Source organism: Cupressus sempervirens, chromosome 6 (assembly GCF_028749045.1).
Source record: "Cupressus sempervirens isolate cs-2001-9-10 chromosome 6, ASM2874904v1, whole genome shotgun sequence".
NCBI classification, from domain to species: domain Eukaryota; kingdom Viridiplantae; phylum Streptophyta; class Pinopsida; order Cupressales; family Cupressaceae; genus Cupressus; species Cupressus sempervirens.
In genome coordinates this window covers 608,937,637-609,081,815 of record NC_143123.1, presented here as the reverse complement: position 1 = coordinate 609,081,815, position 144,179 = coordinate 608,937,637, and the positions used below count along the sequence as shown (strand labels likewise).

At 34.5% G+C, this 144,179-nt stretch overlaps 1 pseudogene; it reads right to left on the bottom strand.

Moving 5' to 3' along the window:
- Positions 1 to 34,888: 34,888 nt before the first annotated feature.
- On the bottom strand, positions 34,889 to 118,439 carry LOC149553711 (laccase-5-like; annotated as a pseudogene).
- Positions 118,440 to 144,179: the final 25,740 nt, after the last annotated feature.

The following is a 144,179-nucleotide window of genomic DNA, read 5'->3' as shown; positions in this document are numbered from 1 at the left end:
TATTTTTATCCTATTCTTGTGTGTTTTTTACCTCAAGCGTGTAGCTAAAGACTGATTTTTTACCAAAATGTGATGAAATGAAAAGGGTTTCTTAAGAATGTTCTTAGCTTTCCATAAATGTAATGTTTGTCAAATTATGAGTTTAGCATGTAATTATTACTTATTTTCTAATAGAGTCACATATAAAGTGTTGATTGACACACTACTTGAAAAACAACTATAAATTTCAAATGGTACAACATTTTTTAAATACAAAACATGCATCACATTCTATGCTTCTCCTACTATAACCGAAAAAAGAAAAAGATTAAATATTGTAGAGTTTTGAATTAGTTAAGGTGGTCAAACAAGATAGTGTTTTTATTCTAAAAATACTAAAGTGAAAAATTAATAATTAAATAATTTATTTAGTATAAAAATACACAACAATATGTGTCACTTCTAGGCATGAGTCTACTTCTTTTATCTAGAATACTATTTAAAAATATTATCATTTGATTTTGATCAAGGTGGTCAAACATATGTATGTACTTCTTATTTTTGTCCTGAATTTTTTGTACTCTTGCATTAATATTCAAAATTTTGATCAATCAATTTTTATTTATTTTTAGATAAGGCCTAGTATTTCAGAAACTAAATTCAATTTTCTAGATATTCTTTTCTCTCAACTTTATGATATAAAGTTTATAACAAGTAGAAAGTTGCATGTCAAGTTGACATAACCCTGATTTGTTTATTTTTTATTGCCACTCAAGAGCATAGTTTGGTTGACCATGATCCTGCACATACCCTCTTATTCCATTGTTTAGATCCTTGGGCAAGGTTTTCACTAGAAAATAACTCACCAAAGGAGCCCCAATTAAGGTATTCATCCATCATTATATCACATTAGTTCTCTTTATAGATAACAATTTTCTAGACCATTTTGTAAAGGATGGATTATTTTAAGATGGTAATTTTAGGCATCCCCAAGCTATCCAACATTTTAGAGGAGAAAACCATGTCCCAGTTAACCAAAGAAAACTTATTTTTATTAGGTTCATACTTGCCCATAGAAAATTTTGTTGATTTTCTACAATCTATTGTATGCATGAATATGTGGCCTCTGTTTAACACACACACTTCAACATAGTCATTATTTGTGGATTCATCCTGGAATGAACATGAGATTGTTCACCCAAGATTTTCCCTACAAGCCAACCTATTTCCTTCTATCTAAAGGGATTTTGCCTATTAATATCCTCAAATTTGAGGTGTAAGCAACCGAACCCTCTAAGAACAAAGGATTTGAGAATGCAATTAGTCTATATGAGTATGTAGATTAATTTAGAATGAACTATGCATTTTTAATCTAAAAACATGTAAAAGAAATTGTACTAAATGTATGCATATTAAATCTAGATGACATTAAGCTAAGAATGAAAATATATGATAATATCTTAAAGCTAGATGAGTGTAAAATGCAGTAGCAATTTGATGCTTCTTCAATTCAACCTCTTCTCAAAATGAAGAAATGAGGGTCTCTTAAATAGATTTTCCTGAAATGAATCAACGGTTGAGATCGATTTCAATCAACGGTCAGGATTGAAGATAAGGTTTAGTTAAGGTGGAAGATTCCCAAATTAAAGGGAGTTAACAAACTTAGATCTGAGTGTAAGAGTTAGTTCGCTTAGATAGATTTTAGGGTGATATCAAGTGATCTGGGTCACTTCTAATTTGATCAGTAGTGAACTAGGAATTTCCATTTTTGAACTGAAGAGAAGAATTAGAAAGAATATGTATTTAATAAAATGAGATATGCTCTCATAAATTTCTTTTTCATTTAATTAAATAATTTTATTTAATTAATTAAAGACACTTTTCTTATTTAATTAAATAACTTCATTTAATAAATTAGGAATGGCTTCCTATTTAATTAAATAACTTATCTTAAATAATTAGAAATAGCTTTTCTATTTAATTAAATAATTTTGTTTAATTAATTAAAATAGGCATATTTATTAAATTAAATAAATTTAATTCCATAGTACATTAGCCTTAGGAGATAATTTAATTTAATAAAGTATGAATACTTTAGATTAAATTAAATTGAAATCAAATAGGTTTAAGGTGGCTAATATGAGTGCATACTATAGGGATTAAATAATGAGTATGATGAATGCAGATTAGAGTTTTTTGTATTTGACAATTAAGTCAAGTAGTGAGTAGCAGAATGAGAATTTTCTATTAGAATAGGTCTTAGAATTGATCAAAATAGACCTGAATTGGTATTATGGCAATGAGCCAATTTTGGGGTATTACATCTATCAGCTATGATCCCTTAGGTTTTGAAGAGGGGTGAGAAATATATTGGCATCCTTTGAAGATAAGAGCTTAGGTGTTGGGTCTTGCTAGCATTATTGAGAAGTTTTCCCTTTCATCTTGTTAGTTTCTTCTAAGTGCATTCTAGTATGGAGTTCAACAAATCATCTTACCATCTTTAACTGTCAGTGAGAGGCCAAGGTAGTTCGATGGTAGGGTAGTTGATTGACAGCCCAAGATTCTCATCACCTTAGTATGAATATCAATAGAAATATTGAAGAAGAAAAATCTACATGTTTAGTGGTAAATGTATTTCCTTAAAGCTTTAGCATATTTATCAAGAAGGTGTCTCCATTCTCTAGCTTCCACTATAGAAGACTCGCCAAAGAGGAAAGTATCATCCAAAAACAACTGCAAGACCAAAGGGAGAAGAGTAGAGACTAGTTGAATAACTTTAATTATTCCTTGGTCTACAAGATTATACATATTCCTTCCCAAAAATGCAACAACAAAAATGAATAGCTAAGGGGATAGAGGTGTTGGATACAACAGATCAATTGTGTTGTCTTTGATGTTACACAAATTTCATATCAATTGACAGTTAGCATTGAGCTCATTTGGTCAGTGAAGAAAGTTTTCCTTGTCTACTGAGTGTTCCTAAGTTTAATCTATACAGAAGGCAGTATCTATGGACCTCACTCGAGCGTCGAAGGAAGTTATGCATAAAAGAGTATTAACCGAGCTCACTTGGTTAATGAAGGAAAAGTTGAATAGAGTCAATATTAACTGAGTTCACTTAGTTACCAAAGGAATTTTGTAAGTTCATAGTGTTAACTAAGCTTCTATTAGTTAACATAGAAAATCACTTCAAAATTATTTTTTATCGAGCTGGGTCGGCTACCAAAAGATTTTCTTATTTTGGCATGTAAGGCTTAATCATTTTACCCATTGATTCTAGCCAACTAAGGTGATGAATATTGGTTATTCTAATTTTTATTTGAGACAAATTGACAATTTGAAAGGTATAAGTAAAAGGTCAAGTTGTGATTTCAAAGTGTGTGGTATGCAAGTTGATTAAAAAAGATAAGAAGAGAGGAAGCGAACTTGAAGGATAAATAAGTATCCTTGTGGAGCAAAAAAATGTTATTTGATTGATAAGGATCAAGTATGAACTAGAGCAGAGATCTATAATCAAAAATTTAGTTTCATCACAATTAGGTCATTTAATTGTTACTCTCTAATCATTGTAGCAGTGATCTAAAATCTCTTAACAAAGTTAGTTTAACAGTCATTTGTAAATCCTCTAACAAGGTGGCAATTCCATTGAATTGTTTCAAGACCTTTTTCAAGGCCACTCCTAATAGGGTGATTAAATCCTTTAATAGGGTCACACCTAATAGTGTGTTTTGTAACCTTTAATAGGGTTGGCTCCTAACAGGGTTCACTTCAGAAGAGTGAAAAATAGTAACTAGTCACATTTGGTGGTTTTTCCCAAATTGGGTTTCCACATTAAATTTTGGTGTCTATATTTTTCATGTTATTTCCTTCATTCTTTCAAGTAAAATATAGATAACATCTTAAGATCTACTAAAGTAATTCACACTCTACATTTACCAAGTTACAACAATTTTTGTGTGTTTACTAAGTATCAATAGTAATCAATTTTACTAGTCTGAATTTTATTTGACATCAAAGGGATGTTAGATTTATTTTAGTAGTAATTGATTCACCCCTTCCCTCTTAGTTACTCCTCTTATATTTCCATCAATTGGTATGAGAGATTTTGGTGCTTATAAAGAAGGTTTCAAGGACCTAAGCTAAAGATTAGGATGTCTTAAAAGAGAGATTCCAAAGCTAAACAGAGATAACTTTGCAGCATGTCAAGGACTTATGAGGCTTCATTTGGCTACCATTACTGATTTAGGATGCAAATATCTTGATAAAGAATATAAAACTCCTACTAGAATATTACCAGTTGAAGATATTGCTGAGAAGAACCATAACATCATGATGATTGACATTGCATCTTCTCTGAATTATGCTGAATTTGATAAGGTCAAAGACTATAAAACTTATTTTGATATGTGGAACAAAGTAAAAAAAATCTATGGAGAAGATGACAATGTAAGAAGAGCCAAAGCAAAAAGCCTTAGAGGTCAATTTGATCAAATGAGAATGGGAGAAGATGAAAATGTTACAAAATATGTGAAAAGAACCAAGATCAGTGTTACTGCAATCAGAGCATCTGGAGGATAAATCAAATAAGAAATTGTTGTAAGTAAAATAATTAGAACTTTACTTCCCATCTATGCAATTAGAGTATCTACTATTCAAGAAAAGAGATGTGATCCAAATAACAAGATAGGTTTGGATGCCCTAGTAGGAAGACTGACATCTTTTGAACTAGATAACTTTGACAACTATGTTCCTACTTCCAAGAATATTGAGTCTACATTTGAAGGTAAATTCTCACTCAAAGAAAAAGGTTATAAAAAAATAAGATATTCAATTAGAAAGTGAGGAAGAAATTGAAGAAAGTTCTGATAGTGATCTTGAAATTGTTGAAGCTCTACTTATAAAGAAATATTCTAGGAGTAGAGGAAATTACAAAGGTAAAATCCCTCTAATATGTTTCTCTTGTGAAGAAATTGGCCATATTTCTGCTAGGTTTCCAAACAAAGAAGGCAAGAAAGAGAAGAAAAGCCACAAGTACAAAGGCAAAATTGTTTTATGGCTAAAGATTCTACTCACAGTGAAGATGAAATAGTGTATATTTTTGTAAAAGATGAATCTAATGATGAAGGAGATAAGATGGCGTTTGTCTCTCATGTTAGCAGAAAAGATAAATGGATCATAGATAGTGGATGTTCTCACCATATGACTAGAGAGAAAACTAAGCTTGAAAATTTTGAACACTATAATAGAGGTAGTGTAAGGTTTGGAAATAATGAACCTTGTTACATAAAAGGAAGAGGCCAAATCTCATTAACCAATGAAATAGTATGTAAAAATTCCTATTGGGTTCAAGGACTAAAGTATAATTTACTGAGTGTGGCACAATTGAACAACATTCGATTAAAGATAGAATTCATGAATGGCAAGGCAAGACTACTAAATAACCAAGGAAATCTGATTGGATCAAGCAAGTAAACAAAAGGTAACCTATTTTATCTTGATCTTGGTTATTGTTCATGTTTTATTGCTCAAGTAGAAGAAAGTTGGCTATGGCATAGAAGGCTATGTCATGTAAACTTTGATAATATGGTCAAGATTAGCAAACTCAAAAGGGTAAGAGTTCTTCCTAGTTTGAAGAAACTTGATGTTGGATTATTCAAAAATTTCCAAATTGGTAAAATGGGAAAGACTAGTTTGAAAAGAAAAAACTATCAGTTAGAAGATGTCTTAGAAATTGTGCATATGATTTATGTGGACCCATTGGAATAGAAACTTATAGTGGAGAAATTTTTTTCATTCTTTTTGTTGATGATTATTCTAGAATGATGACTGTTATGTGTCTAAAAGAAAAATCAGAAGCTTTTGAGAAATTCAAATGGTATCTAGCTAGAGTAGAAAAGGAAACTAGAAAAAGATTGAAATGCTTAAGATTAGATAGAGGTGGTGAATTAATCTTAAATGAATTCAACAATTTCTACATTGAAAAAGGAATAAAAAAAAAAGTATCAACCCCTAGTACTCCTCAGCATAATGGAATATCTAAAAGAAGAAATAAATCCATCATGGATTGTGCAAGAACACTAATGATTGAGAAGAATGTTGCTATCAAATGTTGGAAGGAAGCTATCAGCGCCGCAGTTCATACTTTAAATCAACTTCAGTTGAAGAAGGACTAAAACAAAACCCCCTATGAACTATGGTATGGCTACAAACCCAATGTAGGTTACTTGAAATTATTTGGCAACAAATGTTATATCTTGAAAGAATCTAGAAAAGGCGCATTTGATGTAAAAGGTGATGAAGGTATATTTCTAGGATATTCCTATAGAAGTAAAGAATACAAATGTCTAAATTTGTCCATTCAAAGTGCACATGTGAGAATTGATGAGTTTGTAGAAAAGATTGAAGAAGAAAGCAAAAAGGAGCCAGAAGATTACAAAAGATTTGTCTACTATGAACCTGATACATTGTCAAACACATTTGATAAAAAGGAGACTTCATCTCCTGAGCTCTCCAAGTCTCCATTAGTTACCAAGTTGTAGGAAGTACAAACTAAGTCATAGGGACCTAAGTCACATTCAGAGGCTACCGAGTTTGAAAAACCCAAGCCATAGATAGAAGGACTCGAGTCTAAAGTTAAAATTCAAAATGAAGATAGTACAATTCATTCAAAATTCAAAGAACATGTATTGGCTAAATATGTTAGAAGGCATCATGCACCTAATCAAATCATTGGAGATAAATCAGATAGAATAATGACAAAAAGAAAACTAAAAGGTACATCTTTACTTGTTGAATTTGAACCTAGAAGTGTTAAAGATGCATTGAAAAATGAAAGTTGGATTGAGGCGATGAATGAAGAAATAGAATAGATAGATAAGAAAAAAACTTGGACTCTTGTACCTAGGCCCAAAGATAAAAATGTGATTGGATCAAAATGGGTATTCAGAAGTAAGCTAAATGAAGATGGAAAAATATCAAGAAACAAAGCAAGGTTGGTATGTAAAGGATATTCTCAAGAAGAAGTTATTGATTACAGTCAAAATTTTACCCCTGTTGTAAGATTAGAAGGTGTTAGGACTTTACTGGCTTATGTAGCTCACAAAGGATTCAAAGTATATCAAATGGATGTTAAATCTATATTATTGAATGAAATTCTTGATGAAAAAGTCTACATTGAGTAGCCAAAATTTATTGTTGATCAGACAAAAGGGACATGGTCTCCAAATTACACAAAGCCCCATATGGTCTTAAAGAAGCTCATAGAACCTAGTATGAAAGACTACATAACTATTTGATATAGATTTTTTTTAAAGAACAAATGATAACAATAGTCTATCCATCAAGGAAGGACCAGATAAGAAGATTGTGTTGGTAGAAATATTTGTAGATGATGCCCTATTCACAGGAAATGATGACTTATGCAAAGAATTTGAAATGTCCATGCTTGGTGAAATAAAATTCTTTGTTGGATTGTAGATATAGTAGAACATAAATGGTATCTATATCACTCAATCTAAGTATATATCAAAGAGATAATCAAGAAATTTGGAATGGAGAATTCAAAACCAGTTGGAACCCCCATGTGTACTTGACTTAAGCTTACAAAAGATGATGACTTGAAACAAGTAGATTAGACCTTATACAAATAAATGAGTGGGAAATTACAATATGTGGTACATACAAGGCCTAATATAGCCTTAGCAGTTGGGATAGTGGCAAGATTCTTAGCTAAACCCAGAGAAAACCACATGATGACTATAAAAATAATCTTGAGATATCTAAAAGGTACTAAAGACTATGGATTATGGTACAAACTTGGAGGAAACTTTGACCTAAAAGTATTTACTAATGCTGATTGGGTAGGAAATCTTGATGACAGAAAGGGCACCAGTGGTGGAGCATTCTTTCTTGGTAAAAGGTTGGTATCTTGGACAAGCAAGAACCAAAACTACACATCTCAATCCATAGTAGAAGTAGAATATGTAGTAGCAGTAGTGAATTGCTCTGACATTGTTTGGTTCAAATAGTTGTTGGAAGGAATGGAGGTTGAAATCAAAGAGCCAATAGTGATGTATTATGATAACACCAGTACAATTAACATATCAAAGAATCTAGTGATGCACTCCAAAACAAAGCACATTGCTATAAAATATCACTTTGTAAGAGAATTAGTATAGGAAAAAGAAATCAAATTGGAATATGTGTATACAAAAGAATAAATTGTAGATATATTCACCAAGCCTTTAACTAAACATGTATTTTTGTATCTAAGAGGTGAGCTAGGGGTCATTCCCCTATCTAAAGCTCACTAAATAAATTTTAGCAATGCATCAATAGGAACCAAGTTGAAGATCAATTAGTTGATGCTATATTGGCAAGGACATATTGCAAATGAATCTATACTCAAGGTACATTGATACTAACTAGAATTTTCTTTGGCATGTGTTGTTAGAGAGGGAGAAGTTTACTATCATATTTTTCCACAATTTTGTAAAGGGAGAAGTTAAGTAGTTCCTTACAGAGGGAGAATATTATAGGAGAAGTTTTCTATATAAAATGAAAGAGGGAGAAATTTTCTAATAAACAGAGCCTTCTTCTCAAAATTTCATTGTGCTATGACATGTTGTGTTGCCATCAATGCCAAAGAGGGAGATTGTTGGACACAATTTATTAATTGTGTGTTGTCTTTGATATTAACAAATGTCATATTAGTTGACAGTCAGTGCATGCCGAGCACACTTGGTTAGTGAAGAAAATTTTCCTTATCTATTGAGCATTCCTAAGTTTACTTTGTACAAAAGGTAGTATCTACCAAGCTCACTTGGGCGTCGAAGGAAGTTATGTAGAAAAGAGTGCTAACTGAGCTCACTTAGTTAATGAAGGGAAAGTTGAATAGAGTTAGTATTAATCGAGTTCACTCAGTTACCAAAGGAATATTATAAGTTTATAGTGTTAAACAAGCTTCTGTTGGTTAACATGGGAAATCACTTTAGAATAAGTTTTTACCATACCAAAGGATTTACTTATTTTGGCATGTAAAGCTTAATTATTTTACCTACTAATTCTAGCCAACTAAGGTGATGAATATTGGTTATTCTAATTTGTATTTGAGCTGACTTGACAATCTAGATGGTATAAGTAAAAGTTCAATATGTGATTTCAAATTGTATGGTATGCAAGTTGATTAAAAGAGATAGGAATCTAGAGGAAGCGAACTTGAGGGATAAACAGATATCCTTGTGGAGTAGAAAAGTGTTATTCAATCACGAAGGATCAAGTATGAACCAGAGCAAAGATCTATAATCAAAAATTTAGTTTCATCACAATTGGGTCATTTCATTGTTACTATCTAACCATTGTAGTAGTGATCTAAAATCTCTTAATAGAGTTGGTTTAATAGCCATTTGTAAATCCTCTAACAAGGTGGCGATTCCATTGAATTGTTTCAAGAACTTTTGCAAGGCCACTTATAATAGGGTGATTAAATCCTTTAATAAGGTCACACCTAATAGTGTGTTTTGTAATCTTTAATAGGGTTGGATCCTAACAAGGCTCACTAGAAGAGTGAAAAATAGTAACTAGTTACATTTGGTGGTTTTTCCCAAATTGGGTTTCCACATTGAATCCTGGTGTCTATATGTGTTCATGTTATTTCTTTCATGCTTGAAAGTAAAATACTAATAACATCTTAAGATCTGCTAAAGTAATTCACACTCTGCATTTACTGAGTTACAACAATTTTTGTGTGTTTACCGAGTATCAGTAGTAATCAATTTTACTAGTCTGAATTTCATTTGACATCCAAGGGATCTGAGCCCCCCCCTAGTTACTCCTCCTATATTTCCAACAAGAAGGTCCCCTTTCCTCAATCCTTTATCTAGGAAGTACTTACTTGGGGAGCCATTAACAATGATAGAGTAATTGATAGCTCCAACACAGTCTTTAATAATATTGATGAATTTTCATTAAAGATAAATCTACTTAGGACTTGGTACATGAAGTTCCAACTAACTTTGTCATAAGCCTTAGAAATATTGAGTTTAGAGGCCACACATGTATTTTTTCATCTATCCATAGAGTGAATGATTTCATCGGTACAAATAGTTGCATCTAATATTTTCCTCCTTAAAATGAAGCCCTTCTAGTTGTGGTTGATAATCTTATCTAGAAGTAGTTTCACTCTTTTAACCAAGATCTTATAAAAGGTTATACAAAGGATAATTGGTAAGTCATTCATAGATATGGGCTTATTATGTTCAATGAAAAGAATGATGATATTTGTATTGTATTATTTACAATTTTTTTCTATAGTTATAAAATCTCTTGCAACTTTGGTAACACTAATCCCAACAATATCCCAAAAAAATTAAAAGAAGGCTAGTGGGAACCCATCACTTCCTAGGGATTTGTAAGTACCCATAACAAAGAGTTATTTTTTTACTTCCCCATTAGTGACTCTAGAGAGGAGGGTCTCGTTATCCATATTAGTGACAACATTAGGAAGGTGACCTATTAGGGGGTCTATGATGCAAGAGAATCTAAGGTCTTTTTTATTTACCTTGGTAGTCTGATGTAGGGGCATCCTAACCATCACATTATGCGACTAATTCTATTCATTGCTGCTGAGTTACAAAAGTTGCCAAGTACCAGTAAATTTTTAGTCATTTCTGAGTTGAAGTTATCTCACATCATGTTAACATACTAGTTGGTGTGTTATCCCATTTATTCTATCAGTTTGGACTGAGCGATCCTTTAAGTGTTGAGTTGGTTGGTTGTAGTGTTTATTGAGTTGTAGTGTTTAGCGAGTTGCAATGTGTGTCAAGTATTCCTTTATGTGTTGAGTGTTACTATTGGTGCCCAACACAAGTATTAGTTTTATGTGTCTATTTCCAATTCAACCCAACCTAGCACATATTTAATTTCATGATGGGTATTTAATATTTGTTGAGAGCTAACTTGTGGGTTGACTTGTGGCAGTACAAGTATTTAAAGGGGTCTTCGATAGAGTCTTAGGCATTATGATTTGATGGATTATTGTTCAAGCATGGTCATATAGAGAAGCCTAAAGAAGTCATTTTAGTTAAGAGATCTTACCATCGAGTAGCTTCAAGATAGAAGTCTGTATTTGAGTTTGAAGATATGTCCTTCTTTGAATTATGTTTTCTTCTTTGTAATGGTCATAACCCAAAAGGTCGTATAGATGGGCAGCTTGGATGTAAACTTCTTAATTTGAATATATGAAATATTGTCTTTTTGGATCTGAATCTTGTTCCTCTTCTTCATTTTTATGCTATGTATTTGTTTGTTGGTTTCTGGATTACTTCATTTTTGGGTACACCCAAATTAGCATTGCATTAGGTGGTATCAAAGCTCAGTTGTTCTTGAGTGTGCAAGCAAATCATTGAAGTGTGAGGTAGTTTTTACCAGGGCCTTGGTTGGTCAAAGTTTATCAAAGGAGGGTTTTAATTTTGGAATTCCTAGCTAGTTGGCAATTTGGTGTAGGGATGTAGATCTGCAGATCTGGCCTGCACTTGCAAAGGACTTGCTATTCAATTTTTGTTTATATGTGTAAATATGGTTCATGGAAGGAGAGATATGGATCCATAATTATTTGACATGTTGATGAAACATGCGACTGAAGTAGAAGCTATTGAGTTAGTGCAAGACCATGATAGACATCTTGATGATGTTGAGAGCAATGAGTATGCTTCTTTTTGGTATGATTTACATAAAAGGATTGATGATCTGGAAGAGTCTGATTTGAGTTGACATTTGAGGATTAGAAAGGAATTTTTGGGCCAGTTAAAGAGATTATGAAGAGAAGAAGATAGATCATGGAAGTAATTGATGATTTTGCTCAAATGGAGGAAGTATCTTTTAGTTTTCATGAGCAGATGGATAGATCTAACATAGAAATTACAAAGCATCTTTTTGTGTGCAATGAGATTTTTAAAGAGGAGAGTTTCACTTATGCTAGTAAGGAATTTGATGTTGTTATTTAGAATGATGTTAATCTTGGAATGGATGTGATTGAGGACTTATTTGTTGCTGTCATTGCTCATCTAGAGTTATATGTATATTCTATTATGAATGATGTTGATTTGGATGTTGATTGTGGTAAGAAGATGGATTTACTTGTTGGTATTATGGTTAAGGGTTTCAAAGGTGTTATTGATGTGGATTTACATGATGTTATTGTTGCTAATATAGATTTGAACTTATATGTTGCTACTGAGAAGCTAAAGGATACATATGTTTTTACTAATATGGACTTTCATGATGTTGCTGGAGGAATGAATATACATGTTGCTTCTATTATGGACTTGTATGTTGCTATTATTATGGATCTAAGTTCATATGTTATTGCTAATCGAGTTTGTGATTTGGATATTGTTGCTGATCTAGTTTTCATGTATGAGGATGATGTTATGGATGATGCTGATGATAAGTTGCAGATGGAGCATTATGATTTTTAGTTAAGTTCATATGTTGATTGGTTGGATGAGATTCTAATTTTTGAATGGACAAAGCACAGATGGTTGATTTTCAGATTTGATCTCTTTTCTTTCTAGAGTGGAAATGTTTCTGTGAAGATGAAGCTAAGTATAGAATTTTATTTTGGAAGCAAAATGTGTGACACATTTTTTATATTTACTTGGGGAGTCTAATGTAGGAGCATCTGAGGTCTTTTCTATATACCCCAGTATTTTGATGCAGGGGCATCCTAGTTATTGTGTTATCCTGCTAATTCTATTGGTTGCTACTGAGTTATAGAAAATTACTAAGTTCTAGTAAATTTTTAGTCATTGCCAAGTTGAAGTTGTCCCATGTCATGTTAGCATACTGGTTAGCGTGTTATCCCATTTATTCTGCTAGTTTCAACCGAGTGATCCTTTAAGTGCCAAGTTGGTTGGTCATAGTGTTTGTAGAGTTGTAGTGTTTTTTGAGTTGCAATGTGTGTTGAATGTTCCTTCAAGTGCCAAGTGTTCCTTCATGTACTGAGTGTTCCTATTGGTGTCAAGTTTTCCTGTATGTATTGAGCACTAGTATTAGTTTTCTATGTCTATTTCTAGTTTAAGTCAACTTGGCACATATTTAATTTCATAATGGGTATATAATATTGGATTTAAGCCAACTTGTGGCTTGGTTATGCATTTAATGTAATATTTTTTTTATTTGATAATTTGTAATAGGCCGACTTGTGGTTGTGCAAGTATTTAAAGGGGTCTTGGGTAGAGTCTTAGGCATTATGATTTAATGTTGGATTATTGTTCAAGCATGGAGATGTGGAGAAGCCTGAAGAAGTCATTTTAGTTAAGGAATCTTACCATGGAGTATCTTGAAGATAGAAGTTTGCATTTGAGTTTGAAGATCTATCCTTCTTTGAAATATGTTTTCTTCTTTGTAATGGTCATAACCTAGAAGGTCATATGGCCAGGCATGTTGGATGCAAATTTCTTGATTCGAATATATGAAATATTGTCTCTCTGGATTTGAATCTTGTTCCTCTTGTTCATTTTTTTGTTGTTTTTTGGATTACCTCATTTTGGGGTACCCCAAATTAGTGTTGCATCAGGTGGTAGCAGAGCTCAATGGTTTCTGAGTGTGCAATCAAATTACCAAAGTGTGACATAGTTTGTACTAGGACCTAGATTAGCATTGCATCACATTATTAGAATAGATGTTCTTGAAATAGATGGTGCTAATGGTGTTTAGGTGCTTTTTATTAGAAAATTCACATACATCATTGAGAAGGGATCCAATGTTACTCCTTTTTTGGCTTTTCACTGATCTATGGAAGAAAGAGGAATTATGATCCCCCTCCTTAAGTCATTGCACATGTGACCTCTTCTTCTAGTAGATCTCTTCATCAACAAGGAGCTATTCTCATTTATGCTTGCAACTAGCTTCTTCATTTTGAATGGTTGGGGAATCATTTCAATATGAGAACCATTTTTGGAGGAAATCTAATTTACTAGACAAGTTTTTCTTCTAGGAAAAAATATCCCCAAAGTTATTTTTTCTCCATCCCCTCACTTCTCCTTGAATAATCTCAATTTTAGCAGCACATATGCACATAGTTGATCATGTTATATGTGTTGACCACCATCGTTCAACCATTTCCCTAGAGGAGTGGTGTAAGGCCCACCTAATTTCATATCTAAAGGGGGAAGACCTCTCTTAGGAGTGTCAAACAATTTGAGAATTAGTGGGTTATGGTCAAAGGTCATTTTATGGATGGTGACTAGGGTAGAAGAGTTTGTAATATCCCAAGTTGGGGAGGTTAGAAACCTGTCCAAGTGGACTTGTATGTGTTGGAAATATAAGGTATTAAAGGTTACTAAGAGGGGAGGGGTGACTCAAGAACCAATAAAACTTTATTTTACTACAACAAGTAATCCTTCGTATAATATTCTTATCTAATTTTATGCATGAAATAATGAAATAAAATAAACATTCGTAACAATTTCATACAATATATGGTGACCCAGAAAACTTCCAATTAGAAAGTAAAATTTGGGTGGGGATGATACCCACAAGCTTTAGTATTCCAATATAAAGATAACCTGTTAAGGCTTATAATTGACCACTTTTGGTGATCTACCCTATTAGGAGAAATAAGGACTCTGAGGTCCACCTTTTCAAAGGATTTACAAACATACAATGAAGTATGCAGTCAGTTAGGAGATTAATAAAATACTATGAAGTCTACCCTATTAAAGGATTTGGTTGATCCACCTATTAGGATAAACTAGTGGTTGATCTATGATCTAAAACTCTAATTTGTTGGTTGAAATTCCTTGAATTACAATGATCACCTGACTATGATAGATAATACTTTTCTATCTCTTATAGTTCTTGTAGCCTTCTTGAATTCACACTTTTTCTCATTGTGTTCTTTTCACAGATCTTATTTGGATATGATACAATGTATTACATATATACCAATTTGAATTAAAACTTATAAGAGTTAGCTACAATACCAATTTAAGCATAATTCACAAAGTTGGCCCAACTATTGTAACTTTGGTTTTGAAGACAAAATCGGTGATGTTCTAATACACATAAAATACTATCAACACTTGGAAACTTTGGCACTAGGGTAAACCTAAAGCTCAATCCATACTAATCATTTCCAAGTAGCTTGAACTCAATCAACACTGTGTCACTCGATGAACTCTGAGAAATTTGGCAGCAATTGGATCACTTGGTTGACACTGTATGACTCAATCAACACTAGATCCACTTTGTTAACCCTGTGAGCTCAATACACACTTTTGGACTTGGTTAATATTATAGAGATTAGTTAACACTATGATCTTCTTCACTTCCACTAACTAGCTTAGAAGCCTCTACTACACTTAGTTTACACTGAAATTTGTCTTTGAATCTTGGTAGACACTATGTAGCTCAGTAGACACTTTATTCTAACTACTTAGCTCAAGAACAACTAAATCCCTTGGTTACTGCTACAAACTGAATTATAAGCTCAATAGAAATGTAGAGCTCAGTAGAAATGTAACTAATTGACTAACTATTGAGTCACTAATAGATAAGTTTACCTTTATGTCAACAAACTCCCCCTTTGGCATTAGTGACAAAAACACTTATCAAAACAAAACATCTGATCATTCAAAACTATAACTCAAAACTTCATTTTCCATCATTCTATGTCTTCAAATCGGTTTTGACTTTCATTTGTTGTGGCTCAGTAATATACTCTATTTTTCTGAATTTCTTTTTTTAAATTACTTTTGTAAAGGTATTCCTTGCTTATTCATACTACGTTATACTACTCCCCCATACATGTATCTCCCTTATACACATACATAGTATAGTAGACTTCTCCTCCTTTACATATTATATACAATACTCCCCCTATTTGACATAAATGCCAAAGGTGTATAGTAAATATATGTTAATACCAAAATATGACAAGAATTTAGAATGTACCTTCAAAATAAGTACCATTGTCTTGTTCCAATTTTCCTATAGTACTTTGCTTGCATGTAATGCAATCTGAACTTTTGTTGATAATTCCATCATGTGATCAGCTATGGAGAAGTTTTTATCATGGATGAGTTTCTTTGCATGTGCAATATTATTCTACCATGCATCCATGTTTGGAAGAATCATGCCTTGAATTTTTTCAAGTGTGGCCCTAATCCTAACTTCTTCCTTCAATAGTTCTACCTATAAATTGGTCAAATATCTTATCTTTGTATAATGTATAGAGCTATGGCTTGGGTCAAATGATAGCTAATGTGCACTTGCCTTTATATCTTCATCTATCTTGCATAATTTCTCCTTTATATCCTTTATGAAGATAGATGTATCATTTAATTTGACAAATAGTAATGGAACATTATTGACAGAGGTTTCTAATGAACCAAGAATAGTAGCTAACTCTATTTGACCTATTGCAACTCTCTATGCAACTTGTTCCAACACTCTATTTTCAAATTTCCTTTCTACTCTTTGAAGTAACTTCTCTTGTCCATTCAAGTCTTCATTAAATTTGTGGACAATATCTGCTAATTGATCCAAAATAGGTCGTGTGCCATCAACTTAAATACTTAGAGCATCAATGAATATTCTCTTTTTGTCTTCAAAGACTTGGTTTTCTTTCTTCTTTTCTTCTCCATGATTTTGTTGCTTAGCTCTCTTCTTTAGTAATTCACCCATTGTGTTCATTTGATCAGGAGTGAGAGTAGAGATATCCCAATTTGGAATAACTTTATCCTCATTGAGATCAACAATTTCTTTTTCTCTACCCCTTTCTTTTGAAATGGTGAAAAAAATTTATTTCCCCTTGTCTAGAACTTTAGTACTTGGTTGAGACTCTTTCTTAACTATCATTGTACTTTCTATGGATATACTTGGGATATAAGTAATAGTTGAAAATGGTGGACTAGAAATAAAAGTTGAAATGACACTAACAACATGAATGCCTTGTTGTTTCTTGGTCAAGCTTGATGGTGGAGGACCTTGCTACTCAATAGATGAAGTTTTGGACACTTCTATCATTGTAACATTTAATTGCATAGATTCATAGATTGGTTGGGTGTTTGGTGTAGTAGTTTTTATCACAAACAACACAGTAGAAGCTATCTTTGATCAAAATTTCACTAAGTTTGTTCTAAGAGAGTGAGGAAATGAGGCCATGAGGCCATGACTGCTACTGTAATTTTCTCTATATCAGTCTCCTCAATACCTTGTATTTCTAGAAGGCTTCCTCCAGTAGCTTCCTATTCTTCCTCCTCATCATCTATATTGACATCATCAAGTTCATCATCTTTTATTTCTCTATCTTCTTCCTCAACTTCTTCATCTTTTTCTTCAACCTAAACAATAAAGTTACTAGGTTGATGCAACTTATAAATATTTTTCCATGTAGTTGTCACCGCCTTCACTACATATTCAATGTCTTTGAGCATAATAATACATGTGTTCATCTTGAGAGTTAAAATTTTCTCATTTTTCTTCAATGATTCCTTCATCTCCTTATTACTAAGATTTGGCATCAGTTGTCTCAAGCTCTATTCATAGATATCCTTGAAAGTCTTTTGTGCATTTTCCCATCTTGGTTTTATTGCCTGCATAGGTTTATTAGGAATCTCTTGTGAAAGCTCATTTGGAGAGTACTTCCATTTTTGTAGCTTGGTCATAACAACATCCTCAATCTTCCTTTTATCATCCTCATTCCTTGTCTCATACTTGAGGAATTTAAAATTTTCCATGCTAGCTCCTTCCTCAATTTTCTTTAATCATTCTTGAACTATAGGTGGAGATGTCTTGAAGTTTATTTTCTTGACTTCATCTTCACCTAACATCAATTTCTTCCTTGACTTGGATGCCCTTCTAGTGAATACAATAGGGGATGACTTGGCAGGTCTGGTTATGATAACCTTTCCTTTCTTCCTTAGAGGCTCTTCTTCCTCAGATTCTTCTTCTTCATCTTTTGCATCATCTTCTTCAATATCATCACCTTTTTCTTTTAGTAAGCATTAGAGGGGAAGATTCTTGCTTTGTGCCTTTTAGTAGTTTTTTTACTCTTTTTCTTCCTTCATCATATGTGTCAAAGTATGTAGCTTTGGGATCCACAAGCTCATTCAAAAGAGCCTCTATGATATCCTTTGTGTCATCAATGTTAACCTCATACTCTAGAGGCTTAACCCATGCCACTTTAGGTCTGATTGCTTGAATATATACTTTTTCATAGTCCACCATGAAATAAATATCATCTTTGTAATCTTCAACAAGTTTCTTGGGGATCCTGTATCTATTATTCATCTTCTCCTTAAATGTTTCAAAGTAGTTATCTATGATACTTTCAAAAATTTCATCCATCTCTATTATATACTCATTAATTTGATACAAAAGGGGAACATCTTTTCTCCATACTATTGTACCTTTGGAAGGGAAAAATTTATGAATAAAGAAAAATAGACATGTTAGAAGGGATCCAAACTTACACAGATTATTCTTTGATCCTCTGATGCCTTCCATATTCTTGTTGAATTGATTCAACAGTAACTCAACAAGGTCAACGGATATGTTATTCTTCACAACCTTGTAATCAAGATTGACAACTTCACATGATACATTGCTTAATCTGCTCAAACTATAAATCTTATGTGGAATGTTACTTTAGTTCCATGTTAGTTATACTGCTAATCTTCATTCCTCTTCCATCCCACTTGGAAAGAGTTAGCTTTTCTAGTTCTACCTGTCCTAGGGTTTTAGTTGTCTTCACTTGATTAATCATTAGAATTCCAGTGATTCTATGAATAATTTTATTGGTTATCTAAATAGGTTACTCCAACCATAACTTCCCATTATGTACCTAGCTTAGAATATATCACATCTATTTGACCTTGAACTCTCTTGGCATATGAGAAATATGAGTCAAGCCCTTGGTTTCGACATGCTAATGTTTGGGTTTCAATGCACCATCCACACATAATTTCCCGAACGCCTCATTCATTTCTAGGGTTTTGAGTTCTTGGATTGAGTAGTGATAAAAAGAATGGATTTCATGCATGAGTAATACCTTAGGTGGAATTTGAGACTATGCACCAATTTGGTCAGGCACCTCTGAAATTATTGGACTCAACTTGAAGTTTGGTGCCTTGCTATCAACTCCATGAACCAACATTTTGGAGCATTTCTTGTTTTTGTTGTTGGAAGATGCCATTACTTAGTAGGGTTTCTAAAAAATTTGAAAATATTCAATAAAAAACACTTAAATCATTTGCAGGCTCTGGATTAGCTCTTCACAAATAGCTCTAGAAATTCATGGAGAAACAATGCCTTAGATTTCTAACTTTCAATGAATTTCCATCTTTCAATTGCCATTAATGCTTCATACTTCATACTTGCTTGATGATAGGTTGTCCTCCACTCGGTTCAGTCTTTAATGCTCAAAAGACATCTACAGCTTGGTGATAGGTTTTCCTCAACTTGGTTTTGTCTTTAATGCTCGAAAGATATCTACAGCTCGGTAGAGTCACCATCACTAAGTAAGAAGTACCAACTTGATTCTACAACAATATGTAACCTGACCTTGCTCAGTAAGGTCTTGCAACCTAACCTTTCTTGATAAGGTCTTTTGGTTTTCATTATGCTCAATGATCCCTCTGCATCTCGAATGCTTATTGGATCATTCTTTCTAGTAATTGGAACTGGTGTTAAATTACTTCTTTTGAATCACACTTCTAGTGATCTCTGTAGGGAAATAAGTTGAAGTGTTTGGACCACCCAACACATTGACTTGGGTGTCATCTTCATTTTCATTCTCTGGAGATTTTAGTACCCATTGGTACCTCATTTTCTTTCTGATATTGTCAACTTTGGCTTTCTTTTCATCTTTAATTCTACATGTGTTCATACAATTCTTGACAAGATGTCCAAGTTCTATATAGATAAAACATATCTTAGTAGTGTCTCTTTTTCTCATATGATGTTTCACACAATTTTTTCCAATGTGCCCAAATTCACCACATTTGTGACATCTTGAACATGTATTGTAATCACATCCAAATATTGATATCATAATTTATTCTACTAGGTTCCATTGGTTGGTTTTGTATTCTGAAGATTTGTGTCCTTGTTTCTTGTAATTATGACATTTACTTACAAACTTAGGTTTCTCTATACAATCACTTTCTCTATGACCATGCTTATTGCAACTATAACTCTTTCCATTGAATGTTTCTTTGCCATTACTCTAGCATTTATTTGATGTATGACCTATCCTACCACAATGATTCTACATAGGTCTTTGATTCTTTTGAGCTCCTTGCTGAGATGATTCACCTTCTTCTGTGTATCCTATTCTAGCTTTTCCTTCTTTTTTTAACTAATTATTTTCATTGAATTGATTCATGTCTTCCTAATATTTCATCACTTTACCATTGGTTTTCTCTTTAGTGTTGAGATCATTCTGCAATCTTTCATTCTTGGATTCATAAGTTCTTCATTTGCATTGGTGAGCTGATCAATAAAGTTTGCTTGTTGAAGGGATAGATGTTGAATTTCATTGTTCTTTTCTTCTACCTCTTTTTTGGTTTTGTATTTTCCTTCCATTACTTCACATAATCTCATTGATTGAATTTCTTATTCTCTTTCCAGCTTTCTGACTTCTTCCTACAGATTGGAATTCTTTTCTAATGGATTTTTGATTGCTTCATCAGCTTCATTTGAAGCTCTTTTAGGATATATATCTTCAATTCTTTCTATAGTGTAGAGATTGTCATTCATTTTTACTATAAGATCTTTCCTTCTTTTCAGTGTTTGAGACAGTCACTCCTTTTCTTTCTTCAGTTTCCCAATGGCCAATTCAAGATCCAAATTTTCACTTTCAATAGCCTTATCTAGCTTGTATACCTCTATTGCCTTTGATCTTTTCTCAAGCTGTTAAAATTTTTGATGTGAGAACATGAATAGCTCTGATACCAATTATTGGAAATATAATGTAGGCAAGGTTACTAAGAGAGGAGGGGTGAATCAGGAACCGATAAAACTTTATTTTACTTCACCAATTAATCCTTCATATAATATTCTAACCTAATTGTATGCATGAAAGAAGGAAAGAAAATAAACATTCATAAAAATTTTCCACAAGATATGGTGACCCATAAACCTTCCAATTAAAAAGTAAAACTAGGGTGGGGATAATACCCACAAGCTTTAGTACTATAGTATAAAGTTAACCTGTTAAGGCTTACAATTGACCACTTATGATTATTTGCCCTATTAGGAGCAATAAGGACTATGAGGTCCACCTTGTCAAAGAATTTACAAACATGCAATGAAGTATGCACTCGGTTAGGAGATTTAGCAAAGACTATTAATTCTAACCTATTAAAGGATTTAGTTGATGCACCTATAAGGATGAACCAATGGCTGATCTCTAATCTACAACTCTAATTTATTGCTTGAGATTTCTTGAATTATAATGATCACCTGACTGTGATAGATAATACTTTGTTGTCCCTTAAACTTCTTGTAGCTTTCTTTAATTCACACTTCTTCTCATCATGTTCTCTTCACACATCTTATTTGGATATGATACAATGTATTACATATATACCAATCCAAATTACAATTTACTGGAGTTAACTACAATACCAATTTCATCATAATTCACAAAGTTGGCCCAACTACTATAACTCAAGTTCTAAAGAGAAACTCAATGATTTTTTGATACATGATAAACACTATCAAAGCTCAAAAATCTTTGTCACTCAGTTGAATTTGAAGCTTGGTCCATAATAATGACTTCCAAGTAGCTTGAACTTGGTCAACACTATGTGATGCAGTGATCTCTAAGAAACTCAGTAGTAATTGGATCACTCGCTTGACAGTAGATGACTTGGCCAACACTAGATCCACTTTGTTAACCTTGTGAGCTCTCTATACACTATTGGACTTCATTAACACTACAGAGCTCAGTTAACACTATGGTCTTCTTGACTTCCACTAACTGGCTCAATAGCCTCTGTTATGCTTGGTTTGCATTGAAATTTGTTTCTGAAGCTCGATAAACATTGTGTAACTTAGGAAACACTACAAAATAACTCAAGTGCTCACTAGACACTATATTGTGACTAGTTGGCTCAAGAACAATTGAATCACTTAGTTAAGACTACAAACTGAATGATAAGCTTAGTAACAATGTAGAGCTTGGTAGCAATGTAACCAATTGACTAAGTATTGAGTCACTTATAGAAAAATTGACCATTATGTCAATAGTATGAGATCAGGACCTCTTCTTTTATTAGAACAAGTGAAAAAGTTACCAAAAAATTCAAAATAAATTAGCTCAAATAAGGTAATGAATGAAATGAGGTCACCCATGTTGCAGCTATAATCATTAAGGCCTCCAGACTTCTCTGAAGGGTACAGTGGGGATTTGAAGTCTCCTGGCATAATAAAAATTTTATTAGGATCATCCTACATAAAATTCATGATTTCCTCCTAAAGGTTTTTCCTGTCTGCCCTAGGGTTAGGGGCATAGACATTGAACATGTACCACTAATTAAGATCATTTTTAAAAAGAAACAACCAAAAACATTTGGGAGAAGGACACAACATCTCCTTCTAGATGGAGGGGATTTCAAAGGGTAGTAATACCTCCTGGGGCCCCTAAGATTTTAGAGTAAAGGAAATTTTCCCTTAGCCATTAATTATTAACGATAATACAAAAATTAGGGTGAGTTATTTTAACTTCTTACAAGAGAAAGATATTAACTTCGCAATCAATAAGATACTATGTGATAGCATATTGCTTCCTTGGCCTATTTAGCCTCCTAATGTTAAAAGAGAGGAAAATAATCTCTTACCTTTTTGGTCTATGTCAAGGGTTAGTTATCAACCATCAACAATCTCCCTTGCAATAACCTTCTATCTACAAACTCTTTTAGATGATCTTCCTCTTGGTCTTGACATCCCTACAACTTATTTTATGCTTCCTTTTTTTTTTCTTTAAGGTTTTCCATTCCCCTTCAACCTCACCAAGGTTGGCATCATCAGTAGTAGCCATGAGAAAAATGGTGGGCTTGGTTCCAATTTGTTACAAATAATGATACAGTGGACAAAGAGTTTTGGTGTTCTCCAAAGGATTGAGGGTTGTATCCTTTGCATCATTTTCTATATTGACCTAGTCACCCATTTGAATACCCTTAGGTGAGAATGAACCATTCCTCTCCTATTCATTAGAGATTATTTCTCTAGAGCTATCAGAGATCCTTATTTTCGATAGAGTGACAATATCAATGGACATTTTCAATAGAAGGGGTTGTGGAATCTCCCCTTCTTCCACCACCATATTCCTTATGAGGAAAGGGGACAAACTAGTATCAACCACAAATATGGTGGCATTAGTTTTAGGCTTTGCTTTAACCTCACCTAGGGTGGTTTTATTATTTGATATTTCACTGGGAATAACCTAAATAGTGCAAAGGGAGGTGGATTTATTCTTATCCTTCAACTCAACAAGGGGTTGGGGGGTCTTCATACAAGTTGTCAAGGAGTTCCCTTTAACCTTGCACTTTTGGCAATAAAGTGTAGCATGCTCATAAACAGGGCCCAATGTGTGTTTCCCAAATTTCAATTTGAGAACCACAAAGTTAGGGGAGGTCTTATTAATAGTCACATTGAAACTAAACCTAACAAAAAATAGTCATGATTTGGATAAAGTATCAAAATATAGTTGCCAAAGGAGTCTCCAATCTAATGAAAGATTTGTTCATCCAAAAATTCTAAGGAAGCCCTAATAAAATATATTAAAATAAATTATATAAATACAAGATATAATGATTTTTTTAAACCATAATTTTGAAATAACAACTAATTTTATTTTAAAGACAATTAGCATTGATCATTGAGAAATAATATAAGATGAATGAGAGAAACATATAAACATTAACCAAATATAAGATTGATTTTATTGACACGTGCACAAAATGAAAAATGAAACATCATCATATGGTAAATGATTTATAATAGATGTCATGTACTCCATATAGACATAAATTAAAATAATTTTTTTATTATTAATATATAATATTTTTTAATAGTATTATATAAAAATTAAATAAAAATTAAATAATGCATATCAAATAGTTAGTATTTATATATATAAATACACACCATATGGAGTTTTAAACTAAGATGGTTTACTATTAGATTTCCTTTGTAATAACATGCATGTAAGATTAGATAAAAGAAACACTAGTAAATGCTCTAAAAACTTCATACAATTCATTTTTATTTTAAAATTAGTGAATGTATTTTTTTTGAACTCAAACAAAGGCTTGTTGCAAAAGTTTTCCACCCGCATAATGTAGGCAATTATATTAAATAAGAAGAGAATCAGATAGACAAATGTAAAGAAAAGGGATAAGCCAGTAAAGAAGTTCGTATTTGATGTTGGAAGTGTTAGAGTTCTGAGAGGGGGGGTGAATCATAACTATAAAAATTTAATTCAAATTTAGTAATTTAAATTCTTTAACAATTCATAGCTGAATATAAAACAGTACTAGAAATTAAAAAATATTCACCATGAACTAAAAGAAATACCATCTCACAAATTATAGAGACATGTATTTTGCCGAGTGGGAAACCCTCAAAATTCCTTAAATAGGATTCGTCATAGGGAGAAAAACCACTCCATGAAGCTGTATTCTTTCTTGAGCCTTAATTCCTTTAAAATCATTAGTGAAAACTACTAAGGGTGTTCAACCATTTCTATATCTTGCTATACTTACAATCTCATATACACATACACATGTATATGTTGCATCTATACATGTATACAAGCTTATAATATACCTTTTATATACAACTTCTTTCCAAAACTTTCACAAATGTATATGTGTCTCTTTCAATGCCTTTTTCACACACATCCATTTGAGATTTACAAATGATCTCTATATAGAGAGATGAAATTTGAATTTGATCAGTTACATATAACCAATTGAACTAGTTGGGGTTGTTTAAAAAAAACCCCTTTTAGATGTTGTTTTAAAAATCAACTTCAAACAGTTAAATCTCGGATTCGCCCATGTCTCATAAATTGACAACTATATAAGTTTCCAACTATGTAAGAAATATTCCAAATTTGAAACCCTAAAGAGATTTTTAAAAAATTATAGAATGCAATTTTAGGATTCAAATCCTTTTACATGTAAGTTTGATAAAACTTTGTCTTTGAAAATAGTTTATTTATCTTTCCATTAATGTCATTTGAAGTAGATAAAAATTCTTCAACAGAATTTTCTTTTTCAAAAAATGAACCCTCTTCAAATTGCCATATAATGTTTGTCATTGAAACCATTTTGCCATACTGAAAATTAAAAGATTTCTTAATAATAGAAAAACATCATTTTTAAAAGAAACTTCCATATTTCACCCAAAAAAAAAATTGAAACCCCTTACTATATTTATGAAACTTTTTAAGAATGATGCTAAATTTAAATAGTGAATTTTTTTTTTTGTTCTAGCACCCTTGTGACTGTATTTCCTTTTTCGAAGCAGTGAAGGAAGAAAAAGAATTTAACTTTATAAAGAATGACACCAGATTTTGAAAATAAATTTCAACCTTTGTTTTTCAAACAATTGAAACTAAAAAATTCAAATCTTTATTTCTTTCAAAGAATATTTTGAATATACAACAATAGCAATGGAATGACATACCTAAAACTACCTTTTCTTTAATTACTTGAAAACCCTTATGCATTTGCCTCAAAAACCTTTATTTTATTTTAAAGAAAAATACGATTATTCAGCTCGAGCATGCATAGGAAAGAAGAAGAAATGAGTACCAGAAAGAAAAATGTCATAATATGAAAACCCGTTCTTTTGTAGTGCCAACAAAACAACTCTCTATAAACCTTTTAGAAAAACCATCACAGAAGACTTCTTGATTAACTGAATTCGCAACCAAAAAATGTATCCAAAATTGATGCCCAAAAAATGTATCGATTATTGAAGCCAAACCTTTTAGACTTGCAGAGAAAAGCAACAAACAATCACAGGGTTTTTGTTTTGAATATGCTTTCAAAGTGCCCACAAAGAAAATCATAGTTTAACATCATTTCAAGTCTACCACGTAAAATCAACACTTGGCATGTCATGTAGATAAACATTTAAACCACGTACTGACAACATCAGACTTTACAGTTTCCTTCAATATCATTGTTGGCAGTCATAATTCCTTTTAACTCTGTTTTATTTTGAATATGCCACATTTTCCTTATGTCCTATATCACATGCTGAGTTTTCCAGTACCTTTTCTCAGTTATCAAACAAAAATATTTTATTTCACTACCTTTTAAAATGCATTTTTCCAATGGTCAACAATCTCCCCCATTTTTGATGTAAAAATTTTCACCATCTCATATATACAAGGTGAAATATATGTAAAATATATGAATACAAATTCCATCTCATATATACAAGATAATGAATAGAGAATGATTATGTTGAAAGAAAAAATCTATAGACCACTAAGAACCAAGAATCATTAACCATCAGTAACCATCAGAAATTAAATCTGAGAACAGAAGAATACTGAAAAATATCAAATAATGTTGATTACTCCCCCAAAAATTTTGCGTCAAAAATTTGACCATCTACTTTTCATGAACAATTTCTATGAGAGGAGCAGAAACCTAACATAGAAGGTTTATTGGCAAGAGTCTTATGCCAGCAGTGATTGAGAGAAAACTCCCAATCAAGTTCTTAATTATTCAAATAGTTCTCTAGGTAGTGCTTTTGTAAAAATGTCTGCCACCTGTCCTTGAGTAGGCACATAGACCAATGTGAACTCATTATTAAGAACTTTATTTCTCAAGAAATGAAGTTTAATGGCCACATGTTTTGTGTGTGAGTGCATTACTAGATTTTTTCTCAATTGGATAACACTCATATTATCACACATTATAGAAATAGGTTTTGAAACCTGAATGTCCAAATTAGATAATTGGTAATCCATCCAAATTAAATGACTACAGCATTTTGTAATAGCAACATATTCAAATTCACCAGTTGATAAAGTGACACAATCTTATTTCTTAGTATGCCAAGCAACTAAACACTCACCAAGAAAGAAGGTTGCACCACTGGTGCTCTTTTTATCATTAGATCCACCCTAATCCACATTAGTATAACTAGAAAGTGTAAAATTATTGCTATGAGGATACCATAAGCCATAATCAAGAGTTCCTTGAATGTACTTCAATATTCTATGCAGTACATTTAGATGAGATTGCTTTGGATCAGATTGAAATCTTGACACCATACATACTACTTGCATTATATCAGGTCTAGATGTAGTTAAATATAACAAACTTCCAATCATGGACCTATAGAGAGTCTAATTGACAGGAGGTGAGTCATCATTCTTTATTAGTTTGCAACCTGTCTCCATAGGAGTACTTACATTTTGGAATTAGCCATATTAAACTTTCTCAACATTTCTTTGGCATATTTAGTTTGAGAAACAAATAATCCATGTTCAAGTTGCAAGACTTGCAAACCAAGGAAAAATGTGAGCACACCTGAAAATGACATTTCAAACTTAGATTCCATGATTTTTAAAAATATTTTTGTTGATTCATCATTAGTGAACCCAAAAATAATATCATCCACATAGATTTCTACTTCCAAAATGTCATCATTTGTAACTTTGATATACAAAGTGTTGTCTACCTTTCCATGAGAAAATCCACTTGAAATTAAATGTTTATCCAACCTAGAATACCAAGCTCTAAGAGCTTGTTTTAAGTCATACAAAGCCTCTTTGAGTTGGTAAACATAATCAAGTTTATCAGAAGATTCAAAACCTTCTAATTGTTTCATATAAACTTCCTCTTCAAGGTACCCATTTAAGAAAGCAATTTTAACATCCATCTACTAAACAGTAAATTTTTTATAACTAGCATATGCATGAAAGATTTTGATTGATTCCATCCTTGCAACTGGTGCAAAGGTTTCACCAAAATCAATTTCTTCTTGCTAAGCATAGCCTTTGCATACAAATCTAGCTTTATTTCTAATCACTTTTCCATCTTCATTTAGTTTGTTACGGAATATCCATTTTCCACCTATGAAATTTTTGTTACTAGGTCTAGGAACAAGTTCCCAAGTCTTATTTTTCTCTATTTGATTTATTTCTTCCTGCATAGCATTTTGCCAACAGGAATCTGATAAAGCTTCAGCAACACTCTTTGGTTCAAAATATGATATCAAGCAAAAATGTTCAGCAATATTTGCTTGTTCACTTATTTTGGCTTTTCTTCTAGTTTAAATTCCCTTTCCTACATCTCCAATAACTTGAGACTCAAGATGTCTCTTAGCTATTATTCTAGAAGAATTTTTTATTTTTGAACCAGCACTAGCTATTTTGGGACTTGAGTAATTTTTTGGTTCTATTTCATTAGTAAGTTCATTTTCATCAACAAGTTCAGTTTTATCATTTTTAGAATGTTCATCATGTAAAGTTTTTAATTTTTGAAAAGATGAATCTTCATGATCTTCTTTGTCATTACAACACAAACAATTTTCATCAAATATGATATTTATAGCTTCTACAATTTTGTTCAGCCTTTTATTATAGCATTTATAGGCTTTGCTATGCATGGAGTACCCAAGAAAAATCCCTTCATCAGATCTTGAGTTGAGTTCTCTAGAGAATCGTTATTCTTTTTGATAAAACATATATAGACAAAAATTTTAAAATTTTTGACATTTGTTGTTTTTCTATTCCATAATTCATATGGAGTATATGTTGTTCTAACTCTGATTTGTGCTCTATTTAGAATGTAGACAGTTGTATGAATAACTTCTTTCCAAAATTTATCAGGTAGTTTGTTTCATTTAGAATGGTCCTGGCCATTTCTTTTACGGTTATGTTTTTTCTTTGTACAACACCATTTTGCTATGGTGTCCTACCAGTAGAGTATTGTCTTTTTATGCCATGTTTTTCACAATACTCAATGAATTCCTAGGAGGTAAACTCTCCTCTCCTATATAATCTTAAACATTTCAATTTCAAAATAGTCTCTCTTTCTACCATTTTTCTAAAAATATTAAAATGGTCAAAAGCTTCTAATTTATTCTTCTAAAATGTTACCCAAACCAGCCTTGAATAATCATCTATGAACAACATGAAATATTTTTCACCATTTAATGAAGCAGTTTTAGTTGGACCACACAGATGAGTATGTACTAATTTGGACCATACAGATTAGTATGTACTAACTCAAGTGGTCTATTTGATGAGTATTCTTTTGTTTTAAAAGATACTCTTGTTTGTTTTTCTTTAACACATTCTTCACAAATATTTGCTAGTTTGGTTATTTGTGGTAGTCCTCTGACCTTTTTATTCTTACTAATTCTAGCAAGATTATAAAAGTTTAGGCGGCCCAATCTCTTATGCCATAGCCAATTCTCCTCTACTTGACTCAAAAGACAAGTATTAACCAATGAAGTTTTTTGAACTGTAGAATCAATTAGGTTATAAATATTTCTACTTGTTATTAATCCACTAGCAATAACTCTATCTCTTCCATTTTTAATATAACATCCTTTTGCATTAAAAGAAATAGAGTACCCACTATCACAAATTTGACTAACACTTAAAAGGTTATGTTTTAAACTTTCAACAAAGTATAAATCATGAATTGTTGTATCTTTATTTATAATTATTGAGCCTTTTCCTATTATATAGGCTCCTAAATTATCAACAAATCATACAAACCCTCCATCAAAATTTTCTAGGGTTTTAAATTTTCTCTTACACCCAATCATACAGTGTGAACAGCCACTATCCAATACCCATGTTGCACATTTTTGAGTGAATAGAGTTGTTTCAACAATTAAGGACTTTTTAGTTGTCTTTACTTGCTTCTAGACCTATTTTGGTCTCAAATTCAATTTACATTGACTTGTATAATGGCCATAGTGAAAACATTTAAAGCACCTAATAACTTTTCTTTTGCCTTCACTAGTGCTATTTTCACAAAAGATAGCCTTGTGCCCAAAAATATTACAATTGAAACAATAACCATTGAAAAAGATTTTGATTTCTGACTAGTAGATTGTTTAGATGAACTCTATAGAACATTCAATTTCTTATCCTTTTCCTCAAGTAAGAGTTTTTCATTTTCTATAATCAAGTTTGCTTCTTTTAAATCTTCTTGACGTTTTTGATTTTCAATTACACGATTAGAAATTAACTTCTTTAATCTTTTAAGTTCTTGCAAAGATTTCAAAAGCTCTTCTTCAAAATCTACTTCTACATCGAAACTAGATGAGGATTTAGATTCACTAGATTCAAGTTTAGGGGTATGAACTATTTCAGTCATGAATAGTCTTTCCCCTTCTTCATTAGCATCACCAGATTCTTCATTGGAATCTTCTTTTGACAAAAGACTTTTCTTTTTATAGTCCTTGAATCTTTTGTTTTGATTGCAAGGTTTCTTTTTGGAAAACTTCTCAGTTTTCTCATCACAATCTTCAAGCTTGACATTTGGACATTTTGCAGTAAAGTTTCCTAATTGACCATAGCTAAAGAATTTAGGTTTGCCTTTATATTTCTTTCTCATTCTTCTGACCAACAATTCTTCTAAAGCATCTGTTAGATCTAAATTACTCTCATCATATTTTTTAGCCTTAAAGGTTGATTCTTTTGATGAGGAACTAGCTTGATTGCTAATCCTCATTTCATATGTAGTTAGAGTTCCTTGTAACTGATGTAGGGTCATTTTTGAAAAGAAATTCTTTTCTTCCAATGTAGATATTTTAGTTTCAAATGTAGGTAATACTAACCTAATCACCTTTTAAACTACATCATGTTCTTCTATCTGTTCACCTAGACCCTTTCTAGTATTTACTACTTCATCAATTCTTAAGAAGTATGCTGTAATGGTTTCATCTTCATTTATTTTTAGATTATCAAATTGTGTTTTGAGAGTTAGCGGTTTCGATTCTTTTAATTTATCATCTCCTTGATAGATAGTTTAAAGTTTGACCTAGATTTCATTTGTTGACTTGCAATAAACAAATTTAGCAAAAAGGTATTTTGTGAGACCACAAAGAAGGGCATATCTAGCCTTCTTATCAAACTCAAATGTTAGTTTATCATTTGGATCAGTAGGGACTATTGCTGGAACAACATATTTTGTCATGAAAACATCCCATATTCTCACATCTAAAGAATATATAAAAGCTTCCATCATTACTTTCCAAAAAACATAATCATTTCCATCAAATAGTGGAGGCCTATTAAGGGAAGCTCCTTCAACCTGTGCCATAACTACCAAATAACCCCAATAAAAATTCCTAAGAGGAATCCTATGCTATGATACCACTTGTTGGAAGTGTTAGAGTTTTAAAAGGGGGGGTGAATCAGAACTATAAAAATTCAATTCAAAATACTGATTTAAATTCTTTAACCATTCATAGTTGAATATAAAATAGTACTAAAAATTTAAAAATATTCACCATGAACTAAAATACCAACTCACAAATTATAGAGACACATATTTTGTCAAGCGTGAAACCCTCAAAATTCCTTAAATAGGATTCTTCATAGGGAGAAAAACCACTCCATGAAGCTGTAATCTTTATTGAGCTTCATTTCCTTTAAAATTACCAGCGGAAACTACTCAGGGTGTTCAACCCTTTCTATCTCTTGCTATACTTACAATCTCATATACATATACACATGTATATGCTGCATCTATACATGTATACAAGCTTATAATATACCTTTTAAATACAACTTCTTTTCAAAAATTTCACAAATATATATGTGTCTCTTTCAATGCCTTTTCCACACACATCCATTTGAGATTTACAAATGATCTCTATATATAGAGATGAAATTCGAATTTGATTAGTTACATATAACCAACTGAACCAGTTAGGGTTGTTTTTAAAAAACCCCCTTTAGATTTTGTTTTTAAAAAACCCCCTTTAGATGTTGTTTTTAAAAAACCCCCTTTAGATGTTGTTTTTAAAACCAACTTCAAATAGTTAAATCTCGGATTTGCCCATGTCTCATAAACTGACAGCCATATAAGTTTATAACTATGTAAGAAATATTCTAGATTTGAAACCCTCAAGAGACAAATTTTTTTTACAGAATGCGATTTTAGGATCCAAACCCTTTTACATGCAAGTTTGATAAAACTTGTTCTTTGAAAATAGTTTCTTTATCTTTCCTTTAATACCATTTGAAGTAGATAAAATTCTTCAACAATTTTTTTTATTTTAAAAAATTGAACCCTCTTCAAATTGCCATATAATGTTTGCAGTTGAAACCATCTTTCCATACTGAAAACTGAAAGATTTCTTCATAATAGAACAACATCATTTTAAAAAGAAACTTCCATATTTCACCGAAAACGAAATTTGAAACCCTTGACTGTATTTATGAAACTTTTAAAGAATGATGCTGAATTTAAACAGTGAATTTTTTTTTTTTGTTCCAACACCCTTGTGACTGTATTTTCTTTTTCGAAGCAGTGAAAGAAGAAAAAGAATTTAACTTCTTGAAAAACCAAACTAACTGTGTTTTTTTTTCATTTCTTTAACAACCATCTAGGGTTTCCTTCTGAAAGATTTTATTTCCAAAACATTTTCCATGAAGAACTTCTTTATAAAGAATGACACCGAATTTTGAAAATAAATTTCAACCTTCGTTTTTCAAACAACTAAAACTAAAAAATTCAAATCTTTATTTCATTCAAAGAATATTTTGAATATACGGAAACAACAATGGAATGACATACCTGAAACTACCTTTGCTTTAATTACTTGAAAACCGTTATGCATTTGCCTAAAAAACCTTTATTTTATTTTGAAGAAAAACACCATTATTCAGCTCGAGCATTTACAGGAAAGAAGAAGAAATGAGTACAAGCAAGAAAAATGTCATAATATGAAAACCTATTCTTTTGTAATGCCAACAAAACAACTCTCTGCAAACCTTTCAGAAAAACCATCACAAAAAATTTCTTGATAAACTGAATTCACAGCCAAAAAATGTATCCAAAATTGATTTCCAAAAATTGTATCCATTATTGAAGCCAAACCTTTCAGACTTGTAGAGAAAAACACCAAACAATTGCAGGGTTTTTATTTTCAAAGAAAATCATAATTTAACATCATTTCAAGTCCGCCATATAAATTCAACAGTTGGCATGTCATGTAGATAAATATTTAAAACCACGTACTGACAACATCAGAGTTTACGATTTCCTTCAATATCATTGCCAGCAGTCATAATTCCTTTTAACTTTGTTTTATTTTGAATATGCCACATTTTCCTTATGTCCTATATCACATGCCAAGTTTGCCAGCACCTTTTCTCAGTTATCAAACAAACATATTTTATTTCACCACCTTTTAAAATGCATTTTGCCAATGGTCAACATTTGATTCTATTAGTTAAGTTTATTCTTTTTAATAGTAAAAGAATAGCACATTAATAGCACTAGCACACTTTCAACACAATCAACAATCCAAAGTTTTTCTCTAACCCTAGGGTCCCATGGGGGGGCTTGGGCTCTATATTTAAGGAGCTGGAGGTCCCATGATAATATTTTGTGGGGGCTAAAGCTTAATTTGGAATCTTTTCCTATTAACTAGGAGCCCTACTTTTTAGTTGAGTGGATGCAAAAGGGGGGGTGCTAGAAATAGCCCCTACTATTTAGGGAGGAATTCTGCCACTTGGCAAGAACCTACCCTTCATTTTTCCTCCAAAATGAAATCATCCTACCAAAAATTCTAAAAATAACAATTTATATTTTTAATATTTCCTTCAATTTAGGAGCTATTTTTTTAAAGCAGATTTATATGTAATGCCCATGGGACTGCTCCCCTTTTAAATGTTCCTAAGAAAGCTCAGTCGCACCTGCTCTATTTTTAAGCAAGCGGGTGCCCATGGGACCCCAGCTTAAGAAAAAGTAAAAAAGGCAGAGTTCATAGTTAAAGATGCATAGCAAAGTTCATAGTTAACATCATGTTAGGCCAGTTGTAAAATGTGTTATGAGAGTTGTTAGCAATTAGGTGAAACATTTATTACATTTATTATGAAGTCTGATTTTATAAAGCTTCTAATATTAGCCCATAGTTTGACTTTCAAAATGATTTTTGAAACTCTGCTTTGTCATTCTTAGAATTTAATGCATCCAATACGTCCTATATAAATTTGTAATGAAAAGAATATTATAGAATGATGCTGGTCAATAAATGAATAATAAAAATATATAATCAGCTTCTTGAATGGGTTTTGAATAGTCTTAGATGGTTGCTGTATGTTGTATGTTCTTTGAATACTCTGTTTTTAACAAGTGGATTTTGAGTATTCTTAGATTTGTTATAATTTCTAAATTAGATTGTGTAGAATTTTTTTGACATCAATATTCCAGATCAAAGTGCATGATCATCAAGAGGCAAGAGAACAATTATCTTATATTCTTAGATTGTTGCTTTATGTTGTTTTTACTCTTGTTATGTTCATTGTTCTATCATTTACTCTTATTTTATTACACCTATCATACACTTCTGCGGCCATTTTTTCCCAAATGAATGGTTTTGGTTCGATCTTTCCTCTTAAATGATTTTTGTCAATCAATAGACCACACTGAAAATTCGATAGCAGTTAATCATTATACAGAGTGAGCCACATGCAAATATAATAGCTATTAGATATGCAATATCATGTTTCCAAAAGCTAGAGGATCATTACCAATAGGATATGAAATGTTAATGATGTTTAGTGGTGAGAGGTACAATGATAATGTGATGGCTCCTTAAAATTTTCCTTGTAACATCATTTGGGCTAAGAAATCAATTGTGGAACAAGAGTAATGAGATGGATAAGTGCATCCATCTAACATAGTGGCAGACCAGGAAGAGGAGGGGAAGAGAATTAGACAAACTAGGTCCATCCTCCACAATGAATACCATTTCAAAACTAGCTGCTATATCAGATTCAAAATGGCAATGCATCAATCAAATGCCTATAATGAATCAAACAAAAACTGTTCAGGTAGTTGATATGCATTGCTATTATAAATTTGCTTGAATAAAGCTAATCAAGATTAAAACATTCTATCAACCCAATAAAAGGAAGTTAGCTTTTGAGTGGTCGACATGAATACGTAAACAAAGGGTCAAATTTAAAATCTTTCATTTACCATTGGAGTGCTCTAAGATTACTGTCCATCTTTATTTCTTACACCTTATCTAAGTCTTTATTGAAAATTTCATGTACCGGGTAGGACTAGAACTATGAATTTTTCAACTAATACTAGATCGGCTGTTGTAGGCCCAGCCCATCTGTTAACAAACATGTGTCTCAACCTTGCAATCTTTTCTTGAAAATTCTAGAATTAGTTTGTGGGAGTTTTCCACTTGTTTATGCATTGGAAAGTGGTTAGTGAGTTGTTAAATGAGTCTTGTCCTTAGTAGAATATAGGTTGGCTATTTTTAGAGCCTTGATGACTCATTTTGTGACTTTTATGGGGGTCTAGACTAAGAGACAAAATTGTGGACGGGATTACTATTTTTAACCTGGTTGTTTTTCCATATTGGAAATGTAAATGTCAAAAATGGGTAACATGTGGCATGGTAGTTTTGCTCATGGTTTTTGTAAAACCATAAGTGGTTTCCAGGTTGTAAAATCACTATAAAAGGAGGGCTTGGGGAGGTGTTTGTGTAATTTGAGTTTAGTTTGCAAGACTGGTGCTAGAAGGAGTCTCTCCAAGTTTGAGTTGTGGTGATGTGCTCCTGTAAGAACTTGCATTGCAAGTGTATTATAATCATCTTGGTTTGATAATACATTGTGCAAGTTTTGGAGGGTGGGGTTTTTCTCCTGGAAGGGTTTCCCCATGGTAATCACTGTGTTGTATGTTATTTGTTAATTTGATTATGTTATTATGCATTTCTTGAGATCTTTGCAATATTTACTTGAATTTGTATAATTGTCCTCTCAAAGATTAGCGTAGGAAGCGATTCTGCGCACCTTTGCTTCCTTACAAGTGGTATCAGAGCCTGGCCAATTTTGGTTTGATTTGTTGGGTACAGGGTTTTTTGAGCTAATCAAGGTTTCAGTGGGAGCTTGTGCAGAGCATTTCATTTTTTTGTGGCAAGATTAAAAGATGGCAAGCATGTCAGGGAGAATTGATGTTGAAATTTTTTTTGGCACAAACTTTGAGATGTGGAAGCTAAAGATGGAAGATCTATTGACTGATCGGGATCTATGGAATGCGATTAATGAGAACAAGCCGAGACCCACAGATCCAACATTAGCTGTACAATATGATGTGAATGATAGAAAAGCTAAAGGTCTCATGAGATTGTGTCTTGCAGACTTGATTCTGATTAATGTCCATGAAGAACCTACCACGAAGAAGCTTTGGAAAAATCTTAGTGAGATCTATTAAGAAAAATCACTTGTGAATAAGATTTTCTTGGGGAAGAAGTTGTATGCCTTGAGAATGGAAGAAGGTGGACAAATTTCTGAGCATCTGGAAAGGTTTAATATGTTGGTGACTTAGTTGACCTTAGTAGGGGTGCCAATGGATGAAGAAGAAAGGTGTCAAATCTTGTTATGTTCATTGCCAGACTCCTGGGATAGTCTTGTGATGGCTATAGGGAGCACTTCAGTTGTCTTAAAGATGGAGGACGTTGTTAGTTCTCTACTTTCTGAGGAGATGAGAAGGAAGGTCTCTCTGAATGCCAAAGAGGCTTTGAGTGTTCACGGAAGACCAAAAGAAAAAGGAAAGAATAAAAAGTAGCATGGCCATTCCAAGTCCAAAAATAAGGGGAGATCAAAATCCCCTAGTAAGTCCAAGGCAATTTTCTGGAATTGCGGCAAACCTATACACTTCTGAAAGAACTACAAAGAGGAGAAGAAAAAGAAGAAGAAGAAGAAGCAAGATTCTGATTTTGAGTCTGAGAAGGAAGATGGAGATTCTTTCATTGCAGCCTTGGCCACTCATGTAGGCAAAAATGCATGGTTAATAGATTTAGGTGCATCTTTCCACATGACTCCTAATAGGAATTGATTTAGTAAGTATGAAAATTTTGATGGTGGTAAGGTGTATTTGGGTGATAATTTAGTACTTGATATTGTTGGTCGTGGAAATATTCATGTGAAATTTTCTGATGGTAGAATTAGAAGATTTGATGGTGTCTTGCATATCCCTGGACTAGAAAGGAATTTGTTATCTGTTAGTAAGCTAATAGATGCGGGTGTGCATGTATAGTTTTCTGAAGTATGTGTAAAAATGGTGAGAGGCACTATGGTAATAGTGAGAGGAAGTAGATTGGGTACATTGTACCAACTTGATGCACGCACAATCGAGTGCAATAGTACTTCTGATAAGATTGTGAAAAAGACTACTTAGTTGGAGAAGGAGAGAGTTTCTCTTTCAATAGATGGTCATGGTTTTTGGGTACCCAAGGGTGCTTTGTCTACCAAATCAAAGTTGCCTGCAGAGAAGACTATGTTATGGCACCAGAGACTTGGCCACATAGGTGAGAAGGGCATACGGACCTTGAAAAATAAGAACCTTGTTGATGGGTTGAATGACTACAATCTTGAGTTTGATTTTTGTGAGCATTGTATCTATGGTAAACAAAAATGCATTCAGTTTTACTCGAGTTCTCAAAAGTCTTCATGTATTTTGGATCTAATTCATTCAGATGTATTTGGTCCAGTTGATGTTCCTTCTATTGGTAGATCAGTTTATTATGTTTCTTTCATTGATGATTTTAGTAGAAGAACATGGGTTTATTTCCTTAGGAGTAAAGCTGAAGTTTTCAGTTGTTTCAAAGAATTTAAAGCAATGGTTGAATTTCAGACTAGAAAGAAAATAAAATGCTTGAGAACTGATAATGGTGGTGAATTTTGCTCCAATATTTTTGACACATTTTGTAAAGATTGTGGTATTAAAAGAGAGAAGACAACTCCACAGCACAATGGAGTTGCAGAAAGAATGAACAGGACCTTGATGGAGAAGGCTAGGAGTATGCTGAGTGGTGCTGGACTAGAACAAAAGTTCTGGGTTGAAGCTATAGCCACTGCCTGCTACCTAATAAATAGGTCTCCTACATCAACTCTTGTTGATAAGACGCCAATGGAAGCGTGGTCGGGCCACAAGCCTTCACTTAGACATCTGAGAGTGTTTGGTTGTGAGGCATATGCTCATGTGCCAAAGGAGAAGCAAATAAAATTGGACAACAAAGCTATCAAATGTATCTTCATTGGATATAGTTATGGTGTGAAAGGATACAAGCTTTGGGATCCTGTTGCACAAAAGGTATTTTATTCCAAAAGTGTTATTTTTAGAGAAACTAAGTCTTCTTCTGTTACAATGCAGCCATAACAAATTAAAGAAAAGAAAGATGTGATTCAACTTCTTGCTACACCTGAGAAAGTTGAATCAAGGCCCTTAGAAAGACAAGATGTTGAAGAGAGCTCTACGAGTTCTGAATCATCAGAGGAAGAGGAAGAACCTAATCATGAACCTGAACCTCCTGAACTTGAACTAGATCTTGTTCGAAGATCTACTAGACAAAGGAAACCACTTGAAAGGTATGGGTATTCTCCTGATGATTGGAGGTGCATATTTGCATTGAATGCTAACATTGATGAACCGAGATCTGTAGAAGAGGCTCTTGGTATGAATGATTCAGAGTCCTGGAAAATAGCCATGGATGAAGAAATGGAAGCTCTTAAGAGGAATCAAACATGGGACCTTTTACCATTGCCTGAAGGACGAAAGCCTGTTGGTTGTAAATGGGTGTTCAAAAAGAAGATGGGTTCAAATGGAAGCATTGAGAAGTATAAAGCACGTTTGGTTGCAAAAGGTTACTCTCAGATTAAGGGAGTAGATTATGGTGAGATTTTTTCTCTAGTAGCCAAAATGACATCCATTAGATTTTTGCTTTCTATTGCAGCAGCTTATGACCTAGAAATCGAGCAAATGGATGTGAAAATTGCTTTCCTTCATGGAGATTTGGAGGAAGAAATTTACATGTCACAGCAAGAGCTCTATGTGGTGAAAGGTAAAAGTCATTTGGTCTGTAAATTGAAGAGATCCTTGTATGGTTTAAAATAGAGTCCTAGGATGTGGTACCAGAAGTTTGATACATATGTGTTGAGTTTGGGATTTGTGCGATCTAAATCTGATCATTGTATATATTTAAAATCTGATGGTGATGGTTTTCTGGTTATTGCCTTGTATGTCGATGACATGTTGTTTATTGGCAAAGGAAAAGGTTTGATTGCATAGTTAAAATCTCAACTCTCAATAAAGTTTGAAATGAAAGATCTTGGTGCAGCTAGGCACATTCTAGGAATGGAGATTATAAGAGATAGACAGAATAGAAAGATTTGGCTAGGCCAAAGTAAATATGTTGGTACTATTTTGAAAAGATTCAATATGCAGGATTCAAGACCATTGAGTGTTCCTGTTACTATGGGAACAAAGCTTTCTAGCTCACAGTGTCCTACATCCCCACTGGAGATGGAAGAGATGAATCAAGTACCATATCAGAGTGCTGTTGGAAGTTTGATGTATGCTATGGTTTGTACAAGACCAGACATTGCCCAAGCAGTGGGAGTACTTTCCTGTTATATGTCTAATCTAGGAAGAGCACATTGGGATGCAGTAAAAAGAGTTTTCAGATACTTGCAGGGTACCTCAGAGTACTCAATATGTTTTCATGGAACAAGAAGTGAGCATTCCTTGGATATTCGAGGCTATGTGGATTCAGACTAGGATGGTGATGTTGATAGAAGAAGATCCACCAGTGCATATGTGTTTACATTATTTGGTGGTGCAATCAGTTGGATGAGTAAGCGATAGGCTATGGTCACTTTGTCCACTACTGAGGTAGAGTATATGGCAGCTACTCATGCCTGCAAAGAAGCCATCTGGCTAAAGAGATTATGTTCATATATAGAGTTCAAACAGGGTGCAATGACAATTTATAGTGACAGCAAGAGTGCAATTTGTCTATCAAAGAACCCGACTTTTCATGCGAGGACCAAGCACATTGATTTACAATATCATTTTGTGAGAGATATGGTCAAGGATGGCAAGGTGAAGCTGGAAAAGGTAGAGACTCTGGCGAATGTTGCTAATGCATTAACTAAGCCTGTAAGCATAGACAAATTTAGATGGTGTTTAGAGTTTATGGGCCTCTTGGCCCCTAGCAAAGTCCATGATATTTTAGATCCCCTGACTCTTGCAAGGTGTTTGACAAGTGGGAGAATGTTGAGAAACATGTGTCTCAACCATGCAATCTTTTCTTCGAAAATTCCAGAATTAGTTTGTGGGAGTTTTCCACTTGTTTATGCATTGGAAAGTGGTTAGTGAGTTGTTAAATGAGTCTTTTCCTTAGTAGAATATAGGTAGGCTATTTTTAGTGCCTTGATGACTCATTTTGTGACTTTTATGGGGGTCTAGACTAAGAGACAAAATTGTGGACGGGATTACTATTTTTAACCTGGTTGTTTTTCCATATTGGAAATGTAAATGTCAAAAATGGGTAACATGTGGCATGGTAGTTTTGCTCATGGTTTTGTAAAACTATAAGTGGTTTCCAGGTTGTAAAATCACTATAAAAGGAGGGCTTGGGGAGGTGTTTGTGTAATTTGAGTTTAGTTTGCAAGACTGGTGCTAGAAGGAGTCTCTCCAAGTTCGAGTTGTGGTGATGTGCTCCTGTAAGAACTTGCATTGCAAGTGTATTGTAATCATCTTGGTTTGATAATACATTGTGCAAGTTTTGGAGTGTGGGTTTTTTCTCCTAGAAGGGTTTCCCCACGGTAATCATTGTGTTGTATGTTATTTGTTAATTTGATTATGTTATTATGCATTTCTTGAGATCTTTGCAATAGTTACTTGAATTTGCATAATCGTCCTCTCAAAGATTAGCGTAGGAAGTGATTTCGCGCACCTTTGCTTCCTTACACCATCATTGGTTTTGATATCCAACACTCTTCCCTTCTCTTTAACTTACATTAAGTGCTTGTAGCACTTGGTTTTTTGTTAGGTTGAATTTTTTTTATGGATCAGAAAGAGCTTAAATCTAAGATCTTTTATTTGGTGTTGGAGTGTTCTACCAAGTGAGGTGCTAGACATTATACAAGTCCACCTTGAATTTGAATGAGAGTTATTTCCAGTAGGCCATTTTATAGAAAGCTCAAGGATCCTGATCTTACTTAACTTCAATAAAATATTGCTTTATAGAACTTGTATTTATTATTGGGTACTCTACTGCCGAGTAGTTGGCCCTTTCAAAGGGATAGGCTAATCTCCATCTAAAATGTACTAAAGACAACAAAGTCAAACATTTTTTTTCCAAACTCTGGCAACAGTACAAGGAGCATTACCCCAATAATTGAATAGCTCCTATAGGTGAGCAACTTCGAGTGCAACTTTATTAGCTTGCACCCGAATCTGCATAATTACATTATTACAAATGCATGCCTTAGTATACATAGCAATATTAACATCCAAAAAATTGTATGTGAAAAGAACATCATTCCAATCTTTCCACAGAGAAAATTGGATCTCCGGCCTGAAGGTATGCCAAATCTGGGTGAACTTCCAAGGAAATCTACAAGAGTCACCTAGTAAAATCAAGAGAAAGACTCAGGTCTATATGGCTTGACAAAATCATGAATCTAGTGCCAATAATTCTGAGCACACTTGCAGAACAAAAAATGCAAGAAAGACTCTGGTTTCCCACAAAAGGGGCATCTAGGGTCAGGAACCAATGTGTTTGAGCCGAGGCCCAAGGGGAAGACCTTGAAAGGAACCAACCAAAATACACAATTTTGGGTTCAATTATAGCATTCCATATGGTGTCAAAGCATTTTCTCCAGTGAGAAAGGGAAGATTGAAAATGTCATCTGTGGTTTAGCGTATCCACCATGGGAAGATGAGGCGAAAGCCATCTATAACCCAAACTTGGCTTGTAATTAGAAACCACCTCCAATCAAGCCACCAAGGGAAAATAGGATGAATCTCAATTTATGTGAACAGGGATGGAAGAAAGCAGAAGGTCAAAAGTCTGTCGATCTGAATGGACAAGGTAGTACTATACTTGCATATCTTTCCAGGTCCTGAAACTCATGGTGACCTATGAAAAGAGGTCCTTAGGAGTTCTGATGCCATGTTTGAAAAAATGCAGAGCATTGTCCCCTTGATTCTTGGGGAGGGGAGTACCCTGGCAAATTGATTCAAGGAGAGGCCATTATGAAATTCATCTCCAACCCATCAAAGTCAGGACTTAATAGCCTCCCAAGCTTTCTAGATGCTCTTGATGATGAAGGAACCCTAAATGACCATGAGTTCATGCATAATAAGAAGGGTTTGGAAACCAATCGCTCCAAGCAAGCTTGTTGACAAGGAAGCTGGAAGAAATGCAATGCCGAACCATAATCTTTCAAGCTTCATCTCTTGAGAGAGCCCTAATAATCCATTTTACACAAAGAGCAAGGCCTTGTCTTCGAGTAGAAAGAAAGCCAAGACCACCAAACTCTTTTGGGAGACAACAAAAATCCCAGGCCACTCTATGAGAGCCATGGTGATCAGAATCAGAGGCCCAAAGAAAATCCCTAAACAATCTTTCTAGCTTCATGTAAGAAGCTTTGGATGAAGCCCAGCAGGAGGAGTAATACACATGAGTGGCCACAAGAATCTTAAAGAAAATAAAGATAAAGATGATCCACCACCCTTGGCTAACACTACTTTGGTAGCCTAAGGTTGCCTCATATGTTTTTTTTGATGAATAGTTTCTGATTCTGGTTGTTGTCATGTTTTTAGTCTGGTTTCGGCCATGTAAACTCTTTTGTGGGGTGATCTTCTATCCCCTGACCCATTTTTTGTGAATTGTAAACTGAGTATATTTTATTAATAGAAAAGGTCACTATTCATCAAAACTTTTTTTTTCCCAGATTTACAAAACTTAGTGATTTTTTTTCCAAATTTTCTATTGTTTTTTACTACAAACTATGCAGATCATGAAGATCAAAAGCTGAAATTTTCAGAAAAATCCATGATGTTTTCAATCTTTTGAAAATTGGTCAACTATATAGTTTGGATGGAGGATTGCCATGTCCCTATTAAAATCAGCCCATCTCTAATCCAAGTGTGACTAATTTTGAACAATAGTCTCCTTAACTTAAGGAAAACATAAAGAAACAAAAAGACAAGCTTATTTTCAACACTTTTACCATAGGCTCTAAATCTCTATTGAGTTTCCTATGAGCAATCAAGGATTTCAATTTCCAACCTCCTTTTTACTATTGGAGTACTCTAACATTGACTTATTGGCCCTTTCTTCAGATCTGATTTATTTCCAACATGCTAACCTAGTATTATAGAATGCTTGGAATGTCTAAACTAATTGAGGTCTAATATCATGTTTAGCTTTCCACAGATCAACTAGAACTCAAATCTAGAACCTTCCATTTCAGCCATAAGTGATCTACCATTGAATTATTGGCCTCCAGGGACCAGCCCACCCCTAGGACCTTGCATTTAAACCAGGATTAGTCTACCATTGAGTTATTGGTCCCTCTAGAGCCATGTCATCTTTAATCTGAATGTGATTTATCTCAAACAACATTCCTTAAATTGTATTATAGAATTTCAGGGACTCCTCATCTAATCTAACTACGATAGCATGTTAAGACTCTTTAGACCAGCAAGGGCTCACATTTGGGGTGGCTTTAACTTCACACACTAAGGGTTCACTCCTAGAGTCAAAGTTGATTTCTTTTTCGAAACTTAATTTCTTCAATAGTATGTGATGTTTAAGGTTAGCCCTCACATCTAGATCTTTCCCGTTGTAATTAGAGTGCTCTACTGTTAAGAATTTAAGATGTTAGACCTCTTTAAAACCTGCCCATTTTAATATGAAGCTAGCTTATTTCTACATTAACGAATATAAACTCCAAAAATATAGCAATATAGAAACTAACTTACCTGGATTGTTAGCTGTAAACCTAATGTCTACCCACTCACCAGTAGGAACTCCCACAATGTTTAACTTCTGAGGATCATTCAGGTTGAAGTTGGCAAGATCTCTTCGAGGATTATAGTTACCAAACCATTGTCCAACAACATAAAAATCATGCCCATGAAGGTGCAGAGGATGGTTCTCCACAGTAAGAATGCTTGTGTTCTGAAACACGATTTGCACTTTTGTTGAATTTCAAAAATTTTACTCTTCTTCAAAGCTCAAGCTTCGAAGTACTCATTGGCAGAGGTGGGTTTTGATGAGTGTAATTCAATATGAATGAAGGATTGTCTAGAAAAGCTCTAGTAAAGACCCCATCAATACTATTGTCACTTAGGTTTGCACCCTTGTCCAAGGCCTATGCGCGAGGACAACCTAGTGAAACATGGAAACAACCTCCAAGCTGTGGGACTTGAACTGTGAGGTTGAGTCTCCGGAGAAGGCCGACTTCCTCTTACTATCAGAGCGCACCTATCTACTCTTGGAGAGGAAAAGGGAGAAGGAGAGCACAAAAGAAAATCTACCTAGTCTAATCTAAGGAGGTGATGCACCAAAATAGAGTGTTCAGACTTCATTTTTGCCCATATAAGCACTACAAAACCAAGATAACATTCAAAAGACATACACACCCAGACTTATGTCAATCAATAACCACATACAGATCAGGAAACCAAACTGAATAACACAAGGAAAAGGATTCCACTTATATATTATCCAATAGGCCAAAAATAGACATAGTATGCAAGCCACAGATCTCAATAATACACCAATGAGAGGCAAGACGAATGCACATACACATTGATGGCTAAAGGAGATGATACTGAACATTATACAACTCAGAGACAAAGGGAATTTTACACTGTAGACATGTGAGCAGTAGCAGAGAAATCAAAAAAGAAGTCCTGCCTTTCAAAAACTACAAAATCTACCTTTATAGTTCAGGCATAACTAAGATCTTTTGCTGCTGAAGTGACCCTGGAGCTACCTGCCATTAAGTCCTGCGGAGGACAATCATGGAAATCTGAGGAAAATTTGATCTTTTTTGCAACAGGTTTCCTGAGAAGACTGAAAATGGTGCCATCAATGTTCTGACTGGGTAGATAGATCGATTGAGATGGTGGATTGCTCTTCCTCATTCTACATTCATTCTAGTTAGGCTGAGATTAATCATGAAGATCAAATCACACAACAAAATTGATTACCTTTGTTTCTTGGTTCATGAATCAGTAGGGTCAGTGAGGTCAAATAGCTCAACATGCTTATTGGGCCACGCGGGCCAATTGCATTCCTTCCTTCTACCATTCTGGACACCCTTTCCATGTTTGACCACCCCTAATGTTGCCTGGGTGCCATGTCGCCATTGAAAAGTCTTCAAAAATCCTGATAGCGCCATAGCGCCTAGTGGTCTTAACTTGCCAGCACCACCTTTCCACCATCTAGCCATAACATCAAAACTAACTGTCACGTTGACCACAACGACTGTACTAACTACCAACCATTAACCATCAACCCTGGTCTGCCAGTGAGACACGCATCAGCAATACGCTATGTCACTATGGTAAACGTCGCACAACTTTACCATAGTGAGATGATGCCTCCCATTGATCTGCCCTGATCTAACGATCGTGAAGACTCATCATGTTTCATGCTTGCTTTACCCTGGGCCCATCATATTTGGTGCCATCTTAGCAATCGCACCACACTCGAATGACACTTGGCAGTACCTGACTGACATACCTTGGTGCAACCTGGCCCCGCTGATCCACATGGCCGATGGGCATTATGTCGCTATGGTAAAGATCGCACAGCTTTACCATAGCGAGATGACACCTATCATTGATTTGAATCGATCTGACGGTGAGAAAGATAGATCATTCCCCTCAGTGCATCAATGAATAGGAACTGGCCATGTACCATTGTCTGACGGGTCCTACAGTTGATCTTTTCTGCTGTCGTGAACCTTGCCACCAACACTGGGACTCACCGTAGAACACCTTCCAGCCAGCTAGGTGCTATGTCACTATCGAAAAACTCGTGAGTTTTTCGATGGGGACATGGTGCCTTGCTGCCTTTTGAACTTTTTGGCCCATGAACCACAAATTCATCCAGTCGCCACAAACATTTTCTGGTGACGCAACCTGCCCACCGTGAGACCTTTTCTGTTGGGCACTATGTCGCTATGAAGACTTTCTAGCCAACACATGATAGCGGCATAGTTCTTATAGTGCTGTGGAACTTTTTTGACCCGTCAAAACATGTTGCCCCACAAGTTGGTTCCACCGGACATGTGTCCTCCGGGCACCATGTCGCTAACATAAATCTTGCACAACTTTGCCATAGCGAGACAGCGCCAATCGTAGATCTGCCTTAGATCTGACGATGGAGAACCTGCGGGCCGTAGAACCATGTTATAAGGCTTGGCATTAAAATAACATTATCTTTGGGAATTAGCTATTAGACAGGCTGGACATTTGAAATTTGAATCTTGGTGGGGCAAAAAATGATAACAAATACCATGATAATAAGCCTGCAAAATATCAATATTTGGTCTAAGGAATGAAATGTTATTAACACTTCCAACTGCTCTTCCACCCATGAAGCCCTTACAGGATTTGTTAGGGTAGGGCACAACTCCAAATCCCTCTGTTATCACCATTTCTTGGTCTACTCTCTGTGGAACTGAAAAACTAACGCTTTTCATGTCACTACTGAATTTGAATGCAAATTGGGTGTCATAAACATAGGAAGGGTGGGCATTAGAGAAACATAATTGGTGCTGCCTGTGTATTGTAGTATAGTGTTTCCCAGTTATAAAATTTGTTCCAATTTTGTAAGCCATGATTAATTTTTGAAACTCGCTTGATTTTAAGTTTTAAAATGGCCATTTTATTTTTGAATTCTTGTGAGTTTCTAAATCTTCATGTCACTGGCTCATTCCCAGCTCCATGCAGCACTTGAAAATTTTAAAATCTGACTTCTGAGCCTCAAGTTATTGCAGGTTAATGATAGCCTAGAAAAATATGTTTTCATTAACCTCTCAAAAGGTTAATGATAACGTCCAAAAACATGTTTTCATTAACCTCCCAAAAGGTTAATGAAAGCCACCAAAAACATGTTTTTCTTAACCTCCCAAAAGGTTAATGAAAGCCACCAAAAACATGTTTTTCTTAACCTAGCAAAAGGTTCATGATAGCTACCCAAAACATGTTTTTCTTAACCTCAATAAAGGTTAATGATGGCTTTCAAAAATATGTTTTTATTAACCTCTATGAGGTAGTTATTAACCTGTTTAAAATTTCTCCATGAGAAATCAGACATGTCAATGAGAGCAACTGGCAATAAATGTTTCCACTTATCTTTTGTCACCTTCTTGATGGTTTAATATCCGCCAATTTTAAAGCAGAGGTTGATAGTTTCGAGGATGGGAACAATGCCATGTGAGCTGCTATTGCTAGTAAAATGTTTCCAGTCTGTAGTATGAGGTTTGGCCACAAAGATGCGTACCAGAAGAAGAAATTATCTTTCATCTAACAAAGGGATTTTCTTTCCTACATTATAGAAGAAACATACTGATGAATTTTCAAATCTGTTTACCAACAAGCTCTTGACAAAGATTTCCTCGAATCAGAAATTTCGGTGAGAAAGTTTTCCTCAAATGGACAAAAGCTTACAAATTAAACAAGGCAGTCAGGTTTAACTTATTAATTGGACATGTGATGGAAGGATTGTACCTTCCTTCAAGAAAGTTTGCCTTCTGGGCTATGCCTACATAGACCACGGAAGCTGTGCTTTTTCCTATTCATGTTCATGTCACTAGATGCACCTTTTTCCTACACACTCAACTGTCTCCAAACTTCTCAATACTCTGAAGTACTTCCACTATGTCACAACTTCCAAATGTTTAGCGTTTAAGCATTATGGCAGTTGCAGGAGCATATCAGAGATCAATTCTAGCGATATCATTCCTAGTAAAAAATATATATATGGAAACTTGGGTGCTAATGTAGATTTTAATGTTTCAAGTTTGCAAGCAAATCTAGATAACTATGAAAGGCTTCTACAAGCATGCATTGAGATCAAGGCTTTTAAAGAGGGCAAACAGGTCCATGCCCACATCATTAAAATTGGACTTTACTAGGAGGCATTTCTTCAAAACCAACTTGTTAACTTTTATACTAAAATTGGAAATGTAGGAGATGCGTGCAAACTGTTTGAAAATAATAATTCCCAAACAAAATCTTCTCTCTTGGAATGCCATGATTGTACAGTATTCTCAAAACTCGCAAGGTTGCAATGCTCTGAAACTCTTCTACCAAATGCAAATGGCAGGCATCTATCCTACTGAATTTACCTTTGGAAAGGTTGTAAATGCATGTGTGAGGGTAGCATCTTTGGAATATGGAAAGTGGATTAATGGCTTCATTGCTAAGACTGGCTACCAATCAACTCTTCACGTTGGAAGTGCACTCACAGATATGTATGTTAAGTGTGGGGATACAGATGATGCACACAAAATTTTTGACCGAATGTCTGAAAGAAATGTAGTGTTGTGGATGAGAATGATAACAGGGTACACCCAGTATGATCAAGGTGAGCAAGCCCTTAAACTCTTGTGCAAATGCTAAAAACTAGTGTAATTCCAAATCAAATCACCTTAGCCAGTATCCTTGGTGTATGCGGCAGTTTGGCAACCTTCAAAGAAGGATGGCAATCCCATGCTCACGCTATTAAAAGAGGATATATTATAGATATTGGAGTTAGCAATGCACTCACTACTATGTATGCTAAATGTGGCATCATGGAAAATGCAAGAAGTGGGCATCAAACTAGATCATGTTGCCTTTATCTCAGTGCTTTCTACATCTAATCATTCAGGCCTAGTGGATGAAGGTCATCCTTACTTTAACTCCATGACTAAACAATATGGCATTGCATGAAGAATAGAGCATTATGCTTGCATGGTGGACCTTCTAGGAAGAGCTGGACACTATGTATTGCTACCAAACATCTATGCAGTGACTCACAGGTGGATATGATGAAAACTCACCAAAATCAGTATCAGAGGATTGCAAATTCTATAACGTATATACATAGGAAGACAAGGTTGTAGTATCACTATCAAGACTACAGTCAGTGCATGAGCAATTGATGTTGTGGAAGATTATTTCTTTCTCCATACTCAATATGTCCAACTTGGCGATGATCATGAAGAAGAGTCTTATCAAGCAATACAACAAGTCAATGATTCGACAATTTGAAGACATGTTTGAAGCTATACATTTCAATTAGTGGCCATTGTTATTTGAGGTTAATTTTGTTGAGGTTAATTAACCTCACCCAAATCACGTATTTGGGAGGTGGTTATTAACCACAAAGAGGTAGTTATTAACCTCTATGTCCATATAAGGATTCTTTTGGGCTTTGTAGGGGGACTTTTTGGGTTTTTAAAATAAGGGAACACTATGCTAAAATTTTGATTGAGGGATAAATTTTGGAAAGTATGTACACTGTTTATCGCTGAATTGAAAAATCTCTATTGGTTTCTTGGTTCAAGGAAATGAAATGAGATGTGCTTTGGGTTTCTTATTTTAAAATCAAAATTTCTATATGCAGTAGTAGACATTCTCATGGTGCTATGCGAGGGTTTATGAATGATAATGAATGTATTTGGTAATATTGGTTGCCTTCAAGCGTAGTTCTTGATCATCGTTGTTATCAATCTTGTTCACCGAAGAAGGTTGTGAGGGCATGTGGTGTACTCGTCCTAAATGCCTTTCTCCTGATCTTTAAAGTTTTAGATTCTTTATTTGAAAATCCTTTTTCAAAATCCATATCATACAAGGGAGCTACCCCTCTAAATGCAGAGGAAGGCTGCATACCAAGGGCCTATCCAACTATTGTGAACAGTTTGCCACACACTCCGCTGGGAAAATTCTACTATGACAAACCTGTTTACCAACAGATTTTTGGCTACTCCACTGGGGAGACTGAACAAGAAAGATTGGCAGTCACCTATAATGAAGCACAATGGTGCTTCTGCATGAGAACATTTTTCCTATTCTCCAACCGAACCTTGGCTTTCAAGACACCTAGGAGGATATCATCTCAGACTTGAACAATCTAGCCTGGAGGTGTAGACGAAGTGCTCAACAATACCATCTAGTGAATCAAGTTCTTGAAGAAGAAGAAGAGTTCGAAGAAATCTTGTGAAGAGCCCCTATTGTTGAAAACGTTGTAGTTATTGAATGAGTAGTGGTCATTCCAAGAAGAAACAGGCAAAACCTTGGTCACATCTAAAACTAAGTGAACAATAATTAACAACATGGTTGATTAAAGGTACCTTCCCTAGAATGAAGCTTGGCAACTCTATTTTAAAAGATTGGCTATCAGTGACTCTATTTGAAGGCAGAAATTCAGAATCATGGTTTGGTATAGGGAAAAAGTTGAAAGTGATAGTGATGATGAATACCTTCAATATCCTAAGAAAAAAATTCCTAATGAGCCTCTACAAGTCAAATTCTTGAAGAATTTCTATGGTGGCAGGAGGCTGGATCCTAAAACGGTTCATCCCCACTTACTTCAAGTTTTTCAAAAGATTGAAGAAGAGGATGGAAAGGATTATGGTTTTCCTTTTCATGATCAAAAATCCTTTTTGGAAAAAGTTTCAGCATATAAAGATAAAGAAGGCTTTAATGAAAAATGTCTTTCATCTAAATCAGTGATGAAGAATAATAAAAGTATCTCTCATGCACCTCTGCCTGAACAAAATCATCTTTTTGTTGATCCTGCGCAAGCTAGCTTCTTGAAGAATTTCTATGGTGGACAGAAACTAGATCCAGGAGAGACTCATCTACCTTTGCTCCAGACATTGCAAAAGATCAAACAAGAAGATGGTAAAGATTATCAGTTTTTCTCTCACAAGCCTAAATCATCTTTAAAAACAAGTTCTACACGTAATTATAAGGAAGAGTTTGACCAAAAAAGTGATTCATGTCAATCAAAGATGGATAGTGTTGGTCAAAAAGGTGCCCCAATTTCCACACCTATTGCTCATCAAAATCATGCTACCATTGATCCTAATCAAGTTGAATTTTTAAAAAGATTCTATGGCAATGCATGCCTGGATCCTGACAATGTACATCCTTCTTTACTTCCAACATTGCGAGAACTTGAGAAAGAAGACTCATCCAAGAATTATTTCCATGGTAAAAAAATATCTCTTGATCCAAATGTTAGAAATGACTCTTCTAAATCCTCATGCATGAAAGAAGATGGGGATTCTATGTCTAATCAGGGAAATGGTCAAGAAATGATGTTTATGGGAGAAGGGTCTAGTAATGTATCAAGGAATCATTGTGAAAATTCCAAAAAAAAGGAGAATGTATTCAATCATCTCAATCCTAATGAGAAGGAAAAAGAAATATCAAATATTTCTCAAGGAATTATAGAAGATATGATTAAAGATGGGGGAAATGCAGATCAAGATGAATTTCATACTACTTTTATTCCTAATTGGTGCCTAAATGCTTCAGATGATGACTTTCTCTGTGCAGAAGACCTTCCTATTAATTCACCCCTAATCATTAATGATGAGGAATCTATTGATGAAGTCAACTCTTTAGAATATTTTTCACAATCTTCTACCATCACTGGTGAAGAAATAACCTCAAGTGAAATCTTGAGGACATCTCCACTAACTCCTGAGATTGAAGTCTTTACTTTTGCAGATGTTGAGAAGTTTTTAGAAAGTGGAATGATCATCACAAGAGTAGAAGATAATTTTCAAGAGAAAGATGATGAGCTATCAAGAGATCCCCTTCCAAGTTACATGCAAGTGGAATATGAGGTTTTCCCATTTTGTGAAGATGGTCATCAAGAAAAATTAATGCACCAAGCTTGTGTAAACATTGATGAATTTTTAATGACAAGTACAATAGACATGGAAATGAAAAATAAGTTTCAAGTAAGAGAAGATGACACATCAAGTTCTTATTCTTCCTCATGAATGAAACTTGAATTCGAAGCATTCCAGTTCACAAGTGGAAACCATAGTGAAGAAAACATTATGATGGTACCTTGCACTAGAGAAGTAATTCGCCTTGAAGAAATGTGTTGTGATTTAATGATTGAAAAATGTGAAGATGAAGGCATAGATGATGATGCTCTTTTAAAAGAATTTTCCTTACATCAATGTCACTTGATGATCAATTCTCTTGATCAGATAGACTCAATAGACCATTCATGCATCCAAATGGAAAGGATGATTGTTTCTTCTTTGAGCGATCTGATGGAAGAAGAGGAAGAAATACATCATGGGAAGATTCAATGTGAAAAGGATGTGCATTCATATTGGAATAATTTCATAGAGAATAAAAAAAAAATCATTCTCATGGAAAAGAAAGAGTGTCTGGTGTTAGAAATGAATTCAAGACTTCATGATGACCAACTACAAGAAACTCAAGTAGAGGGTTTTCAGGGTACCAGAGAAGATCATAAATGTGTTGAGAAACTTGAAAGTCTTATACTTTGAATCTTTCAAAATGAATTCATCAATGATAGGCAATAGGAAGTGGAGATGATTTTGAAGTTTGAGAATTTTTTATGAAGCCTGGTTGTTTGGATGCATCCCTTTATCTAGAGATGTGGAGCGTGCTAAGAATCTCATAATTAGAATTCAAGGAGCGGACTTATATCTGAGCCCATGGGAACTTGGGAGTTGTCACATGTTAGCACACCATGGTATTTATTTTCCCCATCTAGTCAGTGGATGTGCATGATTATACCTTGAGTCATTGCAAGTAGGGATACTTGCCTTGTATATAGTCTAGTTAGGAGCTTTTGTTGTGCCTAGTTTTCTTCCTATTGTCCCATTTTTGGTGTTCGTTCCCTCTTTTTTAAATTGGTCCCTCAGATGACTCTCTTTTATAGCCCAATGGATAAGACACTCTTTTATTTATTCTAGATTCGAGCTTCGTCCTTGTCAGTCCTTGTCCCCAGTAAGAGCCAGCTGTTGCCTGGTTATAAAATTTGTTTCAATTTTGTAAGCCATGATTAATTTTTGAAACTTGCTTGATTTTAAGCTTTAAAATGGCCATTTTATTTTTTAATTCTTGTGAGTTTCTAAATCTTCATGTCATTGGCTCGTTCCCAGCTTCGCACAACACTTGAAACTTTTAAAATCTGACTTCTGAGCCTCAAGTTATTGCAGGTTAATGATAGCCTAGAAAAACATGTTTTCATTAACCTCTCAAAAGGTTAATGATAACGTCCAAAAATATGTTTTCATTAACCTCCCAAAAGGTTAATGAAAGCCACCAAAAATATGTTTTTCTTAACCTCGTAAAAGGTTAATGATAGCTACCTAAAACATGTTTTTCTTAACCTCATTAAAGGTTAATGGTGGCTTCCAAAAATATGTTTTTATTAACCTCTATGAGGCAGTTATTAACCTATTTAAAATTTCTCCATGAGAAATCAAACATTTTAATGAGAGCAACTGGCAATAAATGTTTCCACTTATCTTTTGTCCCCTTCTTGATGGTTTAATATCCGACAATTTTAAAGCAGAGGTTGATAGTTTCAAGGATGGCAACAATGCCATGTGAGCTGATGTTCCTAGTAAAATGTTTCTAGTCTGTAGTATGAGGTTTGGCCATCTAGATGTGTACCAGAGGAAGAAATTATCCATCATCTAACAAAGGGATTTGCTTTCCTACGTTACAGAAGAAACATACTAATGAATTTTCAAATCTATTTACCAACAAGCTCTCGACAAAGATTTCCTCGAATCAAAAATTTTGGTGAGAAAGTTTTCCTCAAATGGACCAAAGCTTACAAATTAAATAAGGCAGTCAAGTTTAACTTATTAATTGGACACGCGATGGAAGGATTGTGCCTTCCTTCAAGAAAGATTTCCTTCTGGGCTATGCCTACACAGACCATGAAAGCTGTGCTTTTTCCTATTCATGTTCATGTCACTAGATGCACCTTTTTCCTACACACTCAACTGTCTCCAAACTTCTCAATGCTCTGAAGTACTTCCACTATGTCACAACTTCCAAATGTTTAGGGTTTAGGCATTATGGCAGTTGCAAGAGCATACTAGAGATCAATTCTAGCGATATCATTCCTAGTAAAAAAAATATATATGGAAACTTGGATGCTAATGTAGATTTTAATGTTTCAAGTTTGCAAGAAAATGAAGATAACTATGAAAGGCTTCTGCAAGCCTACGTTGACACTGAGGCTTTTAAAGAGGGCAAACAGGTCCATGCCCACATCATTAAAACTGGACTTTACTGGGAGGGATTTCTTCAAAACCAACTTGTTAACTTTTATACTAAAAATGGAAATGCAGGAGATGCATGCAAACTATTTGAAAAAAATAATTCCCAAACAAAATTTTCTCTCTTGGAATGCCATGATTGCAGGGTATTCTCAAAACTCGCAAGGTTTTAATGCTCTGAAACTCTTCTACCAAATGCAAATGGTAGGCATTTACCCTACTGAATTTACCTTTGGAAAGGTTGTAAATGTATGTGTGAGCGTAGCATCTTTGGAATATGGAAAGAGGATTCATGGCTTCATTGCTAAGACTAGCTACCAGTCAACTCTTCACGTTGGAAGTGCACTCGTAGATATGTATGTTAAGTGTGGGGATACAGATGATGCACGCAAAATTGTTGACCGAATGTCTAAAAGAAATGTGGTGTCCTGGATGGGAATGATAACAGGGTACACCCAGTATGATCAAGGTGAGGAAGCCCTTAAACTCTTGTGAAAATACTAAAAACTAGTGTAATTCCAAATCAAATCACCTTGCCCAGTATCCTTGGTGTATGCGGTAGTTTGGCAACCTTGAAAGAAGGATTGCAATGCCATGCTCATGCTATTAAAAGAGGATATATTACAGATATTGGAGTTAGCAATGCACTCACTACTATGTATGCTAAATGTGGCATCATGGAAAATGCAAGAAGCGGGCATCAAACCAGATCATGTTGCCTTTATCTTAGTGCTTTCTACATCTAATCATTCAGGGCTAGTGGATGAAGGTCATCATCACTTTAACTCCATGACTAAACAATATGGCATTGCATGGAGAATACAACATTATGCTTGCATGGTGGACCTTCTAGGCAGAGCTGGACACTATGTATTGCTACCAAACATCTATGCAGTGACTCATAGGTGGATATGATGACAACTCACCAAAATCAGTCTCAGAGGATTGCAAATTCTATAACTTATATCAATAGGAAGACAAGGTTGTAGTATCACTATCAAGACTATAGTCAGTGCATGAGCAATTGATGTTGTGGAAGATTATTTCTTTGTCCATACTCAATATGTCCAACTTGGCAATGATCATGAAGAAGAGTCTTATCAAGTAATACAACAAGTCAATGATTCGACAATTTGAAGACATGTTCGAAGCTATACATTTCAATTAGTGGCCATTGTTATTTGAGGTTAATTTTGTTGAGGTTAATTAACCTCACCCAAATCACGTATTTCGGAGGTGGTTATTAACCACAAAGAGGTAGTTATTAACCTCTGTGTCTATATAAGGGTTCTTTTTGGCTTTGTAGGTGGATTTTTTGGGTTATAAAAATAAGGGAACACTATGCTAAAATTTTGATTGAGGGATAAATTTTGGAAAGTATGTACACTGTTTATCGCTGAATTTAAAAATCTCTATTGCTTTCTTGGTGCAAGGAAGTGAAATGAGATGTGCTTTGGGTTTCTTATTTTAAAATCAAAATTTTTATATGCAGTAGTAGACATTCTCATGGTGCTATGTGAGTGTTTATGAATGATAATGAATGTATTTGGTAATACTAGTTGCCTTCAAGCATAGTTCTTGATCACCATTGTTATCAATCTTGTCCACCGAAGAAGGTTGTGAGGGTGTGTTGTGTACTTGTCCTGAACAACTTTCTCCTGATCTTTAAAGTTTTAGATTCTTTATTTGAAAATCCTTTTTCAAAATCCATATCATACGAGGGAGTTTCCCCTCTAAACCTAGAGGAAGGATGCATACCAAGGGCCTATCCAACTGTTCTGAATGGTTTGCCTCACACTTCGTTGGGCAAATTCTACTGTGACAAATATGTTTACCAACATATAGCAGTTGTTGTAGGGTTGAAGAAACGACCACTTTGAGCTTGGCTGCTGTATGGCTGAATGGCCATGTAGTAGAGCCCTGAGGGCTTTTAATTTGTTAGAAGCACATCCATTGTTTGGCCCTGTGTTTTGCAATTTTGAAGAAAAATGCATGATTCATGGCGGCATTCACTATCCTCATTAGATAGCTTTTCTTAATCAAAACCCATGACGTATCTACACTCAAACTTCTTTCAATCAATTTTAGGTTTCTATTTCTTATTGGAACTAATCAAATACCACAGACCCACATAATGCTACATGATTAAATCACTTTAGATTAATAGAAGATCAAAATTTTTAGATTCAATTATAAGAATGAAGAGAATAGTTCTGAGGAAAGATTAAAGTGTTGAAGAGATACTTTAGTCAATGTTACAATGCATGATAATGATAAAAATGTGTCAAATCACACCTAATTATGATAAGGCTACAAACATGTGATATTCAATAGTTGTTTATTAGTGTGATCCTTTCTTTCCATATGCTATTATAGTATAGGATGTGTAATAAGTGTTTCTTAGAGTGTGATTTTATTTATATAAAATATAGTTTCATTATGTTTTTGAATTACCTTTTACAAGTTATTTAAAAAAATAGAAGTCTGATTTATATATTAAATTTTATATTTGATAATTATGCTTAAAACAAAAGAAATAATTTTTAAACATTTAATGTTTTCTATCGTTAATTTTTTTATCAATTTTTCTAGTAACAATTTATAATTTATTATTGAGATAGAATGAAAATCAAATAATATCATACTTTATATTCTATATATTGCAGTTATTTACAATTATGAATATATATACTTGAATAGAAAAATAGTCTATTACTATTAACAATAACATTTTTTTAATTTATAAGATTAGTATTTAGTAAGATTCATAAAAGGTTTTTTAAGCTACCACTAAACCTTCCATTCCATGGACTATTCTCTGTCATACAAAAATTTAATACAAAGTACCACTAAAACTTCCATTCGATGAACTATCCTCTATCCATGCAAAAATTAATCCAAGAAATAAAAGATGTGACACCCAAAAAAATTTATCTAACATTTTAAACAAACTCTTAATCAAGAATAGAATTGAATTTCCATTTTGTTCTATAAATCACACTTAGATAACCTGCCATTCATCTAACATGTTAATCCAACTATTTATCATAAGAAGCAAAGTAAGGATAAGTTTTATTTATTTTCAATTTGATCAGTAAGTTGACTAAGACTTCTGAAAACATTCCTTTTACATAAGAAATTTTCCCTCTTAATTTGTTCAAGGGCAACTAACAATTGGCAGAGCATGCAAAGAAGTCTCCTGGCTGGCCATTGATGGTGTATGCGTCAGATTCTACTGGTTCAACACCTCTTTGAATTGCATTAGCTATCACCTCTTCCACATTTTCTTTCCACCATTCACCTAAAAGAGACCAGAACATAATATAAATTTAAAGATTGATCAAACATTAGAAAATAAATTCAAGCAAAGTGAAAATAAATTTGGAATTGGGCTCAAGACTTGTACCCAATATGACAGGAAAATCAGCAGCTGGTTTAGTAAAGGGATAAGGCTTTCTAAAGCGGGGATAAATGACTAAAGCTCCATGAACTATAGCTCTTAGAAATGAAACATAAGCATGCCACCACATAGTTTAAATACAATTATTGTATGACTATCTTCTAACTATTGAACTTTTTTTTATATCAACTCATGTATGATCCTACTAGATAACTCTTAACTTCAAAACCTATTCTACAGAATGTTTGGAACAATTAGCCTGACCTTGGTTTGATATCAAGTATTGGGTGGATCAACTGACAGTCAAATGTAACTTATTTCTAACAATGATATATCACTTAATGTGACCCAAATCTTATTGAAAAATTGATATTGGATCTAAAAACAATCAACTCTTCTGAACTGTAGAAGGTACCAACAATTCTTGGTCGAAAAATAACCTTGCATACAACTCAAATGTGAATGATTAAATCTAACATACCAGCGTATGGTAACATTATAAGGTCCATTACTCTGTACGAGTACAACAACATTATCACCTTCATGAACATATAAAGTTGGGCCTGGAAACTGTCCATATACTGTGACAATTTCTTGCTCCTTGCAGAGTCGAGTCACTTTCTGAATGTCAATCTACAAAATAATTTGAAATGACTATCATATTAACAATTTGAAATCTCTCAGTGTATGATATATATATATATATATATATATATATATATATATATATGGCAAAAGTGGTGTAAGCCACTATAATGTTTTAGAAAACCTGATTCAAAGATTCGTAGAGAGAAGAACACAGGAAGAAACTCTCCAGTCATTATCTTATTATACAATTTATTGAAGCCCAAAGAAAATTAACCAAATTTTAACTTTCAAACAATCTAAACCTAGACTACATAGATGCAACAAAATAATTTTTTAAAAACTAAAAAAATGGGCATCCTATGTATTCAATTGAGGCACAATCCCATTAGATAGATTCTAAAATTTAAACATCTAAAATAAGAACTGCCAATATAATATTTTACCTCCATGGTTAACAGCTCTACACAACAGACACCCAAAAGCCGCAGAGAACAATTTGAGAACCCACACAACTACCAATCTTCACCTCACTTTAATTAAAATTACTGTGCATGACCATCCTAAATAGGAGATAGAGGCGGCAAGATATAAATGCAATGTAATCAAAACAAATCTTTTGCAGATATTAACTTTCCCTAACGACATTCAGAATGAATTTGAAATACGGGCAAGTTAATATGCAGATAATCAAATGGCTTACACCTCAGCCCAGTACGTTCACTGACACCGACCTGACTCGAATTTTGATTAAAGGGCATCTAATCAGATCGAAATTCACCTCAACTCGCATGAGAGAAACATCAATATCAATACTGAGAAACCCATTTTATCTGCTGGCCGAATGACTGATGTAGAGAAGGACGCCTTCAAATTCAACAATAATAAATGCATAAATTGCATTCTGAATGTCCACCTGCATATTTTGATTTCATCAATCTATATATGATGCAAAATCTGTCCGTTGATAGTACCTCACTTAATCTTAGTTAACATTTTTGTCATTACCAACGACAACATTAATCTTTCCCAATAAAATTTCATCCGCGCAAAGGGACTTTGATGAATTCAACTTGATCTTATTTCTCCTCACATTTGAAAATAGCTCAGCCAAAGCATTACCTTCTCTCAATGTATGTGTAATGACCATTTTAGGAGACGTATCCATAATTGCCCAAACCTGTTTTAATATTTTATGTAGCTTCCAATTCTAGATTGTTCTGTGGATACATGCATTGACAATTATCATTGAGTCATCTTCAATGTGGAGATTTTTGTTGTTTGTGGCCCTAGGAACTGGACTAGCATAATAACCTATCAAGTTGCCCTTATGATCTCTTAAACTTGCACCCATCCTTGCATCTCTTGGATTACCTTTGGAACAGCCATCAAAATTTAGTTTCATGAACTCTTGCTTGGGTGGAATCCACTTCACTTTGGATCTATCTACTGAAGAAATTGTAGAAGTAAAGTAATTTGAATAACTGGGGTGAGAGGACGAATATCCCAATTTGAAATAAGCGATTTCTTTTTGCTACTCTTCAAATAAGCAATAACATTCTCAGCTATTGAATGCTCCAGCTACATAATTATAATTTCCACAGACGTAGCCTCTTTTCTAAAAATCCGTTAGTTAGTCTCCCACCAAATAGACCAGATAACTGAAACAGGAGCAATCAACCATATGCATGCATATATATCATCTGAATGAAGAACAGGCCAACTCTCGAAAAGGTCCCACATTTTTGAGAAAAAGTGTACTGTAACATAAGATGGTCAACAATTTCCATAACAGAATTACATAGGACACATGGGAATTCACGAGCAATATTTAATCTCTGCAATCTGTCTGAAGTTAGTATGCACTTTCGCAGTGCCAACCAAGCAAAACAACCCGTTTTTGGGAGAACCATGTCATTCCAGCAAAAAGAGAAAGCCCGATGCTTAGGTTTATTACCATTCATCATATTTGCTGCTTTGTATCTTTGAAATGCCAAAATGTTTTATACTATTCATCATATGTGTTAAGATTTTTCGTTTTCATAGTATAACAACACTTTGGCATTTCAAAGATAAAATATAATTGAAGAAGAGAGTAATAGAATATGATTAGAAGCATTGATTATAGAAATTGTCCTAAAATCAAAATTAGAAAACAAAAACATGTAGATTATCATAATCAACATTTCGTTAAAAGATGTTCTATGAATTTGGTGACTCACAATGAATTTTTGATCCACCAGCGTTGTGTGAGCAACCCATGATGTGACAAATACCGCAGGTAAAAGCCAGGCTAGCTTAAGAATTAAGAATATTCGACATTCTTGCCATTGATGATTCTTACACATCAAAATATTAAAAAGAATGGCTTGTTTCTATAAACAACCATTCTTTATTAGTCAGTGACAACGTAAGGTAGTTTGCCAATAGCATGAAAAAATCTATAAGCTCAAGGATTGAACTAGTTTTGATCATCGGTTTTATCATTAATTATCACTAAAATTTTGGCTACTCTTACTATTCAGTTGTGCCTTAAACATTCACCACTTTTATAGTGATTATTCCCCAGGCATTTTTCACTAGTTGTATATTGGATTAAAGTCACGAATTTTTCTCCCGTCTTTAAAAAATGAAAATTGTTTTATTTGTGAATCCTCTATTTCAATCCCGTCTTGCAGTATTTTATCTGCGAATCCCTTGACATGTTCCACTCCCATCGCGTAGTATTTTATTCCATATTCCAACCTGATTTTGTCAGTTTGGTTGGGGAAGATGAATTTTTGACATAACCAGGTTATCTTATAACCAGGTTTTCGAAAACCTGGTTTTGTGGTTTGGAAAGCCAATGATCCATTTGGTTGACACGGAAGATGAATATACTGTGGACCCCACAATATTATTAAAAAAACTGTCATAAAATTCAAAACCTGATTTTAATTTCGAATTCCACCTTTTTATTGGAAGAAACTTTTTCCAATTTTTGACCAAAATTGGAAGATGAAATTGAAAATTGGGTTATAATTTTAACCAACCAAACACCAAATTTTTTTTGCAAAACTTGGTTTTGCCCCTGATAACCTAGTTTTGGCCCTCATCTTCCAGCAACCAAATGGGGCCTTAGTATTTTGGTTTTTCCTTATTCCTCGTGGAATAGACCCAATTTTTTTAGGTTCGCGAACAAACTTTAGCATGTATGGAGTAGCCTTCGAATTTGATGGTTTTAATAGCTATTCAGATTGAAGCTGAATAAAACTAAACTCATAAATATATAATAATATATGATAAACTATAGCTTTTGGGAAAAAGTTCAAACGGTTGGGAGAGAATGTTTGAATCTCCTTCTTGGATGCTGCTAGAAATGGAGTTTGAGCCGCCCATCTTATCTTGAGTGAATTAGTCTTGTTGGGTTGGATCGCGAGGACACCACCAGAATTACCATATATATGATGTTTGATAGTAAAATTATTTTTTATGTATGATTTAATATGAATAAATTAAATTATAATTAATATAAAATTTAATTAAAATATAATTTAAAAAAATATTTGACAAAGACTTAAAAATACTATTTGTTTATTATTTTTTATGAATAGTCCCTTTTAAATTAAATATAATATTGAAGTTACATATTTTCAAAAATAGGACCGTGTGATGCAAAGATCACCCTATAAGAGTTCACATGGCCCAAGGCCCAAAAGCTAACAATGATTCATAAAAATAATAGATAAATTGCCCTTAGGCAACTAAAGCAGTGGTTGCCAAGGGAGAATGATAATGATGATCATCAGAACTTGATACATCAGCAAGGTTGTTGGGTGGCTCAAGAGGAGCCCACTTGTCATCAACAACAACTTCTTTATCTGTATTTTCCTCTCCCTCTACCTTGGGAGGCAAGATTTCCAAATCCAGGTAGGGGATTGGCCACTTCTGATCTCTACTGGAGGAGGGATAACCAAAAACAAAGTAGTAGTAGGGATAACCAAAAACAAAGTAGTAGGAGGAGCAACCAAGGACTAGACAATACCCCACCATTGGGAGGTTGAGCAATGACACGAACCATAAAAACCAAATGTAGGAGAGCAAGGGGGAGCCTGAGAATGTGTCATCTAGGAGTAGTGAGAAGGGGAACCATGACCCCAGTGTTGGCCACAAGGTAAAGCATAGTCTATAGAATAAAAATCTAGATGCACTCTGGAAACCAAACATAGTGCATTACCCCAATAATTAAGAAACTCCTAAAGGTGAGCAACCTCTAGTCTAGCCTTGTACATTTTACAAGAATCTACATCATGTAATTGTTACATACACAATCCTTAGTGTACATGAAAACATTATTATCTAGAAAACTATGAGTGAACAAAAAATCATTTCTTTCCTTCCACAAAGTAAATAAGATCTCCATCCTAAAAGCATTGCATATCTAAGAATACTTGAAAGGAATTCTATGAGAATCTCCCAAAAGAATCATATGCCAAGAGAAGGACTTGGGTTGAAAGGGTTTGAAAAACTCTTGATTCTAGAGCCAATATTGTTGAGCCCTTCAAAAAAACTAGAAAATGTGAAAAAAATGTTTTAGGTTACCCACAGAAAGATTACCTAAGGTCTAGGACTCCCAAATACTTAATTTGTAGGCCTAGGGGAAAACCCTAGAAAAGAACAAACAAAGCAAAGTGTGTAATCTTGGGCTCGGTGATGGAATTCCATATAGTGTTGAGTCTAAGTCTCCAATTTTTTTGAGAATATTGCAAATGCCAACATTGACTGAGCACATAAATAATAAGCAAGTAAAGAACTAGCCAAAGATAACCCAACCTAGGATTGTAGCTAGTCAAAGGAGTGCCAAGGTACCACTTCTACTCTCTTCACCATGGTTTCATTGATTGAACCCCTCGTTTATGTAGTATATGAGGAGGCACCACAAAAGGTAGTTGGTCAAAGCACTACAAAGCATCTACTCTTGACAATTTGGTAGATTATACTACTTTTGTGGATGAGGAAGAGAAAAATGGGAAAAGAGAAGATAAATAGAAAAAGAAAGAAACAAAGAAGGAAAAGAAGTTAGAAGAAGGAATAAAAATAGAAGAAGATGAAAAGAAAAAGATGGAGGAAGAAGAGAGAATGAAGAAAGAAGAAAAGGAGAAGGGGAAACAAGAGGAGGATAAGACGAAAGAAGAAGAAGAGAAGACAAAAGAAGAAGAGGAGAAGAGAAAGGAAGATGAGGAAAATGAAGAAGAGGAGGAAGCAAAGGAGCAAAAGAAAGAAAGAAAGATTAGAAATACCTAGATGATAGTGATGCAAGAGTCAACATTCTTTCCCTAGCTAAAGCACACAAAAACTAAAGTTCATGGAGTCATATTTCAGCATGAGGCTGATATTCTGTTACAAACTCCTGAGAAATCAAAATCTCCATTGGAATATGCATTGGAGATCTTATATAGTGATGATGATGATGATGATATTGGACTGATATCATTTTTGAGAAAACTTCTAGAGAGGAAAAAGAAAGTAAAGAACCTTGAAAGGTCATTAGACGAAATTTCATAATAGTGGCAGACTACCATTATAGTCAAGGTGACAAAGGAAGATCCCTAGTTGAGAGCTAAGAAATTAGTGAAAGCTATTGATAATGAGTTCACCCAATTATCAAAAGTGGCATTAACACAAGAACATGCAAAGCATCATGAACAAATGTTTGACACAGTGTGCACAAATATCAGGAATGATCTGATAACACTTGATACTTGTATCAAGAAATTAAGAAAATGCCTAATAGAAGGAAATAAATTGTATGTATAATGTACAATGTCATACAACTATGCCAAGGACATGAATGAAGAGATAAATGGGAAGCCAAATGAGCTACATAACTTGGTATATCAACTTCAACGACCAACCACTAAGATTGAAGACTTAGAAGCAACTAATGCACATATGAATGATGATATAAAGATTATTAAGATGAAGAAATAAAGAATAATAAAGAGGTTCTCATCATTTAGAGAATACCTAACATTGAAGACCAGTAATGTGCAGATGCAATGGGATGAATGTCTTGTACCAAAGATGTTATATGAAAAGTTCATCTATTTAGACTAATGTAGTAGAGGCAGCATCCTATGGACTATGTGCCCTCATCAATATATCTAAGGAAGTCAAGGACACATGACATAAAGAGTTTAGGAGCCTGAATTCAAAATTTATAGATTACATCTCCCAGATAGAAAATTCAATGTGAAGAAAGATGTAAAACAATTTTGACATGTATATAAGTTTTGACACCTTTATCATTGATTTCAAAGGTGGAGAGATAAGGAAAATTGTATATAGAAGATTGTAATAGAGTGAATAATTAGAATCTAAGGGGGAGTTGTACCAATTAGGATAAAGAAAGAAAGATGGTACATATATGATGATCCATAGTTTTAATTTTTTTTTGTAAAGGCGACACAAGTTTTTGTAAATTTTGATGTTTTATTTTGGGACTTAGCCAATTTTTCCATATATTGTCATCAATGCTAAAAGGGAAGATTTTTGGAAATTTCACTAGGTTGGTAAACATCATAATGCCATTTACAACAACACATAAGTCATATGAAGTGAGCACATCATAAGGATGAAGAATTGGATTACATACTTAGAAAATTATCTAAGTGTTACATTGTTCATTTGTTAGAACAGTTAATGTTTTGATAAACATAGTTCATAGAACCAATATTGACACATGTAGAGTTAGGTACAGATAGCAGAGACCTTGAGGATGGCGTGTGCAAGAGCACATGATAGTATGATGAATATAAAAAGAGTTATAATGATTTTACTAGATACAATATTATACAGGTAGAACAAAGGGCAAGATAAGGAAATATTTATTTTGGGTTAAGGAATTATTTTTCTTACCAAAATGATTTTTTAATTTATTAGAGATTATATCCTATACGTTAACCCTAACCTAGAAAGAATTGATTTTATATTTTGGCAATTGTGTAAAGGTATGAAGGTCAACAAAGAAGGTATTAATGAAACAATGAGATATAAAGAAAAATTGTAAATGAGAAGTTAAATATGCTTCTTAAAGTGAGTATGATATGCATGTAATAAAAATCCTAATGTATGATTAGAGTAGTGTGAATTTTGATAAATTTATGTGAACAACAACAAAGGCAATATCAGATATTAAAGATATTAGTAGTAGTGTACAAGTTTTTGTATCTATGATTTTGAAGCCCACTCCATACCTTCCCAAATAGCAATTATGTTATCATGAATATCTCAATTTGATGAAGTCATCCTGCTCTAAGCACACAATTAAAGGCAGGAGATGGTAAACTTTTAGGGCTAGCACCTTGGCAGTGATTTTATAGGAGACATTCAAAAGAGTGATAGATCTCTAGCTGCAAATATCTTCAGGGTCTTTGACCTTAGGTATGAATTTAATGTTTCCTTTATTGATGATATTGCCAATATATTTAGAAGGAAAAGCTTCAAGTTACACTTAATGTAGATCACAACCATTGGTTTCCCAAAAGGTTTTATACAATTTGCATGAAGACCAATCACACTGAGGATCCTTGTTATCCATTGTGGAGGAGATGGCTTCCTTAAGAGGAGATGTTGAGTATTTTCTCATATAAAATATGTTTCTCAGCCTCAAGCTAGTTAGGCACAAAAATAATGCAATTCAATAAGGATTGATATCTAGCATTAGAATGGCCCCGAGTAGTGATGAATTTAACATAATGAAAAACAAACACCTAGAGAATATCAAGAATCTCATAGAGATTTATTTGACCTTCCTTAATTATCATTATCCCCATAGTGGTATAACAAGCACAAATATCTTGAAAGAACTCTTTAGAGGCATGGCCCCCAACATTAAGCCAATGAAGGTGAGCCTTGACCTGAGGTCCCTACATGACATAGTTGTCTCCAATTTTCTTCTGATGGCGAACATTGGAAAGTCAAAGTTGCAAGTCTTTATCAAATAGATTCATGCCTAGAGAGTCAAACATTATACAAAGCTATTTAGTAGTGGCCTCATAAGATCTCCAGTGACACATTGCAAGTTTCTAGCCATAAATTTGAAGAAACCTCATTGTATGGGTGATAGCATCATTCCACGACTAAATCCACCCACCTTGTGAGTGGAGATTTGGTTCTATATTCTAAATACACATAACATAAGTAGTAGTGGTGTCATGTTGAAGAAGTGAAGCATTCAAGAAAAAAATGTGACTTGGAAGGGCATTGTTGCACAACTTTCCAGATAATGGAAAAGAAAATGGGATAGTGGTCTGATAAGGTCATATCAAAAAGGGGTATGTCAGGTAATTCCCAATCTTCATAATAGGATTCAAAAAAATATTATGCAAAAAGTATGGCATGAATCAGATCTATAAGATTTCCAAAATACATTAACATGAATTAAAAAAAAAAATTCCAAATTTGATTGTGTGATGATAAAAAATTTCACACAATCAAATCCAGAATTTTTTTATAACTCAAGCATGGCATGGTCAAGACACTTAAATATCATGTCAAATCCATCTCAAAAGTTGGACCAAATATGCCAAATCCCACTAGGACACTGATGGTTAGCATTGGGATTAAAAAAAGGCCAAATTTATTATGCATGTAGAACTAGGTTTCGCATTCCCTAATTGTTCATTGAAAAGAAAAAATCCCATTTTTTTTCAAAAATTGACTCAACCATATTAAAATCCCCATAGATAACCCAGGTGGATGGTTGCAATCAATCTTCCATCCAATTATCTTTCCACAACACCATTAGGAGCATAAACAATAACTATGTTAAAACAATGGTTATGAAAAGACAAGAAAATTGAAACTATTTTCTACATGAGGACAAACCATGCAAAATGACAAAATAAATTAAATGAGGGGAGAAAGGAGTAACTACACCACCTTGACTAACATCATGCTGAGAAGAAAATATGGAACTATTTACTACTCAGCCAAATAAAGTAGCAAGGTGAGTTGAGAAGAAACCTTAAAAAATTTAATCTCCTAGAGACAAATTTTTTTTTTAGGCCTAATCTTTGTCTGGTATCATGAATAAAATATTTTCTAGGGAAGTCGATAAGAACTCAAACATTCCAGGAAATAAAATTCATAATGAACACTCTTGCAGATCTTTTGTGTCTCCAAGAGAGGAAAAATTGTAATGGAAGAAAGCTACAATGATATTGATAGTAGGAGAGGAATCTCTTGTGAAGATATTTTATTGTTCCCCACCATTAGTGTTCTTTGACTGGCCATGTGAGATGGGAGCAAAAAAGAGATTGCGTCAAAATTATAGAAGCAACCTGTGGAGTGCAAAACCAAGTGGGGCAAGAGACACTCACAGAGGTTTCCACTATCCCTTGAGAAATAGGGTTTCAAGAAGGCATCTTGAGAAAATGAACATTTAAAAAAAGCATACCCACATTAGGGGTGCCCATGATAGGCTTCGGGGAAGGCTAAGTAGAAAATAAAGAAGGTTTGTTGAGAGCCAAATGGTTTTTCTCCCTTACAAAACACCTATCATCAATTTATATTCTTCCAAGGCCTCAATAGGATCAACCTCTTTGGAAGGATGTTTGTTGCACTCAAGAATTGAAAAATTCTTGATCTTATGCTTAGTAGACTGACATCAATACCACATGTTCAATAAATTCAAATAGAGCACCTTCTAGGTGAATGTAGTATTTACAATCTAAATATCAACTATTTCTTTGAAGTCGAATGAGTGGTCAACCTCTACACAAACCCTTCTTTGGGGATGAGCATTATAAAATTTATTATGCTCTATGCAAATGACCTTACTAATCATTTGTGCAATAGCATGCATGGTCCAGCAATGCAATGGGTGACTAGGAAACTCAACTTACATAGGGAGCCGAAGATTTTTTTTTTGTCTAACATAGTAAAGTCTCGTGACCACATATGCAAACCTAAGAGGGAATACCTAACAATCTAGTTACCATGGGAAAAAATGTAGTGGGTGTGGCTAAGGTTAGAAAAATGAAATAAAAACACCCTTAGTGAGCCTTTGAATTCCTTTAAGTTGTATTCCATCAGAAATATAGGCTTTGGTAGTCCATTCTCTAAGCATGATTTCAAAAGGAGTGCAACCCACAAAATACCCTATTAGGGTTTTCTTCTCAATCCATGGTATTATCAACATCTAGAGAATTAAGAATGATATATTGAGAGGAATTAGCTTGTGGAACACCTTGGACACAAACTTGTGAGGATGTTTTCATGGGGTAGACATTAGCACCAATAGAAACAAATCCAACACCAACATCAATTGATGGGTCAAAGCTGGCCGAAGCCATTAGAAACATGAAAAAAGTTCATAGTAAATGTCATATGATAGACACAAGGCATAGAAGGAATCAAGACAAGAGTCATATAGTTTTTCAAAGCCTAGTTGAGTACATCCAATCTTCCATAAGATGTTAGTTTTAAATCTCATTTTTTAATATTTAATTTATCCTATATGAATAAAATGATCATTTAAACAATTTTCTTCATAGAAAATTATTTTATAGGTGGAAAGAGGCACACTTCAATAATATTGTAGATCTCTACTTATCCAAGCCACTAAGCCATTCAAAAATGTATGTGAGGGAAAGAGGGGAATATCCAAATATAATTCCACTTGCAATCCAAACTAGATTAGGTAGAAATCGATGGAAGAAGTCTTCCAATATAGTATTTGAATTATAAAGGGGAATGTAATATAAGAAAATACACTCTTTGGCCCTTATAGGATAATGTGTATGTCAAATTGAAACAATATCTTTTAGAAAAAGTAGTTCTAGATGCTATGTGTATATAATCAACCCAATTAAGATAGAGTTCTAAGACATAGATGTAAAATAGAATAAAACATAAATGACTCATCTTCAAATATGTAAAGGAAGATGTTTTCTATTTTTGAAAGTAAAGGATCTATTTCTATTTTTGAATATTCGATTGTGGATTTTTGAATAAATTGTTGAAAGGAAAAAAAACCCACAAATAATTTAACAAGAAGGTAGAAAGGAGTAGTTAAATCTTGAGGAAGGATTCCTTTCCATGGAGTTTATGTAGTGTAATGACACTATAAAAAAATCAAACCAACTTCTCCATAAAGCTTCCAAAGATTTATTTTTGGATTTGCATGGAAACTTTTTCTATCTTGGCCCTACACATAGAAAATAAAAGATTTTTGTTGTTGGGTTGGATGAGAGCTTGCCTTGGTCAAGCCCCAAGTTAAGCAATCAACTGTAAATGAGAAGTGAAAATCTAAATGATGAAAAAAAAAACATAAATGTTAGGATTCACCTTGTGTAAAACCCTTTTTGATAAGTATTTTTTATAATTTATTTTAAATCTTGAATTGAGAATGCAATGTATCTCCACAATTTTTAATAGATATACAATAATCTACCTATACATAGGAAGCTAAATAGGTGCATTCCTATTATTTTCTCCTACTTTTGTTTTGAATTTGTTATCTTTGTTCAAGGCCCACTCTTCTTAGAAATAGATGTCTTGTACACAAGATCTCTTCCTTTCAAGGGTCTCTTCTCATTTGCGATATATCCTTTCTTAATTTATCCATTTACTTAGCCTATAAGAGTTAAGGCTCTTTATGAAGTTTTTGGTATACATTGTTGATATAGGATATCTCCTTGTTTAATAGTAGTTATCTTTGATTCTAATTCTTGCAATTTCTATGTCTACAAAGTCATCCTAAGGAGGGGAGCATACATACTCCCTTGTTGTAGTATTGTGTTACCTTTTATGCACCTTTTGGTTTTTTCTAAATCCTCAATGGGTATCAATGACATCTCTCCATCCTGAGAAAATGCACCTTTTTTTTTTTTCTAAATCCTCAATGGGTATTAGTGAAACTTCTCCATCCTAGAGAAACAAATATACACTCTATGGTGATACTAGTATTCTAATCCACGAGTGGATGCACATACACATATGCCTTCTTGCACAAGCTACTAACAAGTGCACATGATTGACTAAAGGAAACACAAACTTGTTAGACCATTTGATCCTAGTTTTTTGGTTTTTTGTTTGTCTTTATCATTGACTTTTAGGAACAAAAACCTACTAGACCATTCAATCCTTTCTTTCTATGATTCAAGGTAAGGCACACAAACTTTACTAGGCAAGATTCTCTCTCTCTCTCCCTCTTTGTGTGTGTGTGTGTGTGTGTTATCATGTTGGTTAGATATATTTATGAAGGATGTAGTCCTCTATGATTATCTTTCCTTTCCTATATGATCTATTATTCTTTCTAATAACCTTCCAAACATGGTATTGGGCAAGTGCACAAAGTTGTGGTGCCAAAAGGGGGGTATAAGTGGACACCTTTTTCCTGAAATTTGTAAATTTTGAACTTCAACAAGAATTTGAAGATAGTTACGCTCAAAATGTTTAGATATGAAAAAAAAAAAGTCGTGGTCCTTTGAATCTAGTTTCTAAACTACTAATTTTTTTTCAAAATGGTTTAGTTTTAGGTCCTCCAAAAAGGGGGCCACAAAAAGTGGTACTGTTTATTCCAAAAAAACATAGCACAGTACAAAGTGTGGCCCCCCTAAAATTTTAACTTTTTTTTTGAAATTTTTTAATCGCTCTGGTCAAAAGTTACTTAACACTATGTAGTTTATCCCAAATTTTTTGAGTAATTTTATAATGTATATTTTTTTTTCACGATTTTTTTAACTAGACACATCCCAAAAATGTGAAATATCTGTGTGCTCCCCCTAGAAATAATTGAAAACTAATCTAAAATAATAATAAAAAAAATTCAAAGTGTGTAGAATGGAGTCTAGTTTCTAAAAAACTAAGTTGTTACAAAATTTGATGAACGAGCTAAAATCTATAGCCCAATTAGTACGTGGTGGTTTTTGACAAAAAATGAACATACATTCAAAAGAAATTATAGATGAAAGGCTTGAAATAGTTCAAATTAAAAATAAATTATATAGTTAGATAGCTAACACAGAGACCTATAATGCTATGTAACCTGATCTTATCGATACCCAACCACGAGAAATCTTGAAGGGGAGCACAGAAGAAAAAACAATCAGTTTTTGTATGTTTGTTGGAAAACATGTCTCAGGCTTGTTCATCAAATCCAAACGTTTGGGTTGGATCTCCAAGGAAAAACCAATCCTTAGGCTTGGGTTTGATTAAGGTTTAAATAGCGTGTGCACCCTATAGCACACACACACTATTTAAACCTTAGCTCTAAATAGCACGTGCATGCTATAGGGTGCAAGCACTATAGTGCACACGTACTATTAAGATGTAAGTTGCAAAAAAGAACTAGGTGGGGGGTGATAGGGGAATGGCTATGTGTGTGCATGAAAGATATAGAGAGAAAGTAGGGGATAAGAGAGGGGAGAGAGTACAGGATGGGAGAGAGAAAGTGAGAAAGAGTAGGGGTGGCAAAGAGAGTATAGGATGAGAGAGAGAGAGTAGGGGTGGCAAAGAGAGGAAGTGTGAGAGAGAGTACGGGTGGAAAAGAGAAAGTGTGGGATGGGGGAAAGAGATTTAAAGTAGGGGATAGGAGAGAGAGGAAGTGTGAGAGAGTATAGGTTGGGAGAGAGAGATTAAGAGTAGGGGATGGAGGAGAGAGAGAGTAGGTGATGGGAGATAGAGTGGGAGAGGAAGAACTTGAGAGAGAGGAGGATGGGAGTGCATGTGTGTGAAAGAGAGAGAGTATGGAATGGGAGAGGGGGAAGACAAAGTAGCTCAAGATAGAGTAGGGGATGGAAGAGAGAGTAGGTGATGGGAGAGGGAGTGGGAGAGGGGGAGATAGGGGGGAATAGAAATGTGTGGGTGTGTGTGTGTGTGTGTGTGTGTGTGTGTGTGTGTGTGTGTGTGTGTGTGTGTGTGTGTGTGTGTGAGAGAGAGAGAGAGAGAGAGAGAGGAGGGGATAGGAGAGAGTATGAAAATTTAAGAGAGACTAGAGGGTAGCAGAGAGAGAGAGAGAGAGAGAGAGAGAGAGAGAGAGAGAGAGAGAGAGAGAGAGAGAGAGAGTGGAGAGGGAGAGAGTAAGAGTGAGGGTGAGAGAGAGAGTAGGCAGTGGGAGAGGGAGTGGGAGAGGGAGAACAAGTGAGAGAAAAAGTAGGGGATGGAAGAGGAGAGAGGGGGGATGGGTGTGTGTGTGTCAAAGAGAGAGATTCAAGAATGAGAGAGGGGAGAGAGAGAAATAGAGAGTAGGAAATGGTAGAGGGATGAGAGAGAGGGAGGGAGGGAGGGAGGGAGAGAGAGAGAGAGAGAGAGAGAGAGAGAGAGAGAGAGAGAGAGAGAGAGAGAGAGAGAGAGAGTAGGTGGTGGGAGAGGGAGTGGGAGGGAGAGAGAGGTGGAATGGAAGAATTTAAGAGAGATAGAGTAGGGGATGGGAGAGAGTGGGCAGTGGGACAAGGATTGTGAGAGAGAGAGAGAGGGGGGGGGGGGGGAATGGGAATGCATATTTATTTATAAGAGAGATAGAGTAAAGGATGGGAGAGAGTGTGAGAGTTTGAGAGAAAGTAGTAGGGGATGGGAGAGAGAGTGAGAATAAGGGATGGGGGAGAGAGAGAGAGAGAGAGAGAGAGAGAGAGAGGAAGAAAGAGAACTTGAGAGAGATAGACAGTAGGCAGTAGGAGAGGGAGTGGGAGAGGGAGAGGGAGAGGGAGAGAAATAGGGGGGATGGGAGTGTGTGTGACAGATGTAGAGAGTAGGGGATGGGAGAGAAGAAGAAGAGTGGGGGGATAAGAGTGTGTGTATCTATGAAAGTGAGAGAGTAGGGGATGGGAGAGAATGCATGAAATTGTGAAAGTAGGGGGTGGCAGAGAGAGAGTACGATGATGGGGAGAGAAAGTAGGTGATGGGAGAGGAAAAGAGAGAGGGGGGATGGGAGTGTGTGTGTGTAAGAGAGATAGAGTAGGGGATGGGAGAGAGTGTGAGAGTGTGAGAGTAGGGGGTGGATGAGAGAGAGAGTACGATGATAGGGGAGAGAAATTAGGAAGTGGGAGAGGGAAAGAGAGAGGGGGGATGGGGGTGTATGTTTAAGAGAGATAGAGTAGGGGATGGGAGACAGTGAGAGTGTGAGAGAGTAGGGGATGGGAGAGAAGAGAGAGAGTAGGGGATGGGGGAGAGTATGAGAGTGTGAGAGAGTAGGGGATGTGAGATGAGAGAGAGAGAACAAGGGATGGGGGAGAGAAAGTAGGCGGTGGGAGAGAGAGTGGGAGAGCTAGAGAGAGCTTGTACAAGATGGGAGAGAGAGAGAGAGTAGAGAGGGAGAGAGAGAACTTGAGAGAGAGAGATAGTAGGTAGTATTAGTGTGAGTTTGAGAGAGAGTAGGGAGTGGTAGAGAGTATGGCGATGGGGGAGAGAAAGTAGGCAGTGGGAGAGGGAGAGAGAGGGGGAATGGGAATGTGTGTAAGAGTGAAAAATTAGGGGATGGAAGAGAAGAGAGAGAGTAGGGGATGGGGGAGAGAAATTAGGTGGTAGGAGAGGGAGAGAGATAGGGGGATAAAAGTGTGTGTGAGAGATCTAAAGAGCCGGGGATGGAGAGGAGAGGGGGTGAGAGAGGTAGAGAGAGTAGGTGGTGGGATAGGGAGAGTGAGAGAGAGAGTAAAGGATGTGAGAGAGTAGGAAGAGAGAGGGAGGGGATGGGAGAGAGAGTAGGGAGGATAGAGAGTAGGGAGGATGGGGAGTGATGTGTTTTGAGAAAGTAGGGAGTGGCAAAGAGAGAGTATGATGACAGGGGAGAGAAAGTAGGCTGTGGGAGAGGAAAAGAGAGAGGGGGGATGGGAGTGTGTGTGTAAGAGAGAAAAAGCAGGGGATGGGACAAAGTGTGAGAGTGTGAGAGTAGGGGGTGGCAGAGAGAGAGAGAGTACAATGATGGGGGAGAGAAAGTAGGCGATGGGAGAGGGAAAGAGAGAGGGGGGGATGGGGGTGTATGTGTAAGAGAGATAGAGTAGGGGATGGGAGAGAGTGAGAGTGTGAGAGAGTAGGGGATGGGAGAGAAGAGAGAGAATAGGGGATGGGGGAGAGTGTGAGAGTGTGAGAGAGTAGGGGATAGGAGACAAGAGAGAGAGAGAGAGAGCAGGGGATGGGGGAGAGAAACTAGGTGATGGGAGAGAGAGTGGGAGAGGCAGAGAGAGCTTGTACAAGATGGGGGAGAGAGAGTAGAGAGGGAGAGAGAGAACTTGAAAGAGAGAGATAGTAGGTAGTAGTAGTGTGAGGGTGAGAGAGAGAGTAGGGGGTGGTAGAGAGAGTACAAATATGGGGGAGAGAAAGTAGGCAGATGGAGAGGGAGAGAGAGGGGGAATGGAAACGTGTGTAAGAGAGGCAAAGTAGGGGATGGGAGAGAAGAGAGAGAGTAGGGTATGGGGGAGAGAAATTAGGTGGTAGGAGAGGGAGAGGGAGAGAGATAGGGGGGATAAGAGTGTGTGCAAGAGATCTCAAGAGTTAGGGATAGGAGAGGAGAGGGGGTGAGAGAGGTAGAGAGAGTAGGTGGTGGGAGAGGGAGGGTGAGAGAGAGTAAAGGATGGGAGAGAGTAGGAAGAGAGAGAGGGAGGGGATGGGAGAGAGAGTAGGGAGGATGGGGAGTGATGTGTTTTGAGATAGTGCGTACGCACTATAGTGCATATGCACTTTATAGTGCATACACGCTTTGTAGTGCGTATGCACTATGGTGCGTATGCACTATCTCAAATCACCAAAAAATAGTCAAAAACCAACCTTGGGGCCCATTTCATCCATTTTTAACTTTTGGTCTATTATGCTCTCTATTATTCTGACAGAAAACACGGGTTTCAACATCTAGCAAACACTATTTCAACACTTTTGGAAGCTAGCAAACACCAAATTCAATCATTGGATACGAGACTTGAAGAATTTTTGAATATTATTTTAATAGAAAAGGTTAGTGCAATCCATTTTAAATATTGTTTGTCGATATATAGATACAAATTTGATTATAATTTGATATGTTATGTAATATATAGTGAATTCATTAAAAATTGTATATTTGAATGAAATGTTATTTTGAAATGTTTAGAAATTTGACAAGTCGTTTGATATATATTGTGTATTCATTCAAATAATTATAATTTTTATATGTAATTGAATAATTTGTAATTTACACATTTTAAGTAATTCGGATGTTTGAATAATTTGACATGTAGAAATCATCATCATGCCAAGGAAGAAACCAAAGATTCAAACAAATGCAGATAGGGAGAGAGATTTGACAATTAAAAGAGATAAAATGAAATTACTACATGAACAAAGAAAACTGCAAAGCAATGATGAAGAATTAACTTTCGAAGAGGATCAAGAACCACCAGTACAAAGAAACAAGGAGGAAGAATTAGAAAGACAAAGAGAATGAATGAGATTGTTACGCTCAAGAAGACAATTTAATTGTGAAGCTACACCATCCTCCAATGTTGGAGTCATATCATCCGCTACACCATCTTCGAATGTTGGAGTCATATCATTCACTACTCCATCTTCCAATGTTGAATTCATATCATCCTCTCATGTTGAAGAGACACTGATTTATAGATTCGACGATATACACACTCCATCATGTCATGTTGAAAGCACAACATCAACGCATCAAGTAGGTGATATTCCATCTTTTACATCTTATTGCCAAGGCACATCATCTTCAGTTCAAGGTATGCAATACACTCAACTTTATATTGATGTTCAAAATGTTGAGAGAATTGAAGAGATCAGAACACCTTCTAGAATTCATTTTAGAAAACCAAAATATTTGATTGATATGATACTAACATTTTGAAATCAATGCCTGACAAGATTAGCAAGCGTACTTGTCAAAGAAAAGTTAATCATATGTGGAGATTATTTTTTGAAGAATTAAATATTACAAGTCAATGCCAATTATTTGTTGAAATGATGAGAAATTTGAAATTTAGGCCTATCATGAAGATTCTTGGGCTAAGAACGATGGATGATTCAAATGAAAGAAATATTGTAAAGAATCTAATGAGTGCTTATCACAAAGTGGGTTCTAAATCATGCACCAAAGATAGTAATATCACAAGACGAGTACTCACATCGACAATAGTAAGTAGCCAAATGAAGAAAGCTCGACTCATGAGAAAGACAAGAAAAATATTAAAAATTGGTAGAGGTACCTTAAGGAGAGCCATGCTAAGGTGTGAGAGATTAGAAGATCCAACAAAAAATGAGTTATAGACATTTAGCAGTAGACTACCGTGAAAGGATAAAGAAATTAGTGAAGCCTTGAAATCATTGATCAAAGATTTTTGGAAAAATAACACGTGTTTCTCCTAATCAAAGAGATTTTGTAAGAAGGAGGATTGGTAGCCAAAATCGCGAGCCACATGCAAAACATTTTTTGGACTCAACTCAGACACAATTTTTTGCAAAATTTATTAGTATGTATCCTCAAATTCGAATAAGTCAAAGATTTTTTGAGATGGGTAAACCTTTTTATGTGAAAATAAATCACACACGCACAACTTGTTGTTGTAGGATACATATTGAATTTTCTAACCATTTTCATGTTTTTAGGCACATATGCGTAGTTTTGCATTCTCGGTTTGTTTTGCAGGATTGTGACATAAAAGAGCCACCAAGATCTTCAAGGGAATTCATATCCAACATTTTATGTGAAATAGGGGATGGCCAACAATTTTACAAGACATCATGCTTGGATGGTACATGCTTATTTTGTGGTTCTTTGCAACTTTTATCAACTTGTCAACATATGAATAGTACACATGCAATTGGAAATGAAATAGTAGATTACAGAAAATTCAAGACAGTTACATATGCTCTAAAAGATGGGAAACATGGTAAAAGACGTGATCTAGTTATTGAAAAGATTCCAGTGTATGAGTTCATGAAGTTTTTTTGTGAAAAGATTATGTATGAGTATGCAAGGCATACCCATAGAGCTCGATGGTTGGATTTTCAATTAAAGTTGTACAAGGATACGTTTCCATTGGATACCATTGTTTTGGTTGTAGATTTTGCAAAGAACTACACACTAAAACCACAAAATGAAGTGCAAGCAAAGTATTATACATCTCAACAGGTTTCTATATTTGTTCACATAACATTCATGCATTCACCTACAAGTACAGAGGATGATAGGAAGATTTTGAGGGAGTACCATTTTTACATCAGCGATGATCGATCACATTCTATGGAGTTTGTACATGGTTGTTTTCAACTATTTTATGGAGATTTGGCTAACAGGGGCATATCATATCGTCAACACATTATTTGGTCAGACAATTGTGCATCTCAATTCAAGAATGCATAGATGTTCTATTGGTTGAGCAAGATGCATAGGTTGTGTAGAATTCAATATATGTGGAATTTCATAGAGGCTGGTCATGGTAAGGGAGAGCACGATGGTGCAGGCGCATGCATTAAAAGAGCCTTGGCTTGTGAAGAACTAAAGTACAAAGATGGAGCAATATTGCTAGATGCAAAATCCATCGTCCAATGGTGTAATGCTACAATGGGTCCAAGTAAGGAAGGTGAGTCTATAGTTCATAGATTATTTTGGTTGATAGATAATACTAACATTGCACCATATCAAGATTGTTGCACACTAACAAGATCGAGTGAGTTACACTCTTTTAGAAGCTCTGATGTAGGTTCATGGAGTATCCACGCACGAAAAATGGCATGCTATTGTCCATCATGTGCAGAGGAAAATTGGGATGACTGTGAGTCAACTAAATGGGTGGACAAATGACATATACGGGTTTTGGACCCAATTGACATCTATCGTCTCCCACAAGCACTGGAAATGGTAGAGATGGATTCATATAATGACTTTGACCGCTTGTCAGATTTAGTGCAACCTGGTAATATATATATATATATATATATATCTTTGTAATTTCAATATGTAACTTTATAACTTTTACCCAAGTATTTTCTTAATTAATGACCGCATTTTGTACATTTGTCACTGAAGGCCATGTTTTTTCTATTATTACACCTAAAGACAATGAAGAAGGGACAGATTATTATTTGTGTCATTGTGTTGAAGCCAAACAAAAATTGGATCACTTGGTTATAGATGGTGAAGGTTTAGAGTACCATGTCGGTGCGGTGGTTGTAACAGGCACATGGCTTAGACAATATCCTATGAAGAATCCTAACTTGTGGTTATTTGAGGATTGGCAAACAGAGAGGAAGATTCTTCATTATTCAAACCTTATTGTCGCATCAAATTTCCACTTGATAAAATATGGTGGAAAACCACATAATAAGATTCTTTAGAAAGTTCTTGAGTCAGACCATGAGGCAATACTTGAGACATTAAAATGTCGAGCAGATCCAGTTGGCTCATTAGATTGAATTGGGAGAGAGAGAAAAAGTGATCAATTGGATCCAAATACAATGTTACAACATCTTCCCCAAGACTATCACATGACTAAGGTGGACCGTATTGTTATGATGTATAAGTGATGAGATTTAGTTTTGATTTGTTTAGAATATAGATACATTATTTGAATTTATATTAGATTCTTTAATAGGGCCCATTTTTTTAATCTTATCTTAAATTTTTTATTGTGCTAATTCTTCATTTGTAGGTCACCAAAGAAGAGGGCTAATAAAGTTGACGCACAAGTGATAAAGGGTGAGATGCCAAAATCATCTGCGAAATGGTATTATCAATTCACATCCTCAATATTTATTAGTGTTCTTTGTTCAAGTACCATTGTATGATAATCATCTTATGCCTGGAATTGCAGAGGTTAAATTATGTCAATACTAAGGTTTTTAGCATCAATACTAAGGTTTTTAGCATCAATTGGTCATGGTAAGTATAGTAGTTGTATCATGAATCCTTCTGAACCAATATGACTAAGATTCTCGAAAGAAGACTAAACCATATCATCTGTCTACTCCCTCTTTATATAAGAGTTTGTCAAACAATGAGAATGAAACATTGATTATTACTCCCCCCTCAATGTAAAATTCTCATTGATTGCATTTTGTAAAGTTTTAACTCACTATCAACCTCTATATCATTGTATTCTTCTTATCATCAAATTACACAACAATGAGAATATGAACGATGACTTCTTCACATGAACCTAACAATTATAAATGCTACACCTTAATAAATTTTTGGGCTTGGTCTTTACCATTCGAGCTTATAATACAGTACATTGGCTTCATTTTTATTTGGAAGTATTTATTATGTTTGTTCCAAAAGTCATTCTTCATTTGCCAATATGAAAATGCGACTATCATGAAAGGCGTAGTCTTATAATTTGTAATTTGTATAATGGTATAAAAGCTTGGTTGTGGGTTTGAATCCATTGCCCCCATGACCCTCCTTCTCATGCATTTATTCTATTTATTCTTCTACCTCCTCCTTCGCTTGGCCATTTTGCAACACCATCTGGTCGGAACTCTAGCCTTCCTCAAAATCATTATACATGACCTCTCCTTCTTCAAGATATTCTATAAAAAGTTCCTCAACCCTTGAACCTTTCAAAGCCCCAATCTCAATGGAAGGCTTCTAGACCAAAGGAACTAGTAGATCCAGTTCTTTAAGAGAAAGAGACAACAAATCCAATTTTCTAGTGACTAGATGGAAAATTGGGGAAATCATTTCAATTAGTTGTAAATCAAAAGGAATTATAAGTAAACTATATCAGTATAATAAGTAACTTAGTAATTATATCAATATAATTTAATTACTAAGGAAATGAATTTATTACTCTAACATATAATGCATTATTTTGCAGAAAAAGGTGTTGAATTTGATGCATAACAGATTTACATACATGTGTAATAAATAATAAGTGTTGTAGCTTTGGGATCAACACTATAAAATGAAGGATGTCATACTACATTCATAGAGGTACCAAAATATTTTATTTGATATGGAGACAAAAGAAAATGTGTATTCTTCATAATTGCATTTGAGTCTCATGTATTATCATTTTCAGCTATTGACATCAGAGATACCTTTACATCTTCATCATTGTATTGATCAACGAGTCCTTATTGCACTCACTAGTTCTAAGCCAATGACTAAGGTATGAAAGAGTTTACATTAAAATTTCATTAGTACTAAAATTCAATATAAAATTCATAGGAATAATCGAGTGGTAACTTTGATAGTTTTTGTAGGGTCTTATTATTCCTAACCATCAGTGTATCCCTGAGGTGTATATACAGAGGAATTATCAGCTAGCTGTAAGAAAATATTAAGTTTTATGTGTAAATATATATATATATATATATTTATATAAAATAGTTATTTATTCATATATAATTTTGATTGTAACATGTCGAGTTACAAAAGATTCTAGACTAATGGACTAGTGAACATGTTAGGAAGACCTCGTTATATACACTGGTCATCTCCCACTTGTTGGCAATTAAAGACAATTAGGGATTTATTTTGTTCCCCTAGTTGGAAAGAGTATATATCTAATGATGTACATTTTACACCTATATGGCATTATTGGGCATATGTTTTGTATAATTTTTTCTATGTATGTCATTTTTTACATATATTTCATGTATGACATTATTAGACATATGCTTATGATGTTTCAAATTATTGATAAATGAATTATATGATATTGTTAGACCTTATGGAATCAACTTTGATTTTTTGTTATCACATTGGTTTGATGCTTGTATTCAATCAATCAAAATATTTTCCTTTTAATTCTTCCACATTTGGCACATCCATCTAACAATGAACTTATGATACTCCCATCAAGAAGTGCATGATTGCATGGTTTTATGGTGGATGTTCCTCTCTTTTTTAAATTCCAATTTTATTCATCTACATGAGTAAGGGAGATCAATTCCATTTCTTTCAATTGTATTTAAAGGTCATCAAAGTTTTTTCAAACAATGCGATTAAATAAATATTATTCAACATTTACCTCTATCATCAAGGTTGATTCATTCCTCCTCTTATTTTACCAAATAATTTGGATGAATCACCCATGGCTCCTTACATTTCTTGAAGAAAATTTTCAAAGACTTTGCAACATGTCTTCTCTTCTTCCATATAGTTCATGTTCATTGAAGACATTTGGTCAAACAATATATATGCTTTGTATATTCTCACAACACCAATAGTCATGGTACAATGCTTACAAGATCCATAGTTGAAGAGAAGCTATGTGAAGCTTCTAGAACCATGGACCTATAATTAATTTAGTATTATTGCATCCATGTTACTTATGGAAGTGGAACTTTCACATAGATAAGTAGGGAAACCAAAATTGAAAGCCAAACTTAACATAGAAAAGTAAAGCAAGCCTCAACTATATTATCATTAAACACTGTGAATTCAAATATCTTTGGCAAAGCATATCTCAGAGCTCGTGCAAGATATGGATGAGGTTCTAGTTCCTACAAGACCATTTTTTAGAGACCTACAATAACATCTCTCACTTTTTGGAGATTGCATTCCATTTTCATTCTACAACGCCATCTCGGGTGATGTTGAAACTTGCAGTGTTGGCCTATACAAAGTTGCCAACTGCCAAATCTCTCTCATCTTTCATCATGGGATCAAACTGTCTGCTCCATTAGCTCTGGGTGGGTGGGTAAACCCTATCCCCAACCTTGTCTTGTCCCCTTCAGTGCTCAAACATTCTCAGGCACGCTAAACTGAAATGTCCGTAAGGGTCACTAAATACCATAGGGCAGCAATCTTTGACGGGGCATATCTCAGAGCTCGTGCAAGATATGGATGAGATTCTAGTTCCTACAAGACCGTGTTACAAAGATCTACAATAACCTCTCTCTCTTTTTGGAGATTGTATTCCATTTTCATTATACAACGCCATCTCGAGTGATGCTGAAACTTGCAGTGTTGGCCAGTACAAAGTTGCCAACTACAAAATCTCTCTCATCTTTCATCGTGGGATAAAACTATCTGCTCCATTAGCTCCAGGTGGTTGAGTAAACCCTATCCCCAACCTTGTCTTGTCCCCTTCAGTGCTCGAACATTCTTAGGCACGCTAAACCGAAATGTCCCTAAGGGTCACTAAATGCCATAGGGTTGCAATCTTTGACGAGGCATATCTCGGAGCTCGTGTGAGATATGGGTGAGATTCTAGTTCCTACAGGACCATGTTATAGAGACCTACAATAACCTCTCTCACTTTTTGGAGATCAAATTCCATTTTTGTTCTACAACGCAATCTCAGCTAATGCCGAAACTTGTAGTGTTGGCTAGTACAAAGTTGCCAACTGCCAAATCTCTCTCATATTTCATTGTGGGATCAAACTATCTGCTCCATTATCTTCGAGTGGCTGGGTAAACCCTATCCCCAACCTCATCTTGTCCCCTTCAGTGCTTGAACGTTCTCAGGCACGCTGGACTGAAATGTCCTTAAGGGTCACTAAATGCCATAGGGCTGCAATCTTTGACAGGGCATATCTCGGAGCTCGTGTGAGATATGGATGAGATTCTAGTCCCTACAAGACCATGTTACAGAGACCTACAATAACCTCTCTCACTTTTTGGAGATCACATTCCATTTTCATTCTACAATGCCATCTCGGGTGATGCTGAAACTTGCAGTGTTGGCCAGTACAAAGTTGCCAACTGCCAAATCTCTCTCATCTTTCATCGTGGGATCAAACTGTCTACTCCATTAGCTCCAAGTGGCTAGGAAAACCCTATCCCCAACCTTTCCTTATCCCCTTCAGTGCTCGAACGTTCTCAGGCACGCTGAACCGGAATGTCCCTAAGGGTCACTAAATCCCATAAGGCTGCAATCTTTGATGGGGCATATCTCAGAGCTCGTGCAAGATATGGATGAGATTCCAATTCATACAGGACCATTTTGTAGAGACCTACAATAACCTCTCTCTCTTTTTGGAGATTGCATTACATTTTCATTCTACAATGCCATCTCAGGTGATGTTGAAACTTGTAGTGTTGGCCAGTACAAAGTTGCCAACTGCCAAATCTCTCTCATCTTTCATCGTGGGATCAAACTGTCTACTCCATTAGCTTCGATTGGCTGAGTAAACCCTATCCCCAACCTCGTCTTGTCCCCTTCAATGCTCAAAAATTCTCAGGAACGCTGAACCGAAATGTCCCTAAGGTTCACTAAATCCCACAGGGCTACAATCTTTGATGAGGAATATCTCAGAGCTTGTGCAAGATATGGATGAGATTATATTTACTACAGGACCGTGTTGCAGAGACCTACAATAACCTCTCTCACTTTTTTGAGATTTCATTCCATTTTCATTCTACAACACCATCTCGGGTGATGTTGAAACTTGCAGTGTTGGTCAGTACAAAGTTGCCAACTGCCAAATCTCTCTCATCTTTCGTTGTGGGATCAAACTATCTACTCCATTAGCTTTGGGTGGCTGGGTAAACCCTATCCCCAACCTCATCTTGTCCCCTTCAGTGCTCAAATGTTCTCAGGCATGCTAAACTGAAATGTCCCTAAGGGTCACTAAATCCCACAGGGCTGCAATATTTGACGGGGCATATCTCAGAGCTCGTGCGAGATATGGATGAGATTCTAGTTCCTACAGGACCGTGTTGCAGAAAATACAATAAAATCTCTCACTTTTTGGAGATCGCATTCCGTTTTCATTCTACAACGCCATCTTGGGTGATGTTGAAACTTGCAGTGTTGGCCAATACAAAGTTGCCAACTGCCAAATCTCTCTCATCTTTCATCATAGGATAAAACTGTCTGCTCCATTAGCTCCGGGTGGCCATGTAAACCCTATTCCCAACATCATCTTGTCCCCTTCAGTGCTCGAACATTCTCAAGCACACTGAACTGGAATGTCCCTAAGGGTCACTAAATGCCACAGGACTACAATCTTTGATGGGGTATATCTCGGAGCTCTTGCACGATAAGGATGAGAATCTAGTTCCTATAGGACCATTTTGTAGAGACCTACAATAACCTCTCTTGCTTTTTGGAGATCGCATTCTATTTTCATTCTACAATGCCATCTCGGGTGATGTTGAAACTTGCAGTGTTGGCCAGTACAAAGTTGCCAACTACCAAATCTCTCTCATCTTTCGTCGTGGGATCAAACTGTCTACTCCATTAGCTCCGGGTGGCCAGGTAAACCCTATTCCCAACCTTGTCTTGTCCCCTTTAGTGCTCGAACGTTCTCAGGCACGCTGAACTAGAATGTCCCTAAGGGTCACTAAATCCCACAAGGCTGCAAATTTTTGACGGGGCCTATCTTGGAGCTCATGTGAGATATGGATGACATTCCAGTTTCTACAAGATCATGTTTTAGAGACCTACATAACCTCTCTCACTTTTTGGAGATCACATTCTATTTTCATTCTACAATGCCATCTCAGGTGATGTTAAAACTTGCAGTGTTCGCCAGTACAAAGTTGCCAACTGCCAATTCTCTCTCATCTTTCATCATGGGATCAAACTGTCTACTCCATTAGCTTCAGGTGGCTAGGTAAACCCTATTTCCAACCTTGTCTTGTCCCCTTCAGTGCTCGAACGTTCTTAGGCACACTGAACCAAAATGTCCCTAAGGGTCACTAAATGCCACAGGGCTGCAATCTTTGATGGGGCATATCTCGGAGCTCGTGTGAGATATGGATGAGATTCTAGTTCCTACAAGATTTTGTTGCAAAGACCTACAATAACCTCTCTCACTTTTTGAAGATCGCATTCTATTTTCATTCTACAATGCCATCTTGGGTGATGTTGAAACTTGCAGTGTTGGCCAGTACAAAGTTGCCAACTGCCAAATGTCTCTCATCTTTCATCATGGGATCAAACTATCTACTCTATTAGCTCCAATTGGATGGGTAAACCCTATCCCCAACCTTGTCTTGTCCCCTTTAGTGCTCGAACATTCTCAGGCATGCTGAACCGGAATGTCCCTAAGGGTCACTAAATCCCACAGGGCTGCAATCTTTGATGGGGCATATCTTGGAGCTTGTGCAAGATATGGATAAGATTCTAGTTCCTATAGGACCATGTTGTAGAGACCTACAATAACCCCTCTCACTTTTTGGAGATCGCATTTTGTTTTCATTCTAGAATGCCATCTCGGGTGATGCTGAAACTTGCAGTGTTGGCCAGTACAAAGTTACCAACTACCAAATCTCTCTCATCTTTCATCGTGGGATCAAACTGTCTGCTCCATTAGCTCTGGGTGGCCGGGTAAACCCTATCCCCAACCTCATCTTGTCCCCTTTAGTGCTCGAACATTCTCAGGCATGCTCAACTAGAATGTCCCTAAGGGTCACTAAATGCCACAGGGCTGCAATCTTTGATGGGGCATATCTTGTAGCTCGTGCGAGATATGGATGAAATTCTAGTTCCTACAGGACCGTGTTGCAGAGACCAGAGATCAGCCAAGGATAAGGATAGCATAGTAAGAAAATGATTATTTATCTGGTGGATATAAGTCTTTTATATAACAAACCATTTATATGCAAAGTAAAAGAACTGAATATAGATTTGAGACATATTGATCACCTGCAGTCTGATCATCTTCACAAGTATGCAACTTTTGTTTCACTATTTCATGCGAGTTTATTGAACTTTCTTTATGAGGTTATTTACATATGGGATGTTCAAAGGTTGAGTTCCTATGGGCCATCAATACTTTGAATATACTTTAAGTCAATGATTATCAATATGGGAAAAAATGGAACTCATTGTATTTTGAAGTACTGAGAAGATGGCCTTGCCCTTCCCCACGAGTTTTAGAAATGGGAGACATTAGGTAAGAGATTGAAAATGTTACTATCACTTCAATGCACATGACACAATTGGAAATGCAAATTTTGATGGTAATCATTTTGTGATAAGGGAGAGACTAGGGATGATCATTGTTACTATCTCTTTAGTAGTGGATCTTTGTTTTCTCTTGAATTTGGTGGTGGGGGATCAGTGGTAATTCTCCTTGGATATTCCTTCTTATGATGTTAGTGACAAGTGTTGCTCTTTGAAAACACTTGTACAATATTTTTTAAATTATTAGAAAAAAACAAAGAATTGTAAGTATTAAACATGATTAGCCTTTAGTTCCTAGAAGATCTTTATTTCCCCATCAATGCATTTAGAAAGTTAAGTTTTAAGAAGATCATAAATAGAAAAAATTAGAGAAGTGATTTAAACATTTATATTGATTGGAAACATGTGAGTCTTGAGTTTCCTTTTCCTTTTAAAGAACGTTCCTTAGCTAGCATACCTAATTCCACATTCCATAAGAGTGTCATTGCGCTAAAGATTTAGGAAACCAACTGCTCTAAGATAAAGCTTCCCAGTCAATAATAATCTAGCCTATTGAGGTACATAATACTTCTCAATTAAACTTGTGTTAATTCAATATTAATTTTGTAATTAACTACAATTTTAGTATCTGTGTACAGGGGGTGACTGAGAAAACTATTTGAGGTCCAATTTGAAAATATATTTGTGAGGATCTCGACCAAGGTTCACAACTTCGATGATTAATACATTCATTCAGGCTAGAACCTCACTACAAAAAAATAATATATAAAAGAGGTAGTGAATAACGTCATGTCTAGACCCAAATCAACCAATGAAAGTCAAATCAGCATAATGTGGAACAACAATATATGCATTGAGTGGGTTGTCATAGAAAAGCTTCAGAATAAAATTCATGTCTAGAATTAAAAGACCTTAAAGAAAATTTATGCTTGTAACACAAATGGCCATTCAAAATTGAATATGATTACAATATGTGAAATAGCATTACGAGAACTTGTAATGCTCTTGTGAACATCATGTTAATTCTTGTAAGAATCCCTAAGATGCTTGTTATACTCAAAATTTTGTTGAAATTGAACTAAATTTTATCCTATCAGTTAATTGGCTTAGGGTGATATATGCTTCTTGGATGGAATAATGAGTTCGTGATTAACTCTATATTAAGATTCATAGCATCTTCTAGTTATTTGCAAAGGAAATTTATAAATTAACCTAACGTCATATGGCTTTCTTGAGAAAGATGTCTGTGTTCTTATTGATGGGTACTAATGACTGTCCACGTTTAGTTCTTCAATATCCTATTTGACAAGCTTTCCATAGACATTTCTTTGCCATACTAAGTATTTTTGAAAACATATTTGAGTAGAAGCACTAGAGTAGATACTACATGATGTTTTAACAAATAAAGTAATGGGTTAAAGTCTATTATTTCCAAGGTATTATGTCATAGTATTTTAATTGTAATGATCTTAGACTAATGATATTCTTGAAGGTAACTTTGACATGCAGCAAGAAAGACAACCTACAGCCAAGGCTATATTGTGCCTACAACCAAAGCCATAAATGCTCACAGCCAAAGCCACTAGTGCACATAGCCAAAGCCATGGATGCTTATAGCCAAAGTTACAAGTGTTCGTAGCCAAAGCCATGAGTACATAAAGTCGATGATCATAATTGTTTACAACTATTCACCAGAAACAACTTCTTTGCAATTTTTGAGAAATACTAATAAAGCAAAAAATAACATCTACTAGTTCGTAGACATAATGGAAACTCTCTAGCAATTGAATTTAATTTCATACATGCACATATTTAATTTAGTGTCATACACAAACATATCTAATTTAATGTCATACATGAACAAACATATCATATAAAATGATAACCAATAATGTAATATACATTAACAAACACATAATATATTATGATAACCAATAATGTCGTATATGAATAAACATATCATATATTAACCAATAATGTCATACATCAAATAAATGTCATACATCAAACATAGAATGTCATATGTACATCAAATGTATGTCAAATATGTCTCTCTGATGCCTATATATAGACATGGGGAAGGAAACAAGTCTCTCTCTCTCTCTCTCTCTCTCTCTCTCTCTCTCTCTCTCTCTCTCTCTCTCTCTCTCTCTCTCTCTCTATATATATATATATATATATATATATATATATATATATATATATATATATATATATATATATATATATATAGAATATCTCAACTACATCTTTTCCTTCCCACGAGGGGAAGGAAACAAGTCTCTCGACATCCTCTGCCATCGTGTGGAGGGAGACACTGGAGATGACGGGGCCCTCCTAACATGCTCACTTGACCTCTTGTTGAGGCTCTTCTCCAGGTCCAACTGATACAAAGATAGTAGATATGAATCAATATTTATTATACGTTGAAATAAAATATATGTACACACAAAATCAATTATTTTCTTACCGCCAAAAAATAGTCACTCTGTAAGTCCACCTCAAATGCTCGTGGATGATCAGGCGTGACAAGACCCTACAACAATTCAATAAATATAATCACTTATAAATAACATTAGAAATTTTGAGATTAACTATTATAAACAACAACTAAAATGAAGAAAATTCTTTCATACCTTTGTCAGTGGTTGTGAGCTAGCCATAGCTACGGCCACTCCACTATCAAAAGACTGTCGCAGATGAGGAGGTGTGTCTGACATCATGAGCTACATGTCATACAATACACATCATATCTAACATGAAACATGGAATAAATATAATCAAATGAATTAAATTAACATGAAACAACTATACTTGTGTGAAGCTCATATGATGTCTCTGCTCTGTGTCTGTGGTAAAGGTTGAGGGTCCTGTGGAGAATTAATGCACATGCATAATTTTTTTTGTCAATCCTTAATATGATTACTTAATAAATATATGTATTAATTAAAATGATTAAATTGATACATACCTTAGGACTCGTCGAAGGGACAAAAAATGGGCTTGGAGGATTGCTGCTAGGCCCAGCAACACTTTGACCCTAAATTTTGAACAATGTCAATAAATGCTAATTAATTAATCATTCACTATACATATGAAATGTGATCAAATTAGTAATTTACCTGTGTGTCAATGCCAAATGTCTCATTCAAGAACTCATCGGTGACAAGCCCATCATCTGTAGCATCTCCGACATGAGTGCCAAATGTGCATAGGGATCCACATGAAGTGCACATGTGACCATGACGCATAGAATGCTCCCCCTCAACTAATGGGATCATGGAATGGATGAGGGTCTACGTCAAAGCATTAATGGTCCCCAGAGTGCTGGCCTCTACATGTTCCTTCACAACTGAAGGAATAATCACATGCTCATGCTGTGGATGGACCACAGGTGCCCTAACTATATTAGGGTCATGATGTGCTCCTAGCCTCTCAAATGATGACCCCCCACCTCTACCCTAGGAGTCTAACATATCAAAATAATTGGGGATCTCCCCAAGGACAAACTCACAATATAATTTCTTCAAAAAATACATGGGGACCTCATGATTGTTGCAAGGAGGGGCATCAAAAACCATCCACCATCTATCCAAAAAATTATTTCTAATAGCATCATGTATACACCAATGGATGGGGAACCATTTAGTACCCTCTCTAATAGTATTTGGCTCACTGGGTTTTCTAAATAATGCACATATACTACCTTTTGATATTTCCTTTTTTTTAACATCTTCATATGACAATTTATTTGCATAAAATATTTTTTGTTCATCTCTCTTAGCCTGCCAAATATCTAACTGACCACTAACTGAGGCTATCTGAGTGTTAATGGATTCAAGGGATGATGCCAATTGAGCCCTCATTGGATTGGTTTGTTCGAATTCTTTCAACCGAGCAATGAGTCTTTCGAATTCAATTTTTTCTCTCTGTATTTCATTTCTTATATTTTTTTGTGTGCCTGGCAAAGGTCTTACAATTGGTTCAGGTTGTGGAATTTTTTGTTCTTCTTGAGGAGGGTTTTGATTTTGAGGTTCTTGAGGGTTTTGTGGATTTTTCGGTTGATTATGGACATTTCCTAATAAAAAATTAATTGAAATCCAACTGAATAAACAAATCTAAATGAAATTTGTAAAAACCCTACAAAAGAATATCAAAAACCAATAAAACAATATGGAAAACATATTAAATAATGCAAAGTTAAGTTTATATCACTTACCTCGTCATTGTCGGTGTGCTCGTTATCTTGGATTTCATCGATGAGGAGGCATTTTGGCAAATGGTGGTGAATTTTTGCTATCAAACCTGCGTACACACTGTTGGAGAGCCAAAAAGCAAAATGAAAATGATGGGCCGTGGGTCTGGAGTCCATCATATAACTTTTTTGATATCAGAATAGCACGTACGCGCTATTGAAAATTAGAAAAAAAAAAAAAAAACTTGTCATCTTTTTGGCATCACAACTCGGTGCATATGCCCTATTAGTGGGTGAAATATTTCCTTAGCTAAGCTATCCTTGACTAATTGATTTGGGTACTAACCCTTCTTTTTCTATTTCTTTTGACTTTGTTTTCTTTTATATGTAAGAATAGTGGCATTCTACCTCATTGTGACATTTTTTCTTCTCTCTTTTCCATGAGAGCATGACTTGCTTCGTACTCTTGTTGAAGTGGAAGCTAAATGTGTTTTTTTAAATAGATATACTTCATTTTGAGACCTTTTATTCCTCCTTATCATGGTTTTAGTCTCATCTCTTCCTCTAATCCATCTCACACTTTTATATCATCTCTTATCTTTAGATATGGTCTTGTAAGTTTTTCATTGCCACCCTTCTTTGTTATATCTTCTAGAAAGCTTGGTATTTCACAATTCTATCTACACCTTCTTCAAATCCTTTTTGAGGCATGTTCCTACCTTACTCTGGGAATAGGTTGACCCAAATCTAGCTATTCTCAAATAGATTAGCCTAGATTGACCTAGTCTAGTAGAGGCTGACTTAGTTGACCTCTTCCATGATTGTGGGGCTCAATGCCCAAATACCTCAAGGCGCTAATTTTTAACTCTTTGCTTCCTTGTCAAACTGTATTATTTTATAGCCCAAAACTATTATATGAGGAGACTTTGAAGCTTCATTGTCATATTATGTATTCAAAAGACATGAATCATGAATCCATACTCTTAATGATCAAGTAATCAATGAATTCTCAAGGTGTTGAAGCAATCTAGGTATTCAAGAAAGAAAGAAAGCATTCAAATTCAAGCATTTCCCTTTTGCATCAAGCTTCTTCGTTTAAAGTTGTATTGGAGTTTGGCATCAAAGAAGTAGATTCATTGTTCATATTCCATTTAATCCATGGCATATGACATACATTTGCATTCATGAGGTCTTGTTTTGACACAAAAGTTTGCACCCCTACTTGAGCTATGACCCTCAAGTGACCTTGGGTAACATAGAAACAACCTCCAAGTGTGAGACTTGCACTTTGAGGTTAAATATCTAGAGAACGTTGGCTTCCTTACTATTAGGGTACACCTAAACTATTGCTTGAGAGGAAAAAGGGAGAAGGAGAACATAAATTTAACTACAAAAGTTGAATGAAGGTGATGCATTAAGATAGAAAGTGTTTAAAACTTTTCTTGTAGATGCACATGAAATTAGTAAAACAAACCAAAAGTCACAGATCTTAACTCTAATTTTCTCCTTTAAGGATTCATATGATGGTTAGAGAAAATGAGATGTTGGAAGAAAGAAGAATTTTAGAACACAACACCCATGAGAAAGTAAACACAACATACAAACTTCAATGATGAAATAGAAACAATCAACATAAGGTAAAACATGCACTAGATAGTCAAATGGCAAGAAGAGTGTTGGTGTTTCAAACTACTAAACAATACAATGCTTAATACTAGAATGATAACACTCACATAATCTAAGAAGTAGCTACTTCCTAGTAACAACTATGTAAGTAAACCATTTGGAACCAACTTCAACAAAACCAAAGATGGTTTTCTACTCTTTAGGCTCTACAAAACTAAGGTGGGTATACCTATGGATAACCCAAATGCAAACTATGGTATGAGATTTATCTTAGTTTCATTCTGATTCTCATCTTCTATATTCAAACAAATACATAGTTTATCCAATTCTTTAATATTCTTAGGGTTATACACATCCCTCTCAAGTAGGTCTGGTCATAATTCTCCTAAGATTTACAAATATTTCTAGTAATAGCAGCTACCTAAGACTCAGTAATACCATATAAATGAGTGATGACCAGCATTATAGCCATGAACCAAATGAAATGAGAATGATTTTTTAATGTATAATTAAATTGGCATGTAGAAGTAAGATTTACTCTCAACCATTATTGATTTATGTGAACAAAGCCTTATTCATTGGGAAAAAATTGACTATTGGTGGGCGATCTAATTCAAACAACTTTTGAATGAATTTATCAATAGCAATCACCTATTTCCATTCTTATAAAATATCATTTTCATAAACCCATGAAATCTATTGAACTATTGAAGCATTTTTATAATTCGTTGAATTAAAAGCAACAATAGAACCAATACACAGTCCATCTAGACTACATTTAGTCACTTGAACCTTATTCAAATGACCTCAAAATAAACAAGCTCATGAAATGGAGACAAAAAATGGTGACACAGAAAATAGTGTAAATACCCCTTTGTATTATCCTTTTAGATGACTAATACAATAACCAATAGAGATTCAATGAAAAGCCTAGCATATTTAGCTGATTCTATCATTTCTATATATCAAAAAGTACACTTCAAAGTAAACTCTAAAGTACTACAAATAATACGACCGATTGTACTTTTTCTTAACAAATCAAAAAATATACAAGCATTCGAACCATCACAATACCTTGAAAACTCATTTATAGAAGCATGAGTTGCAACAATCAAAGGGAAAATGTTATTGATAGGTCTCCTTTTACAAAAAGAAATAGAACAACCTTTTAAAAATATCCTAGACACCTTAATTCAAAAAGAAACAACAAAAAATAGTTGCAAATGATAGCTGGAGCATCAAGTCTTCAAGTTTGTCCTTTTCTTTAACTACCCCCTATTGGTAAAGACTTTATTCTTGTGATTGCTTCCCATACAATGACCTCCCTCTTGGTTGGCGATTCTCATGCCTCGATTGTTGTTAATTCACCAATATATTTGTACCACCTAGCATTAGTGATCACTCTCCCTTCTATTGTAAACCTGTTCATTTTAGTTTCAATCTTGAATAGGGTATCAACAAGTTCATAGAAAACACAATCATCAATATCACCTTGAAAAATTGATGCCACCTATGGAAAGTCTACAATATTGTCAAAAGAATTAGACCATTCATTTAAATCCTTGACTTTATTATCAAAATCAAGGATGGAAAGAATTAAAGAAAGAAAACCATTTGTCAATATTTTTATTTTACTTTGAATTGCTGCCAGTTTCCCTATGAAGAATTGCAATAGATCTTTCACCTTGTCCATGCCCTCTTTTACAACAATAACCTTATCAAGGAGGTCTATCTTTTTAGCTAGCAATGGTATATACTTGTCAAAGAATTGCATGTATGGTCCCCATTGCTAGAAGATTGGATCAAGCCACTATTGATTCTTTGCACATCTATTCTACAGATTCTAAATTGATGAATACATTTTAGGCATCTTAAGACATTCCCTTCAAAATGCTTATTATTTTACTTAGTACATTCATCTTAACATTCTTCTTTGTTGCACTATCAGATTAAGGAACCTCTATTTCCACACTCACCACAAGCATTGGCACTATCACCCCTATAGGTATCTCTTATGTTTAGGCTTTTGCTTCTACAGTGTGCTTTTCCTCTTCCACCTATCTAGGCGCATGTTCTGCCTCTGTTGTAGCCTTGAGATTTTCTTTTAGGGGTGTCACCTTTGCTTCTAGGCTCTGAATTCTACCTTCCAACTCCTCTATCTTCTGTTTTTTCACAAAGCTCATTTTGAGCTCTTCCTCATACAATTTTCTGACATCTAGACATTCATTGTATATAGAAGCTATCCTATCTCCAATTTGATCTACCTTTGCCTCATTCATGAGTCCAAAGTGTTTGACTAGACTAGAGATCTCTTTTCCATTGGTATTGTCTAGTGTCCATACAATCATAATGCCTTGTGCAATTTCCTATATGTCTATCATCTTAGGCTTTTTTGTGTTAGGGGAAACACTCCACATTGCTAGGGTTTTTGTGCCTATATTAAACACTGACCCCCTCTTTAGTCCCTCACTACTAATGGCCTCATAGCTGATGGCTTTGTCTTGTCTCCTCATTTGATCAAGAATAAAAGCTCTCTCAATATCCCAATTTGGTATCATAATCATACCACTCCTATGCACCAACTCCCTAGCTTTTGCAAGGTTCATTGTCTAACTTTTTATATCATAGACTAGCAATTTATCCACAAATTATTTATTTTTCTTAGGATCCTCTCCTAGCATGCTACTCAATGTGGGCTCATTCTATTTTATTTTATAAAGAAAGCTTTTAAATTTTGATGATTTATTGAAATCATCATCCTCCATAAATTTTTCCGATTGGATGAGTATGCCATCTAATCTTGATGCTGCAATTTGAAGATCACTAGAGGCTTTTCCTCCCTCTATAGCCCTTTGATGCAAATAATTTTGCCTAATGTCAGAAAAATATTCATCATTCCCTGGCATCACTTGTAAGACCCTACTTAGCACCCTCTCTAGGATGTGCATTATTTTCTACCTCTTGTTTCCCTTTGGCACCCATGTTGAAGATGATGGTTTCTCCTCTTCCACATCATCCTCCAATTATACATCTGGCTAAGGGAATGTTCTATTTATAGTTGCTTCATCTCCTTCTAGCTCAAGTGGTGTCTGAGACATGATGTAATCAACATTTTCTACCATCTTCCCTAAGTTACTAGAGTAGGGGATTTGTATATAGGAACCTTTAAAATTAGGGTTTGTTCTTTTCAAGGCCTCCTCCACTTTTCTTATTTCACCATACTTTCCTTATAGCTCATCAGCCTTCCTTGTTGCTACTATGTTAGCAATCAAATCTTCTATAGGGATTGGCTTGCTAGGAGATATAATGTAACCCCTAATGGCTTTAACCTTAGTTGTAATGTAGTTCTCAGGGTCATACATCCTATAAAGTCCAGTAGTGAATTTGTACTAGCCTAGGTATTCACTCAATTCTTGAAATGCATTCTTCCCTACCTCAAAATATCCTACCTTATAAGTTCTCCAAACAAATGTGGGTTTGTGTAGAGAAGGAGGGATCATTTCTTTGCTCATCAGTAGGAATTGCCAAAAGAATTCAATAATGGCTAATCTATAGGGTAAATACTTGGGAAAAATTTGAGGAGGCTGAGGGCATGCATATACTCTCATCAATGTGCACTCCTTAAACAAAAATATGCCCCTCCAGTTATGATCTAATTTTATTTTCTCATCCAAGAAAGAGGATTGAAGAAAAGTTTTCAAAACATTTGGGGCCCTAAAGAAAGTATAGTCCAATTGCCTCATAATCATAGAACTGAAAAAATTTAAAAACACAAGTGCATTTGAATAAAAGAAATTTCTATCCCAAATGCAAGTCCATAGTTGCATAGGTAACTCACCAAATCCCTCTGAAGTTTGATCAATGAAGTCCTAGCTAATACAGGATCAGGTGCATCAATAGTGAGTAATGATGGAACATGAAATCCTTCATTTATCCCTTCTTTGCATTGATAATTTGATTGTGCATGTTTTCCATGATGATTTCCACATAATCATATTATTTGTGGTGGAAAGGGTCTTGTATGTTACATGCCATAGAAATAATGAACCATAGACACAATCCTCTACACCATCACTTCCCTGAACTTTGTGCAGTCCATATACAATATTCTTGAAGTAATTCTTAAACCTTCTCAAGGGAAAATTATCCCCTACCTTCTTTGGAATGATCCATTCCTTTTTTACATTATAAGGGATGTGGGGAAACATCACATTGTTTACAAAATAGGTCTTATTTTTCCCAAATTTCTCTTGTAAGTCTTCAATGTCAATAGGCACATCCATTTTCCCTTCTGATCCAAAAGATGCTATGAAAGAAGTCCTATCTAGTGTGTACAAAAAGGTCCCATTATGCCTTTGGAATGTCTTGGTGACTAGATTGTAAGAATTTATCAGTGCCTTTAACAAGTCCACATCAATAAACACTTCTGGGAATATCAACTTTTCCATGCTCATATTCCATGGGTTGCAAACTAGTACGTTTTCAGTTTCATTTTGGTAGAAATATAAAAATAGATTAAAACCATTAATCCTAGGGAATTTTGCATCCCTAACTAGGAAATAAGGTTCTTTGAAAATATGGTCATTTGCTGAAATGGCATTGGATGACCCTGGAAGAAGTTGAATCTTCTGCATGCTAATTTGGCTTCCTATCCCTTGACTTCTTCTCTGTTTTGACAGCACCCTACTTCCTTTTTCCTTTAGGTGTGACCTCTACAACATCGTCACCCTTGTCTTGAACCTCTACTTCTTCTATAGGAACCTCCTCAACTTCTTTGTCAGCCATTTTCTTTGCAAATTAGATTTTGAACCTTTGTAATAATAACATAAAGTCACAAGGCTATGGATACTTGGAGAATTTTTTCAAAATAGGAACACAAACTCTTTGAAATGGCAATATTCTAAATTTTCAATCAAATATTTATGATTTAATCATATAGTCTACTAGTTTTTTAAATAAATACTACATGCATGAGCTTTTAATACCACCCTCATAGGCTAAAAACAAGGAATATCAACTATGAAATTTGATCTTGATGTACTTTTTAGTGTTTTATTTTACTTGGCCATGGTGAATTTGTCCTTTTTTTTAATTGGCATGACACCTCAGCTACTTTATTTTCAAATTCTGGTCTTTCGTTCATATGCTTAAGTCAAAATATTTCAATCTTTGTAACCCTAGAGACACACTTAGCTAGCCTTCATGTCTATGCAGTGATGCCTCAGAATACTCAAAGCGTAAAAGCATTAGGGTTTCTTTAGCACTATATTTAATTTTCTTTTACATTCTTATGCAACCCCTTACACCATAGAATTTCAAGACTCCTTAGTAGATACTTACATTCTTATGCTTCAAACCTTCCTCATATGAGCATAAATCCTTTGCTACAATCTTCACTTTACCCTTTACACTGGTACACACACATATCACTGGAACCATTAAGAAATTTCTTTATGCTATTATGCTTACTTCACTACTTGGGACATCATAACACTTTACACATTCATCCTCTAGTCATATGCTTAAGGCTTTACCCGTGGCATCATAATATCTCTTATCTTTTCTTTATTTCTCCTTTACACCTACACGAGTTACCTTAACCTCGTAACATTGTAAAGCCTTTACAACTTGCATCCCACTCTTATTTTCTCCTTTCTAATAGTAGCATAAAGCCTTCTTTTCATTCCTTCATCTATTATATTATGCTTATACACATAGACTTGGCTTGTAACCATAGAGAAAGGGATGAAACAACTCTTCACTCACACAGTGACTATGTAATCATAAAGGTGTAATGAGAAATTTCACTTTTCACTTATCAATGACCTAGATTGAATCTCCAAAAAACAAAAAAAAACATCGTCGTTGATTTTATTCACATCCAAAATGAAGAACTTAAGTTATTTTCCATGTGGGTTGGGCCCATCTGACAACTCAACAGGTCCCACTCAGCACAATCACCTTTATAACACGACTTTATAGTTGTTTGTAAGTCCAAGAAGTGAAGTCACGTAAACAAAATTGAACTTCACTTTCATTCTTATGAGTTCATTTTACACATAAAACCATAAGACACTTTATGCCTTCTCATAAACCATCCTTTATGCCATGTTGGGATATTATGCCCTTATGACATTCACTAGAATGTAGGTGCATAGATCAAGCCACAATACCATTTTTCCCTCCACTCAACAGTTTTTAAACTCTTTTTTCTCACTTGCTCAACTTATCACTATAAAGCCATAAGACCACTTTCAAATCATAAAAATAATTTATGCCTCTTTTCCCAAGGATCAAAAGTATGATCAGGGAACCTTAAAAAGAACTATTCCACTACTACAAAAAGCATAATTGTACGATCATAAAACATGAACTCCTTTATGGCTTTAAGCTACCTGGTGAAATGTGACCATAGAAACATGAGAAAGAAGGTACTTCATTCTTACAAGAAACCCTACATCATAAGATTGTAGAGGGAAGAACTTAAGCGCTTTACAAACCCTTTTGAAATTTTGAAAACGACCTAGGGTTTTAACACACTTTGGGTATTTCAATGATTTTCTTAGAGAGAAACATTGAGAATTTAAAATAATTCAAACAATACATGAACCAGAGCACCACTAGGATAACCTAAAATTTGGAAAAAAATATAAGGAACAAAACCCTAATCTGCATGATACAATGACTTAAATGATTTTTCACCAAAAATTTTAGAGCTCCTCTGGATTCTGAAAAATTAGACCAATAGTGGCTCTGTTTGGGGATGATAGACTACATGAGTCTATGCAAGAATTTAGAATATATGGCAGAGAAGACCACATACTTGGTATAGGAATGAAAACTTCATCACAGAACACAAAATAGAACAACAAAAAAAAAGAACTAGACTATATAGAGATATTTACAAGGATTTACAAAATATACAAAATGTACAAGAACACAAGGAAACCTAAAAAATACTATTCATGGAAAATAGATACGTCTAGGAAAAGTAGGTCTTCAAGAATTGTCCATGAACTAGAAATTAAAGAATATCTCCAGTTAAATCCTTCAGAAAATATGAATCTTCTCCATTTGTATCACAAATGTTATATGGGCCAAGCCAAATTGGGTCAAATTTACCATGCTTTCCTTTGTCTTCCATTGTAGCATTCCACATCAATACCACAAATTTCCTCTCAATGGCCTTTTTGTCATACAAGTGCTTCATCTATGGTTGTAACTTGGCATTTTGAATAAAAGACTATCTCCTTGTTTCTTCTAATTGCAAAACATCATCCATTCTGAGTTGCATCTCATCAATGATATCATTTTCATAAAGTTGAACAAATGTATACATCTCCTTTAGATTATTTTTTCGAAGTGCAACTTGTATACCATAGACCAAATCAAATGGGGCACATCCAATGGCCTTTTTCATAGTAACCCTATCAGCCCACAAGGCTAATGACAATTTTGAATCCCAGGCCTTCTTGTTTTCTCCCAAAATCCTCTTGATGATTTTCAATATACTTTTATTACTTGATACTGCCTAAGCATTTCCTTGGGGATGATAGGGTGATGATGTGTACTTTGTAATTTTCCATACTTCTTACAAAAAAATTAATATTCCTCAGATCTAAAACACATAGCATTATCATTTACAATCTTCTATGGGCATCTAAACTTAGTCACAAAGATATTTAGGATGAAATTAATCACCACATTACTTGTTGCATTCTTTGTAGGAATTGCTTCAACTCACTTAGTGAAGTAATCAATAGCCACTAGGATCCAAGAATGTCCACCACTGGACCTATTTGAAATCTCACCAATGAAATCAATTCCCCATTATTGAAATGGTGCCTATACTTCATCAAGTCTTAATGATAAATTCCCATAAAATTTTAACTTTCCACTAAACCTTTGACGATCATCACATATATTCATAAATTCATGAGCATCTCTGAAAAGTGTTGGCCACCAAAAACCAACCCTCAGAACTTTATGAGTCATAGCTTTGGCCATATAATGACCACCACATACACCTTCATGCATATCTTTCAAAATCCTTTTAAATTCAATTTCATCTACACACTTCAAAAGTACCCCTTCCATATTTCTCCACCACAATTGACCTTGCACTATAACATACCTTATAGCCTATAACTTAAGGGATCTTTATTGGTTATCTGTCAACTTTGGTGGAGATTTCATGTTTTGCAAATAATAGATCACCTCTTTGTACTATTCAGAGGTATCCATATCACAAAGATTATCCCTACAACTATCATCAAGTTGATTGATTTGGTTTGCCTCTAGATTGGCTTCTATCATGAATTTGGCCAAACCTTGACCTCTAACCAGTTTGGTGATCTCAATATCAATGTTAAATTCTTGTATTCTATTAATCCACCTACATCTCTTGCCAGATACCTCTTGTTGTAAACAAATATCCTTTACAATAGCAATAGGAATAAAAGCAATAACAGTGGCTCCAATTAAATAACATCTAATTGCCTTCACCCCTTTCACTAGTGCATATGCCTATTTTTCATTTATATCATACTTGAGTTATATTGCTTACAAGAATTTGCTAAAAAATACAATGGGTTGCTCATAACTTTCCTCATTTTTCTCTAACAATACTACAACAACAATGTGAAATGAGGCAAAAGAAAATATATGCATTGGTTTATCATAATTAGGTGTCCTGACAACAAGAGCATCTTTAATAGCTTGCTTGATCTTCTAGAATGCAATCCTAGGTTCAACTTCCCATTTTTATCTCAGACCCTTTCTCTAGCATCCTTGATATAGGCCTACTAATTTCTACAAAATTAGTCACAAATCTTCTAAGAAAGTTGATCTGTCCAAAAAATGATTGAATGCCTTTAACACTTTTGGGTTTCTAAATCTTTTCTATTCCTTCTACCCTTTTAGGGTCAATCCTAACTCCATGCTTACCAACTAGATGTCCTAACAACTTTCCTTCAGTAACACCAAAATTACATTTCCTTGGATTTAAAGAGATACCATACTTAAGGGCTCTAATAAATACCTTTTCTAGATGTATGCAATGGTCATTCTCATCCTTGGAATAAGTAGTGAGGTCATCATAATACACAACTAGAAATTTATCAATAATATTATCAAAATCCACATCCATAGCCCTTTGAAAAGTAGCTCCAACATTAGTAAGCCCAAAAAGCATCCTAAGATAGACATAAGTACCCTAAGGAGTTGTTAAAGAAATTTTGAATTGTTCTGATTCTTTAACAACTATTTGATTATATCCTGAAAATCCATCCATCATAGACATAAGTTCAAAACCAGTGGCCCTTTGCAACATAGCTTCCATATTTGGAAATCCATAATTATCCTTTAATGAAGATATGTTAAGATTCTTGAAATCAACACATAACCTTATGTCTCCATTTTTCTTCCTAACAGGGACCAAATTAGACACCCAAGAGGAATTTCTAATAGGATTTATGACCCTTACATATCTCAACTTGATTAATTCCTCTTGCATTTTGGGAGCCAGAGTTGGATTTATAGGCCTTTATTTCTACCTAAAAGGTTTAGCATTTGGCTTCAAAGGAATCTCATGCTGAAAAAGATCTTCCCTATAGGCTTTTAGGTCATCATATGACCATGCAAACACATGTCTATACTTCCTTAGCAAGTCTATCAAATCTTTCCTAATTTTAGGAGGTAATTTCTTACCAATATATACATTTTTAGGTGTTTCCTCAATTCCCAAATTTACCTCCTCTAGATCTTTAGCATCATATTTATTGGTATCAACTTGTGACCTATCCTAGTTGTCAAAAATAGTTTTCTAAAACTAACAAACATTTTGGGATCTTGTTAGTGTTTAGTTGCACAATTTCCTACCCAAAAACAATACCTTTTCCATTTATATTCTCTACATAGGCTACACAATCAATTTCTTGTCTTGATAACATATTCTCACAATTTAGAAATCTTAGAATATCCTTGTCATCTTCAAATACTTGCCAATTCTAGACATTATCAGGGATAGAGGGCCATGTTTGAGTCTCAATTTTAGACACACTAGAAAATGTAATATCATTAGGCTTTATGGCTATATTTTCTAGTAAGTCTGCAATCTTATTATTAGTCTCATCTTTCCAGATTATCCCAAATGCATCAAAACATTCAATACTATCCCATACAACATTTTTGTATTGTTTTAGTCTTTTGTTCTTTGACGCATAAGAATTTCTTACTTGAGATACAACCAACTCCAAATCTCCTATAACATGTAAACATTTTATCCCATGCTTATGAGCTAGTCTAAGGCCTAATAGTAAAGCCTCATATTCTACTATATTGTTGTTGCAAGGGAAATTTAAAGTAAAGGAGAATTTGTATGTTACCCTTATTAGAGATATCAACAAAATACCTACACCAGATCTATCCTTGTAGCATGCACCACCAAAAACCATAGTCCACAAATCACCTTTATATGTCTTTGTGTCAGCTTCTACTTCCATTTGAGACTTGTGCTTGGATTTCTTCAAAGTCAAAACCTCAACTTGGAATGCATTAATCTTTGTATCCACAAAATTTCTCATATCATCCTCTACATATTCTTCTCTCATGTATACACTTTTAAGCTCCCTATTTACTTTTATCGAATTCCCCTCAATGTTAAAAGTAGCAAATGATAAATCATATTGTAGACTCCCTCCCGTGGCAGCACTCCACTTTCTAGATAACAACATGCCATATTGAGGTGGAATGTTAATAGCCAACACACTCATAGTAAGCTCTTTGTTAGGACAAGTTATCAATCTATATGGTCAAGAGTTAATAATACCTATGACTGCCACTTCCCTTTTATCCATAGCTCAATATCTTCCTTGAGTAGTATCTACCTTCAGGCCTAATTCCTTCATTATTTCAAAAGGCATCACAATGTTGGAAGTACTAGAGTCAATCAAGCAATTTTTTAATTTTTTACCATTTACTAAAATACAAAAAAAAATGGCTCAACATTTCCCAAATATTGATTTACAGAATTATCCAAAAACACTTGAGGAATTTGAGACACAACTACTTCAACTTATTTTTCCTTTACCTTTTCTTTACTATTTTCCTGAAGATTGTGATTTTCATCACACTCATGTTTCACCTTCATACCAGTATCTCCCAAACATGCTAGAGCTTTATTTCTATGTTCAGTGATCCCTAACAATTCAGACAAAGGAACTTTGATAGTGATTTGTGATAGCACTATAGTCATGTCTATAGAAGAATCAGATGAGCTATCAATAACAATACTCTTTTTATTATGATGTTTATTAAAAATATTTACAACACCTTGGTGATTCTTGTCAATTTTAGTGATTTCTTTTGGTATCTTCTCTTCTAACTTCTTTAGAGCATCATTTGGGAACTCACAAGCCTTGGAATTATTCTCCTTCTTTGGTTCCCATTTTTTATTGATAGTTTTAACCTTCTTAGCAGGGATTTCTTTAGGCTTCACAACTTCCCCTTTTTTAGGATTAACTCCCTTTATAAACATACTAGCCACCTTGTCACTACTCTCATTTTTAGCCATATTTCTATCATGTTTGTTGTATTTTGATCAATCTATTCCCTAGAGGGCTTCCTTAATGTGACCTCTTCTTTGACATTTACTATGTTGCACACATTGTCTTCAACATCACTCTCATTAGAGAATACTTGCTACTGCACTTTGTTCTGAAACTGTCTTTGCTCATTTACATCTCTATCATAATCCTCATAATTAGAATAATCATAGTGTGACTCAAAAATGTTACATCCTACATCATCATTTTTTTCTTCATGTTCTTGACATTTTTCTACTACAATCTGATTTCCAGGGAAGGACAAGGCTATTGTACAAGATTTAGGGGCATGGGGTAATTGACACACAAAGCACCATGTAGGTTCAATAGTGAATTCATGATCATCCACTAAATTTATAGAGTTTTTGGATAAGGGATCAAGGGTGACCTTGTTATTGGTATTCATGGGGTGAGGGGGGAGGGACATTAGGCTGACCATCTTTCCAGGTGGTATTGTAAGGGAAATTTTGCAACCTATTCTATCTATTCAAATTTGATTGATAAGGGACCCTATTTTCAGTGGGATTCCTATCATTTTTTACTTAAGGGATATTTAGATTCTTTAAAGTATTTAGAACTTAACTTATCTCACTAGACTCTTTCTTTTTTCCACCTCCACCTTTGTTATCCTCCTTTCTATTTCCTTTATTTCCAAACAATCTAACACCATCTCTTTTACTTTCTTGTCTTCTTGAAATTCTCAAATTGTTTTCCACATTTATAGAAATTTTGAAAGCATCTCTTAAAGTCCTAGGTTATTTATCCTAAGTTGGTATGCCATTTTGCCATCAAAAGCATTCAAATAGGTAATCAAATAGATCTTATTATCAACTCACATGGCTTGCATGAGCTTATACATCCTTTTTTGGAACCTATTATTAAATTTAGTGATGGATTCATTAGGTAACCTCTTAATATTACTAAGTTCACTTAGGATAAAGCTTTGATTCTACCTGTCACCATATTGCTCTTTGAAATAGTACTCAATATCCTTCCAATCAACAATAGATAATTCAAGAAGTCTTGTGAACCATTCTCGAGCATCTTCAGTTAATGATTGAACAAACAATTTCATAATAACATCTTCAGCCTTAACCTCATAATCACTCATCATATCAAGAAATCTCCTCAAATGGTCTTCATAAGTGATAGAATTGTTCTCAACAAATTTAGGGAACCTTTTCCTTATTTCTTGTGGGATTGGGTTAGGGTAACTAGGGATTCCATCAAACATATTTTCCTATAACCCTCTAACTAGACAAGTCTCCTTTGTAAATCAATCTTAGGGTGATGGTCAACATCCTTCGTAGTGTTATCCACAATATTACTAGTACTGGCATCACCAATAGATTTATTAAGATCTAATTTATGTGAAAATTAGGAAGAAAAAGATATAAGTACCTTAGTACCATTTTGATTTGCTTCATTAGATCCACCATCATCTTTAGGCATAACTATAGACTGTCTCCTAGCATTTTCCAAGAACTTAATCTTATTATTTATCTAAGCTATAGCAACTTCATTTTTTGCAATTTCCAACCTCTTAACTAAAGCATACCTTTCTTTTATTTTCTTTTCAAACTCAATATCAGAAGGTGACATGGAATCATGGATCTACACAATCTTTTCTATTTCCTCAATCTTAACACCAATCTCCTTCTATTTCCCTTTATCTTTAGCCTCAACAACATGTCCTACATCTTTTGATTTATTTTTATTAGCTTCTAGAGCACTATAGTTCTTAATATGTTGTATTACAAGTCCTTCTAGGTTCATATTCCAAGTTTCCTATAACTTTTGTTCTTGTATCTTAAGTTGTTCAACTTCACCTATAATCTTTGGTTGCCATGCATTGGTTGTTATTTATTTTTTCTTTTTAAGGGTAGCAATTCTCCTAATTGATGTCTTCTTTTCTTCAAAAGCTCTCATAATTTTCTCTTCCCTCTCCTTTTGTAATTTCTTATTTATGGCTTCTTGCTCAGCAATCTACATTCTTAGGACCTTAATCTCATCAGGATTAGGGATAGTCAAATAGGAAAGGGTTCGTACTTCATTGAAAAAGATTGTTGTTATTTCTTTTGTCTAATCTGGGTGTATTGTGTAGCCATACAATTTCTTGGCATATCACTTTGGGTGTGCTAAAAAAGTCATCACTAGATAGTCTAGGATGGGATCTAGAACTTTGGGAAGATGATTCCCTTTCCATAGCAAAAAAATGAACATTCTCTCCCCTAGTTACTTGCTCTTGGGGACAGTCTTCTCTATACATTTGAGATCTTTTCATAGTCCAATTCTGTCTTCCCCGAGGAGGGAGATCAGTTTGTAATTTGATTCCTAGGGTTTTCTTCACATTTTCCTATGTGTTCCTTTTATTTTCCATGATTTTGTGACAACAAACTTCTAAATAATGACACTAGTAAAAACCTTCTAAGTCACCACCCACCCTATCATAATGCAAAAGTTACTAAATAGATCACAATTACTTAAATAATGATCATAGACAAACTGCAACTAACCCTCAAAACTAGGAAAAAGTTCATGAGACAATGCCTACCTCATATTCTACCCAAGGGAAACATAAATCTTAAATGACACATTGGTTTATGACACATAAAGTGTTATTTCCCTAGTAGAGTTACCAGTTTTTTGGTGTTTGAAACTACTGAACAACACAATGCTCAATACTAGAATGGTAACACTCACATAATCTAAGGAGTAGCTACTTCCTAGTAACAACTATGTAAGTAAATCATTTGGAACCAACTTTAATGAAACCAAAGATGGTTTTTTACACTTTAGGCTCTACAAAACCAAGGTGGGCATACCTAGGGATGACTTAAATGCAAATTGCGGTATGAGATTTATCTCAGTTTGATTCTAATCCTCATCTTCTATCTTCAAACAAATACACAATTTATCCAATTCTTTAATATTCTTAGGGTTATACACATCCCTCTCAAGTAGATCTAGTCATAATTCTCTTAAGATTTACAAATATTTCTAGTAATAGTAGCCACCTAAGACTTAGAAATACAATATAAATGAGTGATGACCAACATTATTGCCATGAACCAAACAAAATGAGAATGATTTTTGAATCTATAATTGAATTGGCATGTAGAAGTAAGATTTACTCTCAACCGTTATTGATTTATGTGACCAATGCCTTATTCATTAGGCAAAAATTAACTATTGGCGAGAGATCTAATCTAGACAACTTGTGAATAAATTTATCAACAACAATCACCTATTTCCATTCTTATAAAATATCCTTCTCATAAACCCATGAATTTTATTGATCTATTGATGCATTTATATGGTTCATTGAATTAAAAGCAACTACATAACCAATACACAATCCATCTAGGCTACATTTAGTCACTTGAACCTTATTCAAATGACCTCAAAATAAACAAGCTCATGAAATGGAGACAGAAAATGGTGACACAGAAAATAGTGTAAATACCCCTTTGTATTATCCTTTTAGATGACTAATACAAAAACCAATAGAGATTCAATGAAAAGCCCAACATATTTAGTTGATTCTATCATTTCTATATATCAAATAGTACACTTGAAAGTAAAACCTAAAATACTACAAGTGACAAGACCAACTATACTTTTTCTTGATAGATCAAAAAATATACAAGCATTCAAACCATCACAATGCCTTCAAAACTCATTTATATAAGCATGATCTACAACAAGCAAAGGGAAAATGTGATTGACAGGTTTCCTTTTACAAAAAGAAATAGAAAAACCTGTTCAAAATATCTGGGACACCTTAATTCAAAAATAAACAACAAAAAGTAGTTATAGATGACAGTTGGAGCATCAAGTCTTCAAGTTTGTCCTTTACTTTAACTGCCCCATGTTGGTAACACCTTTATTTCTATGATTTCTTCTCATGCAATAACCTCCCTCTTGGTTGGTCATTTACATGCTTTAATTGATGTTAATTCTCTTAAGATTTAAAAATATTTCTAGTAATAGTAGCCACCTAAGACTTAGAAATACAATATATGAGTGATGACCAACATTATCGCCATGAACCAAACAAAATGAGAATGATTTTTGAATGTATAACTAAATTGGCATGTAGAAGTAAGATTTACCCTCAACTATTATTGATTTATGTGACTAGTGCCTTATTCATTAGGCAAAAATTAACTATTGGTGAGAGATCTAATCTAGACAACTTGTGAATAAATTTATCAACAACAATCACCTATTTCCATTCTTATAAAATATCCTTCTCATAAACCCATGAATTCTATTGATCTATTGATGCATTTATATAGTTCATTGAATTAAAAGCAACTACATAACCAATACACAATCCATCTAGACTACATTTAGTCACCTGAACCTTATTCAAATGACCTCAAAATAAACAAGCTCATGGAAATGGAGACAGAAAATGGTGACATAGAAAATAGTGTAAATACCCCTTTGTATTATCCTTTTAGATGACTAATACAAAAACCAATAGAGATTCAATGAAAATCCCAACATATTTAGTTGATTCTATCATTTCTATATATCAAATAGTACACTTGAAAGTAAAATCTAAAATACTACAAGTAACAAGACCAACTATACTTTTTCTTGATAGATCAAAAGATATACAGGCATTCAAACCATCACAATGCCTTCAAAACTAGTTTATATAAGCATTATCTACAACAAGAAAAGGGAAAATGTGATTGACAGGTGTCCTTTTACAAAAAAAAATAGAAAAACCTATTCAAAATATCTAGGACACCTTAATTCAAAAATAAACAACAAAAAGTAGTTATAGATGACAAATTTGTCCTTTACTTTAACTGCCCCTGTTAGTAACACCTTTATTTCTATGATTTCTTCTCATACAATAACCTCCCTCTTGGTTGGTCATTTACATGCTTTGATTGATGTTAATTCACCAACAAATTTTTTCCCCCTAGCATCAGTGATCACTTTCCCTTCTGTGGTAAACCAATTTATTTTAGTTTCAATCTTGAATATGGTATCAAAGAGTTCATTGAAAACACATTCATCGATATCACCTTGGAAAATGGATGCCACCTATGGAAATTCTACAACATGGTCAAAAGAATTATACCATTCATTTAAATCCTTTATTTTATTATCAGAATCAAGGATGTAAGAATTTGGCTTAGGCCAGAATTCACCCAAGAACTAAAGAACTCAACACAAGCACACATTAGACCAAAATAGACAGAGTATGATCAGAATGATGATATTCATTTAATAACTGGTTGAGAGTACACTAGGAGTGCCGGAATATAAAGGCCTTAAGGGAGCTTCTAGAATGCATAGAAGTTGGCAACATGATAAGTCATACAACCAAGCATATGGCCACCAAATATGGATTATCCTCCATTGAGTACAAGATTAAGTGTGATGATGTGGGGATAAGCCTACAATGGTGTAGCATGAAAATTAGTGGTATAGACAACATGTGCTAAATGAGGAGTGTAGATAACTGTGTTGTCAATATGAAAGCTCAATGAATGATGCATACTCCTCTATTGTAGACACCATGTGCATAGTTAGAGTTGTGTAACTCAATAAGAGTTCACAAACTCCTAAGTGTCTCACCTAAAATAATAATTAAATAATGCATTAACCTAAGTAAACTTAAGTAAGTGTAATAAGTAAATACTTATTTACACCGACACCCCCCCTTAAGTGTAACTTAGGGGAATGCCTTTAAGCTTACAAAATCTAGGATGAAACACAGGATGGATCCCGGCTACTAGGCCATGTTAGGTACCCATGTACATAATGAAGATGTAATCTCCCATAAAGCAGCAAAAGAGGGAAAACCTCATGGAAAAAACCCTCCCACAAAAAGAGAGATAAATAGGGATGCATGGATGGATGGAGTTGTTAGATTATGGTGACTAATTAGGAAAATACTTGTATAAAAGGGTTTAAGGTTAGGTATTTTCATTATGTTGTGATGCAAAATTTCTTCTTGCTGTGGTATTGAGCTATAAGGGATTACGAATTGTAATCAGGTTGTAATCACTAGATTGTAATAATATTGGACTTGCAGTTTGGTGGATGTAGCCCAGGGATCGGGTGAACCATGTTAAATCTTGGTGCCTTGTGTTCATTTTTGTGTGATCTATTATTTTCTGTTATTGGTTATATTTGCATGTAGTTTTTATTTCTATCTATGGTTTATCGTAATAGGATTAATCAAGAATCCTCCATTATGGCATACATCCAGTATATACATAAGAGAATGATGAGAAGAGGAAGAGAGACAAGATAGGCTCCCACCCAAAAGAAGAATGTCGAATAATGACTGCTCCAATGAAGAAGCTAATCCAAGACTGCAAAATGGTGTTCCTCCCCTTAGGAAGAAACAATGTCAAGGGGACAATTGAGATGCTTCCACTGTGTGTGGAAAGAATCCCATAGAAAAGTGATGTCTCTAAAACTTGCTCATGTGGCTGAAGAACCTATCCCAAAGAACTATCTATTTCTGCAACTAATGAAGAACCTTGCTGCAATTGCTGATCATAAGGATCCACAATCACTTCAACCTGTGAGGATCAATCATATAGAGAATGAACAAGAGAGTCTAATGAATCCCTCATGACAACTAAAGAGGGTAGTTTTGCATCAATAAGAAGAGGCAAATCATCAATAATATCCCCCAAATCTATCACTAAACCTGTATCTAGAAGATTGGATGTACCATGTTGTTCTAGACCTATCATTGTGGCTATGTATGCATGTGGACTGAACTAATGAAGTGACCTCTTACTGCATCTATCCATAGAACCCCATGTGTCTGAATCTGTTGAAGCACTATCGCTGAAATCACTATCAGTATCCACACTATATGATGTATTGAGAGGAGTAGAGGACAAGCATGGTGAACTTTCCTCAAAATGTACATCCTTCTCCATGAATATCTGATGTGTCTTAGGGTCTAGAAGTCTATATGCCTTAACACAGTCTTCATACCCAATGAAGGTACAAGGCTGAGGTGACTATGCCTTGCATCCCCTGGAAGATGTCTTTGCCCATGCAAGACAATTAAAGACTCTAAAGTGTGTCATAATAGGTTTTCTGCCACACCATGCCTCAAAAGGAGTTTTTCCATCTAAGGTTGGATGAGGAGAATGATTAAGAATGTGAGTGACACTCGAGATTTCTTTGACTTCTAATGATGGATCTAGAGACTTGGCATGAATCATGCAAATTGCCATAGATTTGGGAGTCCTAATCCGTGGTGTTGTAAAATCTGTCTTATTCGAACTGAATGCTAGTGGAGTCTAAAGATCAATTCCCTCATGTCTACAAAAGTCCCTAAGTCTTCTATTCACATCCATGTTTCCATTGTCCATTCAGAGTACTTTGATGGCTTTCCTAGATTTTTTTTCTACATGAGCCTTGAAGGCTAGAAATGTGTCCAACACTTCATTCTTACTATGTAGAAAGTAGGCCCAAGTGAACCTTGAAAACTCATCAACTAAGGTAAGTATGTAGCAACCCTGGCTAAATGCAAAAGGACCTGCTCATACCATGTGAACCATTTGGAGAACACTTGTTGCTCTTGAAGACTTACCTCTTTTTAACTTCTTCTCTGGATGTATATCCACTAAATCTGTTGAACACTCACCCTTAGAAAAGTTGATTTGAGGTAGACCTTTCACCATGTGGTATGTGCAAAGTTGTTGAAGGTAGTTAAAATCAAGATGACCATACTGCTCCTGCCATAATTACATGTTTGAATTGGATTGAGATAAAAAGGCCTTTGAAGGAGAGTTGGGTACAAAATGAGAGAAAGAGTACAACCTTTTGTTATGATTCACTTTCCCTACTGCAACCAAGGAATCATCTTTAAGGCTGTGCACTTTTACTAAGTCTAGAAGGAGCTCAATTCTATGTCCATCTCAAAGGTGAGTGATTTGGTAGATTGAGAGGAGATTTGAACTTAGGTTTGGAACATAGAGAACCTCTTGAAAATCTCCATTTTCCACCTCCATGTTTCCTTTTCCTTCAACTTCCATTTTTCTATCATTACCCATGAAGATGTGTGGTACCTTTGAGTGATTCATTGAAGAAAAATATTCCTTTGAAGAACCCATGTGATATAAGGCACTAGAGTCAAATATCCATTCTTTTGAAGAGTTTAAATTAGCCATGAGTGCTTGCCCTTTGCCCTTTGAATCTAAAGAAGATCCCTTCTCCTTGAAAGCATTAGGCAATGGAACATAATGTTTCTTCATGATATTGGTTAAATCATCAATCTCCTTGATATAACACTCATGCTCTTCATTAACTGATTTTTTTCAATAAGAACACTTCTTCTTCTCCTTATTGTTGTCCCCTTTCTTGTTGGAATTTGAGGACTTGCCTTGTTGACTAGATTGTGGTGTTGTCTTTTCTGCATCCTTAGATTTATCCTTCTTGCATTTCTTCTCACCCTTTCCTTTGTTTGAAGACTATCCAGCTAAATTTTGAGAACCCTCATTATTGGCCACCAATGCTTTTGACTAAGGTGTTTTGGGAATCCCCATTGATTTCAACTTCTTTTCTTCATCATCCAACAGTTTAGAATATTCATCAAAAGTGACTTTCTTGTAGGCAGACCCTAAGGTAGTCTTTAAGGTATTAAAAGAAGATAAAAATGTGGAATACTCCGATGGTAGCTTGTTATGAATGAGATAGAATAGTTGTCGTCTTTGATTGAACTCCCACAATTACTAACCTTTATCCTTAATTCATTCACCTTAATGATGAAGTCTTGTATTGAATCATACGACTTAGGATCTAAGGATACAAGCTCATCTTCAATTTTGAACACATCCTCTTTAGACACTTTACCATAAAGGCTTTCAAGGGTATCCCAAGCTTTATTGGATGTAGTACACTTCTTGATTTGATACATCATGTTATCATCTACCCCCAAACATATATCACCTAGGGCTTTCCTATCCATGGCTACCCAAGCTGAAATTTCACTTTCTAATGCCTTATCAACTACTAGTTTAGGAAGAGTACCCTCTACATATTGTGAAACTCCATTATGCATTAAGTGATACCACATTTTGATTGACCACAAAGCATAGTTATGAGGAGTTAATTTAGGAAACTTAAAGTTTCCCATAATGCAAAAAATAAAATAAAAGTGCAGAAAGGAGAGAACACAACACCAAGAACACCCCCCCTTTTTACTAAATTAAGAAACCCCCCCAAAATAGATACTTTGGGCACTTTATTGGTAGTGCAATTATAATGGGCCACTTCCTAATTTTGGCCTTTATGGACTTCTAATTTTTCTCATTACAACCTCTTAATAGAGTACAAATCTAAAACTTTACAATGTGCTACAATTCTAAAGCATTACAAAGCAAAGAAAGGCTCTATTGCCAAAAGTGACAATTTGGTCCACACAACCCTACAATTTGATACCAGATTTGGAAAGTAGACAAAAAATAGCACACTTTCAAAGAAAATAGAACCTGTTTTCAACTCCAGATGTGCCCATACAAAGCATTTGAAGTTGCAAAAAGTAGGATTATGCAAGTACAGTCACCCAAAAAATGCAATTTCTGAACAATCCATGTAGTAAAACCAAAAAATAGCTACACCACTAAAAAATATAGAAACTTCTACCCAATTTCACAAAAAATTGCACCTGATTTGGAGTCTAGATGTGTGAGTTATGGCCTCTTGAAGTTGGACTGCAAAAACCAAAATAAATTTGGAGAGAGGTTGCATCTGCAAAATATAGGGTAAAATTTGATGGTCATACAACCATCTCAGCAATTCAATTTGGCCCTAAAATAACATTCAGATGAGCATCAATTTTAAATGCATATATGGATGACATCAATGTCTCCTTTGCCCTTCAATGATGTCATGATGATGTTATCATGTACGAAATTGTACGAATGGGGTATGTGTCTGCTAAAGTATGCTAGTGATTATGTGATGATGTGGCATAAAGTCGAAGGCTGATAGGAATGATAATATAGGCTGGTAAAAATGCCATGATGCTCCTTGCATGGTAGAGAAGACTGTAATCTAAGTTGGCGGATGATTGTGCTGACTGGATCCCTGTTAGTGTGTTGTCACTATAGCTAGGTGATTAAAAATCTCCATGTGGCACAATGACTTTGTGTAGTCAGTGTCCAATCCAGCCACTACCCTAGCGTCATGTGTCCTATGGTAACATCTATAAAGCTAGCAGTTGTCTGCGAACTGCTAATTTTGCGCTTACTTGGAGCGCTTACAATTATCCACATGGTGGTGGTACTGCCTTTGTGGCAGTCTACGTGGATGTTGACTTAGAATATTACCCATCACCATGGAGGGAGCTACCAAATTTATTACACAGTTGCCAAAATGTTTTTCATCACTAGAATCAGTGGGAAATATCCCACATTCAGCGGGTGAGCACTATATGCGCTGTTTAAAATGAACCCTATGCATGAAATATAAAAAAGCCAAAGCAATTGGTGGAGGTTATTCTCACCATGGTTGTGATATGTATGGCCAGTGCCAGATAGTGATGTCTATGCTCCAATTTGTAGAGATGCCCGTGGGGGTAGATTACAAAGATGCCCATAGGTTGTTGAGATTGGGCTGCCGGATGGGGAAAATTTTAGGCCACTACTATGTTTGGCCAGTAGGTGGTCTAGAATTTGCAGAGTTATATTGTACAGATTATATCCCAAATTTGATTAATTGTTCACATATAAAATTAAACCTATAATAAATTAATCAAAAAAAATCCACCAAATACACAGAGCTAAGCTTGGGTGGCATTGCCTGGTTCAGCAAAAATATTTTCTTTGATAGGGCAATAGAAAATTTCCAAAAATAACAAATCCAGAAATAAATTATAGAGAATAAATTAGATTTGAAAATTAATTAAATTGTAGATCTGAGAATGACCATACTCAATCGACAAATTGGGGCCTTCAGGTTTTGATTTGCAAAAAAAAAATTGCCTCACAATTGACTTTGAGCTAAGGTTGTTTATAGTCAATTTTCATTGGTTCATCATTCTGGATGCAATGGCAAGGTCAGATTTGGCTCTAGACACTCCCAATTTCTACAACACTTTGGATTTAGGTTGAGGTGATGAAGCAAGTGAGAGGTCTCAAATAGCTATGTGAAGAGAATCTCCCTCAGCTTTGATACCATGTAAGAATTTGGTGTATGCCAGAATTCACCCAAGAACTAAAGAACTCAACACAAGAACACAGTAGACCAAAATAGACAAAGTATGATTAGAATGATGATATTAATTCAATAACTAGTTGAGAGTACACTAGGAGTGCCTAAATATAAAAGCCTCAAGAGAGCTTCTAGAATGCATAGAAGTAAGTGACATGGTAAACTTGTCATACAACTAGGCACATATCCACCAAATATGGATTATCCTCCATTGAGCACAGGATTAAGTACGATGATGTGAGGATAAGCCTACAATGTTGTAGCACAAAAATTAGTGGTGTAAACAACATGTGCTAAATGAGGAGTGCAGATAACTATGTTATCAATATGACAACTCTGTGAATGATACATACTCCTATGTTGTAGACACCATGTGCATAATTAGAGTTGCATAACTCAATGAGAGTTCAAAAACTCCTAAGTGTCTCACCTAAAATAATAATAAAATAATACAAAATAATTAAATAATGCATTAACTTAAGTAAACTTAAGTAAGTGTAATAAGTAAATATTTATTTACACCAACAAAGGGCATAAAGAATTAAAGAAAGAAAACCATTTGTCAATATTTTCATTTTACTCTAAATCGCTACTAGTTTCCCTATAAAGAATTGCAACAAATCTTTCACCTTGTCCATGCCCTCTTTTATAGCAATAACTTTATTAAGGAGGTCTAGCATTTTAACTAGCAATGGTATCAACCAATCAAAGAATTGCATGTATTTTCACCATTGTTGGAAGATTGGATCAAGCCACCCTATTGATTCTTTGCACATTTGTTCTACAGATTGTGAATTGATGAATACATTATAGGCAACTTGAGATATTATCTTCAAAATGCTTATTTTGTGATTTAGTAGATTCATCATAACATTCTTATTTGTTGCACTATCAGATTAAGGAACCTCTATTACCACCCTCACCACAAGAACTGGCACTATCACCCCTATAGGTATCTCTTCTATTTGGGCTTCTACTTATACAATGTGCTTTTCCTCTTCCACTTCTTTAGGTGCATGTTCTACCTCTATTACATTGTTGAGTTGTTCTTTTAGGGATGCCACCTTTGCTTCTAGGCTCTAAAGTCTCCCTTCCAACTCCTCTATCCTCTATTTTTGCACAGATCTCATTTTGAGCTTTTCCTCATACAATTTTCTGACATCTAGACATTCATTGTATATAGCAGCTAGCCTATCTTCAATTTGATCTACCTTTACCTCATACATGATTGCAAAGTGTTTGAATAGGCTAGAGATCTCTTTTCTAGTGGCATTGTCTAGTGTCCATACAATCATATTGCCTTGTGTAGTTTCCTATATGTCTATCATCTTAGGCTTTTTTGTGTTAGGGGCAACACTCCACATTACTAGGGTTTTTGTGTTTATATTAAACCCTGACCCCCTATTCAGTCCCTCACTGCGACTAACCTCATAGCTAATGATGTTGTCTTGTCTCCTTAATTGATCAAGAACAAAAGTTCTCTCAATATCCCAATTTGGTATCAGAATCATACCACTCCTATCCACCAACTTCCTAGCTTTTGTAGGGGTCATTGTCTCACTTTCTAGATAATAGGCTAGCAGTTTATCTGCCAATTCTTTATTTTTCTCAGGATCCTCTCTTGGCATGAGGTTCAATCTAAGCTCATTCTATTTTATTTTATAGAGAAAGCTTTTAAATTTTGATTATTTAATGAAATCATCATCATCCATAAATTTTTTAGATTGGATGGGTCTATCATCCAATCTTGATGCTACAATTTGAAGATCACTAGAGGCTTTTCTTGACTCTGTAGTGCTTTGATGCAAATAATTTTTCCTGCTAGGCCCTACTTACCACCCTCTCTAGGATGTGCATTTTTTTCTACCTCTTATTCCCCTTTGGCACCCATGTTGTAGATGATGGTTGCTCCTCCTCCACATCAACCTCCAATTGTTCTTCTAGCTAAGGGGATGCTCTATTTATAGTTTCTTCCTTTCCATTTGGTTCATGTGGAATATGATACATGATGTAATCAAAATTTTCTACCTTCTTCCTTAAGTTACCAGGGTAGGGGATCTCTATATAGAAACCTTTAAAATTAGGATTTGTCCTTTTCAAGGCCTCCTCCACCTTACTTCTTTCACCATACTTTCCTAATAGCTCATCAGCCTCCCCTATTGCTACTATATTAGCAATTAAATTTTCTATAGGGATTGGATTGCTAGGAGGTATAATGTAACACCTGATGGCTTTAACTTCATTTGTAATGTAGTTCTTAGGGTCATACATCCTATAAGGTCCAGTGGAAAATTTTTACTAGCCTAGGTATTCAATCAATTCTTCAAATGCATTCTTCCCTATTTCAAAATATCCTACCCTAAAAGTTTTACAAACAAATGTGGGTTTGTGTAGAGAAGGAGAGATCATTTCATTGTTCATCAATAGGAATTGCCAAAAGAATTCAATAATGGCTAATCTAGGGTGTAAATACTTGGGCAAAATGTGAGGAGGCTATGAGCATGCATATACTCTCACCAATGTGCACTCCTTAAACAAAAATATGTCCCCCTAGTTATGATCTAATTTTGTTTTCTCATCCAAGAAAGAGGGTCTAAGAAAAAAATTCCAAACATTTGGGGCCCTAAATAAAGTGTGGTCTAATTGCCTCATAATCACAAAACTAAACAAATTTAAAAATACAAGTGCATTTGAATAATGGAAATTTCTATCCCAAATGTGAGTCCATAGTTGCATAGGTAACTCACCAAATTCATGAGAAGTTTGATCAATGAAGTCCTGATTGATGTAACCAATACTATAATACAAGATTAGGTGCATCACTAGTGAATAATGATGGAACTTGAAATCCTTCATTTCTCCCTTCTTTGCATTGGCAATTTCATTATGCATGTTGTCCATGATGAATGCCACATAATAATATTCTTTGTGGTGGAAAGGGTCTTGTATGTCACGTGCCATTAGAAATAAGGAACCATAGACACAATCCTTTGCACCATCACTACCAAGAACTTTGTGTAGTCCATATACATTATTCTTGAAGTAATTCTTAAACCTACTCAAGGGAAAACAATCCCCTACCTTCTTTGGAATCAGCCTTGCCTTTTTTACATTATAAGGGATGTGGGGTAGCATCACATTGTTCACAAAATAGGTCTTATTTTTCCCAAATTTCCCTTGTATGTCTTCAATGTTAATAGGGACATCCATTTTCCCTTCTAATCCAAAAGCTTCTATAAAAGAAGTCCTATCTAATGTGCACAAAAAGCTCCCATTATGCCTTTGGAATGTCCTAGTGATTAGATTGTAAGAATTTACCAATGCCTTTAACAAGTCCACATCAATGAACACTTTTGGGAATATCAACTTTGCCATGTTCCTATTCCATGGGCTATAGATTAGTATGTTTTTAGTTCTATTTTGGTAGAAATATAAAAAAATAGATTAAAACCATCAATCCTAGGGCATTTTGCATCCCTGACTAGGAAATAAAGGTCTTTAAAAATATGGTCATTTTCTTAAATGGCATTGGATGACCATAGATGAAGTTTAGCCAATATTCTGCATGCTTATTTGGCTTCCTAACCATTGACTTCTTCTCTATCTTGACAAAACCCTTCTTCCTTTTTCCTTCAGCTATGGCCTCTACAACATTGTCAACCTCATCTTCAACCTCTACTTCTTCTATAGGAACCTCCTCGAGTTCTTTGTTAGCCATTTTTTCTACAAATTAGATTTTGAACCCTTGCAAAAGTAGCATAGAAGTCATGAGGCTATGGATAGTTGGAATTTTTTTTCAAAATAGGAACATAAACTCTTCGAAATGGCAATATCCAGAACATTCAATCAAATATTTATGATTTAATCATACAATCTACTAGCTTTTTTAATAAATACTACATGCACAAGCTTCTAATACTACCCCCATCGACTATTGGCATGGAATATCATCTATGAAATTCAATCCTGATGTACTTTTCAATGTTTTATTTTACTTGGCCATGGTGAATTTGTCCTTTTTTCTAAATTGGCATGACACCTCAGCTGCTTTCTTTTAAAAGAAAATTCTAGTTTATCATTCATACACTTAAGTCAAAATCTTTCAATATTTGTAACCCCAGAGACACACCTAGCTAGCCTTTACATCTATCTAATGATGCCTCAAAATACTCCAAGCGTAGAAGCATTAGGGTTTCTTTACCACTATATTGAATTTTCTTTTACATTCTTATGTAACCCCTTACAACATAAAATCTTAATTCTCCTAAATAGATACTTATGTTCTTATGTTTCAAGCCTTCCTCATATGAGCATAAAGCCTTTTCTATGATCTACACTTTACCCTTTATGTTGATATGCACACATATCACTGGAATCCTTAAGAAAATTCTTTATGTTGTTATGCTTACTTCACTACTCAGGACATCATAACACTTTACACATTCATCCTCCAATCATACGCTTAAGGCTTTACCCATGGCATCATAATATATCTTATCTTTTCTTTATTTCTTCTTTGTGCCTACATGAGTTACCTTAACCTCATAACATCAGAAAGATTTTACAAATGGCATCCCACTCTTATGTTTCTCCTTTCTCTTAGTAGTGTAAAGCCTTATTTTCATTCCTCCATCTATTCTTTTACACCTATATTCTTAGACTTAGCTCATAACCACAGAGAAAGGGATGAAAAAAACCTTTGTTCATATAGTGACTATGTAATCATAAAGGCATAATGAGAAATTTCACTTTTCACTTATCAACAACCTAAATTGAATCTCTTAAAAATAGAAAAGAACATTGTTGTTGATTTTAGGCACATGCAAAATGAAGAACTTAAGTTGTCTACCACATGGGTTGGGCCCATCTAATGTGTATGACATGTCATCATTTGATTCATTCTCGTCAAGTCCCATCTAACAACTCAACAAGTTCCACTCAGCATGATCACCATTATAACATGGCTTTATGATTGTCTGCAAGTCCAAGAAGTGAAGGTACGTAAATAAAATTGAACTTCACTTTCATTCTTATGAGTTCCTTTTACATGGTAAACCATAAGAAACTTTATGCCTTCTCATAAACCATCCTTTACGCCATGCTAGAATATTACACCTTTATACCATTCACTAGAACATAGGTGCATAGATCAAACCACAATACTTTTCCACCCCTTCGCTCAACAATTTACTCATATTCTGGTAAAATGATCTGACACATCTCCTTTAAAACCTTTTATGCTCATATTCTCAACACTTTAACGTATGACTAGAAATACCTTTTCAAACTCCTTTCACTAACCCACTCAACTTATCACCATAAAGCTGTAAGAGAACTTTCAAAGCATAAAAATCCTTTATGCCTCTTTTCCCAAGGATCAAACATATGATTGGGGAACCTTAAAATGAACTATTTTGCTACTATAGAAAGCATAAGCATATGATCATAAAACATGAACTCCTTTACACCTTTATGTTGCTTGGTGAAATGTGACCATGGAAACATGAGCAAGAAGGTACTTCATTCTTATGGGAAACCCTACACCATAAGACCACAAAGGGAAGAACTTAAGCACTTTACAAACCCTTTTGAAATTTTGAAAAAGACCTAGGTGTTCAATGACTGCTTTATTGAGAAACCTTGAGAATTTAAAAGAATTTAAACAACACATGAACCAAGGCATGACTAGGAAAACCTAAATTTTGAAAAAATTATAAGGAACAAAACTCTAATATGCATGATAAAATGACATAAATGATTTTTCACCAAGTTTTTAGAGCTCCTCTAGATTGTGAAAAATCATACCAACAAAGAGGAAAATAAGGGTTACTATTAGTGTAAGAAAAAAACAAGAAATTTTTAATTGTAGAGAATAAGTAGGTACAAGAGAACCAAAGAAGAACCCATGGAAAACATATTTACAACTACTTTTTAAAAAGTTTAGACATATGAAACTGGCACTCAACTTCTGCAAACTTTCCTTTGGCAACCGAGTGAACTCAAATAGAAACTATCTTCTAAACTAGGCAAACTTTGGAATGCTCGAAATACATAGGAAACTAGAAATGATATGACATTTTGTGTAACATCAAAGACAATACCCAATTAATCAATTATTTCCAACAATCTCCCTCTTTGGCATTGATGACAACACAACATGTCATAATACAATGAAATTTTTAGAGCAAGAATAAAGTAAGGAACATATACTTAGTTTCATTTTGATTCTCATCCATGAGAACTCCTTCTATCAATGTGAACTCCCTCTACCTTTAGTTTCTCCCTCTTTCAACAAAACTCTTCCTTCAACATGTTCCTTTGATAGAAAAATCTCCTTTTTTGATATTAGACCAAGTTCTTCCTCTTTGACATTGCCAAAAAAAAAATCTTCATTTTTGGAAAGATTATGTCCAATATACATAGGTGTTCCAATAGGTTTTGAGTCTTCCATCCCAAACTTCTTCAGTATCTTTTTGACATTTTTGGATTGAGTAATATAGATACCATCTTTCTTCTACTCAATTTGCAATCAAAAAAAGAATTTTATCTCTCCAAACATGGACATCTCAAATTATTTTCTCATCTCTACTGAAAATGGCTTGCATAAGTCATCATTTCCTATAAATAAAGTGTCATCCACAAATATTTCTACCAACATATTCTTATCTGGTCCTTCTTTGATATACAAACTGTTGTTATCATTTGTTCTTTGGAAACTAATTTTTATCAAGTAGTTATGAAGTCTTTCATACCAAGCTTTGGCATCTTTCTTTAGACTATACAAATCTTTGTGCAATTTATAGACCATATCTTTTCTTCTAGGATCTACATTTCATATTCTGATGCTCTCTCATCCTGATGATGGATCATGTAGTATGATCCGAAATGTTGATGCTAAAAAAACTCACACAATCTAATCCAGAAACATTGCTCACATCTACAAAACTATCAGGTTGTTCAATGTAGACTTCCTCATCAAGAATTTCATTCAAGAATAGCAATTTTACATCTATTTGATGAACTTTAAATGCTTTGTATACTACATATTCTAATAAAGTCCTAACACTTTCTAATCTTGAAATAGGAGAAAATTTTTCAACATAATCAATACCTTCTTCTTGAGAATAACCTTTACAAACTTACCTTTCTTTATTTCTTGAAACTTCTTCATCTTAATTTAGCTTATTTCTGAATACCCATTTTGTATCAATTGCATTTTTATCCTTGGGTCTAGGAACAAGAGTCCAAGTCTTATTCTTCTCTATCTATTCTATTTCTTCATTCATAGCTTCAATCCAACTTTCATCATCCGAAGCATCTTTAACATCTTTATACCTTTCTAATTAGGTGCATGATGCTTTCTAGCATATCTTCCTAACATAGGTACTTTGGATTTAGGACATGTTCCATTAACCTCTTCATGATCTTCTATGTTAAGCTTGGGTCCCACTGTCTGTGACTCGGGTCTTTCTGACTAAGTTTCCTCAGGCATTGGCTTAGTAGTGTTTGACTATGACTTGGATTGTACTAGATGCAACTTGGTAGCTTTTGGATATTTTGGAGACTTGTGAGGTGTAGCCTCCTAACTTCTAGATAGATACAGTACCATATTAGGTTCATAATAAACAAACTTTCTATAATCCTTAGGTTCTTTACTACTTTCCTCTTCACTCTTTTCAACAAATTCATCAATCCTCAAATGTGCACTTTTTATGATCTCATGACTTGTTAGATTCAAACACTTGTATGCTTTACTTATGGAGGAGTATCCTATGAATATGCCTTTATCACCTTTGACATCAAATTTACCTTTCCTAGATTCCTCTAAGATATAACATTTGCTACCAAACTTTCAAGTAATTTACATTGGGTTTGTATCCATACCATATTTCATAAGTAGTTTGATTTGAGTCTTTCTTCAATTGTACTCTATTCAAGGTATGCAATATAGTATTGATTGCTTCCTTTCAATATTTGATTGCAACACTCTTTTCTATCATCAAGGTTCTTGCACAATCCATGATGGATCTATTCCTTCTTTCATCTATCCCATTATGCTAAGGTGTACTAGGAGCTGACACTTGTCTCTTAATTCCTTTTTCAATTTAGAATTCATTTAAATCATTGGAAATTAATTCACCTCCTCTATCTAATCTCAAAAGTTTTAGCTTCTTTCCATCTTCTTTCTCTAATCTAGCCAGATACAACTTTAACTTTTATAAAGCTTCAAATTTTTCTTTTAGATACATTAGAGTCATCATTCCAGAATAGTCATCAACAAATAGAATAAAATAGTTATCTACTTATTAGCTATCTATTCCAATAGGTACACATAAGTCTATATGTACTAGCTTGAGGACATCTTCTAAATGATAGTCTTTTCTTCTAAAACTTGTCATTCCCATTTTAAAAATTTGACAATTTTTGCATAGACCCATATCAAGTTTTCTCAAACTAGGAATACCTCTTACTCTTCTATTTTTTCTTATCTTGACAAGATTGTCAAAGTTCACATGACACAACCTTTTATGCCATAACCAACTTTCTTCTACTTGAGCAATAAAACATGAACTTTCACTGAGATCTAGGTACAATAGGTTACCTATTGTTTATTTTCCAAACCCAACTAGATTTCCCTTTCCATCCAATGGTTTGGCTTTTCCATTCATGAATTTTACCTAAAATTCAATGTTATTCAATTGTGCTACACTTAGTAGATTATGTTGTAGTCCTTCAACCTAATAAGCATTGTCACATCTAAGTTCATTGGTTAGTAAAATACAACCTTTTACCTTTATGCAACAAGGTTCATTATTTCCAAATCTCACACTACCACCATAATAATGTTTCATGAGTTCAATTTCTTTTTTATCATCATTTATATGATGTGAGGAGCCACTATCAATAATCCATGTATCATTTTTTCTAACATGAGAGATAAGTGTCATTTTATCTCCTTCATCATTAGATTCATCTTTTACAATAATGTAAACCATTTCATCATCTTCACTACTATTTGAATATTTAGCAATAAAACAATATTTCTTACCTTTGTCCTTGTAGTCCTTGAAGTTCACAAAATCCTTCTTTCCTTTGAACTTATTGTGCTTCTTTTCATCTTTGTCTTCTATTTTTGGGCACCTTGCAACAATGTGTCCAAATTATTCAAAAGAGAAATAGATTAAAGGAATCTTACATTTATAATTTCATTTTCCTTTAGGATATCTTCTTACAAGAAATGCTTCAATAGCTCCAAGACCACTATCAAAACTATCTTACTCTTAACTTTCATATTGTTTTCTTTTAGACTTTTTAGCTTTCTTCTTAAGTGATGCCTTAGCTTCAAATGTAAACTCAAGATTTCTAGAAATAAGAATATAATTATCATAGTTGTCTAGTTCAAATGTTGTCAACCTTCCAACTAGAGCATCTAAAGTTATAGTATGATTTGGATTACATCTCATCTCTTGAATAGTAGACACTCTGATTTCATAGATAAGAAGAAGGGTTCTGAATACCTTACTTACCACTATTATATCATCAATTGTTGCATTGGAGGCTTTTATAGCATTGACACTAGCTTTTATTCTATCAACACATTTTACAATATTTTAATCCTCTTTGAATTTTATCTGACCAAACTATCCTCTATGACTTTCACCTTTGGCTCTCCTTACATTTTCATCTCCTCCATAGATATCCTTTAGTTTGGTTCACATTTCATGAGTAGATCCACAATCTTTGACTTCATCAAATTCAACATAGTTGAGAGATGAAGCAATATCAATCATCATGATATTATGACTCTTCTTCTCTACAATTTCTTCAATAGTCATAGTTCTAGTAGGAGCCATATATTCATTGTCTAGATTCTTTAGCCTTGTATCTCGACCAATAGTTTCCAAGTGTACCCTCATGATTTCTTTCCATGCTACAAAGTTGTCTTTGTTTAACTTTGGAATCTCCCTTCTATAAAACATCTTGTTCTTTAGCTTAGGTTCTGGAAACCTTTTCTGCAAGCACCAAAATATTTGATGCCAATTTTATCAAATATAAGAGGATTAACTAAGAGGGAAGGGGTGAATTAGTTACTACAAAAATAAATCCCAAATCCCTTAGATGTTAGTACAAATCAATACTCTATATAAATTGAATTATACTATAACTCAACAAACACAGATGGACTTGGTTCACACTAGAAAATGTTGTAACTCAGTAAACATTGATATAACTTGGAAACTACTTAACATGAAATCTTTATGATATTAAATATGATTAATCCTACTTAACTTAGTTGCATACATATAAAAGAAATAATAGGAACACAACTAACACCAAAATTTAACGTGGAAACCCTCTTTGGGAAAAATTGCCAATTGCAACTAGTTACTGATTTTTGCTCTTCTAAAATGAGCCCTATTAGGATGCAAACCCGTTAAAGGTTACAAAACACACTATTAGGTGTGACCCTATTAGAGGATTTAATCACCCTATTAGGAGTGGCCTTGTTAGAGGTTTTTAGAAAATTCAATTAGAAATGACACCTTGTTAGAGGATGTACAAATAGTTGTTAAGCCAACTTAGTTAAGAGATTTAGATCACTACTAAAATGGTTAGAGAGTAACAATGAGATTACCTAATTTTTGATGCAACTAAATTGTTGATTATAGATCTTAATTCTGGCTTGTATACTTGGTCCTTCTTGATCAAATGTATTTTTGTAGTTCAATAAGGATATTCTTATTATCCTTCTAATTCGATTAGTCTAAGCATCATCAAGTCTTCTTATCACTTCCACTTATGATTCTTATTCAATTCCTCAACTTGACCTTATATTTATATCAAGTAAACATTATCAAGTCAGCTTGAATACAAATTAGAATACTTAATATTCATCTCCTTAGTTGGCTAGAACCAACAACTAAGTCAATTGAACTCAATATGAAAAAACAAGAAAATCTTTTGTTAGCCAACCATGCTCAGTAGAAACTAACTCAAAAATGATTTTCCCATGTTAACAAAGTAAACTTGGTTAACACTACATATTCAAAAAGTTCCATTGGTAACCAAGTGAGCTCAGTTAAGATTGGTTCCATCCAAAATTTTATTTATTAACCAAGTGAGCTCAGTTAACACTTAGCTTTTGTAAAATTTCCTTTGGTGACTGAGTGAGCTTGATAGGCATTGTCTTCTAAACTAGGAAAACTTTGGAATGCTTGGAAAACAAAAGAAACTATCTTCATCACCTAAGTGATCTTAGCATACACTGACTAACAATGATATAAAATTTTGTGTAACATCAAAGACAATACACAATTAATCAATTGTTTCCAACACACTCGATATTCCTTACCACTTTACTCTATGCCTAGCTTGGCTTAACTTTCTTGATAGAAAAAATCACTTTTCTTTATCAAAGTCTTTACTAATCAAATTTTCATTGTGGCTTCCTTTTTGAAACTCAACCTTTCCTCTAGGTTCTATTGTTATGAGAAATTTCTCAAATCCTCTTCATCAATCAAATAGATATGACATTTAGACTAGGTAGCAATATGTCTTATGAATAGATTTGACATCAATGACAAACAACAATTGTTCCAATTGTAAGTTTCTAACAATCTTCCTCTTTTCCATTGATGGAAACATCTCTACATCTCAATATTAGCAATATCTCAATGTATCAAATCTATGTCACTGGGTTACCATACATTCCAATAAAGATTATCTCCCTTAGAGATAATAGTCTATCATTTTTCTATCTCTCCTTTATCTAGTTATGTCTCCCTCTTTAGTATATTGCTTCTACTATATATTCTCTACTCTTCTATGACTTTCTTCCCTTCTTTTATTATATATCTCTCCCTCTTTGACAATAATTCCAAAGACACTAAGCTTTCTTATCTTCAATCTCTTCATACATTTGAATTATGTAGATTTTACAGATCTGGCTGATTTCTATCATCTCTCTATGACTAATATGTTATGTTGTACTTAACTATCTACCTTAGGCATTTCCCAAAGAAGACTTGTATTTTATCATTATATGATATATTTTGAGTAGCACATTTGATGCAATGCACCTTGCCTCCTTAAGTAGCTTTTCTTAGGGGAACCACCCCTAATTTACCTCTAAGATATTCATGAGCATCTTTAGCCAAGGCTTTTGTGAATATGTCAGAAATTTGTTCTTTGGCATGCACATGTTCTAGTTCACTTCTTTGTCTTGAACTAGTTCCCTCAAGTAGTGATACTTGATAGAAATGTTTTTTGTCTTAGTGTACATCACTGGATTCTTTGAAATATTAATACCACTTGTGTTATGACAATATATAACTATTGTATATGTAATCTCTTCTTTCATAACTTTCAATAATTTCTTTATCCACATAATGTTTAAACAATTCACCACAACTACCACATACTCAGCTTCAACTATTGATTAGGGAATACAATCATGTTTCTTGCTTGTCCATTATACCAATCTCTTTCCTAGAAAGAATGCACCTCCATTAATGGCTTTTCTATGATCAATATTTCCTATCCAATATTAGTTAGTAAATATCTTTAGTTCAAATTTATCACTTCTTTTGTAATACAATCCATAATCTTATGTAGCTTTCTTGTATCTCATTATACTATTCGCTTTCATCATGTGAATTTCCTTAGGATTTTCTAAAAATCTAGCAACTATCACAACTTCTAAAGCAATATTAGGTCTATTATGAACAACCTATTAAAATTTTCCAATCATGGATCTATATAGAGTCTAGTTCATATCAAGAGATTCATCATTCCTAGATAACTTATGTCATGTTGGTATAGGTGTGCTCACTGGTCTTGAATCTTCCATACCAAAAGTATTCAGTATCTCCTTGATGTATTTGGATTGTGTAATGAAAATACCAAACTTCATTTGGCACACGTGTAATCCAACAAAGAATTTGATTTCACAAAACATAGACATTTCAAATTCCTTCTTCATTTCATTAGAAAATAATTTTCATAATGATTCTCTTCCTCAAATATAATGCCATCAACAAATATTTTAGATAGAAATACTTCGTTTTTCTTACTAATCTTCAAATGTGGATTATTTTTATCATTTGTTCTTTCAAAACCAATCTTCACCAAATAATTATGCAATCTTTCATACCATGCTCCTAGGGCTTGTTTCAATCTATAAAGGGTTTTGTTTAGTTTACATATGATAGTCTTCCTATCTAGATCTACAAATCATTTAGGTTGATCAATGTACACTTCTTCCTGAAGTATACCATTCAAAAAAATATATTTGACATTCATCTAATATACCTTGAAATTTTTGTAGACTAAATATACAACTAGAGTTTTGACTTCTTCATGTCTTTCCATAGGAGAAATAGTTTCTACATAATCAACTTCTCCTTCTTGAGCATATCCTTTGCATAGTAGTCTTTCTTATTTCTTGTTACTTCACCTTTCTCATTGAGTTTGTTTCTGAAAATTGAATTTTTCTCAATGATATTTTTGTCTTTAACTCTTGGCACTAATGTCCAAGTATTATTCTTTTCAATATGGTCAATTTCCTTATTCATTGCCTAAATCCAATCTTCATTGTCTAGAGCATCTTTCACTATTTTGGGCTCAAATTTAAAAAGTAAGCATGTGTCATCTTTGAGTTTATTTCTTATACTAACACTTGATTCACAATGAACAATGATTTTTTTAGGTTTGTGATGTCTTCTCACATACTTTTCTAGCACAGGTAGTCTACTTCTTTGTTCTTCTATAGGTTCATCTTGGAAATTAATATTAGGCTCATTTTCACTTTCTTGTTTGGTTTCTATTTGGGCTTTTGCATGCCTTTAATTTTCTATCTAATGGTCAACATTACTTGTTTGTAACTCGAGATCTTTAGTCTGTTGCTTGACACCCACTCTTTGATACGTGGCAATCTTTTGCACCGCAACATTTCCTATCTGTTGAGACACTACAACTTAATTTTCTTGTTCATTATGAGTTCTAGGAACATCATCATCCACATAGATGAATGTAATATAGTCTTTAGGTTCTTTTTTACATGCAATGTCACTTCTTTATGCAAACTCATTAATTTTTATATTTTCACTTTCCATAACATTTTTAGTGTTAGAGTTCAAACACTTGTATGCTTTACTCTTAGTGGAATATCCTAGAAATATACCTTCTTCACTCTTTTCATCAAGTTTTCCATTCCTATTATAGTTAATTATATATCATCTACTTCCAAATATTTTGAAATATTTCATATTAGGATAATATCCATACCATAGTTCAAAAGGTTTAGTGTCATTTGTACCTTTCTTGACTTGTACTCTATTCAATATATAGACAACAATACTAACAACTTCTCTCCAATATTTCTTTGATACACTCTTTTCCATCATTAATATCCTTTCATAGTCCATTATTGATATGTTTCTCCTTTCAACTATCTCATTCAGAGGAGGGGTCCTTGGTGCTGACATCTATCTTTTAATTCCTCTATCATTGTAGAATGTATTTAACTCATTTGAAATGAATTCACCACCTCTATTAGATATCAAGAACTTTAGACTTTTCCCCATTTCCTTTTCAAATCTTGTTAAATACCACTTAAATAATAAAAAATCATCAGATTTAGCTTTAGGAAACATCATAGTCACCATCCTAGAATAATCATCAACAGAAAGGAATCAAATACTTATCTCCATAGTGGTTGTGAATATTAGTGGGTCCACATAGGTCAGTATGAACTACTTCCAAAATATCATTAGAAGTGTATATTTTTCTCCTAAAACTAGATTCATTCATTTTTTCCAATTGACATTGTTTACAAATAGCATTTTCATGCTTCTTTAGTTTAGACAATCCTCTTACTTTCTTCCTTTTACTGATATCCACCAAATTTCAAAAGTTAGATGACATGATCTCTTGTGCCATAACCAAACATCTTCTTGTTGTGTAAATAAACATGTCTTATTAGATCAATCTAGATAGAAAAAATTAACTCTTATTTTATTTCCACTTCCACCTAGCTCACCATTAGCCTCATGTATCTTGGCCTTCCTATTGTAAAATTCAACTCTATAAACTAATTTTTTTAGCTATTAAACACTTGACAAATTATAGTTAAGTCCTTCAACCGAGTAAACATTGTCACATTTTATTGTGTCAGCCAGTTGAATAGTTCCTTTTCCTTGTACAATACATGGAATATCATTACCAAATTTAACACATCCACCTTTGTATGGACCAATATCCTCAAATTTATCTTAATCACCAATCATATTATTTGAACATCCACTATCAATTATCCATCTATCACTTTTGTTTACATATGAAATTAATACAGTTTTCTCATCTTCGTCAAAATCTTCTTTCATAGAAACATAGATAACTTCATCATAATTACCTTTAGATTCATTATCAATTTCTTGTTTAGAAATATAATCAGATTTCTTACCTCTATCATCCTTGTTTCTCTCAAAGTCTTGATCATCTCTTCTTCCTTTGTATTTTCTCTCCTTCCTTTCATCCTTTTCTTCTCTTTAGGACTCCTAGCATCAATATGACCTACTATTGTGCATGAAAAAAGGATAATAGGTAGGGGTATGTGCAAGATCATGGTGTACCAAACTATGGCCTTAAGTGGCAGTGAAAAATCAGCAAATCAGGTTTATGTCAACTTGACACATAATTTTGAAGTGGTTATGGACTTTATATCAAAAAGTTGTAAGAAAATAATTTGTAAAAAATTAAATTTAGTTTCTAAACTACTAGGCCTTATCAGGAGAAAAAAATAATTGATTGGTCAAAAGTTTGAATTTTAATGCAGTACTAAAAAAATTTCAGGGCAAAAATAAAAAGTAGGTGTATGTCTGACCACCTTAAACAAAATCAAATCATAATATTTTTTTAATATAATTATAGATATGACAACTAGACTCATGCCTGGATGTGACGCATATTTTTTGATATTTTTATTCCAAATAAATAATTAAATATGAATTTTCTACCAAAACTTTTTCGGATTAAAAAAAGTCTCGTGTCTGACCACCCTAACTAATAGAAAATTTGATCATTTTTTTCTTTTTTTGTTTTTTTCTTATACTAGGCGAAGTATAGAATGTGACGCAACTTTTAAATTTAAAAAATGTTATACCGTTTGAAAGTTATAGCTATTTTTCATTCAGTATGTCAATCAGCACTTTACAATAATCTTCATTGATAATTAACTAATAAATACTTATCGAACTCAGAATTTGACAAAAATTATATTGATGGAATCTAGAGAGCGATATTAAAAAACTCATTTCGTTTCATTCAATTTTGATCAAAATAACATTGTCAGACGGCTACCCGAAGTCTGAGTATCACTAAAACTCTCTATAAACATGTCTTTGGGGTTGACCAGGCAGGCTTGGTAAATACCAAGCCTAATTGGATATCCGATTTGACAACGGATATCCGATATGGCTCGGTCGTCAAATTTCAAAAATCTTCAAATTTTGGAGGAAAATTTGATTTAAACGTTCTAGTTTTTTATTTTTAAATTATTTCACTTATATTAATATGTAAAGGCATATTTTAATATATTATATATATATAATAACGTAATGTAAACATACAAGATATAATCTAGTAATATATAATAATATCTTATGTTAATCTTATTACAATCTATAAATATAATATATATTATTATTATTTTTACTAAATATAATATCGTAATTTATATATATATAAAATACGTATTATATATTATTATATTAATATGTATAATAATATAATATTTATATAACAACGTAATATTTTTATTAAATATAATATATATTATAAATATTATTATATTAATATGTATGTTATTAATATATTTATATAATAACATAATATTTTCATTAAATATAATAATGTAATATGTATATGTATATATATATATATATATATATATATTATTATATTGATATGTATATTATTAATATATATGTATAATATTAATATGTATATTATTAATATATAAGAGTCAAAGGGGGTCATAGGGTGACCTATAGCCCTCTTTGACCCATTAAACGACGATATATGTCTCTAGGGGTCCTAGGACCCCTAGGAACATATGCCGTCCTTTAATAGGCCAAAGGGGGTCCCTTTGACCCATTAAATGACGACATATGTCCCTAAGACCACCAGGGACATAGCTGAATCATTCATATCGGTCAAAGGGGGTCATAGGGTGACCTATGACCCCCTTTGACCCATTAAACGATGACATATGTCTCTAGGGGTCCTAGGACCCCTAGGGATATATTCGAATGGGTATTATGGGTCAAAGGGGTTCATAGGGTGACTTATGACCCTTTTTGACCCATTAAACGATGACATATGTCCCTAGGGGTCCTAGGACCCCTAAGGACATAGTCGAATCGTTCATATGGTTCAAAGGGGGTCATAGGGTGACCTATGACCCCCTTTGACCAATTAAATGACGACATATGTCCCTAGGGGTCCTAAGACCCCCAGGGACATAGTCGAATCATTCATATGGGTCAAAGGGGGTCATAGGGTGACCTATGACCCCCTTTGACCCATTAAATGATGACATATGTCCCTAGGGGTCCTAGGACCCCCAGGGACATAGTCAAATCATTCATATGGGTCAAAGGGGGTCATAGGGTGACCTATGACCCCCTTTGACCCATTAAATGATGACATATGTCCCTAGGGGTCCTAGGACCTCTAGGGACATATTCGAATGGGTAATATGAGTCAAAGGGGGTCATAAGGTGACCTATGAAGCTCTTTGACCCATTAAATGATGACATATGTCCCTAGGGGTCCTAGGACCCCTAGGGACATATTTCAATCGTTCATATGGGTCAAAGGGGGTCATAGGCTGACCTATGACCCTCTTTGACCCATTAAACGACGATATATGTCTCTAGGGGTCCTAGGACCCCTAGGGACATATTCGAATGGGTAATATGGGTCAAAGGGGGTCATAGGGTGACCTATGACCCTCTCTGACTCATTAAACGATGACATATTTCTCTAGGGGTCCTTGGACCCCTAGGGACATATTCGAATTGTTCATATAGGTCAAAGGGGGTCATAGGGTGACCTATGACCCCCTTTGACCCATTAAACGATGACATATGTCCCTAGGGGTCCTAAGACCCCTAGGCACATATTCGAATGGGTAATATGGGTCAAATGGGGTCATAGGGTGACCTATGACCCTCTTTGACCCATTAAACAATGACATATGTCCCTAGGCGTCCTCAGACCCCTAGGGACATATTCGAATTGTTCATATGGGTCAAAGAGGGTCATAGGGTGACCTATGACCCTCTTTGACCCATTAAACAATGACATATGTCCCTAGGGGTCCTCGGACCCCTAGGGACATATTCAAATTGTTCATATGGATCAAAGGGGGTCATAGGGTGACCTATGACCCTCTTTGACTCATTAAACAATGACATATGTCCCTAGGGGTCCTAGGACCCCTAGAGACATATTTGAATCATACATATGGGTCAAAGGGGGTCATAGGGTGACCTATAGCCCTCTTGACCCATTAAATGATGATATATGTCTCTAGGGGTCCTAGGACCCCTAGGGACATATTCGAATGGATAATATGGGTCAAAGGGGGTCATAGGGCTCTTTGACCCATTAAACAATGACATATGTCCTTAGGGGTCCTTGGACCCCAAGAGACATATTCGAATGGGTAATATGGGTCAAAGGGAACCTATGACCCTCTTTGACCCATTAAACGATGACATATGTCCCTAGGGGTCCTAGGACCCTAGGAACATATTCAAATTGTTCATATGGGTCAAAGGGGGTCATATGGTGACCTATGACCCCCTTTGACCCATTAAACAACGATATATGTCCCTAGGGGTCTTAGGACCCCTAGGGACATATTCGAATGGGTAATATGGGTCAAATGGGGTCATAGGGTAACCTATGACCCTCTTTGACCCATTAAACGATGACATATGTCTCTAGAGGTCCTAGGACCCCTAGGGACATATTTGAATCGTTCATATGGGTCAAAGGGGGTCATAGGGTGACCTATGACCCTCTTGACCCATTAAATGATGATATATGTCTCGAGAGGTCCTAGGACCCCTAAGGACATATTCGAATGGGTAATATGGGTCAAAGGGGGTCATAGGGTGACCTATGACCCTCTTTGACCTATTAAATGACGACATATGTCCCTAGGGGTCCTCGGACCCCAAGGGACATATTTGAATGGGTAATATGGCTCAAAGGGGGTCATAGAGTGACCTATGACCCTCTTTGACCCATTAAACGATGATATATGTCCCTAGGGGTCCTAGGACCCTAGGGACATATTCGAATCATTCATATGGGTGAAAGGGGGTCATAGGGTGACCTATGACCCCCTTTGACTCATTAAACGACGACATATGTCACTAGGGGTCCTAGGACCTCTAGGGACATATTTGAATCATTAATATGAGTCAAAGGGGGTCTTAGGGAGACCTATGACCCCCTTTAACCCATTAAACGATTACATATGTCCCTAGGGGTCCTAGGACCCCTAGGGACATATTCGAATGGGTAATATGGGTCAAATGGGGTTATAGGGTAACCTATGACCCTCTTTGACCCATTAAATGATGACATATGTCTCTAGGGGTCCTAGGACCCCTAGGGACATATTCGAATCATTCATATGGATCAAAGGGTGTCATAGGGTGACCTATGACCCTCTTGACCCATTAAACGATGATATATGTCTCTAGGGGTCCTAGGACCCCTAGGGACATATTCGAATGGGTAATATGGGTCAAAGGGGGTCATAGGGTGACCTATGACCCTCTTTGACCCATTAAATGATGACATATTCGAATGGGTAATATGGGTCAAAGGGGTTCATAGGGTGACCTATGACCCTCTTTGACCCATTAAACAAAGACATATGCCCCAAGGGGTCCTAGGACCCTAGGGACATATTCGAATGGTTCATATGGGCCAAAGGGGGTCATAGGGTGACCTATGACCCCCTTTGACCCATTAAACGATGACATATGTCCCTAGGGGTCCTAGGACCCCTAAGGACATATTTAAATCGTTCATATGAGTCAAAGGGGGTGATAGGGTGATCTATGACCCCCTTTGACCCATTAAATGACGACATATGTCCCTAGGGTTCCTACGACCCCTAGGGACATATTCGAATGGGTAATATGGGTCAAATGGGGTCATAGGGTAACCTATGACCCTTTTTGACCCATTAAACGATGACATATATCTCTAGGGGTCCTAGGACCCCTAGGGACATATTCGAATCGTTCATATGGATCAAAGGGGGTCATAGGGTGACCTATGACCCTCTTGACCCATTAAACGATGATATATGTCTCTAGGGGTCCTCGAACCCCTAGGGACATATTCGAATGGGTAATATGGGTCAAAAGGGGTCATAAGGTGACCTATGACCCTCTTTGACCCATTAAACAATGACATATGTCCCTAAGGGTCCTAGGACCCCTAGGGACATATTCGAATGGGTAATATGGGTCAAATGGGGTCATAGGGTAACCTATGACCCTCTTTGACCCATTAAACGATGACATATGTCTCTAGGGGTCCTAGGACCCCTAGGGACATATTTGAATCGTTCATATTGGTCAAAGGGGGTGATAGGGTGACCTATGACCCTCTTGATGCATTAAACGACGATATAGGTCTCTAGGGGTCCTAGGACCCCTAGGGACATATTCGAATGGGTAATATGGGTCAAAGGGGGTCATAGGTCTTTGACCCATTAAACAACGACATATGTCCCTAGGGGTCCTCGGACCCCAAGGGACATTTTCGAATGGGTAATATGGGTCAAATGGGGTCCTCTTTGACCCATTAAACGATGACATATGTCCCTAGGGGTCCTAGGACCCTAGGGACATATTCCAATCGTTCTTATGGGTCAAAAGGGGTCATAGGGTGACCTATGACCCCCTTTGACCCATTAAACAACATCATATGTCCCTAGGGGTCCTAGGACCCCTAGGGACATATTTGAATCATTCATATGAGTCAAAGGGGGTCATAGGGTGACCTATGACCCCCTTTGATGCATTAAAGGATGACATATGTCCCTAGGGGTCCAAGGACCCCTAGGGACATATTCAAATGGGTAATATGGGTCAAATGGAGTCATAGGGTAACCTATGACCCTCTTTGATCCTTTACATGATGACATATGTCTCTAGGGGTCCTAGGACCGCTAGGGATATATTCAAATCGTACATATTGGTCAAAGGGGGTCATAGGGTGACCTATGACCCTCTTTGACCCATTAAACGATGATATATGTCTCTAAAGGTCCTAGGACCCCTAGGGACATAAACGAATCTCTGACCCATTAAACGATGAGATATGTCACTAGGGGTCCTAGGACCCCTAGGGACATATTCGAATGGGTAATATGGGTCAAAGGGGGTCATAGGGTGACCTATGACCCCCTTTGACCCATTAAACAATGACATAATATATTATACTTTTTTATTATATATTATATTATAAGATATTACTTTTTATTATTATATTATATTATATATATATATATTATATTACATTACTATATATTATAATATATGAAATATTATATTATATTATTATAATATAATATGTTATTATAATATTATTATTATAGTATAATATTATACGATTATAATATAATAATATTATTATTATTATATTATAGTATAATAATTATTCTAATAATAATATTAAATAATAATAATATTATTATAATATAATAGTATGATATATTATTTAATATTATTATTATTTTATATCAATAATAATAATATTAAATAATATATCATACTATTATATGATTTTAATTATTAGTCAGATATTGGATTTAAAATCGGATATCCGATAAGGCTCTGCTTAACCTTCCGGGTTTGGTTCTTGGATAGGTAAAAAATAGTCAGAGCGGATTTTGAAGCGCTTTTAGGCATCTTCAAACTCTTTTTTTTTTCACATTGCCACTTTTTGGCACACCATGATCCTGCACATACCCGTAGTTTACCTTTGTATCTACCTTTTCCTCTTCCAAATTATTTTGCAATGAGGGCTTCAAGTTTGACAATCTCATCATTAGAACTATCACTATAGCTCTTGACATGTTTTTTTTTTCTTTTGCTAAGGACCAATTATGACTTAATGGAAATTTAAATAGTTGTAGGTGTGTTGTTACCAAAGTTAGACATTTTATATGTAGTAAGTCTACAAATTACTCCTTCCAAGGTGAAAGTGTTAACTAGTGTGCATTGCAATTTTTGAATCGCAAACACTCTAATGGCATAAATAGGGAGTAGAGTTATCAATAGCTTTCTTATCATAGTTTCAACTTTGATTTCTCTATTTGCACCATGAATATCATTACTGGACCATCAAATTTATGTTAGGATTAAATTGCAAACAGAAATAACAATTACATGCAAATATAACCAATAAAAAGAAATAATAGATCACACATAAAAGAACACAAGGCACCAAGATTTAATGTGGTTTACCCAATCCCTATGTTACATCCACCAAATAGAAAGTCCAATATTATTATGATCTGATGATTACAACCTAATTACAATCTATAATCCTTTACAACTCAATACCACCTCAAGAACCAATTTTGCCTCACAAATTAATAAAAATACCTAACCCTAGGCCCTTTTATACAACTATTTTATGTCATTTTAGGGTTACAACATGTTAGCCACATATCGGCTACAATTTACCCCTTAGGCTCTCTAATTTGGCTCTCAAGACATTTTCATTATCTCCATATATGGTCTTCATTTTGTCCCACATTTGCTTTGCACTATCACAATCTTTTAAGTCATCAAACTTGGCATAACTAAGGGCTCAAACAATCTCCAACATTGCTTGAGTATGTTCTTGGTTTTTCTTTAGTTCATAAGCTTTCAAAGGAATAGTTTTTACCTTTACATACTCATTGCCAACAAAGTTGATAGGAGCATCACTAATACTAGATATATGTAACCTCATCAAGGTTTGAAATGTAAGAAAGTTCTCCTTGTTCAGCTTATGTACATCTCTCTTGTGAGTCATGATCTTTGGACTTAAGTACCTTCAAACCTTTCTCTGTAACAAATAAGCTCTGATACCAATTATTAGAAATATTTATAATAATTGATAGGGAGTTGGGGGGGATGAATCAATTAGTCAATGTCCTTAAGTACCATTTGAAAAATTAAACATAAAACCGTATCTTTTTCTTATCTTGTTGCTGCTCAGTATCTACGATACTTATAAAATTATAGTCTCAAACATAACATGTTTTGCTTAATGAAAACATCATCAAATGTAAAACATAAAGCATTCAACATAGATTTGATACTAGGATTTTACGTGGAAGCCCAATTTGGGAAAAACCTCCAACAACATGTCACCACTTTTTTACTCTTTTCAAGTGAGTTTTGTTAGGAGCCAACTCTGTTAAAGATTTACAATGCACACTTTTAAATGTAACCTAGTTAGATGATCTAATAACCCTGTTAGGAGTGATGTTGTCAGAGGACTTTTATCATTCCATTTAGAATGTCATCTTGTGAAATGAGTTAAATAGACTATTAAGTCCTTCAAATGACTGTTAGGTCAATCTCTATTAAAAGGATTTCAATAAAAACTATTTACAATGATTAGATAGAAAATAATAGGGTTTCAATTTGTATGATTACAACTCATTTTGCAATTTCAAATCTCTATTTGGTTCATGTGCTATTTCACTAATAAACTCTCCAATGACATAATTGATCATGATTCTCTTAGTAGCCCTCCAAGGAATTAGTCTTCCCCCTTCAATAACACTTAATCCTTCTTTCTCAGATTTCACTTATCAATATCAACATCATTTGTGTAAGCAATATCCTTTAGCTTCACATTCACTCTCACACTTGTGCATCTCTAGTCCACCTTTCTTTGTATGCCTCTGTCTAATATGCATCACACTTCCATATGCACTGGAATTCACACTCAGCTCTATACCTCTTTATATAGGCAATTCTTTCTTTATCATTTTCTACGATCACCATAGATCTTAGGGTTTATGATCAAGTTCAACATGATTCTTTGTATCTATCTGTCTTCTAGATATTCTTTTCAAAAATCCTCTGGAATCAATCTATTAGGTTTTTACCTAATCCTTGCCTTGAATTTGATGATATAACTTATCATTCTTATATTCAACATGGTTTACATCTCCTAATAAATCAATTGAGTTAGCTAGGAATCATAATTTCCTCAAATTAATCTTCAATAGTGTTTCTCAATAATCACTAAGTTTTGACAACCAGTCATCACTTAATACTTGGATACTATAAGTCTTTCTTGCTCGACATTGGCTATCTTGATCAATTGATACTGGTGGTTGGTCAACACTAGATTTTCTTAGCACTTACTATGGTTCAATTGACACTAGCATCACTTGACATTCCTTAAGGATTTACTCTATTGTTTAGCTTGGCTTAACTTTCTTGATATAAATAATCACTTTTCTTTATTAGAGTCTAATTAATGAAATTTCCATTGTAGCTTCCTTTTCATAACTCAACCTTTCCTTGAGGTGCTATTGTTATGAGATTTTTTTTAAATCATCTTCATCAATAAAATAGATATGACATTTAGATTAGGTAGAAATATGTCTTATTAATAGATTTGACATCAATGCCAAAATGATAATTGTTCCAATTGTAAGTTTCCAACAAGCTCTGGGTGAGTTCACAACTTTGTCTTATAGATTACTATAATCAAACCACCCATGTGGGTTAGCATATTTTAATTTTAAATTTTTTAATTTTGCATTTGAGTTGATAATAAGAAGCCCATATTTAAATCTCAGAAATTGTTATTATTTCCTTTTTCTGTTATGTGTTTAAGGTATTAAGGGGATCACCCTTCATCAATGGTGCATTTAGTTTTCCAATGGTTGTGTTATGTTGGCTATTTTTTATGTTTTTCATCTGCAAGACATGTTTCTTTGTCAGTATCCAATTAATATGTTGTCCTACACTTTGAAAGATGTTATAGTGCATGTAAGTAATAGGGCCTTACATTGGGTTTGTAGGTATCTATAAGAGCAAGGTCATTCCTACTAGCTAGGTTAGACTTTATCTCATACATATTATTATCCCATACATTCTAATATTTTGTATTTTTTTGGTAGAAGTTATGACATCTTTGTATAAATATAAGTGGAAATTTATGAAAATGGTTTGGGAATAGTTTAATTCATTTATTGATGAGTTCAAATAATGAATTTATACATTGATGATGGAATTTTAGAATACCACAAAAAATATTAAATATTAAAATATTGATATTAATTTTTCAGTTGTTGAATACATACTTTCTAATATTTTTGATTGAGAGATCTTGAAAATACTATCAGCTACACCATTGGACCACATGTAGTGCAAGTGATAGACTAAGTGTTGTAATAAAAGACATTGTTAGTAGTCTCATCATTCCCATGGAGATCCATATCAAAATTAATGTTTATAATAACCATCCAAAGCCACTGTTACATATACAACATTGTAAATTGTTAGAAATGCTTTAGAATAAGTGAGCTGGGGTGGCAGGGGGGGTCTGAATTAGTTATTCAAGGTCCAAATGTCCAAATAAAACATTTTCACTAAGTGTAGTGAGCCCATTTAACTACTCACTCATCCAAGCTTAAACTTTCCTACTTAGCAAGTTATTGTAAATCAACATGCAAACATGACACATAAAGGATCAACACATAACATAGTGACTTATGTGGAAACCCAATTTGGGAAAAACTACTAGTAACATGCTACTCAATTCTCACTCTTCTGAAGTGATGCCCTATGAAAGGCCTACCCTGTTAAAGGCTACAACACACTATTAAATGTGACTTGGTTAAAGGATTTATCCACCCTATTAGAAGTGGACTTGGTTAGAGGATTGTAGAACATTCACTTTGAATGCCACCCTATTAAAGGATTTACAAATGATTGTTAAACCAACCTAAGTCCATAGGATTTAACCCAAACTAATACAATTGCTAGAGAGTAACAATAAAGGGTTTTGACCTAATTACAACTTATAACTTATCTTGCATATTTCAGATCACATCTTTAGCTTATAACATTGCTTGGTTTTCAATCTCTTTAGCATTGATAGCTTGTCCTCCTCTCAAGCTTTGTCTCCTTGAGTCTTCATGCTCAATGTACCAATGCAATCATCTCTCTCTGACCACTTATCGAAGTAGAGTCTCTGTGCTTTGTTCTTCCATCTCCTTGATGTCTTCTCCTTGACACCCTTCAACCACTTCACAATTTTGGCATACTAGCAACTCTTGCTTCTTGGCCTATGACTCCTTAAATAGAAGTTTGGAATCCTCTTTCTCTCTTGATTCTTCCATCCTTTAATTTTGGTTTGAATGGATTAGGTAGGATTCATTGAATCTAACTCACATCTTGTTTCTTCTAGAAAAATCCTAAATAATCCTATTGAATTCACTCAAAAATGGTTTACATAAAATTTTGTGCCTCCAACTCATCATCCTTATCCTCCAACTAGTTTACAAAATTCAATGTAATAACCATGTCAGCTCAAATCTGGTGAATCTTTGACTTTTCCATTAATGTAGTAGCTTGGCACTATTGATATTTTGTTGCTCAACACATACTATGTTACTCAAAATCAACTACATTTTACTAATGCTTAGCACCTATTATGGATTCACTTAGCATCCACTAATTTTTCTATTTTCTTGGAACCTTCTATATCACTCAACACTTGCACTTTTCTTGGCACACACTAGATTTTGCATTTGTTTGGCTCTAACTTAAAATGTGCTTGGCTCTAACTAGCTTGCTCAACACTCATTGATGAACTTAGTTCAGCTTTGCAGTCAACCTTGTTACAACTTATATTTCTAAAGTTTTTAAGTGTGGGCAACCTTTGTATCTTCAAGTATATTATCAATACATCATTTTACCATTGTCTTAACTAATCCTTGCACTTTATTACAAAACCATAACTCAACCTTTCCCTTAGGCACTTTTGTTACATCTTGTTGATTAAATCCTCGTCATCAATCAAATAAGTGATAGTACTTGGATCTTATAAGCAATTGTCGTTCCAAAAAATAGCAGGTTTGACATCAATGACAAAATAATGATTGAAAACACTTTTATCAACCAACTTTCTTCTTTACAAAAGTCTCCCACTTTGATCTTTAACAATGATCTTTTCAATCAGATTTCTGACAATCTCCCTCTTTGGCATTGATGGCAAATCAAACTAATCAACCATCAAACCAAGCTATTCAACCAAGTTATCAAGATGCTAACTAGGTTAGAACAGTAAGTCAAATGTCAAAAAGAAATTGTGTTACCATTAGTTTTCACATCTCTATCTATGATCTACTATCTTGATTACTTTACTTCTACTTCTCCCTCTTAGCTATTGTTTCCTTTCTCTTTTTCTATTCACTTTGATCTTGTACTACTCCTGACCTCCTCTTATATTATTTTTTCCTCTATCTAATTGAATGTTATTGATTAGTTTTTGCTCTTAATCTCTTTCTCCTCGAATGTTGTTGATAATCTCTTTCTCCCTCTTTTTTTGTTGATCAATTTTTTGGCTATTTCTCCCTCTTTGACAAAAATGCCAAAGATACATTATTTTAGCATCTTATCATGAAAGTATAGCATCTTCTAGAACTTCCACTTTCTCCCCCTATCACCTTACTTGTGACTCATTTGGAACTTCAACACTTTGATTACTTCAGGCAAAAATCCTAAAATAAATATCCTCAACATCAATTCATAATATTTCAACAATCAACTCATTTGATATAAGGCAGTCTTGCTATTAATTAAGTAGCCTTGGCTAGGAGTCTCACCCCTAACTTTCCTCTAAGATACTCAAAAGCATCTTTAGATAATGCTTTTGTGAAGATGTCATCAATTTGTTCCTTTGAGCTGACATATTCCATTCTCACTTGCTTGTCTTCCACCAATTCTCTTACATAGTGATACTTAATTTCCATATACTTTGTTTTAACATGCATTACAGGATTCTTTGATATGTTGATGGAACTCGTGTTATCACAATAGAGTATAATAGGTTTAGTTACCTCTTCCTTCATACCTTGCAATAGATGTTTGATCCATACAATATTGATGCAATTGATAGCAGTTGCAACATATTCAGCTTTTGTTGTGGACTATGTGGTACAACTTTACTTTTTGTTGGTCCCAATCTTTTGCCTAAGAAAAGTGCTCCTCGACTGGTGCTCTTTTGGTCATCAATGTTACCTAACTAATCTCCATCAGTGTAGGCTCTCAACTCAAACTTTTCACTCCTCTTGTAATATAAACCAAAGTCATTAGTTCCTTTTAGGTACTTTAGTATTCTTTTTACTACCATCAGATGATTTTCTCTTTGATTTGCAAAACATCTTGCCACTAGTCCAACTACTAATGCAATGTCTAGTCTACTATGTACAACATACTACAACTTTCCAATCATTGATCTATACAATGTTTGATTCACTTCAGTAGATGCATCATTCTTGGATAGCTTATGTGTTGTTACCATTAGTGTACTAACTGGTTTTGAGTCTTCTAATCCAAATGTCTTAAGTATCTCCTTGATATATTTGGAATTGGTCACAAATATGCCATGCTTTAGTTGGTGTACTTGCAATCCCACAAAGAATTTGATTTCTCCAAACATTGACATCTCAAACTCATGTTTCATTTGATTAGAAAAATCTTTGCATAGAACATGTTTTCCTCCAAATATTATATCATCAATAGAGATTTTAGATATCAAAATGTCTTTACCTTTTTCTTCCTTGATGTACAGGTTGTTATTGTCATCTGTTCTCTCAAATCCTATCTTCACTAGATATTTGTGCAGTCTCTCATACCATGCTCTAGGTGTTTGCTTCAAACTATAGAGTGCTTTATGTAATTTTCAAACCATGTCCTTGTTGCTATCTTCAAAAAATCCCTTTGGTTGTTCTATGTAGACTTTACATCCATTTGGTAGACTTTGAAACCTTTGTAGGTAGCATATGCAAGTAATGTTCTTACTCCTTCCATTCTTGCAATAGGGGCAAATGTTTCTGCATAGTCAATCCTTCTTCTTGTGCATAGTCAATCCTTCTTCTTGTGCAGAGTCTTTGTACACTAGTATATATTTTTTTCTTGTGATCTCCTCATTCTCATCAAGTTTGTTTCTAAATACCCATTTTGTCTCAATTACATTTTTATTAGCTACTCTAGTAACTAGGGTCCAAGTTTTGTTCTTCTCAATCTGGTCTATCTCCTCTTCCATAGCTTTATACTAGTCATCATCTTGTAGTGAATCTTTCACTATTTTGGGCTCAATATTGCTCATAAGATAT